General features: G+C 35.7%; 3 protein-coding genes and 1 long non-coding RNA gene across 11 annotated transcripts; 3 read left to right on the top strand and 1 right to left on the bottom strand.

The window, feature by feature from the left end:
- Positions 1–24,235: 24,235 nt before the first annotated feature.
- On the top strand, positions 24,236–71,525 carry LOC131163914 (flowering time control protein FY). The gene is made up of 18 exons (XM_058120738.1): positions 24,236–24,595; positions 29,433–29,524; positions 32,976–33,044; positions 33,322–33,426; positions 35,208–35,303; positions 35,394–35,476; positions 35,583–35,654; positions 35,744–35,841; positions 42,055–42,114; positions 42,211–42,271; positions 42,350–42,437; positions 42,553–42,616; positions 44,556–44,634; positions 54,198–54,287; positions 64,835–64,923; positions 65,283–65,824; positions 66,268–66,519; positions 71,119–71,525. Exons 1-18 carry the CDS (start codon positions 24,433–24,435, stop codon positions 71,227–71,229), a joined length of 2,214 nt encoding a protein of 737 aa, XP_057976721.1. The 5' UTR covers positions 24,236–24,432; the 3' UTR covers positions 71,230–71,525.
- A 2,239-nt stretch (positions 71,526–73,764) lies between these two features.
- LOC131163912 (uncharacterized) lies at positions 73,765–76,124 on the bottom strand. Its single transcript, XR_009139171.1, has 2 exons — positions 75,638–76,124; positions 73,765–74,182 (listed from the first exon to the last, which is right to left on the bottom strand). It is a non-coding gene; the product is annotated as an uncharacterized LOC131163912 (long non-coding RNA).
- Positions 76,125–88,908: 12,784 nt separating this feature from the next.
- Positions 88,909–90,875, top strand: LOC131164005 (small ribosomal subunit protein uS11m). The gene is made up of 2 exons (XM_058120890.1): positions 88,909–89,378; positions 89,894–90,875. Exons 1-2 carry the CDS (start codon positions 89,105–89,107, stop codon positions 90,520–90,522), a joined length of 903 nt encoding a protein of 300 aa, XP_057976873.1. The 5' UTR covers positions 88,909–89,104; the 3' UTR covers positions 90,523–90,875.
- A 140-nt stretch (positions 90,876–91,015) lies between these two features.
- LOC131164004 (F-box protein At3g54460) lies at positions 91,016–119,134 on the top strand. Of its 8 annotated transcripts, none has more exons than XM_058120889.1 (10): positions 91,016–91,203; positions 93,446–93,608; positions 101,419–104,039; positions 104,127–104,340; positions 104,432–104,701; positions 104,793–104,852; positions 104,940–105,070; positions 105,179–105,293; positions 111,737–111,885; positions 118,675–119,134. In XM_058120889.1, exons 2-9 carry the CDS (start codon positions 93,570–93,572, stop codon positions 111,872–111,874), a joined length of 3,588 nt encoding a protein of 1,195 aa, XP_057976872.1. In that variant the 5' UTR covers positions 91,016–91,203; positions 93,446–93,569; the 3' UTR covers positions 111,875–111,885; positions 118,675–119,134. The 8 variants fall into 8 exon arrangements, 6 of the variants coding, with proteins under 6 accessions (XP_057976872.1, XP_057976866.1, XP_057976868.1 ...); XR_009139195.1 differs by lacking the exons at positions 91,016–91,203; positions 93,446–93,608 and adding an exon at positions 97,331–98,027 and having other exon boundaries at positions 101,439–104,039; positions 111,737–111,879; positions 118,675–118,755; positions 118,861–119,134; XR_009139194.1 differs by lacking the exons at positions 91,016–91,203; positions 93,446–93,608 and adding an exon at positions 97,343–98,027 and having other exon boundaries at positions 101,439–104,039; positions 118,675–118,755; positions 118,861–119,134.
- The last annotated feature ends 2,832 nt before the right edge of the window (positions 119,135–121,966 follow it).

Raw genomic sequence — 121,966 nt, 5'->3', positions numbered from 1 at the left:
TCGAACACCAACACCATGAGAGCTTTCCTGGGAAGCAACACTGTAATAATCCGGATAATTATTGGAATTAAATAGTAAAGAAAATGGAAGGGGAAAGAATTTTAAAAGGGAAAATAGCAGGGCTTCGTCAACAAACAGGAAGCGTTCATCGACGAATCGTCTGCTTGGGCTCGTCGATGTGGATGCGCGTCTCATCAATAAGAATTTATCGAGAGACTATTTTTCAAGGTCTGAAATTCATCGACGAGGGTATCGTCTTCATCAACGAACCGCCTTCATGGACTTGTCGACGAGGTGACGTGACTCGTCGACGAGACCATGTGGACAACATTTTTATATATAGCCTAAATCAATTTTTTTTGCAAAATTTCTTTTCTCCCCAATTCTTCCTCTCTCTAAAACGCACCCTCTCACTTCTCTCTAGATTTCTGACTCCGATTCTCCCCGGTTCGACGATCATAAGCTACCACGATGATCCTAGGGAGATTTTCTACAACCTAACTGGAACAGAAATTCAATTTGAGCAGTTTGGGAATCATTCCAAAATTAGGGTAAGTAGATTTTTAAGTATTTTCAATATTACCAGTATTATTTAAGGCCAGATTTTGTATACTATGAGAATATACTAGTGTTTTGTGGAATAAATTTAGGGTGTCATATTTTCAGGAATAGGATGTTTTGGGCCCCTATAGTCATGGGTTGAGGACCCCAACAAGTATATGTTCAGGAACCTAGGTAAATTATGGGTTAATAGAATTATAAATAGGTAATTTTAAGAATTATTGGTATATTGATTTACTGGAAGATATATGAATATAAATACAGGTTTTTGAGGTTGGTGCGCTGGGGATGCAAGAGTGGAGTGTTGAGAGGAGGTCAACCTCACAGTTAGATAGGTAAGAGAAATATGTTATGATAGGAATTTTAGAAAGTATATCAGAAGATTATGTATATATGTATATATCAGCTTATTATTCAGATTTTCCATAATAATAATAATAATAATATTAATATTATTATTATTATTATTATTATTATTATTATTATTATTATTATTACAGTAGGATTACAGATTTTAGAGCATAATATTATAATTACTCAATTGTGTGGCATGATTTCATTACAGTTTAGTATGGTATATATACAATTTTACAGATATCATGTTATACAGTATATTAGTAGAAAATATCAATATGCAGTATTCAGAAAATATGATTTATAGTATTTTTCAAAATGACATGATTTCCAAAACCATAACACTCAAACATTACAGATTATTCAGTTAGAAACTTCAGTCGGATATTACAAATATTTCACTAAGATATTACGATATTTCATATCAGTTTTATAGTGTTATAGTTATTTTGAAATCATGATAAAACAGCAAGATATATATATATATATATATATATATATATATTAGTATTACACAGTATCAAATCCTTGAGGAAATTTTCAGTTAAATTCAAATAGCAGAGCATGGTACCGTTGCTATTTTAGATCAAAGTGCAACCACATATCTCAGATAGAGTGTGGATTCTGTCTAACCGTGCTAGGAGAGATTGCAGTCTCCCCAAAAAGCTGGGTTGAGGTGACCAATTTGACAAGGTAGAGTAGTAGCGTGCCCGGAGAGACTGCAGAGGGCTAGATTGTTGATTGATAAAAATTTATATTAACTCACCTAGTAGGCCAACCAGAGTTAAGTCCCACCTACAGGTCGCACAATCTTGTCATAAGGTGTTAATCTATGACATTCAGATCATAGGGTATTATCACAGGCGTTTCTATATATATACAAATTTACAGTGCAGCAGTAGTTTTATTATATTATTAGAATTATGTGTAATTGGAAAACTCAGATATACAGTTGTATTTTAAACTATAATAAATGTAATTTGTACAACATACTAGACTAACAATTTTACAGTTTCAGTATTATACAATATATTAAATGTGTAACTCAGTTGCCACACACTAGTGATAGCATATTTTCTCTTACTGAGCGTCGTCTCATCCCAGTGACTTAATATTTTTCAGATGATCCAATTAGGCGAGCAGATCAAGCTTTTTGGTAGAGAGATTCTTGTACCGCCCTTTTCTGAAGGGTGAGTGTTTCTTGGGTAATGGTTGTTTGGGAAAATCCCAGGGTTTTTTATGATGTCACTGTGTGCTCTATGATGTATATTTTTGGACATTTTAAATTTATAGTATTGTATATATTGTTTATAGTTTTATGTTTCTGCTGCTTAGGAATGTGATGTGGACAGAGTTTCCTCAGTGCTCCCTTGGGGCCTGAGATGTTTTCAGTAGTATTACATAAAGATTTTCTATATATTTTATATATATCAAGGGGGGAAATGGTATGAAAAAGTAGGTCGTTACAATTTGGTATCAGAGCCTACGTTACTAGGTTCTGTAGATCCTAGAGTGCAGCAGAAATAATACCAGAATATAGAAAAAAGATTTGAGATTTTGTTCTATGGTCTGGATATAGGATTTTCGTGGTGGTTTTTATGTCTTTCCTGGGGTGACAATTTTAGGAAAGTTATAGTAAACTATTGACGAGTTGTGTGTCTAGGATGCAGGATTGGATTTCGAGTTAGGTACAGGGGGATAGTTATCAATGAATCTAAATTTTTAGTTGAATGAAATAAATTAGATTTGTACAGGAGATAGAATCTTTAAATAGTGTTCTTTGTATCTTCAGGATGGAACCAGGGAGTAGTGGTACGAATGTTAGAGGTGATAGACCAGGACCCTCCAGTATGGGAGGTGGAGATACAGATGCAATGTTGCATAGCGTCACTCAGCAAGTGATGGTTGAGATGGCTAGGAGCACGGGAGAGCATGGCTGCACGATCGAGCAGTTTATGCGAATGAAGCCTCCATCTTTTGCTAGAGGAGCTGACCTAGTTGTGGCTGAAAATTGGGTTCAGAATATTGAGAAAATTTTGGCGGCGCTTTCTTGTACAGACGAATAGAAGGTGTTATTTGTGTTGTTTAATCTGTCAGGAGAGGCAAAATGCTGGTGGAGATTAACGCGATTAATTGAGGAACAGAAGCCTGATCCCGTGCCAGTGACGTGGAGTCGATTCAAATAACTGCTCTTCGAGCAATATTTCCCTGCTATCGTTCAGAGTGCAAAGGGAGTGGAATTCCTACATTTAGCTCGGGGGTAGATGACAGTGTCACAGTATGCAGCGCGGTTTATTGAGTTGTCTCGATTTGCCCCACACTTGACACTGGACGAGGAGAAGAAAGCACTAAAATTTGAGGAAGGTTTGAGGCAGAATTTATTTGAGCAAGTCATTGGTTTTCGAGCTCAGATGTTCGCAGAGGTGGTGGACAGAGCTACTGTTATCGAGAGTGGCATATAGAGGGGTGTCGCAGTTCAAAGTCAGAGGAAGAGGCCCACGCCTCAGGATTTCTAGGCGGGTTCTAGTCGGGGGCCATGGAGGGGAGACCGATATGGAAGTACTCAGGGACGGATGATGGGGCCCATTGGTTCTTAGGGTGGACGAGCTATTCCTATTTTTCCTATATGTGGCTGGAGGCATCCAGGTGAATGTAGGATAGGAGAGGATGTTTGTAGTGACCTAGAGAATTGTGGTATTTAAATAATGGAAGAAGAAGGAGAAATAAATTAAAGAAGGTAATTAAACAGAGCCTCGTCGACGAACACAGAAGATTCGTTGACAATAGCACATGAGGGGCTCATCGACGAGGATGTGTCTCATCGACGAGAAAATACCAAGAGGGTGTTTTGGCGATTCTAAATTTCATCGACGAGGGGTGAGAGTTCTTCGACGAATTCTTTTTTTGATCTCGTCGACGAAGTGACGTGGCTCATTGATAAAGGCCAGTGTATAAATAGCCCAAACTTCATTTTTTGGTTGAATTTCGACGCACCAACCTCCCTCTCTCTCCTCCATTCATCTCTCATCTCTTCTCTCTAAGATTTCGAGTTGGATTTTTACCGGTTCAACGATCTGAAGCCACCACGACACTCCTGGAGAAGTTCTCTACAAATCTGTGGGAGTGGATTGTCGGTGGGACTACCTTGAAATTCATCCCAAATTCAAGGTAAGAATTTTTATTCAAAATTTGGTCTTTCCATAGTTATAGGAAATGTTGTACATGAAAAAATACTGAAATTTAGTTATGAGAGATGTTGATTTTAGGGTATTGAACGGGGAACCCTGTGGGTGCAGGACTAGAATATTTTATGGGGTTTCTTTTCAGGATTCGGGTAAGGGAATAAACTAAAGCAATCACTTTTCCATGAAAATATTATTAAATTACTAGTAGATTTATGTTTATAAAGCATGTATTATTTGAGTATTATTGAGAAAATGTATATTTGGGAAAATATTGTTGTTATAATGATATGTATGTGCTAGTATAAAATTCCAAGAAATTATGATTTTAGTATAGAATGTATGGTTTTATTCAGCATTGTGTGGCATGAATATTATATTATTTTACGTGAAAATGTATTATGTTAAGACAATCGTACAGATAAAGTATGTTTTCAGAAATTATGGAATAATGCAGTACATTACAATTTTATAATACATGATAAATAACATGTTTATTTAGATCATTATGTATGAAATGTTCGGTGTAAGGCTGTGATTGATAGTCGGCACAAGGCCGTGCATTATGTATGATTTCAGCTCAAGGCCGTGCATATGTGAAAGTAATCAGTGCAAGGCCGTATGTATTTATGATATTACAGAAAATGCTATAAATCTATTTACGTTAAACTGTATATTATCATGTATTATATATAATCAGAACCTGGATGATAGTTCAGTTCAGTTTTAGGAGCATAGTACCATAGCTATATAGATCAAATTATTATGTTTCAGACTTGTGCTAACCGCCCCTACAAGTAGAGGGGGTGAAAAATGGATAGTTAATGTGGCTTTTAGTGTAGAGTTGTAGACGTTCACCTGGCAATCCGGACCAGAGTGTGGCGGGCCCATCGTACTTACAGACATTTTTTAATCAACAGTGGTCGGCCAGCCATTGTCGGGTCCCGCCTTCGAACTGCACAACCCGCATGGGGGGTAAGTTATACATCCTCAGTAAATTTCAGTATTAATAGCTATATCAGACAATTCATGAATAGTACGATTTATTATAAATATGAAAGTATATGTTTATGCAGTTACGATATGATTAATGTTTTCTATTATAGCATTAAATATTCATGTTGCCATACAGTTGTATTTAGTTTATTTTCCCTTACTGAGAGGTGTCTCACCCTAACTTAAATAATTTTAGGAAACCCAGAAAGACTGGCAGATCGAGGTCACCGTTGAGTTAGTTGTGCTACTCTGCTAGGAGGGTAAGTTTTGAACTAGGATCAAGAGATTTTGTTGTGAGATCCTAGATATATTTTTGGATGTTTTGGGAATTGTACATGAGTACAGTATTATTATGGATTGTGGTTAACTCTGGTATTTTGCACTTTATGATTTGGCGAATGTAATTTATATTTACCATTGCTTACATTTCCGTTATGTATGTCAGGTGTATCACTATTACCCACGGGTTCGAGTTGACTTTAAATATGATTAGCCATATGGTAAGTAAGCAGGTCGTTACAATTTGGTATCAAAGCCTAGGATGTCAGGTTCTGTAGACTCTATAATGCAGCAGTAATAATACCAGAGTATAGAATAAAGGAATTTGAGGTCTGATTTTGTAGTCTAGATACAGGACTTTGGTGATGGTTTGTGTGATTTTCCTAGGGTGACGATCTCAGAAAATCCATATTAAACTATCATCAGGTTGGGTATCTAGATTGTAGGACTAAACCTTGAATTAAGTTCAGGAGTGATGAAGTAGTTAAGGAAATATTGTACTAGTTGGATGATATGTTATGGTGATAGGGTTCTAAGTTAAATTATTTATTTTTCAAGATGGACCCTGGAGGTAGTAGCGCCCATGCCAGTGGAAATGAGGGTGCTGGGCCCTCAGGTGCTGCGAGTGGTGATTCAGATGTCGTACTGCGCAACGTGGCACAACAAGTCATGGCTAAAATTGCCAGGAGCTCTAGAGAATAGGTGGTCCGTCGATAGGCCATGACAACTCGATTGAGAAATTCACTAAGATGAATCCTCCAGCTTTCTCAGGAGGAACCGATCCTGTTATCGCTGAAAACTAGGTGTAGAAGATCAAAAAGGTATTTGTAGTCCTGCAATGCACTAAGGAGCAGAGGGTGTTGTTCGTTACATATAAACTGACTGGAGAGGCTGAGAGATGGTGGACGATAGTGAAACTCCTAGAGTAGCAGAGGACAATACCTATGGAGATGACATGGGAGTGATTTAAGGAGATATTCTTCGATAGATATTTTTCAGCATCGTCTAAGGAAGCTAAGATTGAGGAGTTCCTGAATCTGAAGTAGGGATAGCAGACAGTGCAACAGTACGCAGTGAGGTTCGTTGAACTATCTCGCTTCGCCCCATACATTATTTAAGATGAGGCGAAAAAGGTGTGATAGTTTGAAAGAGGTATGAGGAGAGAAATATATAAGCAGATGTTGATATTGAAGTTGCAGGATTTTGCTGAATTGGTAAATAGGGCCATTATAGTAGAAATTGGAGAGCGAATGGAGGCTGAGGAGCAGAGACAGAGGAAAAGATCCACGTTGTCCAGTTCCCAACAGGGGTTTAGTCGCAGTCCGTGGAAGAGAGGTGGCTACTACAGAGACCGGAGGCAGGAGATCAGAAATCGTGGTTTTCAGGGTATGCAACCACTTCCATCTTGCCTGACTTATAGGAGGAGACACCCAGGGGAGTGTCGGGCCAGGCGAGGTATTTGCTACCGGTGTGGGGAGCCAGGGCATGTGATGAGAGATTGTCAGACTCAGATTGGTGCTGCTCCCGCTCTTAGACCTGCTCGAGGAGGCTATCAGGCACCACGTGGAGACCAACAGAGGAGCATGGCTCGAGCTAGGGTTTTTGCTTTGATGCTGGGTGATGCTTAGGCAGCCGGCGATGTGGTGACATGTATAGTTAGTATGTTTTCATTTAAAGTAATTGTATTATTTGATTCAAGTGTCACACACTCGTTTGTGTCTTTGGGATGTGTTAAATTGTGTGGGGTTGAAACACAATTATTAGATGTTAAACTGTTAGTGACTACACCAACTGGGTCAGTAGTGAGGTGTATTAGGGTGCTTTGTGGCTGTCTAGTTGATATTCAGGGGAGAATTTTATCCGTTGATCTGATAGTGCTAGACATGCACGAGTTTGATGTCATATTCGACATAGATTGACTAGTAGCTAACTTTGCTAGTACAGATTGCCATTCGAGAGAAGTGATATTCAAACCTCTAGGAATACCAGAATTCATATTTATAGGGTCACGAGTGCAATCTCTACCTCAGATGGTTTCAGCTATTCAGGAGAGGAGACTGCTTCTAAGTGGTTGTCAGGGATTCGTGGCCTTTGTGAAGGAAACAACGAGGAATGAAGTGACGCTCACCAGTACGCCAGTAATAAAGGAGTTTACAGATGTATTTCCAGATGAATTATCGGGTTTGCCACCTGGTCGTGAGGTAAATTTTATCATTAATCTGCTTCCAAGTACAGCGCAAATTTCTAAAGCACCTTACCGAATAACGCCAGCAGAGGTGGTATAATTAAAAGATCAATTGCAAGATTTACTTGATAAGAGTTTTCATACAACCTAGTGTATCTCCATGGGGAGCTCCAGTATTATTTGTGAAAAGAAATACGGGACTATGAGGATGTGTATAAATTATAAGGAGATTAATAAAGTGATAATCAAAAACAAATATCTTTTACCCATATTGATGATTTATTTGACCAGCTACAGGGTACACGAGTGTATTCTAAGATTGACCTCAGATCAAGCTATCATTAGGTTAAAGTGAGGGCAGAAGATGTATCGAAGAGAGCCTTTAGGACCAGGTATGGACATTACGAGTTCCTTGTTATGTCATTTAGTTTGACGAATGCTCCTGCGATATTCAAGGATTTGATGAATAGAATTTTCCACCAATATTTAGACTAGTTTTTTGTTGTTTTTATTGATGATGTATTGGTTTATTCGAGGAGCTATAAGGAGCATGAGACTCACTTGAGGAAGGTTTTACAAAGGCTCAGGGAAAATAAGTTGTATGCAAGTTTGGTAAATATGAATTCTAGCTCGAAAAGGTTGTGTTTTTGGGGCATGTCATTACAAGGGATGAAATTTTTGTGAATCTTAGTAAAATTGATGTGGTAGTAAATTGGGCTAGACCAAGGAATGTCTAGGAGATCAGGAGTTTCTTAGGGATGATTGTATATTACTATCATTTTGTTGAGAGATTCTCAGCTTTATCAGGGCTGCTGACGTGACTGACTAGAAAGAACGTCAGGTTTGAATGGGACGATAGCTGTGAGCAGAGCTTCTAGGAATTGAAGTAAAAGCTTGTCACGGCACCAGTTTTGATCATTCGTCAAGGGATGAAGGTTACGTTATCTACAGTGATGCATCCTTGAAGTGACTTAGTTGTGTATTGATACAGCATGGTAGGGTGGTAGCATATGCTTCCAGGCAGTTGAAAGAGTATGAAAAAAACTACCCTACCCATGATCTTGAATTGGCTACAGTAGTACATGCATTGAAGATTTGGAGGCATTACCTATATGGCGAGCAATGCGAAATCTTCTATGACCGTAAGAGTTTAAAGTATTTTTTCACTCAGAAGGAACTGAACATGAGACAGAGAAGGTGGTTGGAGCTTATTAAAGATTTTGATTGTACTATCAATTACCACCTAGGAAAAGCACGTGGTAGCTGATGCACTGAGCAGGAAGTTAGTGGGACCCTCGTTGGCAGCTATGGAGATTCAGTATCCAATAATGATGGATCTAGAGAGACTCGACGTAGAATTGGTTGAGGGTGATCATCAGGTGTGTATTGCCAATTTAGTGGTGTAGCCTACTCTGCAGGAAATGATTAAAGCTGCTCAGAAAGATGATCCAAAATTAGTAGAGGTAATGGTCAGAGTAAATCGTGGTCAGGGAGAGGAGTTTTGTATTACAGATGATGGAACTTTGCGGTTCCGTTCTAGATTATGTGTTCCTGCTGATGTTGATATCAAAAGGACTATTTTAGAAGAGGCTTACAGGTCTTTATACACAGTTCATCCCAGCAACACGAAAATGTATAGGGATCTGCGAGAGTCTTATTGATGGAGTGGGATGAAGAAAGAGATTGCTGAGTATGTAGCATAGTGTTTGACGTGCCAGCAGGTAAAAGCTGAGCACCAGGGGCCAGCAGGCGAGTTGCAGCCACTTTTATTCCAAAGTGGAAATGGAATCATATATCTGAGGATTTTGTTTCAAGGTTGCTGTCGGCATTGCATGGAGTGCCAGTGTCTATAGTGTCATATTGAGACCCACGTTTCACGTAATAATTTTGAAGGAGCTTGCAGGAGGCTCTAGGGTCATAGTTATCTTTCAGCACGACGTTCCATCCGTAGTCAAATGGATAAATTAAGAGGACGATTTAGATATTAGAAGATATGCTTTGAGCATGCATATTGGAATTTAGGGGTAGTTAGACACAGTTCATGCCGCTGGTAGAATTTGCGTACAATAACAATTATCAGGCCAACATTGGCATGACACCGTTTGAGGCACTTTACGGTAGAAGATGTCTGTAACAATCCGAATAAAAATAAAATTTAAATAATAAAAAAAGGAAATTGAAACTGGAAACAGAAGGAAGTAGTCGACTTCATCGACGACATTGAACTTTGGAAGGACTAATGGAAAAGGGATCAGCAGGGCTTCGTCGACGAATACAGGGGATTCGTCGATAAAGGCTTAAGAAAATTCGTCGACGAATGCAGGGACTCTCTGACGAAGAAATACCGAGAGGGGGGTTTGAGCCGACTGAATTTCGTTGATGAAGGACTAAAGTTCGTCAACGAAATATATAAGAATTCGTCAACAAAGGACGAGCTTGTCGACGAAATCCCCTGTTCTATAAATATGGGAAAATCCGAATTTTACTTAAATATTAAGAAATTTATCATTTCTCTCTCTCCCCTTCGGTTTTCTCTCTCTTTCTCTATCATCGATTTCAAGCTAGATATTCGCCCGATCGACAATCCGAAGTCACCACGACACTCCTGGCGAAATTCTCTACAAGTCTGCCGGAGCGGATCGTCATGGAAACGAAGTTGGATTTCATCCCAAATCCAGGGTAAGACTTTTTACTCAATATTTGGATTTGTGACAGTTGAAAAAAGTGTTATACGCTTAGAAATACTGAACTTTAATATTGGGAGTTTTCATTTCCAAGGGCGTTGAATTGGGAACATTGGAAATCATCCCTAAATTGAGGTAAGGTTTTTTAAGCCGAATTTGAGTTAATGGTAGTTATAATAAGTGTTATACACCTAAAAATACTAAAGTTTAATACTGAGAGTTTTCGTTTCCAGGGTTGTTGAGTTGGGAACCCTGCGGGTGCAGAAAAGATTTTCTTAGGGGCTTTGCAGGAATCAGGTAAGGGGATAAACTAAGCTAGTTTCGTTTTGAGAAAATGCATGTATATGTATATATAGCATCTGGTTTCAGGAAAAATAAATATATTTATATATATGATTTATATTTGCAAAATACTGTGAAAATGATTGTATGTTGAATATGTAAAAATCCATTTGTATGGCATGAGTAAAAATGTTGTGAAATACTATTTTCTGGGAATGTGAATGATATGGATTTTAATGATGGGAAAACCGGCGTATGGGCCGAGATTTTTACGATATGTTTGCCGGCGTACGGGCCGTGCTATGATGTGATTTGCCAGCGTACGGGCTGTGCTATGATGTGATTTGCCAGCGTACGGGCGGTGCTATAATTTGATTTGCCATTGTACGGGTTGTGCTATGATGTGGTTTGCCAGCGTACGGGCCGTGCTATGATGTGATTTGCCAGCATACGGGCTGTGCTATGATGTGATTTTCCAGCGTACGAGTTGTGCTATGATGTGATTTGCTAGCGTATGGGCTGTGCTATGATAAAATGTGTAATACCGACGTACAGGCCGATGATTTTCATGATATATGTATATGTGCAAAATGATATGATTAATATTAAAATTAATGATATATCCATGTATCACGATTTTAGTATATGTATATGATATCAGAACCTGGTTGGCTTGGTTTAGGCTAGCACTTGCACGGTACCGTTGCTATGTGTCTATGGTCTTCGTGATCATGATATTTGTGTTATTGCCCCTAGTGTACGGACCAGGTGAGGCAGACCCATCGGACCTATAGACTAGACTATTGACTTGGCAGTGGTCGTCCAAGCATTATCAGGTCCCGCCTTCGGGCCACACAACCCAGTCATGTGGGGGTAACACATGACAACAGCCATCTAACCTACCAGGAATGTTTTATGTTATTATTATTATGATATGAGATGAGAAATGTTTATGAAAATGCAGTATGTTCTGCCATGTTTTGATGATATATGTATGTGTTCCCAGATTTGATAAATAGTTACTGAACATGTTATGTATGATATATGTAGAACACGAAATACTCATGTTGTCACACATTGGTATTAATTTATTTCCTTTACTAAGAGGTGTCTCACTCCTAAATCTTATGAACTTTTCAGGAATCCCAGATAGGAGAGTAGGAAAAGCTCCGCTGATCTAGAGTTGTCAAGTTACCCTTTTTGAATGGTAAGTTTTGTAGGGACAGTGAGATTTTGTGGGAAATGTCCCTAGATGTGATTTTTGAGACGTATATATGAGAAATAGTGATTATAGTAACTTTGGTGTTGTAATGCATGATATGATGAAATATATAAGATTGTATGCTTTCTACTGCTAGGGCTTCTGCTGTATGTTCTGATATATCCCTGATACCCACGGGTCCAAGTGGATTATGACCTACTGAGCTGGAATGTGAGATGTGTGGTATTGATTCTATGATTATATTATTACTATAAAAAAAATGTGTGAAAATGAGCAGGTCGTGACAATGTCGTTCTCCTTTATATTGGGATGAGATGGGTGAGCGGAGAGTTGTGGGGACTAAAGTTAGTACAGCAAACGTATGATAAGGTTCAGCTCATCAGAGATAGAATTAGCGCAACTTAAAGCTGATAGAAGAGTAACGCCGATACTCGCTGTAGGAAATTGGAGTTTGATATCTGCACTCATGTGTTTTTGAAAATAGCTTTGTTAAAATGGGTTATAAGATTTGCGAAGAAAGGTAAACTTAGCCCTAGTTTGAGATTTTAGAGAAAGTGGGGCCAGTTGCCTACATGTTAGCTTTACCACCTATGTTGTCCAGGATACACGACGTATTCCATGTTTCCATATTGAGGAAATACGTCTCAAACCCTTCTCATGTAACCAGTTATGGTGAATTAGAACTTAGTGATTCACTAGTTTATGAGGAGGTACTGGTACAAATTATGGATAGGAAAGAATAGGAATTACGTAGTAAGAAGATTCCTCTAGTGAAAATCCTATGGAGAAATCACACAGTAGAAGAAGCTTATTGTGAACTTAAGGAACAAATAAGGCAGAAATATCCACAATTGTTCCATAGGGTTCAGTTATAACCAGGTAAAGTGTACGTAAATTATGTAATGTTTCTTTTGCAGGTTAGTCAGTGTATGTATTAGTTTAGTTAGTAAGTAGTCTTTTGGTTTTGGGAGAATTTTTATTTTGTATATGTAATGAATGTAACCACGGTATTTATCCGCTATAAGTGAGGGTAAGTAATAAAATAAGTAGACTATTTATCTTTAGGGGATGGTGAATCATATGGATGGTAAATTTTGAGGACAAAATTTTTATGAGGAAGGGAGAATGTAGAGACCCGTATAATTATAATAATTTAATAATAGGAAAAGGAGAGGAAAGGAAACAACTGTGGATACTTCTGGCATATTAGGATCATGTACAAGTGCTCAAAACAACTGTGGATACTTCTAACATATTTTCATTTCCAGTTCCCAAGAAGCTTCCTCAACCTCGTGGTTTTGTCACAATACTTTCACTAACGGTATCTCTTTGGTACGAAAATTTTGAACTTTATGGTCCAGAACCTGAACAGGTATCTCCTCATATGCTAAAGTATCCCCAATTTCCAACTCATCATAAGTAATAACATGTAAAGGATCCAACACGTACCTCCTCAACATGGATAGGTGAAACACATCGTGGACCCTCGAAAGTGCTGAAAGTAATGCAATCCTGTAGGCTACCGGACCCCTAGCTCAAGTACCTCGGATGGTCCGATATACCTTGGGCTCAGCTTGCGCTTCCTCCCAAATCTCATCACCCCTTTCATTGGAGCGATACGTAGAAAAACCTTACCTCCCACTTCGAACTCTAACTCATGGCAGCGAACATCTGCATAACTCTTCTGCCAACTCTAAGCTGATCTAATCCTCTCCCGAATCAAACCCACATTCTCAGACGCCTGCTGCACAACTTCAAGTCCTAACACCTGACGTTCACCAACCTCATCCCAACACAAAGGAGATCGACACCTTCGACCATTCAAAACCTTGAACGGTGCCATCCCAATACTAGACTAGAAGCTGTTATTATAAGCGAACTCTACAAGTGACATAAACTGTATCCAGCTACCATAGAAGTCTAACACACAAACTCGCAACATATCTTCCAATATCTGTATCGTCCTCTTAGACTGTCCATCAGTCTGGGGGTGGAACGCTATACTAAAAGTAAGCTTCATCCCCAATGCCTTCTGCAAGCTCATCCGGAATCGAGAAGTAAACCTCGGATCCCGATCTGATACTATGGACACCGGTACTCCGTGCATTCTCACAATCTCACACACATGCAAATATGCTAGCCTACTCAAAGGATAACCAACTTTCATCGGTATGAAATAAGCAGATTTTGTTAATCTATCCACGATCACTCAAATAGCATTCCACCCGCGAAGTACTGGCGGCAATCCAATCACAAAATCCATGGAAATATGCTACTATTTTCACACCGGAATAAGCAAAGGCTGCAATGGCCCTGCCAGCCTTTGATGTTCAGCATTCACCTGCTGACACGTCAGACACTACTCCATGAACTAAGCAATCTGCCTCTTCATACCAGACCACCAGAAGGTCTCGCGCAAGTCTTGATACATCTTTGAACTACCAGGATGTACCGTATACATAGAACGATGCACCTCCTCTAGAATCACCCTTTTGATCTCAGCATCATTCGGAACACATAACCTAGTTCCAAACCTCAGCACACCTCCTTTAGAGATGTTAAACTATGTAGCCAGTCCCTGCTATACCTTTTCCATAATCTTTTCCAACTCTGTATCACTAGCCTGTGCGACTTTTATACGCTCAAATAAGGTTGGTTGGACCACCAAACCAGTAAGATAAGCCCGATGATCCCCAACCACCAACTCTATACTTGAGTTTTCAAAATCTCGTCTGATGTGACACTGAGTTACAACTGCAGATACAGTCGTAGGCCCTGACTTTTGACTCAACGCATCGGCCACCACATTAACCTTCCCCAAGTGATAACTGATCGTGCAATCGTAGTCTTTAATCAATTCAAGCCATCGCTTCTGCCTCATGTTCAACTCCTTCTGCGTGAAGAAATACCTGAGACTCTTATGGTCAGTGAAGATCTCACACTACGCCCCATACAAATAATGTCATCAGATCTTCAATACATATACCACAGCAGCCAATTCTAGATTATGCGTAGGGTAATTCTTCTCATATTCCTTCAGTTGCCGAAAGGCATAAGCTACTACCTTACCCTGCTGCATGAGCACACATCCCAGGTCTTTTAGAGATGCATCGCTATAAATCACAAACCCACCATCCCTCGAAGGAATGGTCAACACTGAAGCAGTAACCAGCCGGTGCTTCAACTCCTGAAAGCACTACTCGCAATCACTGGTCCACTCAAACTGCACTCCTTTTCTGGTTAATCGTGTCATAGGTCTAGACAGTTTAGAAAACCCCTTTACGAACCAATGATAGTAACCCGCTAGTCCCAGAAAACTTCGAACCTCTTGTACATTCTTCAGCCTTACCCAGTCGACCACAACTTCAATCTTGCTAGGATCAACTGATATACCATTCCCAGTAACCACATGGCCTAAGAACACAATCTGACTCAACCAGAATTCACATTTCTTTAGCTTAGCATACAACTTCTTCTCCCGCAAAATCTATAACACTAACCTCAAATGTTCCACGTGTTCTTCTGTACTCCTCGAGTATACCAGAATGTCGTCAATAAATACCATTACGAATCGATCTAGGTACTCATCGAAAACCCTGTTCATCATATCTATGAACACCACCGAAGCATTCGTCAACCCAAAAGGCATGACTAAGAACTCGTAATGGCCATATCTAGTTCGGAAAGCTGTCTTCACAACATCCTCCGATTTGACCCTCACCTGATGATATCCTGACCACAAGTCAATCTTCGAAAAGACCCGTGTGTCGTGCAACTGGTCAAAGAGATTATCTTTATGCGATAAAGGATAGTGATTTTTCATAGTCACCTTGTTAATCTTACGGTAATCAATGCACATCTGCATCGAAAATTCCTTCTTCTTCAAAAACAGTACTGGAGCTCCACATGGTGAAACACTAGGTCGAATGAATCCCCTATCCAGTAATTCCTACAATTGCTCTTTCAACTCCCAAAGTTCTGCTGGAACCATCTGGTACGAAGCTTTAGAGATCGGTGCCTTACCAGACAGCAACTCTATCGCAAACTGCACCTCATAATCTGGAGGTAAACCAGGTAAATTATCTAGAAACACATCCGAAAACTCACTGACTACTCGAATATCTTCGAGCCTCAACTCATCCCGCGACGGTTCCTTCATACAAGCTAGGTACCCCTGACATCCGTCCAAGAGTAGCCTCCTCACCTGTAGTGCCGACAGAATCTGTGGTGCTGAATGCACACAAGATCCCATGAATTCGTACTCTTGCTTCCCAGGAGGTATGAAAACTACCACCTTCCTACGACAGTCAATCACAGCATAATTGGAGAACAACCAATCCATCCTCAAGATGTCATCGAACCCCAACATGTCATATAGAACAAGATTTACAGGTAGCAGCTTTCCCTGAATTTTCACTGGGCAGTCTACCAACATCTTCTTACAAAAAGTTACACTCCCATATGGTGTAGTAACAATTAACACCTCATTCAAGTCTTGCGTTTCAGTCTCCCACCATCCAACAAAACTCACAGAAACAAAAGAATGAGTTGCACCCAAATCAAATAAAACAAAAGTCTTATTCGAAAGCAATAATAATGTACCTATCACCACGTTCCCTACCTAATCAACGTCTGCTAGAGTAAGTGAGTATACTCTGGCCGAAGCTGTATTCGTCTGAGCGGTTCCCCGAGGTATCTGATTGCTCCCTCGGTTCCCACTGAATGCAGGCACATCTTGCCTCGATGCACAACAATCACGAGACATATAAGCTGGTTGGCCACAGTTGTAACAGTTACCTCCAAACAACCGACACTCACCCTCGTGCCATTGGAGGCACCTGGTACAACGACCACTAGTCTGGCTCCCTTGAGGATCCTAGCGCTCAGTATTCTAGTGGTAGCCCGATCCTTCGCTCCTCTTCTTTCACGATCCCTGATGAGATCCTGTCTAAGAACCAGAAGGTACTGTCCTTGTCCTCAATTCCTGCTCCACGTCGTCCTCTCGGATACCAGTCTCAATCACCGTGGCTTTATCCACCAACACCGAGAACTCAAGGATCTGAAGCATACCCACCAATCTACGGATATCCTTCCTCAGGCCCTTCTCAAACCTCCGAGTCTTCTTATACTTGCTAGAGATCAAACATGGTGCGAAGCGGGACAACTCTATGTACCGAGCCGTATACCCCTGTACCGTCATACTCCCTTGAGTCAGAGTAGAAAAATCATCTGCCTTTGCATCACGTACAGAAGCCGGGAAGTATTTATCGAAGAATACCTCCTTGAAACGGCTCCACGTCATCTCCTCTGAACCGACTCTCTGCTTCTCCAATAGACTCACCACAGTCCACCATTGACCCGCCTCCCCAGACAGCTGGAAAGTAGTATAAAGGACTCGCTACCTATCCGTGCAGTGCAGGACTCTTAGAATCCTCTTAGTCTTTTCCATCTAGTCCTCTGTTATCGTTGGGTCAGGTCCTCTGAAGAACGTCGGAGGATGCATGTGTGTGAACCTCTCAATGGTGCACCCCACAGCAGTAGGAGAGCGCTCGCGTCTCCTCACACATCGCTCGATCTCTCGTATCACCTGCCTTGTCAAACCTCGAGGCACAGAAGGAGACTTATCACTTACAATCTCCTCAGAGCCACTTCCCAGGTTATTATCCTTGGGCTTCATTCTGCAGCACAATAGGAACCTATCAGTATGCCTACTACACATACAGTTAACACAATGATCTATACTAATAGTGTTAACTACTCCCTGCCAGGTCTAGGTCTATCCTATCACACCGACATGAAAGTCATCAATGATCATCCCTGCTTTTACTGAAATCGTCATTCGAGGAAAAACACGGAATACTGTCGATAAATTCTGGTCTAGCAACCGAATAACCCTTAACCAACTCTACCCATATCCAACATCTTATACTCTAGTATGTACTCACAACTAAGCCTAACCAAGTCTATAAGACCTTATAACCTAGTTAGCTTTGATACCAAGCTGTCACGTCCCGAACCTTGAAATGGGACCCAAGGATGAAAATGTAATCTAACCTGTCCCTATATCCGATAAAACATCCAAAGATATAGTACAATGGATGAGGGTCCGACCCCGTGGGGTTCCCAGACACCCTAAACACATCCAAACACAATCATATACGCAATGGAAAAAAGTCATTTTATATAAACATATACAGTACCATACCAGAGTCTATACAAGAGTAGAACATGGCTCTATCAAAATGTACAAAAGGGTGCCCAAATACATCTCAAAATGGCAACCCACCAAAAATATAGTCCTAACACTTACCCAAGCGCTAAACGCAGTACACCGACCACTACGCTCCCTACACCAGGACGCTAGTTCCGGTTACTCGAATGGCCTGTAAAAATGTATGTACAACAGGGGTGAGACACCTCTTAGTAAGGAAGAACATAAGTTATATCGGTATGTGGCATTTAAGTGTTATTATGATGCAATATACACGTAGTTAAATGCAGTCCAGTACTAGTTTCACATAATGCATACACGAACACATACACATACACATGATTAGCAATCTTGGTGTCATCACACCCTTTGGACTGAAGTCGGCCTGCGACATATGGTGTTGGCCCGTAGCCAACCAGTGAACACAGCGCCACCGGCACATGGCTAGTCCCTGACTCCCTTGGCATCGTACCGACGCTAACTGGTGGATCTGCACCCATCGGCCTAATCTGCTGGAATAGGCTCACGCCCTTGGATATAGAGTCAAAAACTTTTACCTACATGGCAGGTGATACACATACGCCCTTGGATATAGAGCCGGACACTCTCAGTACCTGAAACAATTCAGAACCGCATTCCTACTAGCATTTCAACATATCACACACACATGCATGCTCATATAACCAAAAAAACCACACCTATTTGGTAATCTAAATCATGATTTCTCAAAAAAATACAGTTTAAACAAGTCAAGGCACGACCATCCCAATAATCCAGTATAAATCAACATATACGATCAGTTTTCAACAAAACCAAGGATGCAGCCCGTCGTCCCCTTTTTCCCAAAACTATAATAATGAAAAACCCATAGTTTTTCCTATTAGATCCCCCCCAAATGAGTAGCCAAAACACACATAGGATCGTGAACCACAGTTCCACCGAGTCTGATTTCAAAAATAACTGATATAAATACAGTTCCCGTTACCTTTTCCCTGAATAGCAAATCCCAAACTCCAAGGCCCCTAAACAGCGAACCGAGTTCCAAAACCTACAAATAATAGTATATAATATACTCATAAGACTGTTACCTACAAAACTATCGGATCAGAATTGAAAACTGAGCCTTACCTCGATTTGACGCCGAAACCCAAAAATATTCGAAACGAGATTCCGATTCATAGAACTTGTAGAGAATCCTTCCACGATCCTCAGGGTAACTTCAGATTCCCGATTCTAGCAACGATCAGCGAAAAAATCTAGAGAGAGAGAGAGAGAGAGAAAGAGAGAGAGAGAAAGAGAGATTTGAAGTTTTCTTAGTGAGGAAGTAAAGAATATTCTGTTTATAGGCCCTTGACCCGGGCGAACTCGTCGATGAAATGGTGCCCTCATCGATGAGGCCGTATAGTCTTCTCGTCAATGAGACGAGGAATTCGTCGACGAACCCTGATATTCTCGATTTCTCGAAACTCCTCGGCTTCCCTTCGTCGACGAGTCTTTGAATTTCATCAACGAGAAGGACAAAGACTTCGTCGATGAAATCTGGCTTCGTCGACGAGGCCTGCTCTTTACCAAAATGCCCCTCTCTTTAAATAAACCATTATCACAGTTCAGGTTCTTACATTTTTGACTTGGCAGTGGTCAGCCAACCATTGTCGGGTCCCGTCTTCGTGCTGCACAACCCGTCATGGGGGGTAATATATGACATCAGCTAACTATTCATCTTGAGTAAATTTCATAACTACTATTTATAACAGATGATTTAATGAACATTAAGATACAATATGTTTGAGTATAACTATGTAATGTATGATTATTCAGTTATGATATCATCGGCGTTTTTTAAGTATGTGACGTGTACTGTATATTTATATAGCACGCAAATATTTATGTTGCCACACAACTGTATTTAGTTTATTTACCTTACTGAGATGTGTCTCACCCCAACTTAAACCATTTCAGGGGACCCAGAAAGACCGACGAACCGAGGCCACTGTTGAGACAATTTTTACTACCCCGCTACCGCTAGGAGGGTAAGTTTTGAGTTATGATCAACTAGTTTTTGGTATTAGATCCTAGTTTTATCTTTTGGTGACTTTGAGGAATGTATATTTAAATAGTGTATGGTGGAATGTAGGTACTTTGGTATATTGTGTTATATGGTTTAGTGGTTGAAATTCATATTTACTGCTGTTTAGGTTTCCGCTGTGTATGACAGGTGTATCCCTGTTGCCCACAGGTTTCGGGTTGATTTTATTATATTGTTAGTTAATGGTATCATGGTTTAGTTATCTATATATCATGGTACTATGAAAACTGTATATCTGAATAAATTATAATATCTGAATAAACTGTGTAAATCGTAGTTCTATAAAATACTAAATAGCCATAGCTCTGTAAATAAAATTGTATAATATGTGTATCATGATTCTATAAAACTATATAATCGTAATTCTGTAAAAGCTGTGTAAAATTTTGTACTATACTAATATTTCTCATGCCACACAAATAAATAAAGCTCATTAACTACAATTTGTAAAATTGTACAATTTCTTACTCTGGAAACCCATAAACATATACTACACTTTTATGGTAAAATTTCTAATTTAATTGGCATGTCATATTTCCTTTAGCTAACTGACTGGGAGACCTGACTCCAATTCTATCCTCCCACCCACGGCGTACCAAACTCATCAATAAATCCAAACTAAGAATAATAACTATGCTCGCCTTTTCCCCAGACTCACATATTTCTTTTATCCATCAAATTCTAAACTACTAATTATTTATAGATGTTACATGAGTTCCTAAGAAAGCACTCGCTGGGATCCTCAACCCATGCCTGTGGTGTTTGGAACTCAAACCCTGAAATCATAACATCCCAGCTTTATCAACTTAACTTCAGTATATTTCCATCTAACACAAAATCTAGGTTTAGAAAAACCTACTAATTGTATAAATCCTAAAATAACCCACTTACCTTTATCTTGGGATGGTGCTTGAAATATTCAAACCAAAATTTTGCTTTTGTTAAGTTATAGAGAATCTCCCCAGGATCAATGTGGTAACTTCTGATTATCGAAATGGGGAGAAACGAAGGCGGAATCATAGAGAGAAGGTGGATAAACAGAAATGTAGAGAGAGAAAGTGAAAGAGGAATTGATTTCCTCACTGAAATATGATTTTCAATTATATATTGGCAATTGTCCATGTGGCTTCGTCGACAAGACACGTGTACTCGTCGACAAACTTATGAAGAGAGTTTGTCGACAAAGGTAATAAGTTTGACGACAAACTGAAGGTCTGAAATTTTCCCTTCTCGGTATCTTTTCGTCGACGAGACATTGAGGCTCGTCCACGAAACATACACGGCGTTCGTCGACGAAACCAGGTGGTTCATCGACGAACCTTGACTTTGGTTCATTTTTTAATTTTCCTTTTTCTCCTATTTATCCCTCTTCCTCACTATTATTTAATTGCTATTATATTCTAAGCACTAAAGTTGCAATCACAAAAAAGCTTCAAAAATTTGAGAAATGAATATCAAGGATCACAATCAAAATTCATTCATTGTTGGGGGATCCCACATAAGCAAACATTAAGGATTTTGTAGTAAACTAGCATGCCTTCAAAGCATTCTCACACGCATACATATGGCTGCATATGTGTTTGTCCATGTGCTAATAATTTAAATTTCCATGGGAATAGCATCATATTCTAAAGTATAAAATTTCCAAGCATGTAATTTTCTAAACTATTCCACTCATCTTCTTCTTTATTGGCAATTCTAATGTATTATCAATCTCTTATTTACACTAGAAGTAGGGTTTCCAATGAAATAACATCATATTCTCAAGTATAAAATTTCCAAGCATGTAATTTTCTAAACCGAACGCATAATAGAATTCTTTCTATTCCACTCGTCTTATTCTCTAATGACAATTCTAATATTTTTTCATTCTCTTATTTACGTTGGAAGTAGTGTTTCATCTTGTTCTCAAATTTTCGTGAGTGATGGAATTACATCATACTCATGAGTATAATATTTCCAAGCATTTTATTTCTAAACAAAATGCATAATAAAATTCTTTCTATCCCACTTATTTTCTTTCTCTCTAAATGTTTTAAAGTTTGAGGATAAGTTGCCCTTTGATCCGTTGCATGTGTGTGTGTGAGAGAGAGGGTTTTCTCTTTTATAAAAGTATCACGGTGTAAGAACAATGACGTTAGACCTGATAAAATGGATAGAAATTCGTTTATTCAAACTACACATGACCCGATTAAACTGACTCATAATCACATTAAATGAGTTATATATGGTATTAAATTTTTTTATTTGCCCTTAAATGATCGGTTGATGGATTTCAGGTTTTATCCGATAAATATTCACTAATCCGTTAATAGCTAATGCTGAAATCTATATTTAATTTCATATATCAATGCTTATTAAGCATTAACCAATTAGTACAAGGCCAATTGGCCAAAGCTTAACCCTACACTCCCAACTCTAGAAGTTGTACTATTGTATGGGCCTTTACTTCTATCCCACGTCCCCACTCAAATTCAAGTCTATATACCTAATTTTCATGATAAAAAAATGCCTTAAATTCATGATCTTAAAGAAATAAGAATATATATAGTTTTATGATTGATTATTAAATGTTTAATAATTACAGAGTTATAATTTTAAAAATAACTTCAGTTATTATGTTATGAAATAAATTGTTCATCAAAATGCTAAAAAAAGTTATAATTGGGATGAGAATGACGGATTATTCACCATCTGTCATGGATTATTCTATTCGAACCACTATAAATCCCCCACTTAATTGAATTAGATATGAATTGCAGTTTTCTTATCTAATAATCTGCCTAATTTGTTATGGATTATCCAACCTAATTCGTTTTGCTTAGTCTAAACTACATTGTGTTGTGTTTGTTTTGCAAAATAGAGTGTGGTAGAAAAAATATAATGAAAACTTGATGTCAAAAATGACGAAATAAATTAAAGTGATCATTTCAATTTCATTCCCCCCAATTTTATTCCATTATTACATACCAAATGTGCAATTAATAAAAGCACAACAAGCCATCTTTGACAATTCTTGAAAAATTACTTACCACAATGAATACTGTTAACCACTTTATATCATTTTGTGAGCATGCTCAATATTACCCATGTACGTAGCAGTGAACATCTGATTGCTATGAGTAATTCAGTTTGAAAATTTTAGTTAAAAAATAATGCTAACCGAGCCAAATTGAAATGTCATGTTAACCAATTTCAAAACCGAAAGAATCAAAATTTGTTTAATTCGGTTAATCGATTTTAAATGACATAGAGAAGGCAAAAATAATGCATGATTTTGTTTTGCATGGTTTCAAAATTCAAACATAAAATTTTATGAAAAAACAAGAATTAGAAATTTGGTGGTGAAACTTAGTTCAGATTTGCAGGCGGTTTGGTGAAAGAATTATGGAAGAGGCTAGGTTTTGAAAATAGCAAACCTTCCAAGACGCCAAGGCTCGAAGGCCCAAGCAATGACACAACTCATAAGTTGTTAGAGGCAAAAATGGGTGATGTTGTGAGTCTGAGTTGGTAAGTTAGTAGTATCTCAATTTGCAAAGTTCGAAAGCAAGGGTTAGTTGTTTGAGACCGTCGGACTGGGAATTAACTGTGGAAGAGGGTTGAGAGCCGAGCCACTAAGTGATGAGGGCAAGGGTGAGTTGAGGTTGTGATACAGTAGGATCCACAATCAACAAGACTCAAAGATGATGAAGGTTGAAGAGAGCCAACAAGGTATTTGGCAAAAGTAAGGGAAAAGTAGAAGTTCAAAACTGCTTTTAAGGTTTTTTAGAATTTAGAAAGAACTAGAATTGATTTAAATAGATAAATGTAATATATATAAAATTATTAATTATTATTAATATATATACTATTTGGTTAATTGAGTTAATAAAAAAGAATAAATCTTAAAATCGAACTGAAAATTGTAAATAAAAAAATTAACTAAAATAAGAATCAAATCAAATTGATTACTTTTTTAACCACACCAAAACGATTGAATTTTTTTGATTAAATTTGGTTAATTTAATCAAATTATACCTACCTATGTTTTATTTTAAATTAAAGGTACAAGCGCAATGTGACACAAAAAATGTACTTTACCCCTTAGTATTGGGCAGGCTTAAAAAAAGCGACCCGGTCCAGTAGATTAGTGAGCGCATTTCGGACCCGACCCAAACCCGATTATAAAATACTACAGTAGATCTCTACTTCACAACAGCAAAAACAACAGATCTGCCGCTGCTACTGCTACTGCTACAACGCGTCAAAACAAAAGCCCTAAACCCATTTCTTTCCCGCTAATTTTCTTCACCTTCTGCGCATCTCTCATCTTTCACATTAGCCTTCTTGCACTAGGGTTACGGTTTAGTCGCGTCCTCAATCTTCTCATCTCCTCAGGGTTTTGGCTACCATGATGTATGGTGATCCTCAGCAGCAGCAGCAGCAGCACGGTGGAGACTTCCACCGGGGCCCGCCACTACCGCCGCCGCCAATGATGCGGCAGCCGTCGGCATCTTCCACTAATATCGCTGCGGAGTATCACCACCCCCCTGCTCATCCGCCACCTTATGACGGTAAAAGTCTTTCTCTGCGTTTGCTTGTTTACTCATAGCCCTGGGATTTATCCATTGCCGTAAATTTCATTTGTACAATTGGTCACAATTTTGATAGTTGGAGTGGTGTTACGGGAGATGACATTTGAAGTTTGTGAGGATTTGGAATAGGTGTAAATTTCTTTGTTATTGTGTTATTTTCATGCTTATCTAGGTTGCCTGGGAAGAACGAAATGTGAGAATTTTGAGGGACAAAGATTGTTTTATAGGACAAGATAGGGCATGTTTTCTTCATTGTGTAGACCGAGGAGTGTTTTGGGATTCTTTGAAATACTAGTATGAGGGATTGATTTTTAATTATTTTCTTCTAATTTAATTAACACAATTATAAAAAAATTAAGAAATGTCAGATGAGTAGAGGGAAAACACTTTAATGCTTATATATAAAAATAAAGGAGATATTCAAAATTGTAATAATTATCGTGGAATTAAATTTATAAGTCATACGATGAAACCGTGAGAAAGGGTAGTTTGAACAAAGATTAAGGTTAGAAACGAAAGTCTCAGAAAGTCAATTTGGTTTTATGTCTGGGAGATCTACCACAAAAGTTATGTATCTTTTAAGAAGATTAATGGAAAAGTTTAGGAAAAAGAAGAGGGACTTGCATATAGTATTTATTGACATAGAGAAAACATATGATAGAGTACCTAGGAAAGTTTTATGGTAGATTTTAGAAAAAAAAAGTCTGTGTAGTAGGTATACCGATGTCACTAAGGAAATGTACGATAGAGTAATGACTAGTTTATGGACTATAGATGGAGAAACTGGAGAGTTTCTAATCACCATAGGTGTACATTAAGGATCTGCTTTGAGCCCTTATCTTTTTGCTATAGCAATGAACCAATTGACTGACAACATTCAAAATGAGGTTCCATGGTGTATGTTGTTTGCAAAATGATATTGTATTGATTGAAGAAACTAGGTGCGGAGTAGAGGATATGTTATAATTATGGAGAGAAGTTTTGAAATCTAGAGGCTTTAAGATAAATAAAAATAAGACAAAATATATGAAATGTAATTTCAGTAATGGTAGGAGGAATATTTTAGACAGTTAAATTTGACGATGAAGAAATAAATTACACTTGTAGATTTCGATGCCTTGGATCTATTCTACAAGTTGAAGGAGAAATTGAAGATGATGTAATGCATATAGTTAAAGTAGGTTGGGTAAAATGGAGAAATGTTTCAAGTGTGCTTCGTGACCATAGAATACCCTTAAAATTAAAAGAAAATTTTATAGGACTACTATAAGACCAGCTATGCTATATGGATCAGAATGTTGGGCGACAAAGACATAGTATATCCAAAAAGTAAAAGCTGTCGAGATAAGAATGCTTAGATAGATAAGTGGTATAACACTGAGAGATAAATTAAGGAATTAACATATTCGCAGTAAGTTAGGTGTAGCTCTTATAGAAGATAAGATAAGGGAGAGATGACTTAGATGGTTTGAACACTTGCAATGTAAGTCACATAATGCATTAATGAAGAAAAGTGAGTTAGTTACTATGGGAGGCGGTAGAAGGGGTAGAGGTAGACCTAAAATAACTTGGAATGAGTTAGTAAGTATTTAATAGTCTTGAATTTGTCAAAAGAAATGGTCCATGATTGCATAAATTAGCGGAAAAGGATTCATGTAGCCGACCCCACCTAGTGGGACTTAAGTGTTGTTTTTGTTGTTGTTGTTTCGTTAATGTTTGATTAACCATGCTCACAAAAACTTATTACTCGTGGATAAGAAGACACAAGACTGGGTTTGATGGGCAACTGTTGGTTCTATAAGCATTAAGGATATCTTAGAGCTCACCTTGGGCATACTATACTGGTTTTGTAGCAAAATTGAAGTTATTTTCAATTAGGGCTCAAATCCTTGTCTTAAAGGAAGGTCATTGAGCTCACTGCCGAGCATTGTTGAAGCAGATGCTCATTTTCTCACAAGTTAGGTTAATTCAGGTAGGATTTTTTTGATTAGGATATTGGTAGTATGGCAATTGCATTGGAGGCATTCTACTTTCTTTAATTAAAATGGATGCTTATTTATTTATTTATTTATTTTTTGGGGGGGGGGATGCGGGTTAGATCAACAAACAGGTAGTTTTTTTTTTTTAGGGTGTGGAGCACTATTCTAGTTCTTTATGGGCCGGTGATCGTAATTTTTGTTGTCGGTGTTTTCTTTCTGTGGCTTTTCACATTATATTTGGTTTTGTTCCTTGTTTTTGGGCATCTTTTTTATGGATTCCTAATTTTTCTTTTTATACAAATCTTCGTCAAAAGGGAAGCACTAAAGGTTCAAACTAGTTAACAAGAAGTTACTATGCAAGTTTAACTACTTGAAAGTGTGTAGGAGTGAATTATACACTCTATTTATGGATTTCATGTCTCATGGGAGGTTGATTGTTGTCAGTGGTTTGACTTTGAGTATTGAATATGTTTGGTAGATGAGGATATAATGTATTCTTATCACGCTTTAGTGGGACTTGGAACGTTGGATAAGCAACAAAGTGAAAATTTATTCCATGGGAGTAAACATTGCTTAGGTATAGCATAATTGATCAAATGAGATATTTATGAACTTGCATAGGGATAGGGTGACTGATCAAGCCAAATATATTAGTCTACTACAACAACAACGACAAACCTCAACTCCCATGAGGTAGGGTTAGCTACATGAATCTTTTTTTAGCAATTCACATGATTGAGGGTATTTTTTTCGGTCAGTCTAAGAGCTATTAAATCCTTTCTCACTATCTCATTTCATGTTATTTTATATCTATCCCTACACATTCCAACAGCACTATACCAGTAACAATTAGGCGTGTGCAATCGGTTAGTTCAGCGAATTAACCGAAAAAATTCGGTTAACTATTCATCATAAGCAAACTGACCGAATTACCCTTCTTTCTCGAACCTTACCCGACCAAACCAAATTTTTGGTTAATTCGATTAATTGAATTTAACTACGTCAAACTATAATTAATTTTGGGAAAAAAATAGGATTGTATGCTTTCAATATTAATTTATATTTAATTATTAATTATATAATAATTATGGAACTCTCATTATAAATTATATTATTTATATTTAATTATTAGTTAATTATATAATTTGGTTAAATCGGTTAACTGAAATGTAATTTCTCCATAACTGAACTGAAAATCGAATAACCAATTTGACCAAAATATAAAACCGAACCGAACCGAACCGAATAAACTGAATTTGGTCGGTTATTTCGGTTAATTCGGTTTTCACCGACTTATGCACACCCCTAGTAACAATGACTAGTTCGCTCCTCCTCATTAGTGCACTATTTGGCTCGCAACATTTCAAATGCTCAACCATTTAAGACGCCCTCCCTTATATTATCTTCTATTGGTGCTATGCCTACAAATGTGTTAGTTCTTTAATTTATCCCTTAGTGTTATACCACTAATTTACCTCAACATTTGCATTTCAACAACTTTTGATTTTTTGGATATGTTGTTTATTAGTTGCCCAACATTTGGATCCACAAAGCATGGCTGGTCTTATAGCTGTCTTATAGAAATTTTCTTTTAATTTTAAGGGTATATTACAATCACACAGCACATCCAAAGCACTGCATTTTATCCAACCTACTTGAGCTCTATGTATTACATCCTCTTTGATTTCTGCTTTCATTTGCACAATAGATTTAAGGTATCGGAATCTACTAGTGCTATTAAAATCTTGATCCCATCAAATTTAATCTTATCTGAATATTCCTCCTTAAATGTATGAAATTACATTTCATATATTATCTTTTATTTCTGCTTATCGTAGCCTTGACTCTAGAGATGCTCTCCATAGTTCTAACTTATATTCTTCTTCACTCCAACTTTCATCTGTCAAAACAATATCATTTGCAAATAGTATACACCATGGAATCTCGTTTTGGACATTCCTAGTGAAAGTGAAAAGATAAGGGCACAAAGTAGAGCCTCGATGTAAATCTATTGTGATTGGAAATTTTCCAGAATATCCTTCTAGAGTCTTAGTTCTAGTCGTTTCTCTATTATATATATTTTTAATGACATCAGTATACCTACTATATACTCCCTTATTTTCTAAGTTATAATTAGATTTTATATTGCTTGGTAGAGCAGAACATAATGTTTAATAGTTGGTCAGTTGGCATGCTGGAGAGTAATATAAGTTTGTCCAAATTCCCTTATCCACCCCAGCCTGAGTGAGAGCTGAGGAAAGTGGATTAGTTTGTCAATACATGGCAATAGAAGGGAAGTGAAGGGAAGTACACTTTTTTTTAATAATTTAATTCTGTTAAATTTTTTTTTTGGTTAATCGTGTAGATCTAATCTAAGCAAGCTTATCAGGTTTAAACTTACATCTGCATTTAATATTAATAGTTGGCAACAAGCAAAAAAATCTCTTTTGAGCAATATCACTTCTCAATTCAGTGACCAACCCTCGTTATGCAATAATGTCCACCTCTCTGAGTATGGATTTGCGAATAAGCTGTCAACATTTTCTCTAGGCTTTGAACATTTGATTTGATTGTAAAAAGAGGTGAACCCTCTCTCCACACAAAATGAGGTGGTGTGGGGTGTGCCAAAATGGGGTGCCTATGAATGGCATTAAGTCTTGCTCTTGGAAACTGCTTATATTTTATTATTTCTCAAAGTGTCACCTTTAGAATGATCAAGTTCCAATGTTCCATGCTTCTGTTTTGTTATGAGGAAGGATATTGGAATTATGTTGAGATTATGGGAATTAACTTATAACTTTCTGTGGTAATTTTCTTTGGTTCTAATGCTTTTGCAGCTCATGGTGATAGCTTTGGTGCTAAAAGAATGAGAAAGCTTGCACAAAGGAGAGCAGTTGATTATACCAGTACTGTTGTCCGATACATGCAGGTAGATTTGCAATTTGTGATCCTTGGCATGTTGTAATGGAATTATCTTTTTTTACGTCTTCCTGCAATTAATTTATTCAGCATTTTAACTTAGTTGTTAGAAATGTTGCCGCAGTGTGATTCTTATAATTATGTTTCTCAACACAAGATCTGTTTTTTTTTTGGGTTAAGGATTTGATTCTGAAAAATAACCAGATTATTTATTTAATTTTTTTCCTCATAGGAAATGAATTTTATTTTCGTGTCTAGTTTATCTAGAGGCATGTTCAATTTGCATGGCTATACTTTATAGTTTTCTCTTGTATAGCCACCAATTTTTCAGCATTGTCAGAATCTTTAATTTGCACCAAGTTTCATTCAGGTGTTGTCATTAGTCTTCCTAAGTGCATTTCCTTCTCCATGAAATGCCAATTCCACTTTCCAAGAAGAGCTCTATTGAAGGAAAGAAGATTTTAACCCCAATCCCCCTTGATCTATGAATTGTTTTACTGTGTCCCAAGACTCCCAACTTATAGTTAATATATGGCATTTGAATTTCTCACTTAAATTGCCCCAGAGGAATCTTCTTTGTATTCCTTCCAATTCTTTTAGAAACTAGCAAGGAATGAGAAAGAGAGACATAGAATAAGCTGCGGCTTACGAAGGAGCATGTACTTTTTTCCGACTCACAAATTTCCTTTCAAACTTCTTAATCATGAAACTCCACAAAGATTTCTTCTTAATTTTTTTCTTCTAAGGCAATCTCAGGTATGTCAAAGGGAGTGCTCCCTCCTTGCTGCCCAAACCCTTAGCCAAAAAGCAGCACCCACCTCTTTGCCCACTGTAATCAGCTCATAGTTGCTTAGTTCACCTTGAGGCTCAAAATTGCTTCAAAGCATAAGAGGACTTATAAGGACTTTGTTTATGGGATAGGGTTCTAGAAGTGGATTACGGAAGGTTGAGAGTTCGTACAACAGTCTTTTATTTATTTTTACGTGGCATCACTAATTCTGTGGGGAGCATCCTTAAAAATTAATCTTCCCTGATATTTTCATGCTGGCCAAGGACAAGGATGCTATAATTTTCTTTTGCATCACAAGTATCAGAAGAGCAGTTTGCTGGATTGTTAATTTTGACAGGCACACTCAAGGTTGGAATTGAATCTTCTTTATTTAAACTCCTGTTTGGGATAGTATTGATCCACAAAACGAAGATAGAGTCCTTTGGAGATTAAATAAAGGAGCAACTTCATGGTGAACTTCTATATAGAGGTTAGGCAACAGATGAGTGTGGTTGGGATCACAGGCTTCTTTGGAAGATTATTTGGAATTGATCCATTCCTATTGACCTTGGAAGCAGATTGGGCAGGGATGTAGTCTCCAGGAAAGCAGGTGGATCTTGGCTAATGGTTGCTAGGATGGTGAGAAGTCAGTTCAGCTCTTTTTTTTTTGGCATTGTCCTGCGACCAATTTTGTGGGATGTGGCTTTGAGCATGGCAGGTTTGTATTTGGTGATTTTAGGTTTTAATTATTCAAGCGCTTTGGGCATAGACGGGTGTGAAGGGTTGTAGAAGTAGAAAAAAAGGGGTGGTTGGTTTGCGAAATCTTTCAACATTCTTGAGGAATGTGATGCCCATGGCAACTCATTCATACATTTGGTTGGGTGTTGGAATGGCATCTTAACATTCTTTGGAATGAAAGATTCCCACAAAACATGGGCATCTCATTCGCACCCTCCCATCCCATTCCCATGGGAAACCTACTTTTGGGACCATGCTTCACCATTTTGTTGGAATTCATGCCCCTAAGATATAATTTTTTTTTAATACATGCTATTATTATATTTTAAAAAATAAATTATTAATAAATCAAAAATAATATTATTATTGTGTTATAGTAAAAATGATGGCTAATATTTAGGAATCATTTGCCCTCAATTATTTCGGTTAACTGGATTATTCAAGTATTGAATTTGTTTTAATTTATGATTGTTGGAAATTTTAGGACATCGATTTCATTAACTACATAGTTTTATGAAAATAAAAATTTTCTTCATACATTGTTTATATACATGTCGGGTGCAGAATGGTCATTTTCTTGAACCTACAACAATTCCATGTTGAACCAAATGTTGACATGAGAATCCTGTAAACATTCTTGAGAATCTTTCAATGTGAGCGAAATGAATCCTGTAGACATTCTTGACTTACAACACGAACGAAATGAAAATATTCATGAGATGGATTCCCTAGAATGAGATTCCTAGTAATGTCAGTCCATGGTAATATTTTTGATGCCGCAAACTAAATGTCCGCTTCGGCTAATTTGTTCTACTGTGTTTTTGGATTGTATGGAGGGAGAGGAAGAGGAGGTTCGAGGGAATTGAAGTGTCTATTATAAAGAGTTATGTAAATTGCTTTCTTTTTGGGTTTCATGGAGGTGGTTCTACAGAGGATCTGTGGTTGATTTTATTGGTTTTTTAATCTTGTAAATGGTCTCTTATACTTGGGTTGGCACCCCCTTGGTGCCTTTTAATGACATTTTCCTTTGCTGACCAACCTCCAAAGCCTTCGTGAGCATCTTGATTAGAGCTTCCATGGAAATGATGCACCAATAGGGGGATAATTGATCGCCTTGCCTCAACCTTCCATTGGATTTGAAAAATCCTGTTTTCTTGATAAGAATAGGGAAACTAGGAGCGGGTATGCATTTCTATATCCAGAAGCATAACCCCATCTCTTTGAACATAAAAATGATGAAGTCCCAACTTATGTGGTCATAGGCCTTCTCTATATTAAGTTTGTGAAGTACGCCCCTCCGTCCACTTCTAGCTTGGGTGTCTACCACCTAATTAGACATAAGAACTGCATCAAGTTTGCAAGCACTTTCGCAAGAATTTTGTAGACACTCCTGATTAGGATATTGTTAAATTCATTTAAGATTTGATTTCCATATTGAAGATTCCCATTTAAGGCTTAGAAAGAAGCCATGTGAAGTAGGAATCAACATTCAACAATTGTTGCTGGTGGCATATTCGATATGAAGGAATTTTTTCTTGGTAAATTTTTTATCCTCTATCCTTTGTGATTATTTATCCTCTTTAATAGATCTGTTTTGTTAGCATTAAAAAAAAATGAAGAAATGGTTCAATACATACCTATTAATACGGGTAGGATGAAGCATCCTGCGATAAATGTTAGTTGATCTGTTACATTAGATGGTTATTTTCTATCTTGAACTTGTTTTTCAATTGTTAGTTGTTTTCTGGACACAATACCTTTCCAGTTTTCATTGTATTCTTGCTCCTTGCATCATTATTCCTTAGTTACTGAAAGAGAAATCATGCATCACTTTTTTTTTTTTTAAATTTTCTAATATGCACTCACTTTTCTAAGGAAGCTCATTTAATTGTTACTTTTTTTTTAATGAATTTCTATTAGAATTCAAGTAAGTCATAACCTTGATTTTTTGCAGGTCCGTATGTGGCAGAGGGATTCAAGAGACAGGACAATATTGCAACCTACTGCAGCTGCAGCCATTGATGTTAGTTGACATCATTTATTTTTATTCTGTGTCTGCTTATCCGTGAGACATTGTTAATAATTAGTAAGAACATGATAGTGGTGTATTTTGGGATGCTTTCATCTATAATGTGTGTATTTTAAGAATTAAGATTTTGTCAATTTCTTTTGTGGATTTTGTTATGGATATGTGAATTTAAAATTCAGTGCTATTTTTTTCAATTGCATCTTTGGAGATTTGATTTTTTATGTTCATCCTGTTTAAGCCCCACCCTTTCTCATGTTCATTGTTGACGCAGATGTTGCCGACAATCGCCTATTCAGATAATCCATCCACAAGCTTTGCCGCAAAGTTTGTTCATACATCTTTAAACAAAAACCGTTGTTCAATTAATAGGGTTTTGGTGAGTTTAATTTTTTTGTGCAGTAATTCATTGTGTCAGTGTATTAAATTTCCCATTTAGATGTTAAAATGTTTTGCTCTAAGGTACATCCATCTGTAAGATGCTTTTTCCAGTCTATGTTACAACTCACAAGGGTATGGACATGATTTTTGGTGTTCTACATAGAAAGACTTCTGTAGTACTTGAAGGCTCTGGCCATTACATATGCACCCAACTTGCATACATATATCTGGGTTTGACACAATAAAAGAAGTTGTAAATTGCAATTGAGTTATCATTGCTAGTTGTGATATAATAATAGGTGGTAAACTGTTTGATGAAATGTTCTAAAAGGCGCAATTGAGGTACGCCTTGACGCTCACCTTGGGACAAGGTGTGCCTAAAGTGACATAAGGATTAGTCACAAATTCCAAAGGCGAGTACATAGTACAGCAATGCTTATGCATTTGTGCAAATTCTGCACCTTATGTTCCTTTTGGATTAAAGCTTATGCATTTTGGGCGTGTAATTTTTAGTCCAGACTCCAGACTTGGTAAGTAGATTATGGGCAACAAAATTTAGTCAGTTCTACATATTTTCAGGCATGTATATGTGTTTAGGCATGTTCCAACCTGAATGTATCTCTAGACTCTTCAACCCAAACCTTTCCAAAACAAATTTGAGTTGCATCTTGGATCACGGACACAAATCGAACTTTGTAATGTTAGCATTGTTTACTCGAGTGTTAGAATGACTTTCAAGTAGTTCACAAATCATATTTGAATTTTTTTTTTCAAATTATGTTTGTAATTTTCTTCATTTTGTAATATATAAAATTAATTTATATTTTTTATATAAAAATAAATATCCCAGAAGGCTTATGCTTTAACTCCTTGATGCTTATGCCTCACTTCATTATGGTTAAAACACCTCGCATTACACCTTCACTTTTAAAACATCAGTTTGATGCACAGGATGTTGTAAAGAAATTGTTGAAAACAAATGCAAAACAAAAATTTTTAAACTCATCCTATCCAATAGTGTCTTGGTATGTTTGATTTGCTAAATGGGATCTTAGGATATAGATCTAGCATTTTGATTCTTTGTAAGAAGATAAAGGGGCTATGGAAAGAATTGCAACTGAATTGTCTCATCCAATTAAATTTATTTCTGAGACCCTAGGTCCACCTAGTGGGACTTTGGGCTTGGTTTGTTGTCATTGTTTGTACCCTTGGCCCACCTAATGAGACATAGATTTAAGGAACTGGTCTGAAGTGGATCTTCAATTATATTTAAGGTGCTGATTTGGAATGTGAATGAAACCAGTATCGTTGATCTCAGTTTATAGTTGGCGCTTCAATGGTTTGATTATTGCATATTTGACTTTTTTTTGTTGATGATGTGGCTTCATTTATTGTTTATTGGATTTATTTATTTATTTATTGTTCTTGATGTGGGCATCCATTTACCATATAATGAACCATATCTGATGGGTCACAAGTCTACACTGGACAGGAACCAAGGGCCAAATTGTTTGGTTGGGCACTTAGGCTTGATCCTTTTTGGGCTACCACACAAATAACTTCAATGAATTGCCATGTGGATTATTTTATTGGATTTTGGATGGTTGATCTGTTATATGAAAAATAAACAATTTTTTTTTTCTGTGTTTACTGTTCAAGGGCAGAATAAAACATTGTGTTTTTCTTATTTGAAAATTTATATTATCATGTCAATGATACCTTAGCTATGCTTTCCAAATGTTCTTAGTTCTGACTGCTGTCCCTTATCTTCTGTTGAAGTGGACTCCTTCTGGGAGACGCCTCATCACAGGTTCACAGAGTGGGGAATTCACCCTGTGGAATGGACAGTCGTTCAATTTTGAAATGATTCTTCAGGTTAGCAGTAGCATTCATTCTGGCTAAGTTGTTTGTTTACCAATTGGGGAAGAAGCTAAATTGATGTGTTTTTGGAACATCTGTTTGCAGGCTCATGATCAAGCTGTCAGGTCTATGGTTTGGAGTTACAATGAGAATTGGATGGTCACTGGGGATGATGGGGGCTCAATAAAGTAAAGTATCACAAACCATATCATATCTTGCTGTCCAGTGTTTCCTTTATCTTGGACTTGAACACATCTTTTATTCTGATGGCTTGGGTGTGTGGGGACTCCTTAGGTATTGGCAGAACAACTTAAACAATGTGAAGGCCAATAAATCTGCTCACAAAGAGTCAGTTCGTGACTTAAGGTGCTTATTAATGTTTTTGCACTATGATGATTTTTAATATTTTTTGTTCAAGGATTCAGCATTTACTTAAGTTTTGGCATTATGAACAGTTTCTGTAGGACAGATTTAAAGTTCTGCTCTTGCTCTGATGACACTACTGTAAAAGTTTGGGACTTTGCTCGCTGCCAGGAGGAGCGTTCATTATCTGGTAATGTGCTTTTGGATTTTAATAGACAAATAAATAATTTGGAATAGTATATTTTGATAATTTCTAATATAGGCTAGTTGTTTATTTATTTATTTATTATTTTTTAAAATCAGAAAATAAAATCTTATTAACAGGCGTCAAGGGGATGCCACCCAAGTATAAAAGATCACCCATACTGCGGATGTCACTAAAATCAGGAATTTGAAGGGGATCATTCGAAAACAATCCACTATGCCAGCTCAAAAAACAGACTAACTTATGTTGGACAAGAAGCAGGACCTTGGGAAGATCCTTGCTGGAAAATGATTAAGAAGAGTAGGGTCAAGGGATTGTTGGATTAAGTTAAAAATTTATTATATGTTTAGTGTTATTAGTAGAGTATTATGTGCATTTGGGGCTTGTTTGTAATATTTGTGTGTTCTAGGGGTATGTGTGTAATGCTAGTTAGTTTTAGGGATATGTGTGTAAGTTCTTGTGTTTAGAGGCTTTCTTATAAATATTTAGAGGCTTTCTTATAAATAGTGTGTGAAAATCATGATGTAGGCAGTTGATGAATTTGGATTGCTGATTGAACGTGAGTCTCACACCCCCCCCCCCCGGGGGGCGGGTTATATCCTCTGTCCTCCCTTCCCCTCCATTCCCCTCTTCTATTTTTTCTAATCTCTCCCATGGCTGCAGAACCTTGATGCTTCCCCTGCATCATTTGGTATCAGAGCCCAACCACAATCTCTTTCTTCCATTTCAATTCCTCCATCTTTTCCTTTCAATCTTCTTCTCCCCCCTCTTCTTCTTTTCTTCCTCCCCCCACTGTTTTGCAACTTCTATCTCCCTCTGCTGTTGCTTCTTCTCCTTCTCTTCTTCATCTTCATCTTCATCTTCCATTCTCTCCATTAATCACTCCCACTTCTAGTTAGTCTCTCATCCCATCATCTCTGCTCTGAAATTTCAGTATAAAAAAAACAAACAAACCACCAAAAGGCAGTTTCTGAACATTTTCTGAAATCCCAGCCATGTCCCCATTTGTTCGAACACCACTTTCCAGCCACCATTCTACAACACCACCCATCCCATTGAAAACAGAAACCTCCGAAACCTTTTACCTCAACATTGCATCACCATTCAAGTTGTGTACACGTGCTAGCCAAACATACTCCAGCCATCGGCCTTCAAGAATCCCTAGTGTCTTGTGTTTTTCTCATCACACCACCACCACCACTGTGCTCCCCACCCACTGATCTGCACTCACCTGAAGTTTCATCACTGGAATCTTGCTGCCAGCAAGGCAGCAACTTATGCGCTCCATGCGCGGGCGAAGAGCGTGAGAAAGTCTCCCAGAGTCTTCTGCAAGTTGTTGTCTTGTGAGAAATTGTCTGCAGGCATGATATTTTGAGTTTCTCTATGATAATTTGGTCAGCAGCTTGATATTTTTATTGTGGACACAATATATTGTAAGCAAGCGTGATAATTTGGCACAAAACCCTAGAAGTTGCCGCTGCCAGCATAAAAAATAAGGTTTTATCGCTGCAATTTGAGAGTTTTGTAAGTGAATTTGTTTCATTTCAGCAAGACACTCAAGATCTAAGGTGAATTGAAGATATTTCTTGAAAATTAGGAGTCAGATTTATGGTTTTGCATGATTCGATTGAGAATTGTGGGCAAATGTGTTAAGAACTTTTGGTGATACATAGTTACAGTGTATATAAGTCTAGCAATATGGTGACAAATTATTGGACAAAGGAATGCCATTTATCATACCTTGGGCACAATTTTAAGCTTTTCCATACCTTTCTCAAGTGTGGAGAAACGGTTTGCAAAATTTTTATTGATGGAAAATGCCCAATTAATGTGGTTACCATATTGGAGTCACTCGAATGCAGCTTAATCCAGAACCTCACCAGTGCCTTAGGTGATATCTTTTGTTGATAACTCCACTATGCATGTTTGCGAGAGATGTTTGGTTCCTATCCAAATGGGTGAGTCTTTGGCTAATGTTTGGTGTGATATCCTAGCTATGAAGATTGGCCATGTACTTCTAGGTTCTCCTTGGTTGGATAATTTGGGTGTGACTCAAGGACATGAGAACACATGTCTTCTATTAAAATGGAAAGAAAATCATTTTGAAGCTTGCTTTACCAACCAACCAAGACAAAGAATATGAGATTATTGATCATGTCAAAGTTACTCAACTTAAAGACACTACAAGTAAGGCAATGAATGTGTTTGAAGACATCCAAAGTTTTTTCAAACATTCATATTGTAGAGTTTGCCAACCCCGATGAGTTCATTGATGCTAATTCTCAATTCAAGTCGATGCTGCTGCTAAAGGATCATGGTTTCTTGTATCACTCAAGCGTTAGCTTTCAAAAAGTCCAAGTTTGCTTTTCCCTTTTGATACTCCCAACATTTCAAAATTCAAGGCTGAATTTTTTCTAGCTGGGGAAGAGTTGATGCAGGAAAAGAAGAAAGACCTTGGGGAGATCCTTGCTGGAAAATAATTAAGAAGAGTTGGGTCAAGAAATTTTTGGGTTAAGTTAGTAGTTTATTATATGTTTAGTTTAATCAGTAGAGTATTATGTACATTTGGGGACTTGTTTGTAATATTTGTGTATTCTAGGAGTATGCTTGTAATGCTATGCAGTTTTAGGGGTATGTGTGTAATTTCATGTGTTTAGAGGCTTTCTTATAAATAGCGTGTGAAAGCCATGATGTGTGCAGTTGTTGATGAATTTGAATTGTTTATTGAACACGAGTTCCACCCCTAGTATCTCATCTTTCCTCCCTTCCCTCCCTTCCTCTTCTATTTCTTGTAATCTCTCCCATGGCTGGAGAACCTTGATGCTGCCCCTGCATCACTAACAGAACCTTAGTAGTTGTTTTTAAAAATGAATTGATCATTCAGCATTTTTATAATTCAATTAGCATTATAATTAAGTTTATAAGTTAAAATGCGAATACTTGAAGTCATTTATAGAATTTTTATATTTTATTTGAAATTATAAAATGCGGAATACTATTATGACACAACATGAATATGGGAATGAGGAAAATCTTAAAATAATAAAATATAGGACAGGATGCATTGGACTACTCAAACTAGAAGTATCTAATGTTATGCTAAATATAATATATATTTTTTGATAAGTTATACTAAATATAATATATATGACAATGTGATGCATGTGCTTTGTATTTAGAAAAAAGTTGAGGGTATTGTTGTTTAAAGGTATGTTTTTTCTTAAAACATTTACAAAATTTGTATTTCTATAGAGATATGTAGTTATTTAATTTTATAAAATACATGTATGCTGCTTGTAAAATTATAGCTTTTTATATAGATAAGATGATGATTAGTTTTTTTTTTTTTTTTGTATAAAATTTTAATTTTTTATTTAAATGATATTTATCTTGATCTTGAGTCATACTTTTGATTTATTGAGTAATTGAAAAATATTTAATTCACACCCTAAAGTGTCACAAGGACTCTTTTAGAGCAGAGTTAATAATTTTAAAACATAGTTCTTATACGCATCAATTGCTAAACATTTATATAAATTGTTAATCACAGTCCAAAATCTTTTTAGTTGCATTTTTTGGTTAGATAAATCTAACCTCTGTTATGTAGAGGGCACTTCTCAGGTTTTTTCCTAATTTTATCTTCAAAAAGCAATTTATTGTTCATTTGGAGGACATTGGATGTTTCACAATAATTTTAAGAATGTTGGAGGGGCTTACCTATATTTTATTTATAATAGTATATGTGTCACATGTGTTGCACGTGATTGCATGAGAATGATTTTATATAAAGGCATTTATCCTACATTTCATAATAATTTCAGAAGATGTCAAAAAAATATATTTATTTTATTTTGATGTATACCTTTTATAAAATATTATAATACGATTATATTATTTTTAATTAAATATATATTTTTTGGGTTCAAATTGTAACCTATTCAAAATAAAAATTTAAATGTTATAAATTTTTCTTTAATTAAGTTTTTTGAGAAAGGTTTGTCTTATTTTAAGATAATAGTATTTTTATGTACAATATAATAAACACTATTCGTACTTTTATCATACTTTGTAATAGTTTCCCAAATGAAATTTGTTTTTTCAGGTTCAAGCATTTAACTTATTCAAGCTAGATATTACAAATATGATTTTATCTAATTTTGGTACTTTCTTTTAAAATATAATGATATTTTTATCGTAAACTCTTATACATAGTATTTATGCATTTTAACTAAATGGATTTTTTTAAAAAGTTTAAGGTTCAAACCATAACCTTTCTAAAATAAATTTTCTAAAAGTTTAATTTATCTCAATTTTTGTTAAATTTAATTCTCTTTAGGAATATTTTGTCCTACATTTAAAAGATAAAGGATATATATTTTTTTGTTCACATTCATCTTAATGCTGTTAATTTAATTCTTTTTAAGAACATTTCCCTTACTTTTAAAAGATAAGTATATTTTTTTCTCAGAATAATTTACAATATTTGTGATTTGTATTTAATTCATTTTAAGAATATTTTATCCTAGTACTTTAAAAGATAAGGATATTTTTTGTTCACAAAATGATTTATGATATTTGCACTTTTTTATATAGCATATTTTTAGATTGTGTTTTTTGCCCCCTGAATTGTGTGAATGGCATTAACATTTGATTTTTGGGCAGTTTGTACAAAATTTCCACTTGGTAGATTGTTTACATATTATGTCATCTTTGGCTGCTTTTCTTTCATTCCATTTCATTTATCATCAGGTTCTCATTGTTGGATGTTTAGCTAATTTATTCAAATAACTGCTCAGAGTAGTTCCATATTGCCTCACAATGTCCAAAGTAATAATTTCTAAAGCAGTTGTTTTGATCATTTGGGTGTCCATTTCACCGTTTAGATGTCTTATTCAGTAATCTGAGATTCTAAAATTATCAACTTGAGAGACAAGTTGTGATAACACCGGATGCAGGAGAGTTTAGATTACTGTCTTCCTTGATTTGTGAGTAGATCGTCTTTCCTTCCACCCAGGCAAGGATATCTTCTTTCTAGCATTTAGGTACTCCACCCATTCATAAGGTTGTTCCCCCTTCTTTTATCTATATTTTGCACATTTATTGATGAGGTATTCATTGTTATTTTAATATGAAGCAACAGCAAGTTCTTCTCTCTTCTCTAGGCTTTGGTCTGGGTTGAGAATGTTAAATGATATTCATTGATATATGGGATTGGCTTTACTTTGTTGCAATTAAAGATATTTTAATGAACGAAAATTGCAGTAGAGAACTTTCTTTTGATTCATACCTGTGTTTATAGCATTTCTGTCTGCTCTAGTATTCCCGAGTATTAACTACAATGGGTATTTTGTATGTTTGAGTACTTTGAAAATTTGAATATAAATAGATTATGCTACTGACGATGCTTTTTGTGGTTGAAATTTTTATTTCTTTTCATTATCTCCTCATATGATTATCCTACTTTTTATTCATTAACATAATATTTAGGGTTGTCAATTTCTTAAATTGGTCACCATTTCATGCTGTTCATAATGTTGGCATCATTTTACTGCTTATTTGTTTGCCTATTTTCTTAGCAGTTGTGCCTGTCTTTTATTCAGCTGATTTACGTTTCAAGGCGCTTGCCTTCTCTATTATTATGTATTTGCATTTCAGTAATATGATATATAATTATTATCTGTTGGAAAACTCTTCTTTCCCATGTCCCTGAAAATAGTGCAGTGAATGACATGGGTGATCAGAAATAATCCATTTCTGGATTTGATCACAAGATACCCGATTGCGGTCAGGTTGAACTTGGGTCTAGGTTTAACTAGTCTGAGTTCCAAAAATCTGATCTAACATGATTAGGATGAGAGATTTTTTAGAACTTTATAAGCATATTTTAAGAGAATAAAATGGTGTTTCTTGGAAATTATAAAGAAGTTACAATTTCATATCTGGTTTGCATTTAGGCTTCTGGAATATATGGTTGAATTTTTTGAATTTGGATGGAACAATTCGTAAATTCAAGTACAAACTATGATCCTAAAATTGTTTTTTTGAACTCGAATCTTGTTAAGTATTTAGCATTTAATCCATTTAGAGGCATACTTTACAATATAAGAGGATTTATATCTGCGTTAGTTTGTGTTTCATATGCTTTAAGCATGTATGAAATAATCTAAGAGTTTTCATATGTGATTTGAACTCAGGCAGGCCATGGCTGGGATGTGAAGAGTGTTGACTGGCACCCCACAAAGTCTTTATTAGTTTCAGGTGTGTAATTTGTAACTGTCTTGGGAACTTCTTTGTTAAATCTTCTTGTAAGTCATGGCTGCCATACTCATTGCCATTTTTTCTGGTGCTTCATAGGTGGGAAAGACAATCTTGTGAAACTTTGGGATGCTAAAACAGGGAGGGAGCTTTGTTCATTGTGAGTGCAGTGTTTCAAAGGCCAAACTTTTTTGTTTATTTGTTGATTTCTTTTGAGAATTCATGCATGGTTTTGCAGCCATGGCCACAAAAATACTGTGCTTTGTGTCAAATGGAATCAAAATGGCAATTGGGTGCTAACTGCTTCGAAAGATCAAATCATCAAGGTGACCCTTTTTTGTTTTTGTATGAAGCTTTTGTTCAATTTGAATGGGTTTTGGGTTGGATCCTTTTTCTTCTATTGCTGAATGATTATGTGGATGTTTCACTATGAATATGCAGCTTTATGACATACGGACTATGAAGGAGCTTGAATCTTTCCGTGGACATCGGAAGGATGTGACTGGTTTGTGACAATCTTATGTTCATTCATGCCTTATGTGAGATGGGAACATAAATATTTGCTGACTATTTATTATGTCTTCACTTATGCTGCATACATGTAAATGTTTTAATTAAATTTAAATGCAACTTCACTATAATTTTTTGATTACAAAAGAAATTTTGTTAATAGGGAGGAAGAGAAACTACAATCATCTGGAGAACAAGAAGTTCTCATGCAAAAACCAAAAGAAAGTAGAAAAGAAAATAAAATGAAAATATAACACAACTAAGACAAAAATCCCCTTTTCAACCCTTTCCCGTCATAATTAATTGAGCACTGTAAATTAGCTAGTTCATGTAGACCTTTTGTTGTCTTACTCTTACCACCTTCCAGCCAATCCTTATTGCCTCCAGCATCAGACAACCATAATCTCATCTTCTCCTTCAGTTGTTGAACGTTCATATCCTTTATACTAACATCCTTCACAGAAGATGCAGGGGGAGGCTAAATATCATCCTGTTTGTTATCATTCACCTGATTTTTTTTTTTTTATCCAACCCCTCATTTCCAAAGAGAGGAACACCTTCTAGACCTTTTATCATGGTTAAACACGTGACAAATATCACCCAATACATTCGATGGATCAGAGTTGTTTCATAATTCTTGGCAAAATTCATCCAGAAACAATCCGTCATCACATGTGAGCGTACTATTAGAATTATTATTGTCTTCACAAGCTTCACCTTAATTCTTTTAAACCTCTACTCCCTCCCCCCCCACCTTCTCATCTTATGCCACTTTCACCTCCATTGGACTCTCCACAAGAATGAAGATAGAATCCTCTCTTTCCTTTCTAAAGATTTAGCTGTCCTTACATCAGAATTAATTAATCTCTTCAGGCACTTTTTTTAGCATCTCATCACTCAAGAACATTCCTCTCATGTACTTTCGAATCTTTAATCTCTTTATCACGCATGGTCACATTATCAATGAACCTACAATTGGAATCCAGCTGCTATAGACACTAATTATGGCTTTTCTGACTCCGCCAAAAGGAAAAAAAAAAACTGATCTATTATCAAGTCTATTTTAAGATTCCACCCACTTCCTGCCCCTCTCACACTGTGACATAATCTTATCAGCAACTTGCTTCGATTCCCAGCCACCATTTTGAAAAAGATCCATCTTCAGAGCCTTGCAAACTTGCATGTTGCCTTGCCACATGTTGGATTGGAATCTTACTGCTGCTCAAAGAGCCTAGAGTGATCCCTCTCTGTTGCCACTCTGGAGGTGGTCTTAACTATTGGGCCTGACTATTTGAAGTGGGCCGATTATTGGATTCTCCTTTCAAGAAAAGAGAGATGTGGAGGATATTTTATAAATAACAACTCCCCACCCTCTTGAAGTAGCACTTCACGGGAATTGATCCTTGGCCTTGTGTCCTGGTGTGCACCTAGTCCAATATGTTTTTCTTTCCCTTTGCCTCTTGCTGAGGCCCATATGGACAGGCCTTGGCACTTTTAACTTTTTAGGTGGACTTGGGCTGAGTGGTCAGGCCTGGGTGGGCTTGGGCAAAGCCAATTCCACTTAATATCATTTCTTAGGAGCGGCCCAAATTCAGTGCAGCTCGGCCTATGCTCAAGTATAGTTGTGGATTAAATGCTCCAATTGTATTTTTTTTTTCCTTTTTTTTAAGGGTATGGGGGAGGGAGATAAGAACTCCAGTTGTGATGTTCCTTCATTATACTTTATTTATTTGGTTTTGTCACCAAATGAGATAAATGCTGTATTGTATGCATGCTGGAAATTCCAGTTCGTCTTTATATATTTGCAGTTGACCAAATACAAATATCACTTTCATGTTATATAAATGCTAATATTTCATACATCAATGCCTCCTGTGGCGTGATTTGTGTGAAGATGGTGCTTATGTCACATGTGTTGTTTTTCTTTTTGCTAGCATTGGCTTGGCATCCATTTCATGAAGAATATTTTGTGAGTGGAAGTTTTGATGGGTCTATTTTCCACTGGCTTGTTGGGTAATCCACTATTCCTTATTCAGAGCACCTTTTCTATTGATTGCACTATATCTTTTTCCCTTGTCTGTCGTTTTCATTTCTCCAATTTATTTTATTTTATTTTATTTTATGGGTTTTCATGTACTACTCCCTGTAGTTTGTTGGTGATCACTTTGCAAAGAGAATAATCATTGGCACAATTGATTAGAGATAATGTAGTATGAAATTCAAATTGGATTGAAGTTGATTTCTTTCTTTTTAAACATATAGTTTACATTCTTGCAGTGTTTGGGACTTCAGATTCTTAATTGGATTTTATGTGCTAACATTAATGAGTATCTATAATCTAGTCCTTGGATTTGAAGCAAATATAAAGGTGCTCTTTAATGTTGTTAGGAATGACACCTGCCAATGTGTTGCCTAGTGGTTGAGGCCAAGTCCCATATTGTTTGGTGGGATAGCTGGTTCTAGGTCTGGTCTTTTTTGGTGGTATGGCTTAGGATTATTGCTGGCATAGTGGTTAAGCGTATGAGTCAATCTGTTGAGTCAGAGCCTGAAGTCACACTGTCCATGGTAAGGTCCTAGAGGGCCTAATAGACGTCTAGGTCCTCTAGGTGTTGCTGTATTGGGCACTAATGGAGAGGGCCTCTTGTTGAAGAATTGGGTAAATTGGAAGATCTATTCACAATGATAGGTATCTCCCTCAATTTATAATATATGCCAAGTACATAACAATAACCATATACCCTTACTAACCCTCACACTAACTCATGCTTACTACAGCAATAACACTGCAGTAATACTAAATAATTGCAGCAACTAGTAATACTTCCCCTCAAGCTCAATCATATGCTTCTAGCATGTTACAAATAGATTAACCCAAGCACCCCCTAAGGCTTTAGTGAATATATCAACAAGTTGAGTCATTGTAATGAGCTTCTCCACAAGTTTCTCTTGAACAAGTGACAATCAACTTCAATGTATTTTGTCGATTGTAGGCAATAGGAATAGCAACTTGATTGTCACACATCAACTCTATCGGCCGAGAATGTGGAAAAACCAAGTTCATCTTGAAGTGTTCTTTAGCCAAATAATGTCATATATAGTGTGGGTCATGGCTTCATACTTTGATGCATGGCTCAATTGGGCCACCACAATTTGTTTCTTATCCAAGATACCAAGTTGCCACCAATAAAAATGCAATACCCAATTATGGATATTCTATTTGGAAGGTGACCCAGCATGTATCTATGTATCCTCGAACATAAATGTTACCCATGATCTTGATATAAGAGCCCTCTCCTAGGTGCACCTTGTGAGGTATCTTAAGATACAAATGACTGCATCCTAGTGAATCGTTCTTGGAGAATCAAGAAACTATCTCCCTACACTTGTTATGAAAAATATATTGGGTCGAGTGATCTATTGTGCACTGCTGAAGACTCAACTCAAGTGCTACAACATTGAAGTGACCAAACCATGCTTTGGGAGGCTGCCTGAGGCAATAAAAGATTTCTTGAGTCAGCACAATAATTATGACACCCCTTGAGCAACAAACCCATGTGGTTGCTCCATATAAACCTCCTTTTGAAGGTCACCATGTAAGAAGACATTCTTCACATCCAACTGATGCAGAGGCCAATGGTACACAGTGGCTACAAAAATGAACAATCAAACGTAGACAAGTTTGGTTGTTGGGGAGAATGTGTTGGGAGGGAGTAATTTAAACAATACCTTTCTATCCCTTAGCAACAAGGTGGGCCTCTAAGCGAGCCATGGAACCATCTAGATTGACTTTCATGGTATACACCCAGGAACAACCAACCACAAACTTATTAGGAGGAGAAGTTACCAGTTTTCAAGTATCATTATCTTGTAACACACGCATCTCCTCATTCATTGCTGTCCACCACCTTGATTGGGATAAGACTTTAGAAACAAATTTTGAAAGAGCAACAAAAGACAACAATAAAATAATAGTTTAAGGGTGATGAGAAATCACAGCAAACAAATTGAATAATGGATGCTAAGTACAAGTGACCTTTTTGAACAATAATAGGAAGGTCAACATTTTGGGAAATAGGAACATTGGATGAGGGATTAGGGGGCGTAGAAGTAGAATCCGGAGAACATTCTCCTCCTTTGAGTCATTGTTGTGTGTGCACTTGCAATATGATATGAGCGACAAGAAGGACTCAGACTAGATAATACACAAGGATCTGAAAAAGATAATAGATTAAGATCTAAAAGGCTAGGCAGAGGAAGGGACTCATCAAGACTAATAGGACTCAAGGAAGTAGAGTTGCATGGTGTAGACTCAATGTAAATTAGGGATATGACATCGATATTCCTTTTGAGTACAAGGGTAACCTAGTAAAATACACTTGATAGCACGAGAATCCAACTTATCCAGTCCTATAATTAACTGATCGACAAAGGATACACGACCAAATATACAACGAGGAGGTGAGAGCAAAGGAATCTTTGGAAAGATAATTGAATATGGGATTTTACCCCCAAGGACAAGGGTTGACATTTTATCAATGAATGAGCAAGTAGTGTGCATGGCACCGCTCAACAAATTCTTGGAGACATTCATTTGATACGATAGATACAAGTGATTTCGAGAATTTTTTGACTTTTCAATTCCATTTGGTTGTCAAGTATGGGCACAAGGTTGACTAAGGGGTCATGTCAAAGTTAGTCAAATAGGTGAATTGGGTACAAAGTACTCCTTAGCATTATTAGTACAAAGTATCTTGACTCATATGTCAAATTGAGTCCTTATTTGAGAATAGAAGGCACAAAAGATATTAAACTACTTAGATCAATCTTTCATTAAATACAACCAAGTCATCTTTATAACCCCAATTTTGGCGTGACGCGACTAGGACTCCAAATATAGGAATGGACTAACATGAAAGGGTTGAACACATGTTTATTGGTTCGGAAGCAAAGGGGAGACAATGATGGTTTCGCAATTGACAACAATCGCTTTCGAACATGGTCTTGATAGCGACTGCAACCATTACATCGCTATGAATTGTTTTTAGGTCACTACTAAATTGCTGGGAAGTGAATTCACAGTTGTAGCAGCCATTATGGACAGTGGGACAACTATCGTTATGTAACAGTTGTTACAGATAGCTATGGTCGTTACGTAACCGCTACACATAGTTGTCAAATTGAGATTTGAAATTCCAATTTTGGGAATTGTGAATCAAGAATCGAATCGAATCGTACGATTCAGTACAAAGTTCCATAATCAATTCTAAATAACATGCATATATTGATGTATAAACAAGAAGCAAATTCATACAATACATTTACACTTAGACGATAAAGAAAATCACATTTCATGTGTATGCTTTCCCTTGACAATTAAAAAGTAAGGGAATGAGTCAAGAAATATTTATTAAAAAAATGACCATTATGCTGTTTAAGCGAAGGAATTGAGAAGAAATAATTAAAAAACTGAACTTTTGGTGTTTATCAACAACAAGAAGAAGCTGTAGGTCCCACTAAGTGGGGTCAGCTACATGAATCCTTTTCCGCCAATTTACCCAATCGAGAGCGTTTTTCTCTATTAGATTAAGGGCTATTAAATCCTTATTTCCCCTTTTCATGCCAGAAACAATAACTAACTCCTCACAGGTGCTTTGGTGTTTATCAACAATTGAAAAAACATTTCATGGATATTCTTTCTTGATTAAAAAGAAAAAAATAGTTGGCTTTTAAAAAGGATAATAATTGAACAAAATACTAAAAAAAACAGCTTTTGAATCTTACCTACTTATATGTAACACCTTAACCGATGTGTGTTCTGCCCCTTATTCTCAATGGCAGAGCACTATACTCCAAGTGTGAAGAATGGTTTTGTGAGAGCAATATGAGACCTAAAGTTTTCTCCTTTTTTTAGCACAAAAAAATGACATAGACGAGTAATGGAAGCTAATCATGGTGGAAAAAAAAGCAATTAAACAAAGATAGGTTTTAGATCAACTGGGCTTGTTAGGATACAACAGGCCTAGAGTCGTGTGAATCGATAGATTTGGATTGATTCACTAGATTCACAAGGTGAATTGATAGATTCAGCAACGATTCAGTTGTTTTTAGATTCACTAGTAAGATTGGAATCGATTTGGTGGGGAATTGATATGAATCGAATTGTGAATCGTAAGATTCTAAACAACTATGCCGCTACAACACTTATGGTAATACGTGTACACACACACACATATACTTCTCTTTTTTATTTTTTCCTTTTCATAAATCATTCTTGATAAGCTATGTAAAGTTGGGGGGGGGGGGGGGGATTATAATGAGGATGATAATGATGTGAAAATTATTTATTTCTATTAATATTCACAAGAGATGCATTAATTAACAATTTGATATGAACACTATTTTGCTAAAAAAAGAAACATTTATTTTGATAATATTAATAATGTAATGTTTCCTTTTTTTGTTTTCCAACTTCAACTTTATTTTCTTACTAGTTATTATTGTGTTCAACTTGTTAAATTTTTTATTTAATAATAAATTTATGATTATATATTATAATTTGAAGGTTAGGTTATAGTTATAGAATATAAATTGTTGGTTTAAATTTATTAGATTTGTATTACTTTAATGAATAAAATAATAGAACTTGTCTAATTTATGGTATTATTTGTATGTCTTATGTGCCTAATAGATTAGTGGTATGTACAATCATTTTTTTTTTATATTAATTTTATCACACCGATGATTAATGAGAAAGGGAACTAGGTATATATATATATCTGTAATATAATTTTTATATCAATAATTGTTTAGAACAAATGTAAAATTTATTGCCCCAACTAAATAATGCTAGTAAGTTGAACTAAAGGATCCAAAATACACTTAAACTCACTTTAAGAAGCTTTAAGAGCTTAACTCATGCAAGTAAATCAATATCCATAAGATTGTGTGTGTTTGGAAAAAAAAAAAAAAATCATGGTTGTTACACCTGCTTCCAATTATGTAACTTCTGCTACTACTGCTTCCTGCTACACTCGTTAATGTTGCGTTACGCTACGCTACGCACTACCTTTATTTTAAACCATGTATTCAATATTAAACACATAACTCAAAGTAGGAACTAGTTGTTTTAACTTGTCTGAGGAAGGATGGCTGAGGTGACAATGGATTTGAAGTGGTGTAGGCACAAAACGGCAGGAGGAGTGAGCAATTCAAAGTAGTAAACCCCACCAACTTCACATCTGGGGCCAATCTCCTCCTTGTCTTCAGGTCCTAAATAACAACAAAATCAAGAATGTACCAAACAACTTAGCAACTCTGTAATCTTACTAAATAGGAGTGTGCAAAATGGAAGAGAGATTGTGAGAGTAGGATTCATGGATCTTATCCCATTAATTGTAGTAATGGACCCACCAGCGAGGGTAACTTGAGGTAGATTTTTAGAGTACTGGAGAGCATTAAAGTAGTTGGGTAAATGCATTGTATTTTGTCATAGCAGAATCAAAAACCCTAGGACTAGCAGGAGAGATACCGGATGACATGCAGGCTGTAGGATTACTTTTTTGAGTGAATGATGCAATGTGATGAGATGCTCGTAGGATGCCTGCAAGAACCTTGAGTACTCCTCTGAGATAGTTGACTACCTTGCTCACCAATGGTGAATGAGTGACTGATGAGGTAAGCATACTTTTTGGACTTGTGGACTCCATCCCAAGACACATATTGCCTCAACTATGGGTGCAAACCAGAAGCTCACAAGGAATAATATACTTTTAGTGTTTGTGGTATCCATCCAACACTCATAAATGGGACCAACAGTGAACAGGCTGGATCAACCATGAAAAAGGTGAACAACTGAAATGACCTTGAACAAATCACAACCAAACTAGCATAACCCTGCCACAGCCCCAAGAAACTCTCACACAACCATTAGCAAAGTGCCATGGGTGCATGATTGAAACGGTTGGATCGTTGAACAAAAATACATGATAAATGACTTGATATTATGGATTATGGAAGTATTTAAGGCACTTGTAAGGAAATGGGAGCAATGGTTGGATCAACCACGAAGAAGGTGAACGATTGTAATGACCTTGAACAAATCACAAGCAAACTAGCATAACCCTGCCACAGCCCCAAGAAACTAACACACAACCCTAATGGTACAAAACAACCATTAACAAAGTGCCATGAGTGGATGATTGAAACGGTTGGATCTTTGAACAAAGTACGTGACAAACAACTTGATACTATGGAGTATGGAAGTATTTAAGCCACTTGTAAGGAAATGGGAGCGAAAAAAGAAAAATAGTGCTCAAAAACCTCTTGCTCTCTGACCCATGGCAGTGGAGGTGCCTGCTCCTGGCTGACATTTGGGGCACGTGGGACCTTTTCCGGCTATGAAATTTCACAGATGATAGATTGGCAGGTTCTGTGGCTAAATCTGGGGTTGATTTTGAAACAGCATTGACATTCAAGAATTTTCCGGCACTTTCTGTGTTCTTTGGCAGTAGCTGGCTACTTCTCAGGCCTACATTGGTGCTGGCAATTCTCCTATGATGGTAGAGATGCAGTGGATTTAGGGTTTAGGTTTCAGTTTGACAGTGGCTGTTTCAATTAGGGTTTAGGTCTTAGGATTATGCTCTGATACCATGTTGAAGAATTGGGTAAATTGGAAGTACCTAATTACAATGATAGATCTCTCCCTCTATATGTAATATATGCCAAGTTCATAACAATGACCATACTATCATTGCTATCTCTTGCATTATTCATGCTTACCAGCGCAGCATTAACACAGCAGCAACACTAAATAGCTACAGTAACTAGTAGCAGCTCTTATGGATGCTATGCCTTTGGGAGGGGGGTGGGGGTCAAAGATTCATTGCCCTTTGTATGCTTTATTATCGATATGGGATAAAGACTCACCCAGCAAGTCATGGATATTCGGTCCAATTAAGAAATCCTAAATATAAAATAAAGTTACAAAAAATGTAACCTTTGAACGGCAATGGCAGTAAATAAGGAACAGAGGGATTTTGTCTTAATGGTCCTTTATCCTAATAGGAAATTGCCCGTAAGAGGAACAGGGACAATAAAATATTAATCTGACAAAGGAGAGCTGATTTTCTTCTTGCATTGTCCTTTATTATTATCTTTTCAAAATCATTTCAAAAAGCTGGTTTACTAGTAAGCACTCCTTTGGTTTTAACTCAAAACGAAAAAATGAAATAGGAAAAAGTTACGTGAAATGTGTGATTTGTGCAAATAAAGTGCAGCGTCACTGATATGCAAGAACTTATTATAAAATGTTCTGGAGACAAAAAAAAACATATACACAATAAGGAAATCTGTGAAATATTTATTGAAGTCATGGAGATTTGACAAGTTTGGATCTACTTATTGGAGTTAAGAAGATTTGAGAATGATTTACAAAAAAGGAAGAGCATATAAATCATAAACTAGGATGCATGTATTTGACTTGGAGTTAAAAAGATCTGAGAATGATTCACTGGAAAATGAAGATATAGATTGTGGACTTTAAGTAACAATTTTGAGAAGTTTTCAGTATTTGGTTCTATTTTGCTTTTGCAAGTGATGGTGCACAATAAAAAGAAGAAAGGAGAGAGGAGAAAAAAATTGAGATAAGTTGGCTCTTATTGAAGTTCCACAATATGACAGAATTGAGCGAGACTTCTGTTTTTTTATTTTTTATTTTTAAGCAAGGAACATGGCTCAAAGTTTTCGTTGTTTAAACTTTCAGCTGGAATGTATCATAATTGAAAGGGGATTGGTAGAAGTGTGAAACCAGAGTTCAATTTAGCTAGTTGATGTACAACTTGGCTTTGTTGAGCATAATATCCTTGTTCAACTTAGTGAAACCTTAATATTGTAATAAACTGCCTATCATTTTTTCTCATTTGTTTCTCATTTTCTCCATTAAAGCTATTAAAATTGACCACCATAGTTATCCTTGGTAAAAGAACTTAGATTGCTCAAGAAGTATAACTTGTTTGGGATTTTGGATACTTCTAAAGAATGAATTTGTTAGGCCTGAGTGCTTTCTTTTTGGTGGAATTTTTTTTCCTTTTTTTTAGCTTCGAATGTATAGGTCTTTCTGATTTGGGTCGTATTGAGCGTGCTTGCATTTTGTTCACTTAGGCTTATAACTTCTCATTTTTATTTCGATGTCTATAATTTATGAAGAATTTATATAACACTAAAATGTGATCAAATTGTCCTCAATCTAAGACGCATGTGGTTGTTGTTCTTGGGTCATGGGATTCTCCTTTTTTTTTCTCATATAAAAATTTGATTTGGACTTTTTCTTCTATTTTTATTTTTTTTTTTGAACTTTTTGAAATAAGAAATTGGCTACAATTGAAAGGGTCTTCTTACCAATAAAATTTCCATTTATCCGCAAACATTAACGCCCCAAGGATCAATGCATCAATTGCCCAATTCTAATATTGGGAGTCGTAATTTGATTAAGAATTCTTATGGTATCCGTTTTTACGGTTCGATTTATCAGATTATTCTTTAGGGATTTTCTGTGGTCAAAGATCTGCCTGTGACGAGATCAGCACAGTTTAATAAATGATCCACTATATAATTTTGTTCATCCACTATTTTTGTCACTTCCACCTCACCTTGTTTAAACGATGGTGATGAGGATACGAGGAAAAAAAGATGAATATGATATTAGATAGCCTGATTATGATAAAGCAAGAAAGATAGAGAGAGCAACAAATAAGCTTGTACATGCTAGAATGTGGTTATCAGCTTGTCAATTTAATTTTACGGTTGTTTTTGTCTAAATCTATCAAATCATGACTAAAATTAATGCTTTACATTATCTGAGATAATTCATTTTTGTTTTGTAAAATTAGGCCTTTTTGAGAGGATTTCTTTTCCTCTGCCCCTTATACATTCTCCTCCCCTGTTAATGAATTTCTTTTTCTTTCCCCCCCAAAAAAAATTGAGCCTCATGTATTGCAGCATTCCGCCTTAATTGAATTGTATCTCTAATATTGGGATTTGTGGTGCAATCTGATATACATATAATATCTTGATTTAACTGTGTTGCATTATGTATCATTCGATAGCCTAAGAAATTCTTTTCCTTTGATTTAAATATACTTTCAAATGGAGGAATTCTGAAGATATTTAGAACGAGATAGATATTGGCAATTTGACGTCCCGATATCTGCTTATCTTTCAAGAGTATATTTGTGCTTATGCTCATATTATGAATTAAACAGATTGATTTTTTTTTTCCCTAGAAAATGTAGGTCCAGGCATGAGATTTAGTCATTTATTGTGAAAGATTTAGTTACTTGAATACATCTGCAAGATCATTTGCTTATTTCTGCCGAAGATTCTAACTAAAATCTTTTTCTTTTGGGTACAACAAAATCTGTAATTTAAAAATAGTTTAAATCTTCATAGATCCCAACTGAGTTACAATTTTCCATACTCTATTTTATGTTGAATGTGGTTGTTCTTGCTGCAAGTTTGGAGTATTTCACATAGACTTTTTGTTTTTCTAGTGACAACTGAGAAAATATTCTGATGCACAGGCACGAAACTCCTCAGGTTGAAATTCCCAATGCGCATGATAACAGTGTGTGGGACCTTGCATGGCATCCTATTGGATATATTCTTTGCAGGTTAACTCATTCTTGTCATTTATGTATACTGCATTTTCTTTTCATTTTACATTTAGAAGCATTTCAGTTGAAATATTTGAATTTTAACTCATGTTTTAAACTTGTGGTTATTCCTTTTCTATAAGTGATTGGTTTCTGCGTATGTCATTTTATTGACATGAACTACTGGAGTCTTTAACTTTTCCTTTTTCTTTAGAACTGTGAATGGATTCTCATTGTTACCAAGATTTTAAGGTGTTTTCGTATTTAATGTGCTGATTTATGTAGTCAATTTTAACAGAAAATTGAGTGGCTGGACTGAACTACACTACTGCTTTCTTCATTGAATGAATTCAAAAACTGTTCATAGAATATTATTAGTAAGAATTTGAAGAAAAAACAAATGATGAGAGATCTTTCTAAAATCTAGATAAAGAAGAACACTAGGAGCATGATACAATTTCAACTTGAATGCTGCATCCTGCGTGATAGATGGACATCAATTGATCACGTGTTTTAGGAATTCTAAAGCTAGTTTTTTAGGCTTGTGCTCTGAGACTGCCTGATGTAGTTTAGTTTGGTTTCTATAGCTATTTTTTTTTTTTTTTTGTGATTTAAATTTAAAGCTAGCATTGCGACACGCATTCAGTTTTGGGAAGACATTTGTGTCAGTGATTCTGTTTTTTGCACTTCTTTTTCTCATTTCCATAGGCTGTCCTCATTGTATGATACTATTTCTTCATTCTTTGTTTCAAATGGAGATGAAGTCTATTGGGATTTTCATTTTCATAGGTCACTTAATGATAGGGAGGTATTGGAGCTCCCCTCCTTGTTATGTTCGTTGGAGAAGAGTTGTCCTTCCTCCAGGACGGTCTATTGGTCGTAGGCTCTAGATTCTTGGGGAGTACTATCGCTGATCCCTTTTTTGAGCATTTGAATCTACAAACATGTATTTCCCATTTCTCTATACTATTTGAAAGGCCAAAGTTCCCTCTAAATTAAGGCTTTCCTTTTGTTAGTTATTTTTAACAGAGTTAACACTAACAATCTGTTACAAAATAGGATGCCTTTTAAGGCTTTATCTCTGTGTATTTGTTCTTTATGTTTTGAGAGTTTAGAATCTGTCTCTCATTTGTTCCTTCAGTATTCCTTTTTGTGGAGCATGTGGGATAATTCATTTGGACTATTTGCGTCTTTGGAGTCGGTGTAGGATCTATTGGCCATCTAATTTTCAGGCTTTGGGAGGAGTAGAGATGGTCCGGCATTGTGGAGGCATGGGCTTCTTGCTGTTTTTTTTGGGGATTGGATTAGGGCAAAATGCACATATATTCATGGGAAATAAGATGTCTTGTCTACGCCTTAGGATAGGATCCAGCATTTGGCCTCTTTGTAGGCTTTTGCAGCTGGTTCTTTCAGAGCATTGTCTTTTTTCAGACTGATTGGAGGGCAGTGCTGCTCTGATAATTCTTTTTTTTGTTCCTGTATATTATAAGGAGGATCTCTTATGCACCGTTTTGTACTTTCTCTTCTCTTTATTGAAGTTTCTTCTTTTTTCCTATAAAAAAATGTATGGATCATGCCATTGTTGCAGTGAACTAGTGATTTTTTTTTTAAGTGTCTTTTGAATTTCTTTACTGGATTAGGTTGTTTATTTTTACAAGTGCATGTATAGGGTTTGTGCACAACAACTCCCAGCTGCAGCATACTCAGCCTTAGCTGTGGATAAGGCTACGGAGTTTTGTTTCTTAGAAAAGCAAGATACTAGGGATTGTCCTAGAAAGTGACAAGTCCCGCTAGTACTTTTTCTATCTATCTTACACCTTGCGTAGGTGGCATCCGAATAGCTAATCATTTCAAATCCGGTGTCCTTAGGATACCAAAGACCTAAGTCCATTGTTCCTATTAAGTATCTTATAATTCTTTTAATAGCTATTTGATGTGATTCTTTAGGTGCTGATTGAAAACATGCACACATGCAAATGCTAAACATTATATCGGACCTACTTGCCGATAGATATAGTAAACTTCCGATCATACCTTTATAGTATTTCATATCTATCGGTTTCCCTTTTTCATCTTTGTCGAGGCTTATTGAAGTACTCATGGGTGTCCCAATGGGTTACTACTTTCCATATTGAATTTCTTAAGCATGTCTTTTATATATTTGGATTGACTTATGAAGGTTCCCTTTTTAGCTTGTTTAATTTGTAATCTTAGGAAGTAGTTCAACTCACCCATCATGCTCATTTCAAATTCTTCTTGCATACATTTGACAAATTCTTTACATAGATTATCATTTGTTGCACCAAAAATAATATCATCTACATAAATTTGGATTATGAGCAAGTAATCTTTCTTAGATTTGATAAACAAAGTACTATCAACCTTACCTCTAGAAAACACTTTATCTTGTAGGAATCTACTAAGTCTTTCATACCAAGCCCTAGGGGCTTGTTTCAAATCATATAGGGCCTTAGTTTGTTTGTACACATATTCAGGTTTTTGTTTATCTTCAAAGCCCGGAGGTTGTTCTTTATATACTTCTTCATTAATATAATCATTTAAAAAGGCACTCTTTACATCCATTTGATATAATTTAAATTCTTTATGAGATGCATAGGCTAAGAGCATCCTAATTGCTTCCGTTCTATCTACGGGAGCAAATGTTTCATCAAAGTCTATCCCTTCTTCTTGGTTATACCTTTAGCTATAAGTCTAGCTTTATTTCTAACTACAATTCCATTTTCATCATTTTTATTCCTAAATACTCATTTAGTTTCAATTATTGAGTGGTCATCGGGTCTAGGAACTAATTTTCATATTTTATTTCTTTTAAATTGGTTTAATTCTTCTTGCATGACAATTATCCATGAATCATCATTTAAAGCTTCTTCTACATTATTTGGTTCATTTTGAGATAAGAAGGCATAGTGATTGCATAAATTTTTCAAAGAGGATCTTGTAGTTATTCCTCTTGATGGTTCTCCTATTATTGTTCTTTTGGGTGATTTCTTATATATTACCATTCTTTTGGTAATTCAGTGTTTTCAACATCATCATTATTTGATTTTTCTTCATTTTCTTCTTCTTTTGCTTCTACAATTTCTAAGTCTTCTAATTTTTGAGTATTTTGAACTTCTTTAGCTTTTGTTGTTTTATTGAATGGACTCTCTTCATCAAAAGTTAATGAACTGATTCCAAGATAGTAATAGTTCTTTTATTGTATATCCTATAGGCATTACTTTTTAATGAATATCTTAAGAATATCCCTTCATCAGCTTTTTCATCAAATTTCCCTAAGTTATCTTAATCATTCAATACATAACATTTACATCCAAAAACATGAAAATAAGAGATGTTATGCTTTCTTCCTTTCCAAAGTTCATATGGTGTTTTATTTAATTTTGATCTTATTGACACTCTATTGATTACGTAGCATGCGGTATTCACCGCTTCAACCCAAAAGTATTTTGGTACTTTGTGTTCATTTAACATTTGTTCTTGCCATTTCTTGAAGTGTTCTATTCTTTCTTTCAACAACTTCATTTTGCTGTGGAGTTCTAGGTGTTGAAAAATTATGACTAATTCCATGTTCATTACAAAAATTAACATCTTTGTTGTTGAATTCTCTACCTTGATCACTTCTTATGTTTGAAATATTATATCCTTTTTCATTTTGAAGTTTCTTGCATAGATTTATCAACATATTACAGGCTTCATCTTTGGAGGCTAAAAACAATACCCAAATAAACCTAGAATAGTCATCAACTATTACAAAGGCGTATTGCTTACCTCCTATGCTTTTGAGTTCTAGTAGGACCAAACAAATCCAAATGTATAAGTTCTAAGGGTCTACTAGTTGATATATGTTTCTTCTTTTTAAAGCTTGTCTTGATATGTTTTTCTTGTTGGCAAGCATCACAAATTTTATCTTTAATGAACTTTGTATTAGGTAAACCTTTGACTAAATTCTTCTTAGATAGTTTTGATAGAAGATCCATGCTTGCATGTCCTAGTCTTCTATACCAAAGCCAACTGGCTTCACTCATGGCAGCCAAGCATGTTACGTCTTGAGAAATTAGACTTTCAAGGTTTATACAATACGCATTATTAATTCTATAGGTTGTGAATAGAATTTCATGATTTTTAGGATTTTGAACTATACACTTATCTTTCTTAAAGATTATGTCATGACCTTTGTCATTAAGTTGACTTATACTTAAAAGATTACGCTTTAGTCCATCAACTAACAAAACATCATCGATAGTATGTGAGGATTCTTTACCAATTTTACCTATACCAACGATTTTACCTTTGGCATTGTCACCGAAGGTCACATATCCTCCATTTTTTTAACTAGGGACATGAATTTTGTTCTATCTCTCATCATATGTCTTGAACACCTGCTGTCCAAGTACCATTTTTCTTTTGATGGAGTAGTCCTAAAGCATACCTACAAGGAAGGATTTATGGTGTTACTTTTAGAATCCAAACCTTCTTATTTCTTTTTAAATCATGTCTAGTTTTAGTGTTTACTTTCCACTCATTCTTAACTTTGACATATTTCTTCTTAAGTGGACAATTAAACATTTTGTGTCCTTAATTCCTACACAAGTAACAAGTAGTATGCTCATGTATATTTGTAAAGGATGTACTTGCATAGTGTTTTGCTTCTTTTACGAAGTATCCCATGAATAAGTTCTTCTTTCTTTGGTTTGTAATTCCATTTTAACCTATTCCTTCTTTATTATTAGCCATCCTTTGTTGTCCAACCATCTTCTCAAAATTCTCTTTTCCTCTAGTAAAGTTGTAAATGATCTTTTCTTTATCTTCAATTTGACTTTTGAGATCATTTATCTCTAGATCTTTCTTGCTATCATTATTCACTTGTAATTTCACTAATTCTTGAGACATTGTTAATTTTCTTCATTAGATCATCAATGTGAGAATCCTTTTCTTTTTCAACCAATTTAGAACTTTCCACTTGATTCTTAAGATTCTCATTTTGTTATTTTAAGGCTATGTTTCTCTTAGATAGTTTGATGAACCTATTGTGTAAGTTAAATAGTTCAGCTTGAATTTCTTTGTAAGAAGGCATACTTTCACATGAATTATTATTAGATTCTCCACTAGACTCTTCCATAGAACTATAATAAGAATTTACCTCAGCATTGTGTGCCATGAAGCACATGTTTGTCATCTCTTGTTCACTTGATTCATTCTCTGACGCACTTGAGCTCGTATCGTCCCATGTAACTTTCGTTGCGGTCTTCTTCTTCTTCTTTTCTTTCTTGAGCTATGGACTATATGTCCAACCTTTTTACAACGATAACAAGTAGGGGGATCATTTTTATTCTTGTTTTCCTTTTTACTCGTTTCTCCTTTTTCAGTTTTTGCACCTCTAAATTTTCTAATGAACTTCTTGTTTCTTCTAAAGAATTTTCCAAGTCTTTTAGTGATAAATGCAAGTTCTTCATCATCTAATTCACTTGTGTCATCATCTTTTTCACTTGAACTTTCTTTAGATGCTTTAAGAGCTATAGATTTCTTATTTTTGTTTTTAGTGTTCCTTTCTTTCATAGTCATCTCATAAGTGAGAAGTGATCCTATGAGTTCATCTAGTGAGGTGTTTTTAAGATTTCTTCCTTCCGTTATGGCTATGGCTTTTGGTTCCCAAATAGGTGGAAGACCTCTAAGGATTTTACGTATCATCTCATAAGTGGAATAAGTTTTCCCTAAAGCGTTTAAGGAGTTTATGATATGTGTAAACCTAGTATACATGTTTGTGAGATTCATCCTAAAAGCTTCGTATTCACTAGTCAGCATGTCAATTCTATTGTCTCTAACATCAACAGTACCTTCATAGGTTACCTTAAGTTTATCCCAAATTTCTTTTTCCGTTTTGCAAGCCATGACCCTATTAAACTCATTTATATCAAGAGCACAATATAAGGCGTTTATAGCACTAGAGTTGACTTGTAACATTTTATGGTTAATTTCGGTCATGTCTTTTTCTTCCTTGGGAATTTCTTTTCCATCTATCTACTAATTTTGTAGGAATTAAGTCACCATGTGTGATAACTTTCTAAACTTTCCAATCCATGGTTTGAAGATAAACTCTCATTCGTTGTTTCCAAAATGTATAATTGAGTCTATAGAAGATTGGTGGTCTGGTTGAGGATTGATCCTCTCCAAAGGGAGCTACTCCTACGTGTGCCATTTAGATCCTTATATAACTTCGTTTTAAGATTTGTTATAACACGACTCTGATACCAATTGAAAGTTAAGGTATAGTCCCAAGAGGGGGGGTGAATTGGGTTATTAAAATTTTCTTTATAAATTATTTATGAATTCACAATGTTTTTGTTAATTTATCAATCACACAATAATGCTTAGGTGTTTAACCAATCCACAAACCACACTCAATCTCAACACAAGCAAATAACAAACAAATAATCCAAACAAACACAATAAACAAGCTGCAATACTTTTTGTTGATTCCAAACTCTCAAAGTAGAATTTGGTTATAGCCCTGTGGATATTTGATTCAAGCCTTGTTAAGAATGAAATTTGTTTGCTTTCTTTCAACTAAGATTTCCGCAAAGATCAACATACTTTGTTAAGTCAAAAGTCTTCTCAATCTAGGTTTTGGCTTCCTGCACTTTGAATACACACCACACAATTTATATATGCAGAAAATAAAGAGAAAGGTTAAGAGTAAGACCAAGATTTTTACGAGGTTCGGCTTATCCCCAGCCTACGTCCTCGCCTTAAGGCCAATACCACCTAAGGTTTCCACTATATTGTTCCTTTTCGGGCGGAACAAACCGTTACAAGCCTCCTTAAGGGTAGAGCCCCCTCTCCAAGCGATACCCCACGCTTGGTCCAACGATCCAAACAACCTTGAATCGTAAAAAACTACAAGAAGAAGATCAAATATGTGTACAAAGAATGCTCTCAGATAGAGCTGGTTAGTACAATATGAAATCACTAATATACTTCAATCAAAATATCAAAAGAATGAAGAATGAAGCTCAAGAATTATATCACCAGTATTCTTCTCTTGATAAGAGTCATGAACTCAACACTTTTGCTCAGAGAAGAAATCGGTAACTCAGAATAATCTCAGTTGATTAGTAGCGATTCAATAGGCAAGAAAGCTTTGAGAGTAAGAGAGCTTTGAGAGATGTTTTTTAATTCTTGGTTGTGATTTGATTTCATAAATCATGTATTTATAGGCTTAGTAAGAGTCAAATTTGTGATGCCCAAGATTACTTGGAGTGTCCCCCAAGTTTTTAGAAAATTTAGGGCACAAGTAATTTAAATTTGAAATCTAAACATTTAAAAAATATGACTGTTATCGAGGTTTGGTTGCCTGAACTATAGGTTCAGTCGCCTGAGCCTTCAACCCACTGTTTTATTTTTTTTGTTGAAAACAGGGTCAAACGCCTAAGGTCCAACTTTAGTCGCCCGAGGCTATACTGCCTCTCCAGAATTCTTTCAAAAAAATCTTCAGGCGCTTGTAATTAATCTTCAGTCGTCTGAGGAAATTCTTTAGGCGCCTAAGCTTTCACTGCAGTCGTCTGGACAAACAAAAAATCTATTTTTCTGTTCAGTTTTCAAAACTCTGGACTTTCTTGCTTTCTTACATCTAAAATATATTTTTCGGGGTTTTTAAAATAAGGTCTCTAAGTCCATTTTATCCCCTAATGAGCTTCATCTCATCCAAAATGATATTTAGAGTTAAAGTACTTACATAAAGCTTCCTAGAACTTAAAAACTCTTTTGATCTTTGAAGTCTTCATGAATCTCCTTTCTTTTTCCCTGAATTTGATCATTCTTTTGAGCTGTATTTGTTTTTTTAACTATCTTGAGTCCCCTTGAGCTTCCACTTGATCACTTTGTAAATATAGTATGACTTTAAGCACTTGGTGATCTTAGATCATTCTTTCTTGATCTTTTTGAACTTGTCATTTTAGAGTTCCTGAAATCTCGTCACTTGAACACAAATTAGTTAAACCATCTGTTATATGTTACCATCAAAACAAGATATGAAAGCCTTGTTAGGCCAACAATTTGATTGAATATGTTGATGTGCTGAGTCAGATCTGAACCCTCTACCATCTTAAGCCAATATAGTTTTTGCTTAAGGTACAACTTGTTTGTAAATGACCCGGACATGTATCGGCCCTCTAGTTTCAGCCAAACCGCTGTTGGCGATTCCTCATCCATGACGTGATACAACACGTCATTGGCCAGACATAACCTAATAGTGGACACAGCTCTCGCTTCCAACTCCTTCCAACTCGTGTCGTCCATGCCTTCCGACTTCTTTCCGTATAGTGCCTTTACCATACCTTGCTGCACTAGCAAGTCCTTCACCCTCCTTTGCCAAAGCTTGAAATTTCCCATTCCATCGAACTTGTTAACATCAAATTTCATTGAAGAGATCCCAACCGGTGTGAACCAATAGCTTCGATACCAATTGTTGAAAATTGGGCTTTGATACTAATTGTTGATGCGAATGCGCAACGGAAACCTCACACACTCCAATCAAACCGGAACAAGTAATGCAAGCACTCAACGATGAAAAATACAAAAATTGACAATCAACCACAATGAATAAAGGAAAGATATAAATCAAACACAACACAAGAATTGATGTGGTTTGGCAATTTGCCTACGTCCATAGGAGCAACGACTGTTTTTCACTATCACAGTGAAGCTTATATCAAGCTTATCAAACTAGGGTTACAAAATATGATTATATACTAATCCTATGCATACAGAAGACTCTACTATAACTAAAACACTTTTGTGGCAATCCCCCAGATGAAATTCCTCCAAAATCTCCCAATCTACCGATCTCCAATTCAAAATTTTATGACGTGTGGGAGCGTAACTGTCGACGGTTTGTAGCCAAGAGAATCCTTCTTCATTCTGCCTGAAACCGTCGACGATTACACTCAAACCGTCAGCGGTTATCCCTTAAACCGTCGCATAAACCAGCCACGGTTTCCTTCCTGCAAACTTCTCTCTTGTTCCTCATCTCACGATGCTTTCCTGGTGCATTCGTTCCACTCAAAATATGAGCCACATCCCCAGCAGTGGTGATGTGAGAGGACGGAAAGACCTTTTAAAAAAATAAAAGAAGCAAAAGTTACATTAGTGTAAAATATTAGAGAAATGAAAATAGGAGAATGAGGTTTCTTATAAGCAATAAAGTGCAAAACAAATTGAAAACAACAAAATTACACAAGAAAGCAGAACTATTGGCTTACTAAAGCTTTCCATCGCTGTGAATATTGCCTAATGACAACCTCTGAAGACACCAAAAGCTGAATACCACCAGAGGACAGGAAAACACCCTGTCCCATATTAATTGCACTGATTGATATTGATTTTTAAAATTGTAGCATTCCTATTGATACAAGTATGGTGAAAGCACCATCAAATCACACCTCCGGCGGACCTTGTCTTTTGTCTCTCAACCAAAGCCCATTAAATTGATCAATTTTTTGGCTTCTCTTTGGTGTGTGGGTAATGGAACCTTCAGGAGTTGTTATTTTCAGATATTCAGTGCAATTGGCATTCTCTGTTAACTTCTTAGGGCGCGCTGATTTTCTTGTTCTGTTTTTTGCACCTTTTAATTTTTTTTTTCTTTCTTTGGGGTTTCCCAATTTTTGTTTAGGAGATGTCTCTTCTCCTGATTTTACATTCTTAATCTAATGAATTTCTTTTGCTATCAGAAAAAAATTAATTTCCAAAGTTTCTGGGCAAACCCATTAGGATATGCCTCTGGTTTTTTTCCCCAATTTTAGGAAGGTTTTAATGGTGGTTTCCTGTATGTAACACAGATGATTGTGGCAATTGGTTCATTGGATCTAGAAGAAAATTTGAGTTAATGGGGGATCAGAATTTTCTTTAATCTTTTGGAGTTGCATATTGTTACTTTTTATGACAAGCAATCTCAAATATAATGCGATTTAATTTTCAAATGATGGAAAAGCATTAATGTAGTAAATACCAAGTAATTGGGTCAAGGCTTAGAATGAGTTTGACTTATTAGATTTAATTAATATGGTTCCATAATTGATGGGGTTTGGAGATAACTTGGACTGGTATGTAGTGTGGTGTATGCATTCACACTGAAGTTATGTAATGATTATATTTTCTGCTGTTGCAAATGCTATTCTGGTTGCATCCAAGGTTGAATATGCCAATAGGATAAGCATTTGCCTAATAATTTGTCTGTTGCCTTCAATTGTGTGGGTGGACTCCATTACCTCTAAATATTGGATAATACAACTTAAAGAGCAATTCAAAGGAGTAACATATTTATTTATACAACAAATAATAAGAGCTAACAATTTTCTTCAATATTTTTGTAGGTGAGTTCTATTCATTGCTGTACTGTTTTGGATTTATTTGTGTATGAGAAATCTTTTCCATTTGTTTGATAGGTGGAATTATAACAGTAGATACTGTAGCGAGTTTCACCTTCCTCAGTTTTTTATTGAGCATAGGCGACTATTCCAGCTGCTAAATATTTACAATTTCTCTTGCAGTGGTAGCAATGATCACACAACAAAATTTTGGTGCAGATATAGGCCAGGAGATACTGTTCGTGATAAAATTAACATGGGTCACAGCCAAGGTTTTATTTATCCATGTTCATCATTTTTTTTAAAATATAATAATTATATCTTTTGAAAGTTGCAGAATTCTCAACAGCAACTTGTATGGTTGGATGGACAACCACTCTTGATTTGACATTTTCCCTGTTAAGTGGAAAACTTGGTGTTACGCTTTGAGCACCTTCTGCAATATAGTGCTATGATTGGTTCATTTTCAACAAGCATATGAGATGAACTGTTAGGCATCTGCAATTGCGCCTCTAAACTCCAAAAAAAAAAAAAAGAATTACAAAATATATCCTTATTTGAAATTTTGCAATATATATAGAACCAAAATATGAAATATATTCATTATTTTTAATTTCCTGATGTGTATCAGGTTACGGAGATCAAAACCTTGCTCTTGCCGGTCGTGTGCCTGGGAATTTCCCAGTTCCTGAGGTCCCAGCAACTCCAGGACCATTTGCTGTTGGATTGATCCGAAATGAGGGAACTATTCCAGGTGTTGGAGTTGCAATGCCGTTATCCATCCCATCTCTTGATACAACAGCCCAGGGAGAGCAGAAGCAACCTCTACCTCCCTCAATGCCTTTAGGGGCACCTCCTCTGCCACCCGGCCCACATCCATCACTTCTAGCTGGCAATCAACAGCAACCATATCAACAAAATCCTCAGCAAATCCCACAGCAGCACCAGCCACTCCCACAGCAAATGTCCTCTTTGCCTCTGCCTCCTCCCAATTTGCCCCAGCTACAGCCTCCATCTCATATGCCTCTACTCCCACATCCTCATATGCCGCGCCCTCCACCTCAATTACCACCATTGAATATGCCTTCAACCATCCCATCTTCAATGCCGGGATCTTTGCCTATGCCATCATCAATGCCTACATCACTTCCACTGCAGATGCCTGGTCCAATGGTACTAACTTCTGGGTTGAACTCTACATGCATTCTATTTTTCTGTTATTTTTTTCTTTGACTGGACTTGCCTTTGGTTCCCAGATCTGTACCTCATTTAATTCTCTTTATGCGGGATAATTGCTCATCATCTGAAGACAATTACTGTGTTATAATGATTCATTTTCTTTGCTTTATGGTAGCATGAAGGCATTACCTCTGATACTTTGCTACAATGACTTTTACTGGCAAATTTTATAATAATGAGGAATTGGGGGTCAAATCTGAGCTGTGTAACCTCTATCAACCCAAATTTCCTAATCATTCATTTTTATTTATGTTGAGAGATTCTTTTCATTTTCATGAAAACAAGTTATTTGCTTATTCTTCAGTGTTCCATCTTGATAACTAAACAGCCGTTGAAATCCAGTTAACATCTGCTGATCATCATTTGTTTCACTTCAGGGGATGCAAGGTACAATGAATCAAATGGCTCCTCCATTGCCACAGGGTCATTTCATGGGCATGAATCCGATACATTCAGGATCACTAGCCACCAGCGGTGTGCCGCCTCCGTCTGGGAGTTTTCCAAATGGGTTGCCAAACATACAGGGCCCACCAAATCCAAGCGGGCCCCAAATGTATCCACCAGGTGGTCCATTCAATCGGGCACCAGCTGGGCAGATGGCGCTTCTGCCTGGGCTTAATCCATTCCAGGTAAGATAGCTATTTGTTGCTTGTTGGAATTTTGATTCCATCTGTTTCTGCGAAAGGGCCTGGTTATCATCAGCATTATGAATTTTTTATCTTTGTATAAGTTTGACTCATGGCATTTCATTGTTGCTCACTCCAGTGGCACACCTAGAAAATTTTCAGTGGGATCATTTCATACATTTAATAGCATATCCATTAAAAATAATTTAAAAATAAATTTTGAAATAATTCAAAATTTTCAAAATACCTGTAGATCATGAAATTTGAAATTGCTGATCTAGAGCTTTGAAAATTTCATCACTTTGGTGCCTAAAAGGCATAGATCTATTAGGTTGCTGATTGTAGACCTATTAGCTTAGTGACCAGTGTGTAAGATTATTGCTGAAGTGCTAGCCAATAGGCGGAGTGTTGTGTTAGATGACACTATTTGTAAGTCGCAAAGTTCATTCATGGGGGTTGAGTAGATTGTGGGTCCTATTTTTGCTGCTAATGAGGTAGAGGAGAAGGTTTGTAAGAGTAACAAGAAAGGGATTATATTTAAATTGGGTTTTGTAAAAGCTAGTGATGGAGTAAGTTCGAATTTTTCAGATAAGTTTTGCTAGGAAGGGTTTTGAGGAGAGGTGGTGGTCTTGGATGAGGGGTTGCTTGTCTAATGTTTTCTTTTTTATTGTAAATAGTGAACCTAAATCTTGGTATAGAATGTCGAGGGGTGTTGGGACAAGGGGATCTGCTATCTCTTTTCTTGTTTATGCTTGTGGTTGATGTCTTGAGTTGAATGGTGGACATGGTCACAGGGCAGTTGATAAGGGTCTCATGAAAGGGCTGTAAGTGGGTAGATTGAGGGTTGTTGTGTCCCACCTTCAATTTGCCAATGATACTATGTTTTTATTAGTTGTTTAGAGAGGGTTTTTTTTTTTTTTTTGGGGTGGAATTCTTCTTCTAATCTTTGAGTTGGATTCTGAGATTAAAATTAATTTGGAGAAGATTGATATTGCTGCCATTAATCTAAATTCTAGTAGATGTTGGGAGTTAGCTCCATTAGCGGGTTGTGGTATTTTGGTATTTAGGAGTGTCATTTGGCGGTAATCCTAGGTTGGTGGGCTTTTTGGATTCCGATGTGGAGAGGATGTCTAAGCGTTTGGATGAGTGGAAAGGCACATTATTGTCTCTAGGTGGGCGCATTACTCTTATTCAGGCTTGTCTTGCTAGTATCCCTCTCTATTATTTGTCTATTTTTGGGATTCCAATGGATATGGTTAGTAAGCTAGAGAAAATATGAGGTTTACTTTGGTCTAGGGTTGAGGAGAAGATGGATCACTTGGTTAGTTGGGAGGTTATCTGTGGGTGTCAGCTAGACGCGGGTATGGGTGAAGTTGGTGTCTGATAACACAGCGCTAGGGCGGTTTCCTTTAGAGGAGTCTTTTCTTTGCGCAGGGTCATTTAAAAGTAAACTTGGCATGCATGTGAATGGGGGGGATGCTACTCTAGGAATTAAATGTTCTTCAGAATCTATGGAGTTATATTTCTCATATTTACCTGCTCTTCTTTACTCAGTAATTTTGTCTCAGGGTAATGGTTCTCGAATTCATTTTTGGGATTTACCCCCTCTTCTTTACTCAGTAATTTTATAAGGTGAGTAATACTGCTTTGTTCTTATCTTTTCCTCATCTTTACTGGTCGACTTTGGGACATAATGATGTTAGTTCCCCTTTTTTTGATTTCTGGTGCAATTATGTCCTCTTGAGTCCACCTTTGTAGAACTCTAAATTATAGGGAGGTGGAGTAGCCTTCTTTGTTATTTTTGTTGGAGAATTGTCATCCTCCTTTTAGGACGGGTGTAGCTGTTCTTGATCCTTGGACTGTTTGGGGGTTTATTCTTGCAAATTGTTAATATTTCCTTTCTGCTCCAAAATTCCTTCAAAATCAAGGTTTTATCTTGTTGGTTGTTTGTCATAGAGTTAACATCTACAATTTGTTCCAGAGTAGGAGGCCACTTATGTTTTCATAGTTCAGAAACAGCTTCTCATCTGCTTTTACACTGTCTCTTTGCTTGGAAGTTTTGAATAAGCTTTTTTTCTATTGGGAGAGATCTGGGTTTGTCAGAATTGATAGAGGGTTTGTTGGTCGTTTAATTTTCTGGTTTTGGTAGAAGCAAGGATGCACTTGCTTTGTGGTAATGTGCTGGTTTGGGTGCTGTGGGCATAATGGCTGGATTGAAATGCTTATATATTTATGGGGAAATAGTTGAATTCCTCATTGTTATGGGATGTTCTGTTATTTACTCTTGCTTTGATGTGCTGCTGCAGGTTGTTTTAAAAGAGTGATGTTCTCTGACGTCCAATGGGATTCACTTGTTTTGTTAGTTTGATTTTTTGTTTTTATCTTTTTTGTTTTTTCCTTATTGTTTTTTTTTTCTTTATATTTAGCAGGATTTTTGTTGTCCTTTTTGTACATTCTTCCTAATATAATGATCTCATCTCCTTTGGTTACCAAAGTGTAAATCATGAAAATTGATATGGATTCACACATGAGAATGGAGAACTTGCATCAATTTAAGCTTCGAAACTTAAATTAAAAAAGGAAAAAAACTGTAAAGCATGAAATAATTATAAAAAGGATATACACCTACTGAATTTGTTGGGGATTGAGTCCTTGTATCATCACCCTACCTGTAAAAGCTAGACATTTTCTCATTAGTGTTGAACAGATAAAGACCCAAACCTGATTTGAGTAGGTAAATTTCAAGGACTGAAAGCTGAGACACCTATAAAATTATAAAGAGGAAAATTATGCAGCTAGTCCCTGAATTATTGCTAGAACGCATATTGCTCGCTGAACTTTAATTCACAGCATTTAACTCTCAAAATTTAAAAAAAAAAAAAGAAAAAAAAGACTGCAAGATAGTCGCCAAAGAAGCTCTGGCTGAGAGGCTGAGAGGCAGCTCTGGCAATTCTTGTGGGTGCAATTGGCAAACCTTAAAATTGAGACATGAGATTGAGAAGCTAAATGAGTAAATATGGGGGAAGAACAAGCTCAGTTTTATTTTATTGAGCTCGGCTGATGCCAGTCCAGTATGGTTCATCTGTGTCGGTGGTTCTTCTGGGTTTGTCTATGTTGTTCAATTATCATCCAATGCATGCAGACTGGACAGACAGCAGACTGGTTCCCACTTCGGTCGAACCAGTCAGTCTGGTTCAGTTTTCATGACATTGATTAAATTGGCGACTATTGCTCTAAATGTGTGAAAATATTTAGAACTTTGGAAATGCCAGATTTTAGAACCTCCCGGTTAGCTTTGGGGGGAAAAAAAAAAAAAACCATGCTTAAGCCATTAGGGCCTGGAGCTTAATCTGCATTAAATCTTTCAGGGAAAATACCATATAGGCGAAAGCAATACTCTCCACTTGTGGTCTCCAAGCAGCTGCTTGGAATAAAGATTCTCATAATATTCCAAATGCATTTCTAATTATCCACATCCTCTTCAAGGATTTCTCCATCAATTTCTATTTATTAAAAACCTTGAATCTTGTATGAGCATTAGCTGTTTAGTAAAAACCTAAGGAGCATCCCACTAAACACTAGTTTCAAAAGCTCATTCCTTAGTAGTTATCTAGGAGGGCTGGTCCTTCACTTGGTCCATAGACTCCAGATAAAAGCTAAGTTAAATTGTCCTCCACATTTCTGAGTATACTGGAGACAGAAACTTCTACATCCTCTGGCGGTAGTAGTTGCAGTTTCTTTAATCCCTCTCCCAACTGATGAACCTGTTAATTGCTAACCCCCATTCTAGTTTCCTGCAAGAAGATCATATTAGGTGTGTATCATCATAATTTCAGATAATAACCCCTGCATTTTCAGACTTTGCACTTAACATGAATATTTGAGAGCGAAGGGCTTTTTGCATTGCTGAGATGAACATATTGAAAATTCAGTTGTGTAAAAAGTATTTTGAGACTGCTGCAACGATAAAATGTTCAACGTGTCAGTGGAAGGTAAAATTTATAATTAGATGAACAGGTTATCAGCATGTTTTTTATTTGTGCAAGTTTGAGAATACTCTGTGGGTGTGGGAGCATTGTGCATGAGTTGTTGCGATTTATGAACTAGTTGTCAGCTTGTTTTTTTTTTTGTCCAAGTTTGAGAATACTCTGGTTGTAGGAGCATTGTGCATGAGTTGTTGTGATTTATGTACAAGTTATGAGCATGTTTTTTATTTGTGCAAGTTTGAGAATACTCTGGATGTGGGAGCATTGTGCATGAGTTTTTGTGATTTATGAACAAGTTATGAGCATGTTTTTTATTTGTGCAAGTTTGAGAATACTCTGGGTGTGGGAGCATCGTGCATGAGTTGTTGCGATTTACAGTTGCTCAGTATAACTTTTAACACGGTGCGACCTCAAACCTTGATGTGTTAGATATGATTTAGGATTTATGCATCGCACTGGCTGATAAAAATGTTTTAGAAGGGTTTGAACTTAATATTGGAAGTGTGTTTTATTTATTGTCAGAAATTGTGTGATTTTGGTGTGCTAATGAGAATAATTAATTGCGTTGATATATATATTTCAGCTGATGAAAGTGTTAAAAAATGTATGATTGCAGTCGGGGAGTCCAAATGCTTCTGGCATGGGTTCGAACATCGGAGTGCCTTCTGGCGGTGTTCCTCCACCTTTGCCACCTGGTCCGCCCCCCCATTCTCAAACTCCTCAGTAGAGACTTTTCTCTTCTTTTCCCTCTCTTTTGGAAGAAGAGGGGGTATGCAGGCATGTGCCCTTTGCTCCCCCGCTCTCCTGTACAATTTGTGTACATGCCCATCCATTTGGATTTACATTTTCTTTCTTTCCTCTCTCTCTCTCTCTCTCTAAATGGATTTACATTTTCCATCTCTCTCTCTCCCTCTCTCTCTCCTCTCTCACTCTCTCTCTCTCTCTCTCTCATTTTTTGCTTCTGTAATCAATTTGAGTTGTCATGCTAATGATAGTAGCTCGTATAATATTGAGTTATGCTAATGATTGTATCGCACACTGTACAATCTAGGTATCAGCTCAAGACACTCGTAGAAATTTAAAAAGCACATTGAATGATTGAATCAGGTGATTATTACATATTGGCATGCGGATGATTTCAAAAGTCAAATTTCAAAGGCAGGATCATCCCGCTATTGGCCTTGGGCTTGGGAGCAAAAAAAAAGCACCCGTCGCCCTTAATAAACCTTTCCAAATTGATCTTCAGAAGTCAACTTCTGTGAGATGTCCAAAATTCTAAAACGCAGGGGGGAAAGTTCCATCAGTTGCAAAAACAAATTTAGAACTAAAATAGCTGAAACACGCACCAACTTGCAACCGGTTCGCTTAGGGTAAAGTGTAAAAAACTCAGTCTCAGGCTAGATATTGAAAAAATGGTTTTCTAATGCCCCTATGGAGAGGATTTGGAATGAAAAATTAGATGACAATTGAAAAAAATGTAGACGAATTTTATTCTATTTTTTGTACTAAATGAACTATTAAGGTTTCTTTTCCCTAATTACTTCCCTGAATGCACTGAACGTGACTAAATTGGATGACCATCCAAAAACTGTAATGCAGTGGAGGGCTACAATTAGGAGAATACAGAGGAGAAAATCATCGAAGTGGTTAATGGAGTAGGCCAAGCCTAGGCGTAAATTTTGTAACAGCTGCAGAGTATTAGAAGGGCACAAATTGCAGGTTGGATAAAGTGTTTTTTATTTAATAAAATATTTATTTACGCATCGATAACTTCTAGTAGAGCATGGGTAATATTTGTTGTTGGTTAGAGATCTTAATCTTCTGCTAGGAAGAGGTTGAGAAATAAGAGAAAATCTATCTTGTTTAAAGGAAACCTTGGAAATGTTTGAATATTGTTTATGAAACGTGATAGAAAAGGAATATATTTTTTGAAAAATCAATGCCCAAACTCTAGAAAGCACAACTAAATAAGTTAGTGAGGGATTCAAATGTGGGTGGACAATAATATTTCATTCATGATCCTATGTAGTTTTATATATTTCTCATATAAGTTTTAATCACATTATACTTTCAATTTATTATATTCTTGTGTACCAAACATAAAGTTATAACTTATGAGATGATGTGTTTTAAGAAATTCCAATTAGATGATTAGCATTATGGGGGAAGACATCAGATTGCTTATTGGTTAATGGGGCCTTATATATAGGATCTTCAGAACATGTTAATAATGTAGGAATAGAGATGTTTAAGCACACCCTAAAAATTAATAATAATTTTGTATTGCTAGTATTTATGCTCAATATTTCATAAATGTTGTCCTTTCATACTCACAATGCTAATTATTAGATCCCCGACATGAAGAAAAAATTGAAAACTATAAAAACCTATTTGCACCTTGTTTTTTATTTTATTTTTAAAAAATTATATAAAAATTATTTTTTAAAAAAAAATAAAAATTTCAGTATTATTTAAAAAAATATTAAAATAACAAGTAAAACTATTTTCTTGAAATGAATATTATTTATTTTGAAAATTTTTCACCCAAATGTTACAAAATTGATAAACAAGCTCAATGTTTTGTAAATTTTTGAAAAGTTAAAATGAAAAATAAAAATTATTTTTCACAACTAAATATGCCCATAAATTTGCTCCTTGAATTTAAATGTATAAAATTTTATAAAATTTGATATAAAATTATATTAAATTTCATTCAAATCTAGCAAATCTAAATTCAAATCTCCATATTTTTCTCAAGTATTAAATCATTTTTACCTCTTTAACCTTCAATTTTATTCCTTGATTTTCACTTTATACATGAAAAATAAAATAAATAAGAATGACAAGAACAAATTCATTTTATGGGGAAAAAAAATGATGGAACGTTATTAATATTTTTAAAATGCCAAAATCAGGCCCAAAAAAATTAAAAATCATGATGTAAAAAGTCCCATGCAAAGCTGATTGTTGACACACACAAGCAGCAAAATGCTCTCTCATCATATTTCTCTACTTTATAACCAAAGCTACTTTCCACCGTATTGACACTGAACCATTTTTTACAAAAAAATAAGTCCCAAAAAAGAAGTGTCCATGTGTATGTGTTTTTGAGTAGTAATGGACACATTTTCCTTTGCCACATCAATTTTCTTTGCTGCCAGTAATTTAGGAGGAACCCATCAAAAGGAAAATTCAAATAATAGAAAGCAGGATTTCAGCAATCATCATCATAATCATCGTTTGCTGGTACAGATGCCAGTTATGGGCCTTCAAAAAATGGATAATATGTATGACAGTATGAGTCATATACATAAGCCTTGCACAAGCAGCAGCGATGCACTGTTTTGTTGCAGAACAGCAATCAACACACTTAACAAAACACTTCATAAACATCAATTTATTTCATTTACAACAACCATTGGTCCATCGAAAAAAAATGTTGGGCCAAATCTAAGCACTACTAACTTGACTAGAGATGGGATTGAAGAAACTGGATGCAGGCTCCCAAATTTTCCCTTCCACAGCGCGGGTTTTCTTAAAACTGCCACGACCACTGTTCATGAAGATGGACTTTGAGAACTGATGGAATGTCACTTTATCCAAACAGCTTCTATTCCAAAGAGCTGTTGGGTGTGTGGGCTACTCAAAGGAGTCATTTCCCACCATCCTCAGCACACACTCTGTCCTTGTTATACATGCATATATATATAAGTAACTTGCCAAAAATGAAAACAATGTTGACATGAACCAAATATTAAGAAAGGAAAAAAAAACAGTATGCCCATGTAATACACCCACACATATACAATCCATTAAGACAAGTTATTGATTAACACACTTGAGAGTTGCATCATCAAGAAAACAAACTTAAACCCATTTGTCATTTGATATGCTAATACATTTGGTTTCTCTTGAAATTTTCTGGCCAGGATTAATGTTTTGCTTCAAATTCATGGTCATGGACCAAAAAATGGAAGTGCTTCAAAAGAGTTACCGCAGTACACTTTTATAGGGAAAATGAACACAAGAATTTTTGAAAACACAGAAGAATAGTGGCTTGAAAAAGTCAGTGAGGACTGAGGGGTAAGGTATTGCAATATTGGACCACAATATTTAACTGGATGGTCAGACAACTAGGTCAAATAAAAAAGAGTTGTTGTACCAAAACTTGTTGAAACATTCATTATAATGACTTTGTTGCACCTAAATATAAAACGCATTAAGAAAATGCATACAGGTACAGCTGTTGATAGAGATGATATTGTGCTAAAACATGAGAACATGAATCTCACTAGATTTTGATGGACATTCACTCGATCTTATGCCCCAAACTGAATGGAACTTCTCATCTTTGAGTATTTTCATATAAAAATTTGAAAAATTTCCACCCTGGTCTCCAAAGTATATATATATATATCTGCATGCGGAAATTTCTCATCATCGTACAACTAGGCTGAAAAAATTCATGTAGCCGAATCCACCTATTGGGACTTAACACCCAGTTTGTTGTTGTATATATATATCTCTGTGTGTGTGTGTGTGTTTATATATATATATATATTCCAAATTCCAAGCTAAAATTCCTCTTTTATAATTTTCCAAATATTTTCAACGACCTTAGGGTGAAATAGAATGATATCTCTGCAACCTTCCATGGTCTCCAAAGGAATCAAAAGATGTACATCCAAAGAAGATCCTATCGAACTTCTCTAGAACACCCCAATTTGTCCCAAACACCCTTACCCTTGTATCCCCCATACTTTGTTATTTACTATATAATCCATACTATAAGCATGATGATCAGAAAACATTGATGCATCTCTTCAAGTATTCAGAGATAAATTGTTTAAGGCATCAACGAATTTTTTAAGATTTATCATACATTCAATAAATGCTTTCACCAGCTGTCCTGAAACCACCAACACCCCCCAATTCCCCACCGAAAAAAAATAATTTACTCCAAGCACATAATTGTCATAGATCATGCTACTTTCGTTAGAAAAAAAAAATTATAGAATTTAGATCTATGCTCCTGACAGATAAACCATTTCCTCATTTCATAAACCCTGACGTGAATCAGTCCCTTCAGCTCTTATAACCACAAATTCGCAAAGGGCTACCAGAAACAAACTAACCTGAGCATGGATCGATGCAAAGATCAGTCAATCAACGTTGAGCTCCTCGTTCTGAAGAGATCTGGAAATCTCATCGGCGACGAGAAAGCATACGGAGAGCCACCTACTCAGGGCCATCCACACCATACTGCCCATCCAAATGGTCGCGTTCCACTGCAGCGCCATTTTCATTCTCTACTTTCTTCGATCTATAAATATTCTTGATTTTCCCGGCTCAAAACCAATCGAATGAAAAATTTTCAAAGGGAAAAGCAGCTAAAGGAACTGGCTCCGAGCTTTTCAAGACAAACCCACTTGGAGATTAAGCAATTTCGATAAAAATAAAATAAAAATTGGGAGACTACTGAGAAAGAATGATGAACAGCTGAAGAAAAGAGTGCGCTGATCAATGGTTCAGGACTGGCAGAAGAGGAGAAGGAAGACGTGGGGCTTTAAAATTGAACATTTGGGTGAGAGTCATCGAAATATAAGTTGACCATTAATGGCATTAAAACAAAAACCCACCGACACAGGAGAGGTTTTTTTTTTTTTTAATGTTTAAATTTGAATATAAATTTTGACAATTATGAAAAATTATTATTACTTAAAGACATTATTTCTGTTTTTCTTTTTTATTTTTACTGTTATAAAATAAAAATAAAAATAAATTATATTGATGTCTCTGTTGGTGTTGTTGGTTATTTTTTATTGTTAGTTTTTGTAAAAATTAAAATTATATTTTGCAGTAATTCAATATTCATAATTCATTTTTGTGAATTGAATCATTAATGTTGCACAAAGTTTTAATTGAAGAAATGGTAATAATTATTATTACCATTTTCAGGGAACTTTAAAGGCAGAAATTAGCAATAAATCAATAAAATAAATATTATAATTAATTCATATTTTTATAGTAAATTTTCTAATTTATTTTTTATTTATATTCTTCTAATTAAATTTTCTAGTTACTATTTAATTCATATTGGGTATGCCTCGGATTACCGACAAGGTTGTTTTCCATGATCGGTTGATTATGAGTTTGAGAACAAGAAATTATACTCTTTGCAAAAACATAAAGGAAAGTAAAAGGTAAGACCGCATAAATTATGATGATCATTTCCCCAATATTTTTTTGATTTACGAAAAAGAATAAATATGAGTTCAATTAGGTTTTTAAATTTGTTTTAGTTTTCGAAAATACATAAAACTAATAGTTAATTTTTTGTTCCTAGTTTTCGTTATTAATACCAACCGACCCCAATCTTCCGACAGGGGAGTATGACTTATTTTTTGGCTCTTTTTTGTATTTTTCAAAGTAAAATTAGGATATAACATATTTTGAAATAACTTTTCTAACTAGAAAAATTTTAGAGTTGCCCCCACAGGCATGGTGCGGTGGAAAAACATCAGCAAGTAAGAAGGAGCATCGAGGGTTCAATTACAGGTAAATACACTCACGGAGCCAGCGGTACTTGTGGATGGTAAGAGTTTACTCTATGAGCCAACGAGAATCGTAAATTGTGAGAGTTCGCTCTGTGGTGAGAGTTCTCTGTGAGCCAGTAGGGACCGTGGATGGTAATGGAGATGTGTCTCAGGGGTCGGGTTGGCGGAATGTCCAACTAATGCACAGAAGCCTTGTCCGCATTCCGGACTTTACTCTGATCAGCGAGACCTAAGGGCGAAGGACGCTGATCTGTAGGTTTGGTGTCGCACCAGGGGGTCAAAAGGGCTCATTGGTGGCTAAAGTTCTTATATAATATAAAAAAAAAAAATAGGGCTTATTGATTTTAAATTTTTAAAAGCTAATAAAAATTTTTACTACCAAATTATTCGATTCTACTTTATAAGTTTCCTTAATTTTTTTAAAATATTACAAAATTATCAATGTGCAATTATATTTCTTAAAGAGTATATTCCAAAGGATCGTATGAGTATCTAAAAATTACAAGAAAAAAAATTCCATAATTTTTTACAACTATATCAAAACCTTGAGATCATAATTTTATTGGCAATAATAATCATCATCTATTTAAATTTTCCATCAAGTTATTTCGAAGATTTTTTCACTATAAATTGAGGAAATGGAATATCATATCCAAAAAAATTTAGTAGTCTTTTTAGATTTTAATCTTTCTTAAAAATACATGTCTATTTTAGTCATCCAAATGTTTAGAATTAACTTGTTTTTTAAGAACTCATTTTCACAAGAGAACCAAGCAATTTTTGCAACAATCACAATCACCTCATTTTCATTAATATTTTTTGAAATTCACTTTAAAAACCTACACAAACTATATATATATTAGAGTTAATACATTGCATTAATTGTTGAATTCATATTAATTAAGAAAAAGGAAAAAAATAAAATGAGTTTGACCCAAAAATATTTCCTTATATGATTTATTAGACATCATGGGAAAAAAATGAAAAAAATAAATTAAATTATAATGTGAATATAAGAAAAAAAATTTTAAAAATAAGAATTTTCTATAATTTTAAAAAATAATAAAATTATTTTTGCCATTTTCAATTATCATATATAATAAGATTGTTTTTTGAACACTAAGAAATGATTTTAAAAATAAAAATAAAATAAAATAATTATAATTAATTTTTATTTTTGTTTTAGTATTTTAATTTGTGATATTTTTTCATTTTTTTGTGCTTTTGATTATATTTTCTATTTGCCATTTGATTCAAGCTAAAAAAGAATATGAGTTCAATATAGTTTTTAATTTGTTTTTGTTTTAGAAAATTAACAAAATAGGATGCTACTTTTTAGAATTTAGTTTTTGTTTTTAAATTTTAGTTGTCGTTTTTTAGTTTTTATTTTGATATTTTTAATAGTGATACCAAACAACTCCAACTCTTCTCAGGTGAATTTGGCCTCTAGAACCTAGTTTTACCTCAACTATACTCAATGCATATCATATTTTAGGGTTTTTTAGTTGTTAAGAACTTAAAAAGCACAATGGCAAGGTGGTCTCTCTTTAGATTTTACTATTACCTAAAAATACATATCCATTTTAATCATTCAAATATTTTCATACACTATCCAATTTTCTACCAAACACTAATTAAAATCAACTTTTTCTTTTGTACAACTTTTCTTTTTGCAAGGATCAAATAATTTATATCATATTGATATAACCTAAAGAAATCCTGACATTAAATGAAGTAAAACCAAAAAATGAAAATACATCAAAAGAGTAATGGAAAAGAGGTAAGGTTTGTTAATTAAATTAGGGGGTTAGCATACCAATATTTATTCCATAATAACATATCTGAAATATCACACATGCAATCCACTAGTAGGAAAACCAATAGGAAGGTATTTCGAATTGCTATAAAAAGGACCCCCTAAGGAAGATGAAACATCTTATTTCATTCTCCTTGACTCATTTTTTGTTACGATCATATAATCCTACCAAATTCCCTAACTTAGGCATCGGAGAGGTCCTTTGGAGTACACCACCCCCCTTGGTCCTTTAAGCAGTTTTTCTTTCACTTTTGGCAGGTGATCAAAGTTGTAATTAATCCAAATTACATCAACAAAATTTGGTAGTAACAGTCAGCTTCATTGGTGAGAAACTTCAAAAGATTTATTTCTCTTAATCATAGTTGCATTACGCAATGTCAAGTTTGAACCCAATGTTGGGGATCAATCATCCCCAGTCAGTTTACTCCTTGCTACTAGACAATTCGTCGCAAATTGTGTCTTTAAATCAATTTTTAGTCTTGCAAAAAAGGGTGAAAAACATGTTTAGTATGATCTTACAATAGAAAAAAAATCTTGTAGAACATGACTCGAGGGTTGTCCAAGTAGAAACGATACCTAAGGATAAGGTGGTAGTGCCACATGAAACTGCCTTGAAAATTTCAAATCCGACAAAGAAAGTAGAAGGAGCTAATAGTTTGGGCATTAATGAGCAATGATCCTATGAATTGGAAGAAATGTTCAAGAAAACTGATTAACTATAAAAGTTGGTAAAAAAGTTCGCGGTCAACCCTTACTAGGGGAGACCTCTGTTAGATATTTTGAACCCCTCTTTACTGAAAAAATAATGGAAACTTCTTTACCTAGTAAATTCAAGATGCTCCACATAGAAGGATATGATGGGTTGTCAAATACCCTAGACCACCTTAACACCTTCAACATAACACAAACTTTTAAATATATCAACTTGGAGTAGGATATCACCATAAAAAGAAGCAAATCAGATTTGAAGAGAAAATATACTAGAAATGTTGATAAAATCATCGAGGGAGGAGTAAGGAAATATTCCTCTAGTAAAGAATTCATTTCCAAGTATGAAGAATAAAAGAATGTGAGAGCAAAAAAAATAAAAAAATAGGTGGCATAGGCCATGAGGCTTCATGAAATACAAATCATGCTAAGGAAATCTACCCAGAAAATAGTCACCACTCAACAAAAAATTAGTCCATCTAATGAGCACCACACTTGAGGCCCAAAAATGCACCACTCTAGGTAACAAAAGAAAGGTATTGTTCGGCAAAAAATTGTCTCATCTAATGAACACTACTCACGAGATTCAAAAATGCCCATCTGATATGCATCACTCATAAGGTAACAAGTGACAGATACTGTTTGGCAAAAAATTGGCTTGTTTGATGAGCGCGGCTTATGATGCTAAAAAAATGTTCATCTGATGAGTATTGCTCATAAGGCAACAAGAGACGTGCAATGATTGACAAAAAATTAACCCATTTGATAAGCACCACTCACGAGGTCTAAAAATGTTCATATGATGAGTATCACTTATGAGGCAATAAGAAACGGTCATTGTTTGGCAAAAAATTGGTCCATTTTATTAGCTTTTCGAGTCCGATCCCTGAGTTTGATAATGATAAACTGAAAGTTACTTATGTGTGTTTCTAGTGGTTGAACATGTTATAATTTAACACACACATAAGGGGACTAAGAATGGAAGCCAAAAACGCATAAAACTCATATGATCAGGGGTTTTACATGAAGATTAAAGAGTAGAGAAGATTAAGAAGAAGACCTTTTGATTTTATTTGTATAATACATTTAAATTTTTATATGTTGGTCTGTAAAAACTGCATACATCCTGTAACATTCTCAATTTATATATATATATATATATATATATATATATATATTTTAAATTACTCCAATTGTAACGACCCGAATAAAAATAATATTTAAATAATAAAAGAAAGGAAAAATGGAAGCCGGAAACAAAAGGAAGCAGTCGACAAAGCGTTCGTCGACGACATTGAATTTTGGAAGGACTAACAGAAAGGGGATCAGTAGGGCTTCATCGACGAATACAGGGGATTCATCGACGAAGGCTTAAAAGAATTCGTCGACGAATATAGGGGGCTCGTCAACGAAGAAATACCGAGAGGGGGTTTGAGCCGATTGAATTTCGTCGACGAAATTAATAAAGAATTCGTCGACGAAATCCCCTGTTCTATAAATATGAAAATCCGAATTTTAAGCTTCTCTAAGAAGCTAACTCTCTCTCTCTCTCTCTCTCTCTCCTCTTCAGTTCTCCGTTTTTCTTTCGTCGATTTCGGGCCAGATTTCCGCCGGATCGACAATCCAAAGTCATCACGACGCTCCTGGCGGAGTTCTCTCCAAAACTGCTAGAGCGGATCATTGGTGAAAGCAAGTTGAGAATCATCCCTAAGTTGAGGTAAGACTTTTTAAGTCAAATTTGACTTTATGGTAGTTATACAAAATGTTGTACGTACGAAAAAACCGAACTTTAATACTGAGAGTTTTCATTTTCAGGGGTGTTGAGTTGAGAACCCTACGGGTGCGGGGAAGATTTTCTTAGGGACTTTTTAGGAATCAGGTAAGGGGATAAACTAAACTAGTTTTGTTTTGAGAAAATGCATGTATATATATATATATATATATATATATGATTTATATTTGGAAAAAACTGTGAAAATAATCGTATGTTGAATATGTAAAAATCCGCTAGTGTGGCATGAGTATAAAATGTATGAGAAATTATTTTTTGGGAATGTGATTATGATACAGGTTTTTATGATGGAAAACTGGTGTACGGGCCAAGATATTTTTATATATATATGTGATTTACCGGCATACGGGCCGTGCTATGTGGATATGTTTGCCGGCATACGGGTCGTGCTATGTGACTGTGATTTGCCAGCGTACGGGTTGTGCTATGATTTGCCGGTGTACGGACTGTACTATGTGGATATGATTTGCCAGCGTACGGACCGTGCTATGTGGATGTGATTTGCCAGCGTACAGGCTGTACTATGATTTGCCGGCATATGAGCCGAGCTTTGATAAAATGTGTAATACCGGCGTATGGGTTGATGATTTTCATGATACACGTATATATGTAAAATGATATGATTGATGTGAAAATAAATGATATGAGATATCTATATACAACAGTTTTAGTATATGTTATATGATATCAGAACCTGGTTGGCTTGGTCTAGGCTAGCACTTGTACGGTACTATTGCTATGTGTCCATGGTCTTCGTGATCATGATATTTGTGTTAACGCCGCTGTACGAAGTGGTGTGAGATTGGATGGTCGATGTGGTTATTAAAGAAGTGTGCTGTGATCACCCTTAGTGTACGGACCAGGTATGGTAGACCCATCGGACTTACAGACTGGATATTTGACTTGGCAATGGTCGGCCAACCATTGTTAGGTCCCGCCTTTAGGCCACACAACCCAATCATGTGGGGGTAATACATGACAACAGCCAGCTAACCTATCAAAAATGTTTTTATGTTACTATTATTATATGAGATGAAATATGATTATGAAAATGCAGTATGTTCTGCCATGTTTTAATGATATATTTATGTTTTTCCAGATTTGATATACAGTACTGAATATGTTATGTATGATATATATAGAACACTGAATACTCATGTTGCCACATACTGGTATTAGTTTATTTCCCTTACTGAGAGGTGTCTCACCTCTAAATTTTACAAACTTTTTCAGGAGCCCCTGATAGGAGAGCGGGAAAAGCCCTGCTGATCTATAGCAGTTGTTGCCCTTTTTGAAGGGTAAGTTTCGATAGGGATAGTTGGGTTTTGTGGGGATTGTCCCTAAATTACATTTTTAGGGTTGCATATACAGAAATACAGTGATTGTAATAACTCTGGTTATTGTGATATATGATATGTGATGTATATGATTACATGTTTCCTGCTGCTTAGGCTTCCGTTGAATGTTCTAATGTATCCCTAGTACCCACGGGTCCAGGTGGATTGTGACCTGCTAAGCTGGAATGTATGATGATAATTTATATATATATATATATATATATATATATATATATATATATATATATATAAAGGAAAAATATATGTGAAAAATGAGCAGATCGTGACACCAATACTTGCATGTAATGGGCATCCCTATGCAGTGGAAAAACATAAATCACATAACCACATGTACATGCATATACAATACCATAATTCAGTGTATACAGACTATAGCCATACAAAAATACCCCTCCAGCACCATCTACTCGAAAATATACACAACTCTGTCAAAAACTCACCCTATAACTAGGGTAATCAAACACTCTCTATCCGTGAGCCTGATCTCCTCGCCTTACTAGCTCACCTGAAAATATTAAATTAATAAGGTGAGTCGATGCTCAGTAAGTGGAAATATGCTATTACTAGTGTGTGACAACTAAGTTAAAGATACTTTTAAAAGAATAACTGAACTGTAATGCAACAAATAATCTGCAAAGCATATCTTTCTTTCTCAAATTAAAATATATTGTATTATCTGTATTTTATACTTTTCATACTGATAATATCATACTATACTTATCATATACTGTAAAAATTGTATGCATATACATAACTATACTTATTCCCTAGGACTCTGTACGTCATGATTTGACCCCTCATGACAGAGTTGTGCGGCCCGTAGGCGGGACTACATGTGGTCGGCCCTCCAGATAAGTCAATATACTCTACTCTATCTCAGCCCGGCCAAACTGCATCACTCCTAGGCTTAGGACTGGCTACTACCTCGTCAAACCAGCCCCCTCTACCCAGTGAACTGGGGAGCTACAACCTCTCCGAGCACGGCTGACGATACCCACATATTATTTGAGATATGTGGTTGCACTCTATCTGTATATAGCAACGGTACCGTGCTTTGTAATCTATATCTGTACTGTATCTGTCTGTAATATTTCCACAGGGATCTGATACTATATACATATATACATATATACTCTTTTACTGTTTTCACCATGTTTCGAAAATTACCATAATGCTATCTTTCTATACTGTAAATACTATAAACTCTGTATACTGTATCTGTAGCATCTTAATGCTACCTCTATATATATATATATATCTGTCTGTATCACTGTCTATATGCTCTATTTGTATACTCTGTATGTTATGGTAATAGGAAACATGACATACTAAACTCTGTTTCATGAAACTATTTGTATAAAAGTTGTATATGCATGTACATTTTTCTATATAATTTTTGTGAATATATATCTATATCTGCATATTCTGTATAACTCCATACATTAGGAAAAACTATACAAACTGTATATACCGTCAATATCTGTGTATTCAATATAGTATGATACATTATAAAAGCTATATATATTTTTTCATCCCATGAAAATTTACTCAGGCTACACAAACATTTAAACTTATATCATGTGAAAACTGTATAATAAACTGGTATGAATATATATCTATTAAATCTCTGTTAACTTTATTAAAATTCTTAGCATAGCATATTTCCCTTACCTTAACTTTGAAAAGCCCCTATAAAATTTTGGCCCTATACCCGCAGGGTTCCTAACTCAACATCCTGAAAACACAATCCCCTAGAACAAAATATTAGTACTTTCTTACCTACAACATTTCTTATAATTGGGGAAAAGGCAAATACTGAATAAAATGTCTTACCTTGAGATTGGAACGAAATCCAACCCAACTTTTCCAGCGATCAGCTCGGGCAGACTTGCAGAGAATCTCGCCAAAAGTGTTCCTTAGATTTTCAATCCGGCGAGAAATAGGCCCGGAAACGAAGAGAGAAGTGAGAGAGAGTTGTAGAGAGAGAGAGAGAGAGAGAGAGAGAGAGAGAGGGGCGCTAAAAATGATAAAAATCCCTATTTTCCACTATTTATACTGCCAGATTTGTCAACGAGACACATCACCTCGTCGACGAGTCTTCATTAAATTCGTAGACGAAACCTTGTATTCGTCGATGAAATTTAGAGCAGCCCATATCCGTCTCTTGGATTTTCTCGTCGATGAAAACTTGTATTCGTCGTCGAATTTCCTTATGCACTCGTCGACGAAACCCTGTATTCGTCGACGAATTTCCTGGCAATTCCTTGAAATTGTTATTATTATCCCCAATTATCATTATCTCCAAAATGCGATCCGCATTCGTTGACGAAGTTTACTGCCTCCTTCTGTTCCCGTTTCCATTTCCTTTCTCTTTAATATTTAAATATTAGTATTTTCCGAGTCGTTACACATCCTGCATGATATGTCTTAGTGCTCAGATAGAACCGTCGACCGACACTAGGTTTTTTAGAGTAAATTAAAATACCTAGACCTTAGAGAGACCCTAGGACCCTGCACTTCACTTACGAAAAATAATAGGGGTAAAATATAACCTAGGTTGAAAATTGAAAGGGATTTGGACGACCGAACCAGGCAAGTCAAATTGTCTCGGTCGACTAAACTGTTGACTGGTGAAATAGTTGACCTGATTTTGGGTGACTGAACTCAAATGACCGTAGCGTCTTCAATCAACCAAACTTGTATCCTGTCCTTTTCCACCAACTTGGGCACCGAACGTTTATGTTCAAAATACCCTCGGGCAACCGAACATGCAAGTTCGTCAGACTGAACTTAAGGACGGGCAACCGAATCTTGGATATTTTGAAAATCGCCTAGTTTAGCCACCCGAACCATGTTTCAGGCATCCGAAGTTCAAAATTGCCTTTTTCTTTTGTGTCAATTTGAGCGACCGAACCTATAGCTCGATTGACCAAAACTCTCGGGTTAAGGTATTTTTAAATGCTAAAATGGATTTAAAATTTAATTAAACTTTTCTAATAATACCCAGCGTATCCCCAAGGATCAAAAAATTCCCTGACTCTATATATACCCTTTCATAAGCTAAGATTAGTAACTTTGATGAACTCTCAAATCTTCTCAAATTATTTATTAATCATAGTTCCCCAAACTAATTTTTATTGCAAAAACTATTTCTTGGGGCAAATCTTTTACTCTCCAAGACTCTCTTTCATTTATTATTGTAGATCATTTTTACAAGAGAGTATTTTATTTGGGTTTTTACTTGCATTGATTTGCACATAGATTTTCAAATGCATATATTTTTTTTTTGTACAAAGTTTTTGAAACTATAACCCTAAATTCTCCTATGTCTTATTGAGAAAATTTTTTAGAGAAATATTTGATTTAGGGTTTAAATCTTTGAAGTCTTCATCATACATATTATGTTCAAAGATTGTAAAAATATTTTGAGAAACACACCCTTACTCTATTGAGCATATTTCATATTATATTGGAGAGTGCATTTATTTGAGCTTAATCGTGTACATCTTAGTTTGTATTTTTAGAAATATCATTTTGTACATAAATGATTTTAATGTATCAGTTGGGTTCAGCCCGGAATTGAACTTGGGAGTTTCAGCCCTATAAGTGAGACCTGTTTGATTCATCTTGTAAATTGAATTGGAGAGTCCCAGGCCCGTAAGTGAGACTGGTTTGGTTCAGTTCGGAAATTGAACTAGGGTTTTCCTCGCCCCGTAAGGAGAGGATGTAAATGGCTTCTGCTCTGTCCGTTTAAGTGAGCAGCGTTAGTGTAATCCTTGGGGGGTATGTCCAAGGTAGGGACGTAGGCTGGTTTGGTCGAACCTCGATAACAAATATCTCGTGTTGTCCTCTTCCTATCTTATTTAATTACTGCACTTTAAATTCAGTATGTGTATGCCTATTTATTTATTGTTATATTATTTGCATGCACACCTTTATTTTAAATGAGATGTCCTGCACACGTGTATGTCTGCACTAATAGTTCAATTATTTTACTTACACGTTTGCATTATGAATGAGATATGATCATTTGTGGTGAATCGACGAAATGCTTAATTAGCCAAAAAGTTTTTAAAACCCAATTCACTTCCTCTCTTGGGATTACACCAATTCCAACACATCTGATGAAACCCAAAGATGCCCACCTGATGACCTAATTGAAATCTCATGAAAATAAAAGGACTTACAGTAAATGCAATATACTCGATCTCGAACTAAAAAGGTAACTATAAGACTTATGAGTAGGGGGCAATTGATATAACCTAAAAGAAACTTTGGCATTAAACAAGACATTAAATTATGTAAGACTAAAAAATGAAAATATATCAAAGGAGTAATGGAAAAAAAAGATATAACGTTTGTTAATTAAAGTAGGGGTTAGCACACTAATCTTTACTCTTCAATAAAATATCCAAAATGTAATCCTTGCAATCCTTTAGTATGGAAATCAACAGAGAGGTATCCCGAATACCTATAAAAAGAATCTTTTAAGGAAGGTAGACATCTCATTCTCACGCACTTCTTTATTATTGCGATCATATAATCTTTCAAATTCCCTAACTTAGGCAAATTAAAGAGGACTCCCAAAGTAGACCATGGATTCTCCAAACCATTATTCTTTCATTTTTGTTAGGTGATAGAAATCGTAATTGATCCATATTCTCTTGGACATATTTTGACAGGAACATATATATTGGATTTGATACATTTCCTTATCATTGTCCAACCATGATCAACACTCAATTGAACTTATATTGAGAGAGAGAGAGAGAGAGAGAGAGAGAGAGAGAGAGAGAGAGAGAGAGAGATTATCCTGACAAATTTTGGAAGCAACATATATATTAGATTTGATACATTTCCTTAATTATTTTTCAACCATGATCAACACTAAATTGAAGAGAGAGAGAGGGAGAGAGAGAGAGAGATTTGTATGATAAGATTGTAGTGGTAAAAGGAAAACGTTAACAATATAATGTGTCCATAAGATTTTCGTAGACTATGAAGTACGAATAATACAAGAAATAGTAGAGGTTGTTGGATAGGATGGGGAATCCTCCGAGGCTTTTATTTATTTAACTATTCATGCCTTGTCGTTAACTTTTTATTTGTTAGGGGCAAGTCTTGGACTACCGCATATGAATGAGAAAGATAACTTTCAATGAGGCTGCAAGGATTGAATTTGGGATGCTTCTCAACCAATAATAACATTGCAATATTATATATGTACACACATATAGGCAAAATGTTTTGATCTAGTTTTAAAAAAACCTGCATGACACTAAATATTTCCCCTAGCCATTTAATAAAACACAACTGACTTTGCCATTTTGCAATCTCCCTTCAATTAATCAAAACTTACATATAAAAGATAATATTTTAATCAGTCACATGCCTTAGGCATTAAAAAAAAGAGCAAAATAAAAATGTACATATTTAAGCCTCATGTCACAATTTGATATATACCTCAACAACGCGTAACGCAAAATTCTCATGAAAAAATGAATTCTTGTAGGGAAACAATTTATTTTTTTTGACGCTCCAAAGAGAAAATATACTTTGCCACTTATCCAACTCAATGTCAGTGCAAAAAGACTTAATATTTAAGTGCAACTAAATGTTAAAATAAATTTATTTATAAAAAATAGTTTACATTTTTTATTTTTAGTTTTACAAAGAATTAAAAAATTTTAGCACATTTTTTAATTTTTCCACATTTTTATAAAAAATTTTTAAACAATAATTTTTTTGTCACTTTAAACTTGCGGAAAATAATATAAAAATACCACCTTTGTTTTTAGTTTTTTAAATTTACAGAAAAACTATAATTATTTTAATAATTTTATCTTTCTTCACTTGTGAAAAATAGTTTTAATTTTTATTATTAATTTTCACATAATTTAAAAATACCACCTTAATTTTTAAGTCTCTAAATTTATATAGAAAATTAGAATAATTTTATTATTTTCAAAAATTGTAATTTTGATATAACTTTAAAAATTTGGAAATCAGCTTGTAATTATTTAATTATTTAAAAATCTACAAATAAAAATAAATGTATTCTTATAATTTTAAAATTTATTTTCTATTTTTTAAAGGAATAATTTAAAAATAAAAAATGGTATATATATATATATATATATATATATATATATAATTTTTTTAATATCTAAAAATAGAAAATGAAACGGTCTTCTTCATCACTCTCGCGTTTCTCATATTGAGAACGATTTTATTTTTCTTTAAAGAAAAACAAGTTATAAATTTTTTTTAACCCTGCTGCTACTGAGTCACTGACGGCCATGGCATAGAACTTAGATGCCCCAGGTTGCAGAGAACAATCCAACCCAGAGCCCCGCAAAAAACCCTAGAAAATGCATTTTTCTTTCTGCTTGCGCCAAGCTTCTCGATCTCTCTCCCTCGCTCCTCCATCTCTGCGCTTCCTCTCTTTCTCTGTAACGAAGTCAAAACTTAACAAAACCCTATTAGAGCAGACCCGACAGTCCTCGATTCGATCCCACTGTCCTTCTGGGTTGTCTGTTCCAGCTCCCGGCATCTTCAATCCGGCTGACATGAGATCGCTTCTTCCATCCTTTAAAGCCCTCTCGCTGTTCTCGGAAATCCCCCGGAAAAACGGCGTCTTTTCAGGCAAGTTCTCGTTTCCGTTTTGTTTGGCTGCCAAGAAATATGTTTCGTAGCCACGCGAAAATATGTGTTTGTGTACCGTTGTTCAAATTTAAGAGAAAAAATTAGTGCAAAACATAAGTACCGAGATCTTATTCTTTTGTTATATAGTATTCCCATTTTCTCGGCAGCCAAATGGACTAGGTATTATGAGTTTTCAATATGCTTGCTCCGCCACAAAAGGGGCTTGTGCAATTTTGCTTCAAAATGAAAAAAAAAAAAAAAAAATGCTAACTGAGACTGGTAATATGCGTATTTTGTTGAATATCTTTGCAATGTAAAGGCTATATTGTACATATATGTTGAATCGCTGGGAAAATGGTTGTAAGGAAGAAATCAAGTCTGCCGGGTGGAGTCTATTCACTTCATTGCTTGTTATAGGGACAGTTGAGAAATTTTGTGCAGGAAATTATGTGTTTGGGATGGAGAATTATGGTTTGTCTTGAAAATATGAGTGATGAAAATTATGGCTTTTGCAGGTGATCCTTGGAATGTTGCAAAAAATGTGTGGAGATTTTCGGGTACTCTGGAGATGAAGTTGGGTAATCTGAACACGAAAGAAAATGTTTCTCTTCCCTATGCGACAATATTTCGACGTTTGATACATTCGGAAAGTCCTAAACATTTTGAGAGGAGGAATAATTTTCGGCCCATGAATTTTGTGAAGGGAATTATAGAGGAAAGTGGTAAGGATATCAGAGGAAGTTCTCAATTTACTCAGCATGTAACAGAAACAAATGCTGATATTGTTCATATAAAGATGCTCCGTAATAATACTTTTATCAACGTGACGGATTCAAAGGGTAATACAAAAGCCTGGGCATCCTCAGGACACTTGAAGGAACTGCAAGGTGGGGGAAAAGTTTCTCGGTATGCTGCTGAAGCCACTGCAGAATTTGTTGGGCGGCGTACAAGGGAACTTGGAGTGAAGTCAGTTGTAATGAAGGTGAATGGGTTTACTCACTTTAAAAGGAAAAGACTAGCAATTTTGAGCTGGAAAGATGGTTATTCAAATTCTAGAAGTGATCAAAACCCAATTGTGTACATTGAAGACACAACTCGACGTCCTCACAATGGATGTAGGCTCCGAAAGAAGCGCCGCATTTAGATCACAATAAGCTAGGTTCCTGTGTGGTATCATTAAATTGGGAACGTGGGATTTTGACCATGTGTTGAGAAGAGAGTTCAAACAAAAGAGAAAGCAATGAGTGATGCAAAATGGTCTTGAGCTACTGGTGTTTATTTACTTTTAAAAAAATTAATTTCAATTTGAGAGCTAGGTGGAATTTGGAAGGGTTATATATTTGGTTGATTGTCATTTTTATTTTGAAATGTGGTAAATTGAATTTTTGTTTAACTTTTGTCACTTCTTAGAATTTGTTCTTCCATTTTACTACTGTCCACTGTAATCTCTAAACTGCTGTTTTTCCCTCTACACAGAAAGGAGGGTTGTCTGTGTCATTTTGATTTATGTTTTTCCCTTCTTCTACTTTTTTCATTATTTATGTCCAGAAGTTTACATTTTTAGTTAGCATGGAATGACGAGATTGATTATGAATTTACAGTGGCCGCAGCTTTTTTTTTTTCTTGTTTTTCTACTTTTTTAATATTTTGAAGGAACTGATATTACAATTTCTATACTATTTTGAGTTTGGTATCAGCAGGGAAATATATAGTAGCCATGTTTTGCTGAGATTTTCAAGATAAGCTTGATTATATGCAAGCCTTGGGTTAATGATGCATGAAGGCTTTGGTCTCACAAAATGATTATGAGGAGCAAGAATCTATGGTAAGTATTGAGAAGTTTTCTCTTCCTGTTATTAGGGGATTGTTAGTCTACTCGTCCACGTTACTATCATTGAGTGGTTTAGTGCGTATGATAATTGTTTGCTGAAGTAGATATTACTGATAAAAAAAACATTTGTAGAAGTGAATATCCTCGAATGAAGGTTTTTTAAGCTAAATCCGAAGAGATGACATACAATATGTACAAAGGGCTCTTATTTGGTTTGTGTAGTTAACTAAGAGACAATGGATGTAAATAATTGGAAGAAAAATTGCATTGAAATATAATAGTTTTTATGTGAAATGTTTTATTGTATGGTAACACACTCAGTCAACTCAATAATGATAAAAGTGATGAATAGAAGGTGATATAGCAATTGATACCAACAGTTTTGAATTGTGTTAATTCTTCCTGAGCCTAGATTTTGACCTAATGAACCTGAATTTGGAGTTCTAACATCCCCTCTTAGAAAAGAAATGACTTTGGAATTGTTGCCCCAAATCGTAATTTATTGTGTTCCTTTTAGATGGTATAAGTTTGAACTTGAGTGAAGTTCATGGTGAGTTTCAAAAGATCAAATGCACATTTTTGAATCTTTTGCTTGACTCATGAAATATTTTAATACAAATTATGCACCAAATTTGTATCACTTGCTCTGCTCCTACTCGTAATAGTAAGTTGGATTGGGAATCCTATAGCTATGATTGCATTTTTTGCATACTTGAAATTTTACACGCACATGCATTTAATTAGGCTTCAAGAATGGCTTGTCTGGTTCCATATATAAGCATATAGCATATATGAACAGCAGTTAAGGTGTTTTTGTATGATATGACTTCTTGTTGTGCAATGTTGGCGTTTTAAGTGTCTTTCGTCTGACCTATTTTCTCATGTTGTTTCTATTCTCCCTCGATCTTTTAAAATCCTTTTAAATTAAAGTGCTTGTTGTGAACTGATTTTCTGCATGTATCCTATTGTGTGTCTGCTTAATTGCTAAATTGCAATTATTTATGCTACTGAAGCTGCATTATTAAAATCTCCAGGGTGAATGTGCAAAGAGACAATATCCTAGGATTAGACAGGAAAACATTGTTTGGTTGTACAAAGGAAAAAATTGAGTTTGGTTCCTGCAATTGCAGCACAAGTCACAAGGCTTGTTCACTGGTTTTTGGTAGATATTGAGCACTCATTTTTTGGGTTTAAGGAGCCATTATCTGTACGCCTTACATCTTTAATGGAGATGAATGGAGAGTATTTCTGTGGATCTGAGGGGATGGTTTAAGTTTTTTGGGTCTTTGTTGAATGGCCTGTGAGGGATTCAAAGATTATGATTTGAGAGGCCTATGAAGGTCATTTTGGAGCAGGTTGGAGTGAAAAATGAGGGATTTTAATAGGAAAAATATCAGCTAGACTATGCTGGCAGTGTTACTGAATGAATTGTGAACTCTGTTAATTGTTTGTGTTAATGTGTGAAAGAAATCTTCTTTGAGTGCTACTGGATGCTTGCTGATGCCGTTTGCTTCACTGAAGTTGCCCTTTTGGCTTCATGACTTCTCTTCTGTGGAAAGCTGTTTGGAGATTTTTAACAGCCAAGAAAGTAGCATTCTTCATGTGAGGAGCTATCTCTGTCCATTGGTGTTTCTTGTGTAAGGAGCTGGCAGGAAGCGCAAATCTCTTGTAAATTGTAGTTCCATTGCATCGATGCGAGGGAGCTCCAGAGCAGATCTGGCAATGGTTTGGTGTAGAAATTTTGTTCTCTCCATGCTTATGTGCTGGAGTTTGAGAGTTGTGGGAATGGCTCTGAAAGTTTGTGGAAGCTGGCTCCTTAGTAAACATATTGGTGCATTTTGAGTAATGAAGTAGAAGGGCTTTTGAATGGAAAGAGATGATGACAACAGAAACAAAAAATCCACTTAGGCTCAATGGTAAGAAAAAGAAAATAGATAAGGAAATAGACTTTTCATTATATATTTTCTCTATATCAAATATTACTAAAAACGAAGTTTTGTTTAAACATGATTAAAATATTTTAAAAATAAAAGGTTAATGACACAGATAATAAATATTTTATTTGTTGATTTACCATATATAATTTATTTCCCCTTTTGTTTTTGTGACCGACCTGGAAAAAGGTAATTCTATCTTTTTTTTTCTTTTTCTTTTTCCACACATTTTTCAAGTTTCAAATGGTAACTTATTGCATAACATATTAATCTTTTGGATTTTATGGAAATTTTTCCTGCAGACCTTTCTTCTTGTGTATACACTTGGCAATCCCCGTCTTTAGTTTCAACTTCAAATTTTGTACCATCAACCAATTCCTGTGTATTAATTATTCAGAAGACTCTTTTTTGGGGAGCTAATCATACATGGCTGCAGATCATTTATTGGTGGTAAGCTTGAGTAAGGTACTGATCAATCTAAACTATATTATTTGAAAATTCCAATCATGGTAATTTCTCTCCTATATGTGGATAATAGATTGGTCTATGCACAGGTTAAGGAAAATCCTATTTTCTTTGTCATGTTGTAATTCCTTGATGCTCAAATTCCAAACAGACCTCAAGGGAGCTGAAGAAGGGAAACCCTGCCGGGATTGTTAAATAAAGATGCAACTCTTCCATTAGGTCTAAAAATTTGCCCCTTTTATATATTATATATAATCCATTCTAGTGCATATGCTCTTGTTCTTCAATTAATTTTTGAGAGACTTTGTGCTTGTCCAATTTCTTACTTGGAGACATCATAAAAACAAAGAATCTATATTGCAATTAAAACTTTAAGGAGTTAAATTCAACAAAACTGCATGGACTTTTAATGGAATTTATTCATAATTAATTATCATTGTATCTACAGGTTGTTATGTGGCATCTGCTGTCATTCATACATTCGTGTGTCTGGTTTGGTTTCAAGGTTTTCTTCTTCAAATATTGTTTCCTTATCATAATTGTTGTGACATTTTTTCTAGCTCTAGTATCATTGCAGCTGTCTGATTCTATATCTAGTTAATACATCTAGTTTAAACCATAGAAACCTTTTGTTAATCTTATAGATTTTTTAAAATGAAGAATCTACCATTAAACTTTGTTCTCAAACAATAGTAAACATGCATAATTTGATGATTGCATTCATTAAGGCTTTGCTTGGAATATGGAGAGCATTGGGGAAAGGACAATATGAGCTTTTTTTTTTTTTTTGGATGTTTAGTTGGGCTATTATTCAAATTGAGAGAGAAAATAAGTCTCAGTAAATTTGAGAATAAAATTTTGATTTGGCATGCCATTGTTATTTAGTTATTGAACTTTTTCTAATTATATTAAATAAATTTTCATTCCCTCGTTTGGTTCAGCGGAATAACTATTCATTGAAATAGGATGGAATATGGTTTAAATTTTACTAGTTAAGAGAATAGTTATTTTTCATATATTTCTAATTATTTCATTCAACATGTAATAAAAAATGAATAGATATCCCTACGATGACAATGGGAGAAACTATTCCTTCTCCACTCCTTAGTGTGGAGTCATAAAATGTTTTACGTTGTTGTTTATTTTATAATAATAGTAATAATATAATTTTTTATATAACTAATTGTAACTAACCTATTAAAATTAATATATTATATATTAATTTTAATAGGTTAGTTACAATTAGTTATGCAAGAAATTATGTTAGTATAAAGTAAATAATAATGTGAAATTTTTCATGAGTCTATAATAGGGTATGGATAGGGAATAACTATTTCGTAATTCCATGGTAGGGATGTTTATTTGTTTCATGTTACATTTTGAATGAAATAATTAGGAATATATAAGGAGTAACTATTCTCTTAGTTCTCAAAACCTAAATTATATTTTATATTTTTCAAAGAATAGTAAAACAAATTCTTCTTTAATTTTATTTTCTCAAACAAAAAAATTTAATATTGATTTCAGTCCTAAGCTTTGGCACTGTTAGTGATGCATGGATCGATATTTTCCTTTTTAGTTTGTCCGTGGAAGGTTATAGCTTAGAAAAGCAGATAAAAACATAAATAAAAAATGTTGGTGACTTTTAATATTGATGATGTAAAAATTTATTTTCTTCTACTTTATTCGTGGAGTCTTGATATGGCTTAGAAAATAATTAAAATTATAAAAGGTATATTGTGTTTTAAAAATTTAATCACTAAATGGGTTGAACCAATTTGGTGATTGTACGAATAACATTTAGCATAATGTTGTGTATATAGTTATGTATGTGTTCACAATCCAAAATTTAAAATTTTTAGGCCTATTAGAGATGATAGGGAGTTGTGCGTAATTTTTTTCAAATAATATAAATTTACTAATTAATCATTAGTTGCAATGTAGGCCTTATAGTGCACCTGTGAGGAAGAGTGACTTAGTTACTGTGGAGGGCAGTAGAAGGAGTAAGGGTAAACCTAAAATAACTTGGGAGGAGATAGGGAGTAAGGATTTAATATCTTTGAATTTATCAAAAGAAATGGTCCATGATCGCATAAATTGACGGAAAATGATTCATATAATCGACCCCACTTAGTGGGATTAAGGCTTGGTTTTGTTGTTGTTGTTGTAATCATTAGTTGGTATTTTTAATTTATTTTTTTAAATTTGAACTTGTAAGAAAATGACATTTTAAGAATAATGAGAGAAAACAATATAGGTTTAGGGTTTGTTTGGTATCGTTGTTATTTTTCTGTTTTTAGTTTCTGTGTTTCTATAGTGAAAAAATACATTATATAAATACGTTTGTTTTTATTGTTAGTTTTTTATTTTTATTATTAATTTTTAATTATTTGTTAAAAAACTGAAAACTAGATTTTATGATTTTTAGTTATTTCGACAAATTGTTATAAAAAAATTTAATATTTAGAAATAATTTTTTGAATTAAATTATTCATTTAAAATTAGAATTAAATGAACATATGAATTTAAATATAATGATAAGAAATTTATACATAAATTTTAAATAATAATAATAAAAAAAATTAATTACAAAATACTTTTACTATTTTTTAATTTTTATGTCTAATAAAATTTTTATTATAAAGTAAATTTGGAAGAAAAATAATTATAATAAATTTTAATGTGTATTATTTATAATTTTGTTACTTAATAATATATTTATAATATTTTGATTTAAAAATAAAAATGACTATTTTTTAAATTAAAATTTTATTTTGTATTAGTTTTATAAATGTTAACCAAATATATTGCTGTTTTTTATTAATTTTGTTTATGGTTTTCATTTCTCTAATTTTTGATAGTAACATCGGGTGACCCTTAAATAACAATGTTACCTTAACTAATGGTATAGGTTTATAAAAATAAAATTAATTATACATATTTTTATTAATAATTAAAACATACAAAGGTAAATTTAATAATTAAACATACTACATATAGTTTTATTTTATATTTACTTTTTAAAAAATAATAATCATAAGGGTGCACTAACGAGCCGCCACCCCCTAGTCCCCCTTTCTTCAGACAAAATCTTTTTTTCTTTCTAAAAGCAAAAATAAAAAATAAAAATGAAAAGGCATTAAAGTACAAGCTCTCCATTTTCTTATTTAAAATGTTTATAAAGAAATAAATTTATTAAATGCACTAAATGCTTATATTCAATTTTTTTAACATGTTTGGAAATAATATAGTCAAATGGGGAAGACATATCTTTGATTCGGTTAAATTTTATTCTTCTTTAAAAAAATTAATTATGTGGGTGATGTTGGTAATGTCTTCACTTGATGAACCAAATAATAAGTCTTTTTTTCTGTGTTTCTTCTTCTTATCAAAAAATATTATAAAGAAAATTAAAATTATTTATCTTTTAAGGAAAAATCAAATCATTTAATAATTTTACTAAGATCAATTTATATAAAAAATAAAGATAACATAAGTCAAAAAGGTGCCCATGTTGTGCCAACATTCAATTCACTAATAAAAATTTAAAATAAAAAAGAAAATAAAAACTAGTTAAAAAAAAAAAGTAAAGTCAAAGTCCACTTACAAGGCCCATTGTTTTGGATTTACGGCAGGCCCATTAGAACCTTTTTCCTGGGCTCCACAAACCTCAATTTCACGACCCAACAACTCTCCTCGCTATTTGTCCTCTCTCTCTCTCTCTCTCTCTCTCTCTCTCTCTCTCGCGTTCCGACATCGTCTTCTCCGTTTCCCTCTACGAAGCTTACCAATCTCAGCAGATTCAAAGTCCAAACCCTAGCCATTCATCGAAACCCTAACTAAAATTCTATAACCCTAAGATTTAGAAACCCTCGCCGCACTCGCAGCGTCTGCAATGTGATTTTATCCTATGGAGGAAGACTCGGTTCCGGACCACAAGCTGTGCGGCTTCTTGCGCGCTGTTCTCTCGTTCAATTCGACGGAAAGCGATGATGGAATCGATCCGTTCAAAGACCTCGGCTTTGGCGCGCTTTGTGTCATCTTTGGGGACGGATCAGAGGTCGGTTTCAGGGCCGAAAGCGGCGCGGTGTTGTCCCCAGTCGGTTGGAAGGGTGCGGGCAAATGTGATGGGGTGGAGGGAGAGAGTGGGGAGGGGAGGAAGAGTATAGCGCCGAGGAATTGGCGGAGGAGGAGTATTGGGATGGTGAAGGGGAGTGTGAGTGTGGTGCATCAGCTTCACGCTCTGATGTTGCATAAGTGTTTGAGAATTGTTGCTAGAATCGTTGGGGTTGCGAATGGTGAGAATGGGGAAGTAAGAGTGGTGTTGCTGATTGACGTTTATCTCCCCATCGCTCTGTGGTACGGTTGGCAGTTTCCAAAATCTGGGTCGACCGCTGGTGCTCTATTCAGGCATTTAAGGTTGGGTTTATTGTTGGATTCATTCTGCAATTGATTTTTGAAGCCATCCTTTTGTCTTTGTATAAGCTTTTGAGCACGGACGCATCTATGTGTTTGTCAATTTCAATGGTACCCACTGCATTGCAATTTCAACGACAATATTTAGTGATGGCACACTGCTTTATCAACTACACGAGTGCTTTCATGATTTGATCCCTCAATTTTTTCTATCTATATGTTTCTAACCAACCAACCAATGTATCCGTCTTATTTAGGGCTTCAAGTCAAGATGTTCAAACATATGACATTGTGTAACTTAATCAATATTTTGTTTTTCCTGTTAGATTGATGAATATACATTGAATTATTACATCAAAGCACCTGCGGGACTGGACTGGCAAGCACTGAACTCTTATCTAATTGATCCACGCCAAGTGCAAGCTTGCCCACCCTCCCCCCTCTTTTTCTTTTTATTAAATAATGATTTGAGCTTGAATGCTTAAAAAGGCTTTTGATTGGGTTATCCTAAATGCTTTCTTGAAATCACTTATTTCACTAGCCTATTTTTGTTTGATTTGCTCATTAGGACTATGTTGTTTGGCTTGGCATTTGTATTTTATGTTATTAAATGTCATATCAATAAGATTATTAGAATACCCTTGATTATGTAATCATAACAATAGTAAGTAGAATCTTGTAATGTACAAATAATAATACTATAAAAGAGCAGTAACAACAGCTACTTATGTGATAATAATCATAATAATGAAAGAAAACAAAAATAATAATATTTTCTAGTAGTGAATAACAATTATAAATTAAAAACCAATAATAACAATAACATAACAAATAAATAGTGTTTGTTATGGAATATGGATAGGGATTAGGCTTGGGACCAAATGGTTTTACTATGACTTTCTTTTAGGGTTGTTTAGACGTGGTTATCTGATGAAGGTTTTTATGAATTCTATTTTAATGAGTCTTAGGCAGTAAGCAGCAATTCAACTTCCATTACTTTACCGTCCAAGAAGGATTGGGCTTCAAAAGTTGTTATTCTCGACTTATCAATCTAGTTACAAGTGTTAAAATTGCTGCAAAAGTGCTTGCAGATAGGTTGAGTGAAGTGATAGGAATTCCCATTTGGGAAGAAAGATTGTCAAATGCTGTTTTGGTGGCTAATGAAGTAGTGGAGGGTGTTCATAAGAGGAATAAAAAGGGAGAACTATATTTAAATTGAATTTTGAAAAGGCTTATGATAGGGTTAGCTAGGACACTTGGGATAAGATCACAGGGTTGGATGAGGGGGTGTCTGTCATATTTTTCCTATTCAGTCATTATTAGCAGAATAGGATTCTAAGGAGTGTTAAAGCCTTGAGAGGTGTTAGGCAAGGGGGTCCTCATTTCCTTTTTTGTTTGTTATCGTTGTTGATGTTTGAGTAGGTTAATAGACATAGAGATTATGTGAAAGGGATTGAGGTGGGTTGAGAGGGGCTGATTGTTTCTCATCTTCAGTTTGTTGATAATATTATATTTTCCCTAGATGATCATAGAGATCTTGTTTGAATGGTCTTACAATTCTTTAGATTTTTGAGAAGGTTTTGGTTTTAAAAACAAATTGGGGAAGAGTGGATTGCTACTATTAATCTTAGTAGTGTAAAGTCTTTGACGTTAGCTTCCTTAGTTTGGGGTGGCATTCTTGTGTGGCCTTTGTCTTATTTAGGAGTTCTATTGGAGGCTAACCCTAGGCTTGTTGGGTTTTTGGATCTAGTAATCGATAGGGTGTCTATGCATTTGGATGGGTGGAAAGGTGCTTTATTTTCTTGTGGTTGTATCACCATTATTCATGCTTGTTTCTCTAGTATCCCTCTTTATTATTTGACCTTTTTAAGAATTTGAGTAGCGGTAGCTAGGAAAAATTGAGAAAGTAATGAGAGATTTCCTTTGTTCACGGGTAATTTGATTTGTTAGGAGATTGTGGATTTAAGGAGGGTGGTTTGGGTCTTGGAAATTTTGTGTCTTAAAACACTGCCTTATTATGTAAATGGTTGTGGTGTTTTCCCATCGAGGGGAACTCCCTTTTGCATAAAGTTATGTAAAGTAAATTTGGATTACATCCTAATAGATGGGATAGAAATTCGGGTTTAAGATGTTGAAATTATAGTTCTTGGAAGAGTATTGTCAGATTTATCCTTTGATTATTCCTTAAATAGAATTTGTTGTGGGCGATGGGTCTCCAATCCATTTTTGGTAAGATGCTTGGGCAGAGAATTATGTGCGTTCCATTTGTTTTACTCGTTTATATCATCTCTCTTTTGTGCAGGATATTGTCATTGCTTCCTTCTTAGTTCAAATGGATTTAACACTTCTTGAGATTTCCACATTTGTAGGCCTTTAGGCCTCTAAATGATGGGCAGTTGGAGAACTCTTGTCTTTGTTAGTTTTGTTGGAAGGCTGTACATTACCTTGGGATGGTTGTTTCTTGTGTTTTGATAGATCAAAACCTACATTGCATTGAATTTTGCGTTCCTCTTTCTCTTGGGGGATTTGCAGAAAGTTATTTGCTGTTTTTTGGAAAAGAATTGGGTTTGCCTAGATTCGATGGAGGAATTATTACATTCCTTTACAGGTTTTAGGAAGATTGATGATGGTTTAGTCTTGTGGATTTGTTGGATTTATCGCAGTTTTCTCTGGAATTGGGATGGAAAAGAATGCTTGTATCTTTTCAGGGAAGAGGAATTCTGGTAAGAGACAATTTGTTGGATTCCAATGGGGTGTCGGCACACTGGTCAAACTGACGTGGTGGGCGCTTAAGTAGCCTATGAAAAGACTCATGAGTCCAAACTCCATTAATGAACTTTAGTTCAAGCTTGCCAAGCCTTGACTCTCTAGAATTGGCAGGGGGATGTGAGGCTTTCATGTGTCTCCATGATCAAACTAAGCTTGCATGTTGCCCGTTTGACGTCCTGCAAGGGTGCAAATGAGAGAGTTAACAATCATAATTGCGTGCATGCAAATTCAAGGTAGGATACTTCACTGATAAGGGAAAAAATGGTAGCTTCCAACATTTATACAAGGTATGGTTTGCTTTCTTTGGACGACACAAAGAAATAGAAAACTACCTAATAAGTGACCCAAATGACAACAAACAAGTGAAAAATGATGTAATATTGTGTGTAATGACCCCTTCCATATATTGATGAATGAATTACCTACATCACATAAACATTGCGTATTGATGGTGCTTGCAAATAATTGTTGTACTAGCCTACTAGGTACAGTGGGCTTCATTTGACAAATTCTTTTAGGCTTTTCAATGTTTTCATTATATTGATGCATTGAGCAAGTACCCTTTAAATTAAATTATTAATTTAAAATTTACTTGCCCATTTATAAGTGTGCCTTTCTGACGCAGTTAGAGAACATTATCTGCAGTTGCGACTGGAAAGAGAGAAGTTCACTGCTCGTTAGTAATGGAGTGTGTTGCAGTTACGCTAATGGATCTAATAAGAGCATTTGGAATATTTCTGATTGCCATGTTCTTGAATGTAAGCTTCACTGCAACACCTATGGTTCTTCTAGTAATAAGCTATTTGAACTCCATGAAATTTTTAAGAGTCTACCTACCATGGAAAAGAAGGGAAACCTTGATTGTTCAAGAGTAAAACCAGAAGATCCCTCTTGCAGATCTGGCATTTGGGTGGTGTCTGACGATGTTTTGATTAATATTCTCACTGCACTTGGTCCGACAGATCTTGTCAGGGTGGCCACAACCTGTCGCCATCTAAGATCCTTGGCCGTGTCAATTATGCCATGTATGAAGCTTAAACTTTTTCCTCATCAGCAGACAGCAGTTGAGTGGATGTTACAGCGTGAGCGGACTGCTGAAGTTTTGCCACATCCTTTGTACATGGACTTTTTAACTGAAGATGGGTTTGCCTTTTATATAAATACTGTTTCTGGTGACATATTCACTGGCATAGTTCCAACAATTAGAGATTTCCGTGGGGGAATGTTTTGTGATGAACCTGGTTTAGGTAAGACCATTACTGCTCTCTCCCTTATTCTAAAGACGCAAGGAGCATTGGCTGACCCACCAGATGGTGCAGAAGTTTTCTGGTGCATGCATAATGCAGACCAGAAATGTGGCTATTATGAGCTCAGTAGTCATAATGTCAACAGTGGTAACATGTTTTTAGGGAAAAGGATTTTGGGCCAGAATGCTCGAAGGGGGCAGTTATCTTTAGATAAATTTACTCCAGTGTCTAAAAGATCCAGGTTAATGGATTTTGATGGGAATATTGCAAGATCTGCTGGTTCATGTCCTGGTAAAAAGACTACATCCTCAGCTCCACAATCTATGCCAGCAGCTGGTGTGGTTCGGTGTACCAGGGGCTTGAGTTGCATCAAGAGAAATCTTCTTTATTCCTATGAAGGAGCATCTGGATTTTCAAAAAGGAAGGTTAGCAAAAAATTGACTAATGGTTCAATTGGCACAAGGCATGCATCTTTGGACAAGCGACTTGGTATGCCAATTGGATCATCACACAGTTGCAAGAAGGCCAAGAAGGATGCTGCAGATCATACTGAATATAATGATACTTGGGTTCAGTGTGATGCTTGTCGCAAATGGCGGAAGCTTGCAGACACTGCTATTGCAGATGCTACTGGAGCATGGTTTTGTAGTATGAACACTGATCCCTTGTATCAGAGTTGTAGTGTTCCAGAAGAATCTTGGGATCGTCGACAGTCCATTACATACTTACCAGGATTTTACACCAAAGGGACCTCTGGTGGATTAGAGCAAAATGTGTCTTTTTTCACCAGTGTGCTCAAGGAGCATTATGCACTGATGGATTCTGAAACAAAGAAGGCTTTAACTTGGTTGGCTAAACTTTCTCCCAACCAACTCTCAGAAATGGAAACAGTTGGTTTGGTACGTCCTGTTTGGGACACTCGAATATTATCTAGTGGAGATGTGCATGGGTTCCATAGGATATTTCAAGCTTTTGGTCTCATTGGAAGAGTTGAAAAGGGTGTTAGCAGATGGTATTATCCTCAAACTCTTAACAACTTGGTCTTTGATTTGCCTGCTCTTAGAATCGCTCTCTGTGAGCCACTTGACACGTTCAGGTTGTATTTGTCAAGAGCAACCCTGGTTGTTGTTCCTTCAAATCTTGTTGATCATTGGAAAACTCAAATTGAAAGGAATGTTAGACCTGGCCAGTTGAGGATTTTCTTATGGAATGATTATAGAAAGCCAAGTGCACACAATTTAGCTTGGGACTATGATGTTGTTATAACTACATTTAATCGTTTAAGTGTGGAGTGGGGACCCCGCAAGAGAAGTGTTCTGATGCAAGTGCACTGGCTTAGAGTCATCTTAGATGAAGGGCACACCCTTGGCTCAAGTCTAGCCTTGACAAACAAATTACAAATGGCTGTCTCACTAACAGCTTCATATCGTTGGATATTAACTGGAACTCCCACTCCCAACACCCCCAATAACCAACTGTCTCAACTTCAACCTATGCTGAAGTTCCTTCGTGAGGAAGCTTATGGTCTGAGTCAGAAGTCCTGGGAAGCTGGCATTCTTAGGCCATTTGAAGCAGAGATGGATGAAGGTCGGTCACGTTTGTTGCAGTTGCTTCACAGGTGCATGATTAGTGCTAGAAAGATAGATCTGCAAACAATACCTCCATGCATCAAGAAAGTGACATTCCTCAATTTCACTGAAGAACATGCAAAAACTTATAATGAATTGGTAGTTACAGTGCGACGCAATATATTAATGGCTGACTGGAATGATCCTTCTCATGTGGAGAGTCTACTGAATCCAAAGCAGTGGAAGTTCCGGAGTACAACGATTAGAAATGTCAGACTATCCTGCTGTGTAGCTGGACATATTAAGGTTACAGATGCTGGCCAAGACATTCAGGAAACAATGGATATTCTAGTTGGAAATGGTCTGGATACTACTTCAGAAGAGTATGCTTTTATAAAATATAACCTTTTGTATGGTGGTAGCTGTCTGAGGTAAGATCTGGTTTTTTCGATATTTCATTCGGTAATTGAATTTTGCAGATTATGTTCGGATCACTGATTGCTTTTATTGATTGATAGATGCAAAGAATGGTGTCGTCTGCCAGTCATTACACCATGCAGGCATCTTTTATGCCTCGACTGTGTTGCTTTAGACAGTGAGAGGTGTACTTTCCCTGGTTGTGGTAATTTATATGAGATGCAGTCTCCTGAAATATTAACCCGTCCAGAAAACCCTAACCCAAAGTGGCCTGTGCCGAAAGATCTTATTGAGTTACAGCCTTCATATAAACAGGCAATGTTCTAATGATTTTTTGTTTATTCTTTTTTTTTTTTCATATCATTTTAAAACAAGTATTTTACAATACATATTCTTATCTGTGCAGGATAACTGGGATCCTGATTGGCAATCAACATCTAGCAGCAAAGTCACTTATGTTGTACAGAGATTGAAAGGATTGCAGGATGCTAATAGAGAGACTGTTTACTCCATGGATGAGAGCTGCGGTGGTAAACACATTGATGAGGTACTTTGTTCTTCTGAAGGAACCACATCGAATGTGTTGTTACAGCAGGCAAACTGCAGCAAGATACCTGTGGATAAAGTTCTAATTTTTTCTCAATTTCTGGAACATATACATGTCATTGAACAGCAGGTAGCTGTGATCTCCCCTAATATAAGATTTTCTTCAGATGATTTACTTTATTGAAATAATATTTCAATTAACTTCACTTTCTGTTCTCCAGTTAACAATTGCTGGTATCAAATTTGCTGGAATGTATAGTCCAATGCATTCTAGCAAAAAGGTTTGTATCTTCTCTCTTATGTGTCTATGTTTTATTTTTGATCTCATCCATTGCAATTTGGCAATTCATTTACCTTCACTTTCTCAGATGGAGTCCCTGGCTATCTTCCAGCATGATGTGAGTTGTATGGCTCTTTTGATGGACGGAAGTGCAGCTCTAGGTCTTGATTTGAGCTTTGTGACACATGTATTTTTAATGGAGCCAATTTGGGACAGAAGGTAATAATTTGTTTCAATGCCTTGTTCCATTCTTCTTTTGTTTTATTTTCATCCATAGCTTATTGGAGAAATCAATCTTTCTTATGTTATTTATCTTAATCATTTCAGCATGGAGGAACAAGTGATTAGTAGAGCTCATCGGATGGGTGCTACTCGTCCTGTTCATGTGGAAACTTTAGCAATGCGTGGAACAATTGAAGAGCAAATGCTGAAATTTTTACAGGTATAACTGTAGAACTCTCTCTCTCTCTCTCTCTCTCTCTCTCTCATGTTGCATTAGTAGCTGTGATTTTGATAACAATAATATAAAATTTTCCATTAATTTCCGACAGGCCTGTGCATCAGTTCAATTTCTGATTAGCTTATTAGTTTCTTGTAGATATGCTACATTCATCCAGATTGGGTTACATAAGTGGAACAGAAATCTGATAATCTTCTCCCACCTGGACATGAGAGGGAAAGAAAAAGGAAGAAGCAAAAAAGAAAGGGGCGGGTCATACTAGGTTGAATACAAGCAATTGCATTTTGAAAATTCTAGTAGTGAATCATGAATCCATGATTCGTCTTGAATAAATACTTTGTTTTAAATTAATTTGGCCGGCCATCATATTGTCACTTTCACTTTTAGAAGTAAATTTTTTTTCTTTTATTTATGCAGAACACCTTAGATGCATTTTTCTAAGTACATTTCCACATTTCATGATAAAATGATGTCTATGTTTTTGATCTAGTTAATTGTATAAAAAGCTACTAGACTTCTTTGAAAGCATGGAAGGTTGAGTATGTTGCATTCTTCATGCCACAATTTCTTCAATTAACCAATGCAATTTGCAAGTGAACAAGCCATACAATTTTTTTCCCTCTAGATAACAAATCTCTCAAAAACTTCATCAGGCATACTTGGTCTTCATTATTCTTTTCACCTTCTTCAATGTTCAACCTGAGTGTTATATACTTGTACGCTTAAACCAGTTGTCTTCTTTGTTTTTTTTTTTTTTTTCCTTTGATTATTTTGTGTATAAAGACATATATATATATATATATATATATATTTCTATTCTAATAAGTAATAATGTAAAAATATATTCTCTAAAATTTTAATTATTTGGTAACAAATCTATTACTCATTCACTGGGTATGAAATAGGTTTCTTAAAAAAAAATTTTGTTATTAGAGAACATTAATTTATTAATAATTATTAAAAGATGTTCAACTGTTAATGGAAAGGAAGCCTTTATAAAAAGAGTTTGGTGGCAATATGACGAGGGTGAAATGTTGGAAATATTTATGGTGTTGAGAACTGCCCTTAATAATAAAGGAATATAATAATTTTTTTAATCTATTCAATATTTTTGTTAGCGAGAATGCTTGGATGAATGACTTATTTGTGTGGAGGAATGAAAATCATGATTTGGATGTAAGAATGCATCTAAAACTTTACAACTGGGAGGTTGAAAGTTGCATCTCATTTCAGGGGCTTTTTTTTTTTCCAAGGGAACAAATATGGAGGAAAGGTGATAGGTTAGTCTTGGAAGTTGGTTGTAAAAATTGGGCTTTTCAGTGAAAAGTATTAATGCTAAGATTTTGGTAGAAGGTGTAGATGATTTCCCCTTGTTTTGTCAGCCTCAGGTCCAACAAAGATTGGATTTCTAACTTTTGGATTGTTAAGAGAAAATGCCATAAAAAGAAATGGGTATCCCAGCTGGATGCACTATGTGCATGGTGGTGGAGAAGAAGTCACTCATTTGTTCATCCACTCTATGAGATTTCTTCAGAGGTATGGACTTCGTTCCTCACAGGTTTTGGAATGATGGAATCTCATGGGTTATGCCTGGCACAGCATCAGAGGCACTTCATGAGTGGGGATTGGACAAATATAAAAGGGGTATTTGAAAAAAAAAAAAAAAAGGAAAAGAAAACGCCACATGCTTTGCTTTTTTTTTTAAATATATTGGGTGGGAAGGTGCTGGAGAATTCTTGAAGACGTGGAAGTGTCTGCCTATTTGCAGGCTGAAAGAATTGATTGTTAAGAGACTGTTTCTTTGGTGCTGTACTGCCATTATACTTCGTATAGAAATCAAGACAAGTGATTTCCCTCTGAAAAAAATGTTTTTTATTTTTTTAAAAAATTTATTTTAATTTTTGTTTTACTTAATATACTTACCTAGCATGGAAAAAGGGGGCCTACTGCTCTCAGTTAATTGCTAGGTACATATTTTAGGCAATTGTTGACCATAATCCAGGAGCAATATCTAGTGATTTCTTTCCCTTTGAAAAATGCTGATTGATCATTGGTGTGATTTCCCTGAAGTAGGTAGTCAGGGTGACAAGCATTCCTGGAAATAGAATTCTGCCTAAAACTTGGTGACCTGTGACTTGGTTGAAAACAATAAATTTCAAATGCTTAGACATGAGTTTTTCTGGTGATCTCTCTCTCTCTCTCTCTCTCTCTCTCTCTCTCTCTCTCTCTCATCCTTAAAAGATTGGAGATGATTTGATGCTGGGTGTTGGTGTGAAAATTCCTATTACTGAATCCCGATTGTAGTGAATAAGAAACACTTTTTGATATATCTGCTTACTAGCCAAAAGCATGTAAAACATATCTAATATGGATTGCTATAGTAAATACCTGCACATCTCAAGGACATACTTGTTGCAACTTGCAAACATTACTAGTTTCTTCAGATTCTTATCCTTAATGATTGTCATGAATTGACGGTAAGATAAACCTTCTGCACATTAATTTAAAAACTTGTGAACGATAAATACTAAGATTTTCTGTCATCAGGTCCTTATTACCTACAATATATGTCAAGTTTGTTGTTTGGAGTATATCTTTAGAACATATCTTGCAAGGATCATCTCTCTCTCATGGGATACAGAAAGTGTTTTATTTCAGAAAACAATTCCAGAGAGGGTTTCACTTGAGAACATAAGAAGAAATTGAAAAGGAAAAGCAACTCTTAGAAACATAATGAAAAACACTCTGGCATCTGAAGTTGTGTTGCATGAAAGCATTTGGATCCCTTCTTGTCTCATAAGTACTTGATTTCTTCACATAATCAACTGACCATTCAAATCTTTTCAACATCCTTTCCTTCTTTTCTCCCATTATTCCTTTCAACAAACAATTTTTTATCCTTTCTTCTCATATTTTCAGTGTCAGTAAATAATCTCATGGTTTCTAACTCGTTTTCTAACCACACACCCAACCATCTGTAATATTCTGAACACAATCATAATTTTCTCTTGAAAATCATCTGAACCAGCAACAAAACATCCGAAACCGGGCTCCAGATGAAGTCCAAAACTGAAGAACCATCTTGCAGTCTTGCTGGATATCCTCCTGCCTGCATTGTTGGCCTGAGGCAATTTCCATGATCTGAACGATCTAAAATTGAATTATTAATGGTGCCACTTTCCCAATGTTCCTGCTAAGTTCCTTTTATTTGAATTGGCCATGTCTCTGGTACATGGGAAATCTTATCTGGGAGAAGAAAGTCTCCTCCCCCCCCCCCCCCCCCCCCCAAAAACCTTGTGCATAGGACTCGTATTGCTTCTGCAAACCTGAAAGTAAGTGCTCCTTGTAGTTAAAGCTACCTTGAGATACTCTTGGTTCTTTGAGCTCATTACCCCTCTCCCTACTCTCCTTGTTAAACTAAATCCTCATCATTTTCTCCTACCTTTTATTCTTCTTAGGGGAAAAAAGTTTACTAGAACTATTCCAAGGATCCTACTGAAATGGGACTTACCCTTCATTTTTCCATGACCTGCCCTGTGAAGTACACCTGTTCTTCCACCCCTCCCCCCCCCCCCCAAAAATCATTTTTATGACACATCTTGACTTCATGGTGATTTAATTCTTCATTATGCAAAGAAGGAATGGATGAAAGCCTGATGCTGGGAAGATTGATAGTTTTGGTTCTGGACCTCTGACATGATTGAATGGATTTCGAGGTAGCTACTTGTCTGCTTGCCTGCCTTTCGATGTGGATCCCTCTTTCTCATAACCACTTCTAGCAACCATTTCTATTTCCCCTCCTCTTCGATCGTTCTGATGATTTGCTCCCTTCGGCACTAGGAGATATTTAGATTACACTCTGCATCCTAAAGAAAGGTTTTTATGAACACTATAAGATCCAAAAGAGTACTAGCAAAGTAATTCGAGCATGCCATTTCAATGATAGTTCTTCCCCACTTGTTTTTCGTAGGTCTCTTAATGATATGGAGGTGGAGGAACTCTCAACTTTGATGTGTTTGTTGGAGGGTTGTTGTACTTCCAAAAGGAAGGATGCTCGGTTTCTGTTCTAGATTCATCGGAGCTTGTTAACCTTTCTTTATGCATTGATTCATGAAAACATGCCCTTTTCGCTTCATTGTAGTATTTGGAAGGCCTAAGTTCCCTCTAAGATTAAGGATTTTATTGGGTTGGCTGTTTTAGGGTGAGGTTGGCATCCCCCCCTTTTTTTTAAAGTAAAAACTGGGTGTAATGTGTTTGGTAAACTACTTTTTCAGCTTTTAAAAACCAGCTTTTAGCTTTTTTGGGAACCTTCTAAAAGCTATAGATTTGAAGCCTTAAAAGTTAAAAGCTAGCTTTTTCCAACAAATTATTCTATTCTCCTCTGCTCTTTTTCAAATATTACAAATTATAAATCCATTAATTACATTTACTAAAAGTACAAATCCATTTTAGTCATTTTAAATGTTTCCAGGCACATTAAAACTTTTTTTGCCACATGCTGAATTGGCTTTTTCTTTCTAACAGCTCCTTTTTCACGGGGCTAAAGAATTTCTACAACAATCTCAATGGGCAATCTCAATTGGCTCTTTTCATAGGTTCCTTTTTAAAAGTTCCTCTTCAAAAGCTACAGGGGCCAAACTAAGCCTAAATAGAATTAACACAAACAATCTGTTGTTTCTAAAGCTTTATCTCCTGGTGTGTGCACTCTTTGTCTTGATAGTTCAGAATCTGTTTCTCATCTTTTCTTTCACTGTTATTTTTTCATGTAGGATTTTGAATAAGTTTAGCATTTTTGTAGAGAGCTGGGTTTGTCACAATCAGTGCGAGATTTGTGGGCTATTCTTTTACTGGTTTTGGTAGTAGTAGTGAGGGTCAGCTTTGTGGGAGTGGTATTTGGTTGGAACGGAATGCTTTTATCTTTATGGGGAAGAAGATGCCTTGGCCTTTGCTGTGGATAGGATTCAGTTTATGGCCTCGATATGGGCTTTTACTACAGGTTGCTTTAAAAGGTTGTGTTTTTTAGATTTACAGTGTGACTGGATGGCTTTGTTGTTTTGGTTGTAATTCTTTTTTTTGCCAATGTTCTCCTCTATTTGTAGGAAAATTTCGTATGCTCTTTTTTGTATATTCTTCCTTCATTAGTGAAATCTTTTCTTTTTATCCGAAAAGGGGATAGTTCTTTCCCATTACTAACTTGTGATGAGTTACAGCTAGTGTGACTTCCGTTGCATCTTTTAAAAAAAAAAAATTTAATCAGTAAAAATGAGAATTCATTTAAGGGCATTAAGGGGATGCCACCCAGGCACTGGAAAGCATCTTCTTTTAAAATGATACACTTTTTTTTCACCCCCAAAACTTTGGCTTTCTTCAAGCATGGTGGGATATTGTGAAGGAAAGCATGGCCATTCTCCAACAATTTTATGAGCATGGGACTTATGAGAAAAGCTTGGATGTTGCTTCTATTGTGTCTATTTCCAAGAAAGGAGGAGCTGAAGGGTGAAGGCATTAAAAACTTCAAGCCTATTAGTTTGGTGGCTGGTGGGGTACAAGCTGAATGCCAAAGTGCTAGAGGTGATTGGGAAGGCGATCTCTATATGCCCCATGACCATTTTTTCTGGGGTTTCCTCCTTTACTTTGCACTGGATGGATTGTGCTAGGTGGTTGGGTGTTAGGTATGAGAACTCATGTAGCTATGATGACTCTTTGAGGTGGTTGGGTGGTAGTGTGCCAGGTTTACCATGAAAATTTTTACAAGAAGTTAGAAGGAATTGTCTTAGGCCATCCAGGGACCACACCCCCACCACCCCCCCCCCCCCCGCCCCCCCCCCCCAAAAAAAAAAAGGATTGCTTTAATACTTTGCTTTTGGAGCTTCTTGTCAAGATATTATCATGGGGAATAACCTTACAAGAAGAGGTATGATTGTGGCGAATTGGTGTTTCATCTGTGAAGACACTAGAGAGAATATGAACCACCTCATTTGCTGTCCTATGGTTAGAAAGCTTTGGAGCTTGGTATGGCTAAATGTTGCTTGGATGATGCCCAATAGTGTGTTTTTTCATTCGTAGATGGAAAGTCAAAGGCTGCTAGTCCAAGTAGGTGTCGGCTATGGCAGCACTTTGTGTGTTATGGAGCATTTAATGGGAGAGAAACAAGAGGGCTTTTTGAAGGAAAAGAGCCCTCTTTACACAACTTGAAAAATACCCTCAATTCTTTTTTCTTTTTCTTTTTTCTTTATTTTTTGGAGTACTGGTTTGGTTTTACCAGACATCATCTATTGGCTTGAGTTTTATGTTATCTTTAAAGTCTTGTTTCTCTGCTTTTATTTTTTGGTTTGGTTCCCCTTGGTGCCCTTCAGTTCATATTTTTTCTTGCTTATTGAGGAAAAAAAAGCCTTTTTTCAACTGTTTGCTTCATATTCCTATAGGACGCTGATGCATGTAGGAGATGCTTGAAGAAAGATTTTGTGAAACCTGACCATGAAGGGGCACGCGTGCATCGTACATTACACGATTTTGCAGAGAGCAATTATCTGGCTCAGCTGAGCTTTGTCCGGACTAGTTAAAACATGTAATGGTATTTTCAATTAATCTCTTACTCCATATATTCTAGTCTTATGAATTGAGTTAATTTTATCCTAGAAAATTTATTTATTACATGCAATGTGCCACAATTGCACCTAGTTTGTGTACTAGGGAGATCTCAGCCATATAAAGACGATTAAGTTTCAACTTCAGTTAATTTCTTATTCCTTATCCTCTTGTCTAATGATTAGAGTCAGTTTTGGAAAACTAATTTATTAGTCATGTGTAGTGTTTTAAAGGGCTCAATCGAGGCTCGCCTCAAGGCAAGGCATGCCTAAAACGCCTTGAGGCTCATTCTAAAATATCAAATTCCAAAAAGGCTAATGCATTGCATTTTAAGGCTTGCGCATTTGTACAGATGCCTTTTATGAATGTGGTTGAGGCTAAAGCATTTTGGGTATGTGGTCCTCAAGCTATATTTGGCTCGAAAATTTTAACTCCAAGTTTATATAAAAGAAATGTCATAATAGGAGTTGACTTCTAAAACTCTTGAACCTCAACCAGTCCAAAATACTTGAGAGTTGTATCTTAGATCTTGAAAATAATTTGAACTTTGTAATGTTACAGCAATCTCTTGTCATGATTTACATAATGAATTCAAGTTAGGAATTTTTTGAATAGCCAATAAGTAGTTTGCAAATTATATTTGATTTTTTTACATTATATTTGTAATTTTCTTAATTTTTCTTAATTTTAAAATATATGTTATTTGTTCACATATTTTAATCTAAAAATAAATTTCTCAAAAAACTTAAGCCCCAATTCCTTAAGGTTTATGCCTCGCTTCTTAAGGGTTAGAACGCCTTTGTCTTTTAAAACATTGGTCATGTGCTATGTGTCACAATGCTACTAGGCGTGTGCTCAGGAGATCTTGGTTATGGTTTAGGTTTCAACCTTTGAAAGACCTCTTTTGGGACAAAACCATGAGTCCTAATGGGCCAAAGTTGACAATGCCTCACCACAGGTTGGCTGAGACTATTATATTTGATATTAGAGTCATCTTGGGGGTACTACCATGTGAGTGGATCTTGTAGCATCATAGATGATAGATCAGATGGGGAGCTTGTCACAATTTTTCATTGGGTGTGTTGTAGGGAGATCTTGGCCATGGAAGGATGGTTTAGGTTTTTACCTTGTGAGATGCCTTGTATGGGACAAAACCTTGAAGTTCAATGAGCCAAAGCCGGAAATATTTCGCCAAAGTTAGGCAAAATGTTACACTATGCACATGATGCCAAAATATTAGCCATTATTGCATTTTTTATATAAAAAAAATAGATTTGTTCATTTCTTTCTTAATGATTTTTTTTTTTTTTTTTTGAATCACAGTTCAAACTTTTAGCCATTATTGTTTGTTTTGGTTCATTTCTCCATTTGAATGCTAAGTCCATTCCATTGCTGTAACTGCTTGATTTGTAGTCTTGTTTGCAAAAAAAGATCTTTTGAATCTTACTTTTTGGCCATTTTAATAGAAAATTCAGGTGGAAAATGGTATATTTGGGAAATAGTGGTATTAACTTATAGACATATTTATTAGGACAGGAAAATAATATTATGAGAGCAAGCATGTCGAAAATATGTTAACTTCTAGTCATATTTGGCCTTCTGCTTTTTGATTTTTTGGTGATAGATATGAAAACAAAAAATTCATAATATTTATCCTTTTTATTTAATCAGGAAACTATGATTTTGCATAAAGGATCTATTATTTCCTTCGTTCACTCCACTTTAGATGCATTTGAAGGAATGAACTGCAGAATTCTTTAGGTGAAACTTGAACCTGTGGATAGTTACAGCAAGTGGAATGGGCTTGCGGAACATAGATTAGAATTGAACGTAAAACATTGGGTTAGGTGTCTTTTGATTTAAAGAAACAACGGAAAAGTATGGTAAATTGTGGAAATTGTGAACAAAACCTTGGGAAATGTTAAAAAAATTGTGAATAATTTAGAACCAAAATGACAGGCCCCAGATCATATTTTTCTTGCATCCTTAAAGCCCTTTGATGTCTTACTTATACTCACTGTAAACTCTTTCTCTACCTTGCTGCCATAAAATCCACCACAATGCTATTTCTGCTTATAAATGTCGAAAGAAGATGAGTAAGCATCATAAAGGGAAGTGGAAGATGCATGTGATCTCCAGACAGAGTACCCAGTAATCAGTATTATATAAATGTCAAGTACATTTATAAATGTTGAAAGCAACCATGAAATGGTAATTGCAAGATACTTATAATTAAATTTTCGATCACAGTTAGCTTACATTTGAGGACGAGCCCTGAGTCCCTGACTCAACTGTAAGGATGTTGCTTCCAAACCTGAAGTTCACTGGTTCAAATCTTGGAACAGTCTCTCCAAGCTTGGAGTTAAGACTGCATGAATCTTGTTCTCCCCAGATCCCCAGTGGCGTGAGAGTCTTGTGCATTGGGTATTACATTAAAAGTTTATTGTGAGCTATAATTAAATTTTCATTCACAATTTGCATTAAACATTGATGTTGAGCTCTTTTTTTTTTTTTTTTTTAACATTATAAATGGATGAACTTACAGGCTGTATTTAGGAAGTATGTTTTAGTATTGTGATTATAAAAAATAATTTTAAGGGTTAATTTTTTAAAAATAACTATGATATAATTTGAAATTGACTTGAGTTTCCTTAAAAAAAAAAAAAAAAAGAGTAGATGAGAATATATTGTAAAGTGGTGAAAAAGTTACCGTTTCGTTGTCTTGGATGAATTATTAGAGGACATGATTGAATTGACACTGCCCATAAAGTTATTGTAGGATGGATGGAGTAAACAAGTCTTCAGTGTCACGCAATCATAAAATATTTGTCAAGTGGAATATTTTTTTTTAACTGATATGAGGCTAATTGCACTGTGTGTGTAATGTGTTTATGAATGATGAAACATTTTAGGGTTTCTTTTTAAATGAAATAAGTATGTCAAGAAAGAATGTTAATTCTATGTACCGTGGAATAAAAAAGTAATGTGTTCCTGTGCATGTGTGTGGAAAGTTAAGAGGGTTTTATTGGGCAAAGTTCGGTTTGTTTGGGGTCGGTCGAGGATATCTTAGTCACTTCTTTTCCAGGGTTTGGAAGGAGCAAAGACTGATCAGCCTTTTGGAAATGTGGGTTGTATGCTATGTTATGGGATGTTTGGATGGAGAAAAATACTTGTATCTTCTAGGGGAAGAAGGTTTGATATAAGATTCCATATCTGGCTTCATTATGGGCTGTTGCTGCTGGCTGTTTCAAGTGAATGTTGTTAGATTACTGTTTCACCTAAAAAGCTTAAGCTGGTAGGTTTTTTGGCCAACAATGTATATCAAGCTTTAAGACTCCCTGCACGTGCAGAGATGAACAAATGATATAAAACACCTATTACAGTGAATACAATATTTGTGGGTATTAGCAAATGATTTTTCTCATCACATCTCTTTGGAAGACATGCACCGGGACTGGTTAGCTTTCTTGCATTGATTTTGGTTTTTGGGCCTAGAATGGGAAATCTGTAATTATTTACTTTTGATGTGAAGGGAGGATTTTTATTCTCCCTATTTTCCTTTTTGTTTTATTCTTCTTGTCCATTCTAGCCTCTCTAATAAAATTTCTTTGTTTTTATCAAAAGAAATGTTTGTAAACACTAGACAATAAATGCGGTTAACAAGACTAGAACCAAGACCTCTTGGTAACCAGTTCTGATGCCATGCTAGATTACCACTTTACCTTAACGTTTAAGCTATTAGATTGTGCCAGCAATGTATATCAAGCTTTAGCAAATATCTTTTGAGGATGTTCACTGTGATTGATTTGCTGTTTTGTATTAATATTATTTTTTGTTTTGTTCTTTTTTTCTTTATTGGAGGATTTCTTTTTCTCCTTTTCTATACATTCTTTCTCTATTAATAATGTTGTCTTTTTTTTTTTGTCAAAAAAGGTTAAGAGGGTTTGTGTCACGAACCGCCAATTTCAACTCAATTAACGGGCCACATGGCACTCGTCGAGGCTCTCCCTCGACAAAGTCAGCCAACAACTACACATTCAATCCTGCTATCATGAACACTCGAGAGGTTTTCGAAAGCCATCATAGGCATGAAATATCAGTTCCAACAATAATGAATTCATGAAGACAAGCGACCTTTATACTGACATGTGGAACTAGTTGTTATATTCAATTAACAAGACAACCACACAAGCCATCATCCGAGTTATTTAACATCCAGTATAAAAATCCCTGGTGAGGGCAAGTGAAGACATCTCTTCTCATATAACTGAGGTCACACTGTCAACCCCTAACATTCTCCCCCCACTCACTCGATCGACGACCTCGTCGATGTATTTGTAAGAAGACTTCCTACTCCTTTTGTTGATGACCTTATGATTGACAATATGTCTACTAGGTCATACTCTACATATTTAGTCTCGACACTATACGACTCATCCACGGTATGAAGGAATAATGAATACTCACTTGCAAAGAGCTCAAAAGGGACACCGACTCATCCACTATGTGAGATTACGACGACTATTGACTTGCAAATAGTGGAAAAGATAAACGACTCATCCACTGTGTGAGCTAACTATGACTACTGACTGGTAAAGAGCTAAAAAGGGGTACCACTCATAGACTATGTGGGATAACAACGACAACTAACTAGTAAGGATCTGAAAAAGGATACAACTCTTCAGCTATGTGAGGTAAGTATGGGAACTGACAGGTAAATAATCGAAAAGATATGACTCATCCATTCCAGTTGGTTGTCTTTTGGGTATTGAAATCTATTGAAACTCTCATTGTAGCATCGTTCAAGTCGTTAGAGGCTTGTAATTATCTATCTTAACTTGGTCAGAGCGTGCAGCGTTCACCCTGCCTATCCCTTTTCGCGCATTTGGCATGTCACCCTGCCTACTTTCCTAGGTACTTGGCGGGAACCATTATCCTATCTTTACCATACCAACCAAAGCATGCATCATTTACCCTGCCAACCCTTTTGCGCATGGTGTGACACCCTACCTGCTTTCCTTGGCGCTTGGTGTGAACCATTACTCTTTCTCTACCATGTTGACTTACAGAGCATGCAGCATTCACATTGCCTTCCCTTTTGCACTTTTATGCGGCACCTTGCCTACTTTCTTGCATGCTTGGTGTGAACCATTACCTTCTCTCTGTAGTCTTACTGGACGTCCTCTACTCACTTACCCATCAAATTGTCATGGATTCTCATCCCATCCTCTGTACGCACAATATAGCAACGATCTCAATTAACTTCCGTAGGGCGGCCTCAAGCTCTATTGGCACAAACTCATGGGATTCTGGATTGCATCCGACCTCGATGTCTTTTAGCTTATTCAAAGCTTCCGACAGCTCAATATTTTCTTACAGACCTCAAGCTCTATTGGTCTGTTTCCCGCAAGGAAGCCTCAAGCCTTATTGGCTCTACCCTTTAGGACAATGAATGGCATCACGCCCTCGATATGTTTCCGCCTACTCAAGGCTTCCAATAACTCAATATTTTCTTGTAGACCTCAAGCTCTATTCGTCTGCTTCCCGTAGGGAGGCCTCATGCTCTATTGGCACTACCCCTTTGGGATTATGTATGGAATCCCAACATCGATGAGTTTTCGACTGCTCAGTCCTCCTTTCGAATACCGCAAGCTCAGTTTGTCTTTCTCCTTCATGAGATGGGAGATGGCATCATGCCCTCAATGTATTTCAACTCAATTAATGGGCCGCGCGACACTCGTCAAGGCTCTACCTCAACGAAGTCAGCCAACAACTACACATTAAATCCGGCTGTCATGAACACTTAGGAGGTTTTCGAAAGCCATCGTAGGCATGAAATATTAGTTCCAACAATAATGAATTCATGAAGACAAGTGACCTTCATACTCTATGATATGTGGAAGTAGTTGTTATATTTAATCAACAAGACAACCACACAAAAATTATCATCTGAGTTATTCAACTTCCAGTATAAAAATCCCTGGTGAGGGCAAGCGAAGACATCTCTCCTCCCCATATAACTGAGGTCACACTGTCAACCCCTAACAGATCGCTTATGGGAAGCATGAGGAAGAGGGATTTAAGTTCATCTGTACATGTGAAATGGAAGCAACAAAATGCATGGATGATATTTGGATTCATATTGAAAGTGCTAAAAGAGGACAAGAGGAGGGCAAGTAAAAAAGAGGATGGGGTCTTAACACAACTTGGCCCAATGCATTTTGCCAGCCTATGTCTGTAAGAAAGCTAGATTGGGAGGATAAACATTTTCATTATTGAGTCTTACATATTGTAGTCTGTTTCTTTGGAATCTATAGGTGCCTAGCTACTTGCGAGCTATTTCGCACTGATCTTTTCCCAGTTTGAATTTACTGGTTCTTTACAAGGGACAAATGTTGGCAGATGCTCTCAAGACCCAATTGTTTTGATAGGCAAGTGCATTCGAAATCAACTTTCAATCTTTTGGGGGCACTGACTGGATTTGATTCACTGTTTACATTTTGAGCATCTGTTCAAATATTTTGGTTAACAGCTTAAGCTCGAGTTCAAACTGTCAGATATTTAAGTAGTACAACCATGTTATATCTGTCAAGAAAATCTTTTGTGCTCAAGAGAACTTGTGAGCAAGTATTATTGTTTATATGCTTTTTACCAAAATGGTAAGATAGTCACTATTCCTTTTCCTGTGTCTATTATTAAGTTCTAGACCGAGGCTTCAAACTAATGGTGTTATTTATGTATGTATTTATTTATTTTTTATTTTTTTCATTTTCAGTTATGTGAAAATTCCAATGTTTGTGGAAACTCAGCCAGATAGGTGGAGAAGCTGTTCCTTGGGGAGGATATGCCTTTTGAGGTGAAACTTTAGTGCATATGTGCTGGCATTGTGGCCTGGAAAATTACTGTGAATATTTTTCTTTTTGGATGTTTTTCTCCATTTTGAAGGGTTAGATCCCAACAGGGTGGAAGAGGGTAGTGATTCAAAGGAACTGCTCAAATCATATGAACTCCACATTTAGGCAAATATTGGCAGCCTGCTTTATACTGAACTCCCCTGGCTCCCAGTATATTCATTGCTTGTAAGCTCAGGCTCTGGTTACGTGTAGAAAATTTCTTGTATCTGCAGTGAAGGCATGCTAGCTGGGCAGGCAGAGCTAGAGCTATGAAATGAATTTGCATTCCATCGAAAAATAATTTATATTTTTAGCAAGCGATGCTTGTTTGATTTATGAAAATTATATATTCATAAGTGATGCCAAAATTTCTGACTCAAGGGAATAAAAAATAAAGTTTAAAAACAGATTTTACTGATACAACACGGAAGATGTTTTGTTTCCAAGTTTACAGTACAGCAGATTCGTTTTTTACAACAAAACAAAATCTACTGATGCATTTTTCTTCCCATTTTCAACAATATGCATTTCAACTAAAATGTGTGGCGCCTGTGCACATGCCAGTCATTTGCCATCCATGTTTTTAGCAATATCATTAATGGAAGAGGACCGATAGATAAGATCAATAAGCTTAAAAAGATAACTTTTCATTGCATAAAATAAAATTTGGCAAAACATAATAAAAAGTCATTAATAAGAGTAATCTGTGCCACGATCCATCTTTCCTTAATTGGGCGCTGGTGATATTGTTGATTGATTGATTACTCTCCTATAATAACAGGGGTGGATGCAAGACATAAATGGACTAGCATAACAAATGACGAAAAAAAAAAATATTTTTGACATGATTTTCAAGTTTTATATTTGGAGAATGACCTACATGCCATGGGCATATGCTTCCTTCCAATATAAAGGCGAAGGCAGTTTAATCCTGTACAAGTTTATTTATCATCATTTCGTTCGATAATGCACATGCCCTGGGGATGCCAAAGTTCTTTTCACTGCCTTTGCACCCTTGAATTTCTTGCTCCTCTCCAACCTTTGTTCCTATAGTTTTGACCCTAGGACCTCTAATTGCATCCTTGGCCCTCACATGTATCAAATATTCTCTAGCTTGATGTGATTGTTAGTCACATTACATTCTATCTCTTCATATTTGAGTGTAAGAGTTAATGTGAAATGACTTCACCAATTAATATGACAATAAAATTATCCTTCCCAACTCTTTATGAATCTTTTCTCTTCTCACTTGGTCTCCATTTTTTAGGAGTGGATAAGGGATTAGTTGCTCTTTATTAGATGTTATGTGCGTCTACATCTTTTTGACTCGTTATTTTGATATATGACATAATAATAAATTAATCATAAAGAGAGACTATTTAAAACTTGAGGCCGTGAGACCTTCTAAATTGTAATAGTGCACATAATGGACTCCTTTGCTTTGTGCATCTCTTTTGGACTTCAAGGCATTTGGATTCTTTTTCATTTTTATTGAATTTCTACTCATACAATCTTCTCCTAAACATACACGAAATAATCTTTTAACAATGTTGGGATTGACCTCTCTCTTATACTTGTGGCCTTGGGTCTCACATATCTATGGCTCTACAGTTTTTGCTTTCTCCAACTCAATGACTTGTTAGGATCACACTAGATTGTGTCTTCTAGTAAAATTAATCTATATTCCATCACATCTCACTATAAGAAGTAGCATAATATGACTAGAAATTGTTGATACGAGGATAACACTATCCTCTCGGACTCTAGTGATTCTTTTCTCCAATTAATTTGTTGCTTTCCCCTTTTAAAAGTGGATAAGGGATTAGTTGTACTTTTATTGTGTTTTATGTTTGACTATATCTTTGATTCATTAATTCAATCCATGACACAATGATAATTCCTTAAGAATTTTTTCACCTATGTTACTCATTGAAATAAATTAATCATATAAAGAGACTTTTTAGAATTTAAGGTAACTTAACAAGTTAAGAGTACATGTAATGGACTCCTTATCGTTAAGTGGTCTCTTTTAAACCTTAGGACGCATCGTCCCTGTGTATTATTGTAGAAACCTGAACCCGGAAAGTAAAAGAAAATAAATATAAAAAGAGAAATAAAGGAAAACAAAATAAAAGGAAGGAAATTGGTTTGACAACCCAAACCATCGACGATTTTTCTAGAGTCGAGAAAATCGTCACTGATTTCAGTCAACTGGGAGAGTTAACTGTCAAACCATCGCCGGTTTTCTGTGGGTAGGGATAACCGTCGAAGGTTTTCTTGTCAGCCTGCTTACTTAAGGGCTAAGTAAGACATATTCTTTCACAACTTTAAAAATTCTCTCTCTCTCTCTCTCTCTCTCTCTCTCTTTTAGGGTTTTTGGGACTCTTTCTCTCTACTCTCACTCTCTCGTGGCTCTCTCTCTCCCATAGACTCACTTGGAGCTTGTGCTCGATCTCCGATCACTCTCCTCCTCTTTCTCGGCTTGCTGGTTCATTTGCAGCGGTAGATCAAAAAGTTAGGGTTTTCCGTTTTTTGAACGGATTCGATTTCTTTTTCAGGAACAAGTAAGGAGATTAAGTTAAGTCAGATTTTTAATAAGTTTGAACTGACTAAACTGCTTTCTAAATAAGTATACTATGATTTCAAAGGTTGTTTCAAAAATCGATCGTTCAAAAAGGGATTTTTCAAATATAGAATATATGATATGGTATTTTGAGTAAAATGAACAGTGAAAAGCTTGCTTATTAACTAAATATACAATGAGGTACTAGTTGGTTATTTATGAATTATGTTTAAATACTAAAATCGTGTGGCAGGTGAATAATTGGTATAGTTATTGTGTAATTGTATTTAGGTATGGTTGTGAAAATACTGAATTGTTTGTGAAATATACTGGAACTGCCTTTGCAAAGTACTAGGTTTGACGGCTATGAGCCGGGTTTTATTTAATGGTCGAGGGTTGGGTTTTATTAAATGGCAGGTTCTATATAAAATGAGATTTATACTATACTGTTTACTATTTAAATTGCACGATATGGTTTAAGAACCCTGAGGACCAATTATATCGTGAGCATGGTACCGTTGCTAGAGATTTATATTGAGACCATGAGCGCCCACACTATATTGAGAGGTGTAGGGTGGTCTCTGCCATTTAGCCTACGTAAAGATGAAGTA

Source organism: Malania oleifera, chromosome 9 (genome assembly GCF_029873635.1).
Source record: "Malania oleifera isolate guangnan ecotype guangnan chromosome 9, ASM2987363v1, whole genome shotgun sequence".
NCBI lineage: Eukaryota > Viridiplantae > Streptophyta > Magnoliopsida > Santalales > Ximeniaceae > Malania > Malania oleifera.
This window is presented reverse-complemented; position numbering and strand designations above follow the sequence as displayed.

What these genes read in the sequence shown, in the direction of transcription:
- LOC131163914 (XM_058120738.1), top strand. Translation starts at nt 24,433, where the DNA reads ATGATGTATGGTGATCCTCAGCAGCAGCAGCAGCAGCACGGTGGAGAC. An exon ending in AAAGTCTTTATTAGTTTCAG is followed by an intron (nt 42,115 to 42,210) that starts GTGTGTAATTTG and finishes GGTGCTTCATAG; the next exon opens with GTGGGAAAGACAATCTTGTG. An exon ending in GGGAGGGAGCTTTGTTCATT is followed by an intron (nt 42,272 to 42,349) that starts GTGAGTGCAGTG and finishes ATGGTTTTGCAG; the next exon opens with CCATGGCCACAAAAATACTG.
- LOC131164005 (XM_058120890.1), top strand. Translation starts at nt 89,105, where the DNA reads ATGCATTTTTCTTTCTGCTTGCGCCAAGCTTCTCGATCTCTCTCCCTC. An exon ending in GAAAAACGGCGTCTTTTCAG is followed by an intron (nt 89,379 to 89,893) that starts GCAAGTTCTCGT and finishes TGGCTTTTGCAG; the next exon opens with GTGATCCTTGGAATGTTGCA.
- LOC131164004 (XM_058120883.1), top strand. Translation starts at nt 97,519, where the DNA reads ATGGAGGAAGACTCGGTTCCGGACCACAAGCTGTGCGGCTTCTTGCGC. An exon ending in GCTCTATTCAGGCATTTAAG is followed by an intron (nt 98,028 to 101,438) that starts GTTGGGTTTATT and finishes CATTATCTGCAG; the next exon opens with TTGCGACTGGAAAGAGAGAA. An exon ending in CAATGCATTCTAGCAAAAAG is followed by an intron (nt 104,853 to 104,939) that starts GTTTGTATCTTC and finishes TCACTTTCTCAG; the next exon opens with ATGGAGTCCCTGGCTATCTT.